The sequence below is a fragment of the Trachypithecus francoisi genome, unplaced genomic scaffold (genome assembly GCF_009764315.1).
Source record: "Trachypithecus francoisi isolate TF-2019V2 unplaced genomic scaffold, Tfra_2.0 Lachesis_group0, whole genome shotgun sequence".
Classification (NCBI taxonomy): Eukaryota; Metazoa; Chordata; class Mammalia; order Primates; family Cercopithecidae; genus Trachypithecus; species Trachypithecus francoisi.
The window spans coordinates 50,120,072-50,264,250 of record NW_022681453.1 but is presented as its reverse complement, the minus strand read 5'-3'; positions in this window follow the sequence as shown (position 1 = coordinate 50,264,250).

The following is a 144,179-nucleotide window of genomic DNA, read 5'->3' as shown; positions in this document are numbered from 1 at the left end:
CATGGTGGACATCTTCCTCAGAATAGAGAAATAATTATTTTACTGATTTAAATATTATCTGGGGAAAAAGGCATACATTTTTGGATAATTTCCCTAGATTATTAGGTAAAAACTCAGGCAACTTCTAAGCAGAACCAACTTAGATAAGAATCAACAGCAGAGTGGAATCTAAATCATTTGTTAAAGAGTAAGTGAGGGCCTGGCACGGGGGCTCACACCTGTGATCCCAGCACTTTGGGAGGCTGAGGCAGGCAGGTTACCGGAGATGAGGAGTTCAAGACCAGCCTCACCAACATGGTGAAACCCCATCGCTACTAAAAATACAAAAATTAGTTGGGGGTTTTGGTGGGTACCTGTAATCCCAGCCACTCAGGAGGCTCACACAGGAGAATCGCTTGAACCCGGGAGGCAGAGATTGCAGTGAGCCTAGATTACACCATTGCACTCCAGCCTGGGTGACAGAGCAAGACTCCGTCTGAAAAGAAAAAAAAGAGTGAATGAGCACATAGAAAGGATAGGACCATGCTATAGATGCCTTCTTTAGATGTTGAACGGTCTTGCTTTCATGTTAGTTTATTAAATACACTTTTATTATCATCTTTAAAGCTGTAATATTACCTTATTTATTTTAAAAAAGCATTTCCAGAAAGTCCCTATTTGAGAAAGTGCTCAGTGGGAGACACTACTGTCACTGCATCCTCACCTCTCTGACTCTGTAACTTTGCTTTTGCAGACGTGATAGAATGAAGCCCAAAATGTTCTTTATTCACAGTGCTTAATTGTAAAAAATTAAATCTCATATTAGATGACCTTCTTATAAATAATCAGAGATAGACAATATAAGGTATTCTGTATCAAAATGCTTACTCCTTCAAAAGGGCATGCACAGAGTAGATATCACCAAATTTCCTGATGTGTTATAATTTCATATTGTAAAGAGCATAAGAGAAATGTTATTCATTGGAATGCATCTGATAATCCAATAAAAGGAGAAGAAACAGGAGAAAAACAGTGAAAGTTAAGAAAATGTTACTTTTAATTAGGAAGCCATTAACCCCATTCGCTGATTTAAAAACTAAGTAGACAAATAGAATAAAATTGCTGTTCTATGCCCATTCCCTAGAGAGTGAAGCAATTACCAGTGGATTAATTTGATTTCTAAGGAAAACATAAAATACACATTCCAGTTATATTTAATTGATTTGGGGTAAAAACAAACACTATCCTATTAACAAAATGATAAAATTGTTTCACTGTTCAACAAGGAGCAACTCAGCATTATTGATTTTGTCACTGCATTCCTCATCCTTCCACTGCATGCATTTGACCTGCTATAAGCACACAACAATTATTGTGGCATTTGAAATGGAGGTCTCAGCAGGGTAATCCTTCTCTTCTCCTACTGTGAAAAAAGGAATAACTGTGGAAAAGAATAAAAAATAAAGCTGACGGTATCAGGTAGCCACCATTCTGTCTGTTCAAGTTTGGCATCCTATCGCTTTGATTCATAGCATAGAAGGTCACTCTTTTTTTAAAAAAAAGAAAATACTCAGAGCTTATGTATCTTATTACTGGGAAAAAGGGTGAAAGACAAAAATAAGAAATGGTAATTTAGTTTTCAGAGTATTGACATGAAGATGTAATCCTAAACATATTCATATTGCCAAACTGATGACATCTGCAGAACAACAAAAAAGAACAATTTTGCAATGGCGTCTGAGGACAATGATGATGAGCGAATATACAAGGGAGGAAGCAAAAAATAGAGACATCCACAGACTGACACCTGCAGCATTAATCGTGAGTTATACTCCTCTCACCCTGGAACTCACTGCATAGAGCTGCCCACATATGAAGTAGCTTAATAAAAAACACCTGCAATTCAAGTGTTTACCCCCGTAATTTTTATTGGAGGTGCAAATTTGAAAAGACAGCTTGATTTGTTATGCTTGTCATGTATTAACATGATGCCATTGTTCCTTATTAACAGTCACATAGACCTTAAGTTGTATTTGAGCTTCAGTTTCCATGGAAATGACTATGTATCTCTTTCAATACTCCTCTCCCCTGGACTCCACAAAGTGAATTTTATAACTTACATTAGTGCTTCTCAAACCATCTGTGGTCCAGGATTTTTTAAAATCTTATTTCCAGGCTATCACACCTTCTGCATGTCACCATTACCCAGCTCATACCACATATGACTCATCATGCAAACTGGTCTGTATACTCTGTTTAATGACTCAAATCAATTCATTATAATATGTTTGGATGTTGCAGCAGTGTCACATGACTCTGAAAGTTTCTAAAAGCTAGTCTTTATTTTTGTGTTTACTTTATTATGGTTCAGAAACAAAGAGTTTCCTTACTACCTCCAGTCTACAAATTTTATTTGGATTAGCACTGTATTGCATGACTTACATGTTAACCCAGATCACACACAATAAATAGAAAACTAATGTAAAAACATTAAAACCACACACATTCATAATATTCAAAATTTGCTGAAAACTTATCTGGCATTTTGAAAATGATAAGATACTAGACAAAAGTTACATTTGTATAAACAGTTAAGGTCTGGAAACTTACAGAGAATTCAGAACAAATAAGTGATGGTTGCTTAAAATATTCTTCACAAGATCAAATACTGGATTTTTTTTTATTCTTACAGATATTTTTTTTTACCATTGTCCTGGGAAGTCTTTAAGTTGCTCAGAGAGAAGTTGATCCAGAATGACATTTTGTCTCGGGTTAATATTTTTCACTACTGAGACAAAACCTTTTGGAATAATCTGCCAATATTCCATGATTTTTGACATTCTTCACTCTTGGTGGTGGAAAAAGGAACTATTTTCAGCCTGTTTTCACTTTGAGGATTATTCCCTCCAACCTTTTCAAATAGTTCTTTTCCTGGCTTGAGGTAGTTTTCTCATGTGCATGTGCAATCAGTACTAAGTTGGAGACTAGGGTAGGACCTTCTGTCTATATCCAGAGCTCTCACTCTCTCTCATCTCTAGTACTTTATCTTGCAAGTTCTAGACACTGTGGCCCCTGAAGAATTCCATCTCTGTGTCCTCACCTCATGGAGACTGCTAGACACTTCCTGGATTCCCGTTCCCCACACTGCATCCCGTAAACTGTAGCCAGGCAGTAAGTTAGGGCAATCGTGGAGCTCAACTCTTTCATTTTTCATCACTTTGGGGTCACTGACCTTCATTGTATGATATCCAAAGTATCAAAATTGGTTAATGTATCTTGTGGATTTTTCAGTGGTTTTAGGCAGGATATATCTTTTCGCTATTATTCTATCTTGGTCAGAAAAAGACCCACCTTTCTTTATTTCTCCTGGAGCATATTTTATATTCTGTCTAAAATATTATCAATTTTATCTAACTTTTCATTTTTACACCCATCAAGTTGTTAATATTTAGTAAGAATTTTTGTTAAGCTTATTCCATAACTATAGATCATTGCCTTTTTTCTCAATGATACTAAATATAAATAATGTTTTATGAATATTTCACATATATTTAAGGAAAATATATGTTATTATATACAGTGATAGATGGATCTATGATAACCATGTGAGAAATTTCTTTGTTAATCAATCTAGCCTTTGACAATAATATTCCAAATTTTATAACCAATCCTATTTAAAAACATATGTAGCTTAACAAAGAAATTTTTAAGCTGGATAGTTAGTAAAACTAGATATTTCTTGAGATATCCATTGCATAATACCTATAGCATAATATAAAATACTGAACAGTGCACACACATATACATACTTTGTGTATTTTGTAGCTATGCAAACATTTAAAAATTCTTTAAGGATTTTTTACATATATGATTATAGAGAATATACTTTTAGTTCAATTGATTCTTTAAGTTTAATCCTAAATTTTCTGAGGGGAGCTATTTTATCTCTATCCACACCAATCTGACTTCAGCCTCCACCACTGCTCCACCACTGAAACACTGTTGGAACCTCACTTCTGCCAACACTATTGAAACTACTCTTGCTATAATAAAATCACAAATAAATGTCATATTGTCCAACTCAATGCATTTTGTTTCCTTATCTCATTTAATCTTTCAGCAACATTTGATATATTTGATTGCTAATTCCTTCATGGAATACCCCCTTGTTTTTCTTCCATGACATTTCTTATGTTTACCACAAAAGAAGAAAGCTTCTTTACTTCTTCTTCTTCCCCTTCCTCTTCTTTTCCTCCTCCTCCTTTTCTTCTTTTTAACTTCATAGACTTTATTTTTTTAGAGCAGTTTTAGATTTCCAGAAAAAAATTGGATAGCAATGAAAGTTTCCTAGGCCGGGCGCGGTGGCTCAAGCCTGTAATCCCAGCACTTTGGGAGGCCGAGACGGGCGGATCACGAGGTCAGGAGTTCGAGACCATCCTGGCTAACACGATGAAACCCCGTCTCTACTAAAAAACTACAAAAAACTAGCCGGGCGAGGTGGCGGGCGCCTGTAGTCCCAGCTACTCGGGAGGCTGAGGCAGGAGAATGGTGTAAACCCGGGAGGCAGAGCTTGCAGTGAGCTGAGATCCGGCCACTGCACTCCAGCCTGGGCGACAGAGCGAGACTCCGTCTCAAAAAAAAAAAAAAAAAAAGAAAGTTTCCTATACCTACTCTCCTGCACACAATATTTTCTGTTACTAATATCTTGCATTGGTATGGAACATTTGCTACAATAGATGAACCAATATTGACATACTATTATTAACTAAAGTACATAGCTTACATTAGGGCTCACTCTGTCATATAGGCTTATGTACAAAGTTTTGACAAATGTATAATGTCATTTATTTACTATTATGGTATTATAAAGAATAATTTCATTGTGCTGAAAATCTCCTGTGATCCACCTATTCGTCTCTCCCTGCGTTTCTCTGAACCCATGACAATTAGTGATCTTTTTCCTTTCTCTAGACTGTTGCCATTTTCAAAATGTCATATAGTTGGGATCATAGAGTATGTAGACTTTTCAGACTAATCTCCATCTAAGTAAATTCACTGTATTCCAAAGTGCTCTGTGGAGACACTTGGAACTCATAATTATCTCTCTCTCACCACCTACAGAAAATGCCTTACCAGTCTTACCTAGGACATCTCCACAATATTTGTTGAATCTCTTTACTTATGCCACTGTTTAGCATAGTCCAAATGACTGGAACATCTCATTTGTACTAATAAGACATTGTTCCAATAGTCTTAAAAGTCTCCCTAACATACTTCATTAAACTCTCTCCCTAATACACTCCCTACCAAATATCCAGGACAATTTTTTTAAAGTGAAAAATAAATCTCATCATTTTCTTCTCAAAATACTTACATCCCCCACCCTGCACTTAAAATAAAATGTGGAACCCACGACATGATCTACAAGCTTCTGCATAACATAGCTTCTTTCATCCACTCATGTCTCACCCCTCACCAACTTTTACTTCTTCTTCAGCAATCTAATTCTGCTATTCTTCTTTCTCCTTTTTTTTGTTTGTTTTTTGAAGGTCAATCTTTTTCCTGACATGGGACTTTCCCTAGGCTGATTGTTCTATCTATATTCCACCCTATTCCAATAAGGATCATTTCTTCAGAGAAAAGTAAAATTAGCTCCCCAAATTAAATTAGGTTATTCTGGTATCTTCTCTAATGTTACCATGTACTATTACTTCATAGCACTTAGCACATTTGTCACATTTCTTAATTGATTCTTGAAATATATCCATCTGATACAGATTTAAATAATTTCAAAGAAAATGTTTTCTTCTGAGGAATTCTTCCCAGCTTTGTGACCCTAGTACCATTTCCTTTCTTCAGAGACTACCTTTTTCTACCTCTTCCTTGATGTCGTTCCAGAGACACTCTACATATATGTGAGCATGTGTATGTGTGTTTGGATTAACATCGGTCTTTTCATCCGTACTTGAAGTTCCATAAAGTCACAGTCAAGTTTGCTTTGCTCAACTTTTAATTCTTTATGTGCCTAGTATAATATAAAGTAAGCCCTCCATAAATAGCCATGTGTGTTCATGAAACCTTTCCGAATAAATATCTAAGCAGAGAAAAGAAGAACAAGAATTACAGTAGTTCTCCCCTTATCCATGGGGTATATGTTCCAAGATCCCCAGTGAATTCATGAAACTGAGGATAGGGATGAACTCTATGTACACTATGTAGGTTGATCTGACAGCTGTGACAGCTGCTAAGTGACTAATTGGGGAATAGCATACACAGCATGGACACACTAGATAAAAGGATGATTCAGGCTCCGGTAAGATGGATCAGGATGGCACAAGATTTCATCTCATCATGCTACTCAGAAAGGTGCATGCTTTAAAAGTTATGAATTTTTTATTTCTGAAATTTTTCATTGAATATTTTCAGACCATGGTTTACCATAATTAACTGCAGGTAACTGAAACCTTCGAAAGCAAAACTCCAGATATGGGGGCACTACTGTAAGGAAATGAGGGTAGGGCGGAAGTAGTACATTTTAGGACAAGGAAACATTAGGGACTCCATAAAAACTGCAAGTGAGCGAGTGTTTGGAGAATGGGAAACACCTATTGGTCTACAGTTAAGGGTGTTGAGAGGAGTGTTAAGAAAGAGGATGAGAGGCAAGCTGAAGGGAGATCTTGAATGACTTAGGATCAAATGGAAGTGAAATTATGCTATAATTGAGTTTAAATGGTCCCAATTAATCAGTTATCTATTCATTATAATGCCTGTTGTATGGCATGTTAGGTGTAATAAAATTCCAAATGGAAATGGGAAATAAAGAAAACTAGGTCAGTGAGAATTCCTCACAATTTAAAAAATGATAGTAAAAGAAAATTGTACCTTCCTGAGAAGCAGCATGCTAACATTTACAGACCCAGTATTCCCAGTGATGGTGTAAAGCAGAGATGACACCGTACAATTACCTATGAACCATGCCAGTATAGTTGATGTAAAGAAACAGGATATAATTAATTTGCTTATCCATGGAAATTAACTGAAAGTAAGTGGTGAAAATTATATAGAGAACCAATTCAAAATTCATTTTTATGTGAGAACTCAAAAATGTAGAAAAAGGCTGAAAAGATTAATTTCCTTTCCTTTCTACTTGTTCTGGTTGACATATTGAGGATCAAAGGCCAAATAAGCAATGTCAGCCATCCAGTGGCTGGGGTGGATTTAGCAGCGTTATCAGATTATGATCTCTGTACAATGCTTTTCTCATTCATTTACTAAATTTTAGCAAGGCAACACTTTTCATCATTCTTGAGATCTAGCCACTTTTTTGTACCCACCATCAATTCTCCAGCTGAGACTACTTTTATGCCATAATTGGGACAAATGGAGTCCCTAACTGCTTTCCCTCTCTCATTTCCAGTGACCTTTCTAAAGTGAAAATCCAATCCTCCCACTCTCTGCCTTAAAACCCTTCATGTTTCCTTATATCGGCCTTGGGATATGGTTCTAATTATCTGGCTGACTTTAGAATCCTTTTTGAGATCTGGCCTCTACTTATCTCTCTAGCTTCCTCACTTGTTTCTCCCTCGTTTCCCGTTTCTGCTCCAGCCAGCCTGCTGAACACCCAGCAGGTCTGCTCACATAATGTTTCCTCTGCTAGACACCATGTGTTCCCCATTTCTGCTGCTTGAGGATTCAGCTTAGACAGGCCTTCCGTGAGTCTCAGTGTCTAGCCTGGCATTCCTCCTATGTGCTTCCAAGACGCTCATCAATGTCTATTCATCTGTCTCTTCTGACTTTTGACTATTTCATTGAGAGCTCCCAAGGATAGCTATTCTCCCTTATATATCTTTTGAGTTAGAGGATTTCACCTAATTCCTGACGGCCAGTTTCTTATCAATTAAACAATAACACAGTAATTCTAGCAGCTACTATAAATTGAGTACTTATGTCAATAATTTGCCAAATATTTTATATTCTTTTCCTAATTTAATCTTCAAAGTAACTTTATAAAGTAAATATGATCTCTTTTTTTTTTTAGAAGAGAAAACTTGAGTTCAGATAATTTTTAACTTTTCCAGCACCAGGTGACTAATATTGGTTAAAACTGGACCCAACTTATATCTGTTGGATTCAGAATTCCATTCTTTTAGATGGTGCTATACCACCTTTCAACATAGCTATATAGATAAAATAAAAAGGTGTGCAGGCCAGGCATGGTGGCTCACTCCCGCAATCCTAGCATTTTGGGAGCCTGAAGCAGGCTGATTGCTTGAGCCCAGGAGTCTGAGACTACCCTGGGCAACATGGAGACACCCTGTGTCTACAGAAAATGCAAAAATTAGGCAGGCTTGGTGGTATGTGCCTGTAGTTCCAGCTACTTGTGGGGCTGAGGCAGGAGGATTGTTTGAGCCTGAGAGGTCGAGGCTGCCGTGAGCTGTAACAGTGCCACTGCACTCCCCTGAGCCCTACTGATACAACCAAGAGTCAAGCAAAGTTGAAGACCTGAGAAAATATGACCTGTCAGCCTAAATGTGCAATTTTGACTAAGTGTGAGGTACCAAAATCATCCCATAAAAAGTCCTATAAGGTACTTACATTATCATCTCTTTCTTGGCAATGTTCAAACAATGTGTGAGTCAACCAATTAGCAATTTTCCGAAATTTTGTTTTTTATGTTGAAGCACTTTAACACCATAGTTCTGCAAATTTTTAAAAAATACAAAAGGAAAATGTTCTTTGTGCTCTGTTTTGCTATCCCTTTTATGTTGAGAAATTAGCACCAAAATTAGTGAATTGATAATGCAGGTCCTTGACAATTGATTTGCCAAAATATGCTACACATCAGTAAACAAATTAATATATGCATGAAGACAATTTTATTTCAGAAGATGATTACATTTATCTCTATCTTGGAATTCATGTAAATTATACGTATTTAATACATTTATTTTTCATGTAGACTCATTATTTTCTATTACTCTCTACTTTGATATTGATTATCACTGTGGTTTTGTGCTATTTTAATAATTTTCTATGTTAATCATTAGGCCCTCTAACCATGTATTTCATAATATTAACTTGAGGCTTAGAGGTCATTTCTATTCTATGAATCTAGGCCGATTTATTTTTTAAATCTACCAATTAAAAGGAAAGCATCTATCATTCTGAAAATATCAACTTAGGGAAGAGAATATGTAAAGTAAATGTTTGGGGGATAACCACATCCTAAAAAACTTTTCAAAGTTTAGAGAAAACTTTCCCTAATGACAGAAGGATTTTTGAGTCCTAAAACAATGGGATTTTAAGAGGTAGAAAATAGCTTGCCAGAGTCTATTAATTATCAATAGTAAATAATAATAACAAATAATTATTAATCACACTAAACCTTCTCTTCAAGAAGCTAAAAAAAATCGAAATTGTTTTAAATTTCAGTTAGGTTTCATAGTTCTTCTGATTCTTCTGTTGTCCCTCTCTTCTCTCATATCCCCAGAACTTCCATTTGATTTCTCTTCATAAGAATCATTATAGGAGATATAGAAGAAGGAAGACAACCTTCAAATCTATTTCAGGACGGATATTTTGTTTTTGTTTTTGTTTCGTTTTGGTTTTTGGTTTTAAAGAGCAGAAAGTTTAATAGGCAAGAAAGAAGAAAGAAAGAAGAAAATGGCTCCCCTATACAGAGAGAGGAGAGCTCTGAATGGAGAAAACCCTGTGTGTAGTGGAAAAGCAGTTGGCTATATTGGGAGGCTGGAGCAGGTGGTGTCTGATTTGCAAAGGGCCCAGGGGATTGGTTTGACCAGGTGTGTCATTCACATAGCCAGTGAAAAACATGGCCCTCCCACCCTGGTCTTTCAGTATGCAAATGCAGGTCGCCATGATGTCCTGAATACATGGAGTCATCTGGAGGTGGCCATGATACCTGGCACATGTGTTGACAAGGAGAAGAGGGCAGGAATCACCATGTTGGATGGACCCAGTTTCTAATCATTGGTATTTGCATATAAAAGCTTGCCGGCCTGGCTTTTCAAGCCACTTTCCTGTTAGAAAAGAAAAGTTTCAGGGGTTGATTTTTATTAAAGGAAAATTCTGCCAAGAACCTTCACTCTTTCTAGCTGCCTAAAAATTATTTCTGAATAATTCCTGTATTAGTCCCCCCTCAAGAGAAATAAACCTAACTACTGTTACGGGGTGTTAGACAAGGATTCTTTCTGGCTGCTTCTGCTGAAAAGATGCATCAGGACAGATATTTTGAATCCTGTGAATGAATTTTTAGTGCCAAAGGCAAATTATTTGGCAAAGGCTTTACTCCAGGAATAATAACAAAAATAATATCAATAATAATATCTATCATTTGGTAAGTTCTTTCCGTAAGCCAGTTACTGTTAAAAGTTTTATGTACATTATTACATTTAGTTCTCTCACCTGCATGTAAAACAAAAGTGTTATAAAAATTATCCCCATTTGCCAAATGAGGAAACTAAATATTTGTGCAAGCTCACAGAGCCAACAAACGGTGGAGATGGGTTTCAAAACCCTGTTAACAGACTCCAAATCTGCTCTCAACCAAGGCCAAAAGGCTAGGATTTCTCACCTGGTGAGAGACAGGACTAGCTGGATTTCCTAGGCCGACTAAGAATCCCTAAGCCTAGCTGGGAAAGTGACGACTTCCACCTTTAAACACAGGGTTTGCAACTTAGCTCACACCCGATCAATCAGGTAGTAAAAGAGAGCTACTAAAATGCTAATTAGGCACAAACAGGAGGTAACGAAATAGCCAATCATCTATTGCCTGAGAGCACAGCTGGAGGGACAATGATCGGAATATAAATCCAGGCATTGGAGCCAGCAGTGGCTACCCTCCTTGGGTCCCCTGCCTTTGTATGGGAGCTCTGTTTTCACTCTATTGCACTCTATTAAATCTTGCAACTATACTCTTCTGGTCCGTGTTTGTTATGGCTCGAGCTGAGCTTTCGCTCGCCTTCCACCACTGCTGTACTGCTGACTTCCATCCCTCTGGATCCGGCAGGGTGTCCGCTGTGCTCCTGATACAGCGAGGGCCTGTTGCCACTCCCCATCGGGCTAAAAGCTTGCCATTGTTCCTGAATGGCTAAGTGCCTGGGTTCATCCTAATCAAGCTGAACACTAGTCACTGGGTTCCACGGTTCTCCTCTGTGACCCATGGCTTCTAATAGAGCTATAACACTCACCGCATGGCCCAAGATTCCATTCCTTGGAATCCGTGAGGCCAAGAACCCCCAGGTCAGAGAAAAGGAGGCTCGCCACCATCTTGGAAGCAGCCTGTCGCCATCTTGGAAACACCCGCCACCATCTGGGGAGCTCTGGGAGCAAGAACCCCTGGTAACACTGGTATGCTAAGAATTATTGTGCTAACATTATCTTTTATTTTTCAAATATTTTAGATGGCTCTATACATTTTAAAAATGCAGCATCAAGAATCCTAATGAAGCCTACATTTAAAAGTTTTTAATGCAAATGCATTAAAAATTATTTAAATTATCTGCTCATTGATTTGAAGTCCTCTTCTACTACTCTTCTACTAGGGGAATAATGTCTAATGTTTTTACCATGCCCTGTCTAGGGCGTTACTAGGGCAAGACAAACGAAGCTCCTTGGGCACAAAATTCAAGGAGACACTCACTCACTCTTAGTGTAGGGCAAAGACAGGGTCCTCATCAAAGAATGAGAGCCTCCTTAAATTTTGGTCCCCAGGCACCTCACTTCTTACTTTGTTCCTAATCATTTTTTTTCTTTCTTGAGACAGACTCTGGCTCTGTTGCCCAGGGTGGAGTGCAGTGGCATGATTTTGGCCCACTGTAACCTCCACCTCCTAGGTTCAAGCAATTCTCCTGCCTCAGCTCCCCGAGTAGCTGGGATTACAGGTGCCCACCACCATGCCCAGCTAATGTTTATATTTTTAGTGGAGACAGAATTTCAATACATTGGCCAGGCTGGTCTTAAACTCCTGACATCAAGTGATCTACCCCCATTGGCCTCCCAAAATCAGGGGAATACAGGTGTGAGCCACCGCACCCAGCCTGTTCCTAATAATTTTGATGCAAAATCTGAATTTGACTCCCTTGGCTTAAAGGCACCGAAGGAACTTTGTGACCACTGACCAATGGAAAATAGTTTGTTTACTAAGACTTGCTCTTTTTTGTTTCCCTTCAGAATTATTTGCATATGCTGCAAAATCTCTGAGTCTTCACCAAAACATTTCATTTTCTAGAATGTTTTCATATAAAGAAAAATCATGATTATCTTGGTATTGAGTAACTGGTAGATCATATACACATTAATTAGACAAATGGGGTATTAACTGTCCTACGACTTGCTGTATTTCACATACAGTGCTAAGTAATGAAACATATTCACTAAATTTCCTTCATAAAATAAAATTCTATGACACTAATAAACTTGGGATGAGTTTGGAGGGCATAGTGTTTGATAACATTTTTAAGTATACAAAGCATCTTCAGAGGAATGATCCTCTAGAGATATCTTTAAGATAAAAAGGTTATTGTTGCAGTTTTGCAAATTAGATTAAATGAGACCATGGGGCTTACACAGTGCAACTGTGTAGCTAAATCAGATTCCAACTGAGGTTTTCTTTCTTCAAGTCCTTTTAGTTGGTCTTAAAATCATTAATTAAGTAATTTAAACATTTTCTCTTCTCAGAATTTCAAACTAAATAAATGTGCCTACCTGGAAAATTCTGCTTCTTCAAAACTTTTTGTGTTCTATAGGTTTCCTGGATTTTAATCAATACAATAAAATGATTTGGATAGGTGGATATCTGTCCCTGGAAACTGTGCCAGCATCACTAGCCTGGCCAGATCATTCACAAAGTACAAAGCATGTCTTTGTATTGTTATGCAAATCTCCCATATGCTCATCATCTGTTAGGGTGAGGGTTTTGAACCAGTTGGGAAAGAGATACCAGAGTCAGAGCCAAATACCTGCTTTGATGCAAGTGATACTGGTTGGGAAAACATGATTTGAAACTGTGGCCAAAGCATAATTCCTATTGATCAGTGCACCCAATTTCTATTAATTTAATGCACCCTGCTTTTCACGCTTCCTTATATCTCTGCCCATTGGTAGTACCCTCCCACACTTACTCTGGACTTGGACATGTAACTTGCTTTGGCAAATGGGACAGAATCAAACTTCCTGCAAACAAAGGCTTAAAAATAATGTTTCTACAGTTCTGTTTATTTATTTATTTTTTATTTTTGCAATCCTTGCCATCACTGTGAGGAAATGCTGTTACTAGCTTGCTGGAACAATGTGAGAAACACAAGGAGAACGAGTGACCTCCGCCAAAGAATCCTAGACTTGTCAGCCCCATCTAGTCCTCTAATTGACCTCAGATATATAAAGGAGCCCAACTGAGATCAGCCAAAGCTTGCCCAGATCAGCAGAAGAAGCCAGCTAGTTGGCTGTTGCTATTTTAAGTAACAGTAATAAAAGGAATGCTTAACGTTGGGGGTAGTTTGTTATGCAGCAATAGCTAACTGATACACTATTCTTTTTTCTGAATTAAGCACACCCCTCAATCATAGTCAGAGAAGCTAGAAAACTCCATAGTCAAGTTCTTCTTTTCCATCCTGTTCCTGAAAGGTCAAAGAATATCCAGAAAAGTTTATCACATAGAAGGAAGAAAGAAGAAAGAATAGAGTATTTTATAGCCCATTGTTGGCAATTCTAAAGAGATAGCCATAGGTAAGTCAGGGCTCATATAAGTATCAGCCATTACTGCATTAACCCCACTTTGTAGAGGAATGTAACTTAATGGATGCCACACTCTGAACTACACTCTGAGGCAGAAAATTTGTCTTACTTTGGGAAATGTCAAAGAGGGTGGAGAGAAATGAATGGCAGATACAGAAGGTGGATGTACCATTTTTACCAGGGTTGATTTTCCTGGGACACAAACACAGAAGAGCAAATGAAATTTCTATTTCATGAACTATCATCAGTTTGGAAGACAGCGAGCATATGCCATCTCTCCTTTTGACCTTGACCAAAATATCAATTTATTGAGCACTTTCTATACACAAAGCACTGTGCTAGAAGTCCAACAGATAGTCTGGCATTTGCTCATTGTATCACATACAAATTAGGCTTTACAATGACACAAAATGGAAATTAAAATCCTTATTTACACATGAGAAGAAAATAAGTCTCAACAGATTTTTAATAACTGATCCACGGCCACTGAGGTAGTATATGCAAGAACCAGATCTGCAACACGTACTCTTTATGGTAGGGTCCAACCTTCTGTCTTATATTGTACTACATAAGTATAATTTATAGGCCCATGTACTGAAAGATTTTGTAATGTGATGTGTGTGTCTGTGTGTGTGTGTGCACATGCACATATGTGTATATTTCTGTGCTAGGTGCCGTAGGAACACATCCTTGTTGGTTTGAAAGAGGGTTTTTTTGGCAGGTGAAAGCAAGAAATAGACTGAGAGCTCTAAGATCAAGCTAGAAACTATTAGCACATACATACATGTACTTCCCATTGCCTATCTCAAGTCCCCATTGTGTAACGACCACAAAATTATCTGATACTCATTGCCCTTTTATTACATAGTTTCTAGCCTGGTCATTAATTTACTACCCAAAGGCCTTCACCCTAAGGTAACTCCCTCTTTCTTCAGGTTATTTTCTCATCAAAATTTCCACTGCTTTCTTTCTTACAATTGTCTGAATAAATAACCTGCCAGTTTATAAACCAAACGTATACATTTTCTCTTGCCTTTCCTTTTTCTTCAAAACAAAGCATTCAGACTGCTGATGAAGAGAGTTTGCCAAAAGGCCAGTGACCTGCATTTTTTGAGCAGAATAGCAATCACAATTTGCCAAAGGCACAAAAAAGTTAGTGTTTTATGTTTTATATCATGACAGAGGTGCTGCTTCCTATGCCTTATTTTAAGTTGTTCTGTCTAAACTGCTGGACGCGCCACATAAAGTCAGTGAAGCAATGAATATAAAGGTAAGAAAATGAGCAATATTTTTATAGATGTTATTAGGGCCACATAGAACCCTGGAACAGACTAAATAATTCTGAGAAGGAATGTAGCCCTAGATGGTCATGCAGATTGGGCAAAACCCTGCCAATGCATTTTTCTTAGTTTAATATCCTTCAAAGATCTAAAAGACTTCAACATTGCATCCTTGGTATTTCTTGACAATATCATCAGCTGGTAATGAAAGAAAAACAATTAGAAGGAAAATATAAGCTTAAAGTTCTTATTTGGTATCTTCATATCTTAAGAGTTAATAGTATTTTAATAATTCTGAATGTTACATTGTTATAGTTGTATTTAATACATGAATCGGTGTTACATGACACTCAAGTTTTTATCAAGTCCTCCAATTTAAATTAATTTCCTATAATTTAAATCTCAATTTTTAAAGCTTATACAGTAGAATTCAGAAAACTAATGCCATTCATTCAAATCACTTTCTATTCAGGATTAAGAGCTGATTCTGCCCCTGATTCCAAATCTTCTTCTACAATCAATGTAAATATAAATAGCATATCTGAGACAAAACAAAGAGAAATTCTTTCCATATAAGATTTGTCTTGTGTTTCAATGACAACATATCATTCCATAATATTCTTTCATTTATGCATTTATGTAGATATTTTAAATTAATTTAAACAATATTTTGCATACTGGAACTGGGATTACAAAGAATTCAGAGAGCAGCCCAGCACTGTGGGCTCAGTTGTACACATATGAAACAACTGAATCAATATAATTTTTTATTATGTAAACAAAATAAATGTTACCAAGACATATATATTAGACATAGTTGTTAACTCATGGATTTCTTTGTCTGTTCCGTATCACACAGAGGCATGAATCTGTACTTCACTCACTTTATTGGACACTGTAAAAATGTCAGTAATCAAATATATGCTTGACCAGCTTAAAGCCAAGTTATTTGAAAAACAATTTGTTAAGGAAAAGGAAGCCAATTAGTGATTATCCAAGGTAATGTGAAACAGGGAGAATATGAATTATCTGATTAACCTACTGCCTAATGGATTTGGTAAGTGTCTTCACTTTCAAGCTGATGTTTGATAAATTTATTTTAAACACAGCCATTTAAAATTATATATATGTATATGTAATTAAATTTAATTATAATTATATATACGTGTAAATATAATTTAAAATAACATTTTAATTGTTATCTATAACATTTAACTTCTATTATCAGAACAAATTCAACTTCTCTTATAAGAGACCAGGCAGACATTCTAATATCTCCACATTTACTTAAGAAAATACAGTTAGGAAAAGCATATTTGGCAAATTGTTTTTCTTATAAACATTTGTAAAATGTTTATCTGAAAAAAAACATAAAAACCATTGATCAATTTATACTATGCCAAGATGAATAACATGGAAATCCTTACTTTCAAAGTCGAATTGAGTTAGTGTGATATAAATTTTATAGCAAAATAAATTTGTCTTTAATAAATACTATATTTTCTAGTTTGAATTCCTGTGAGTCAATTTGAAAATCCACGTATTGACAATATTATACGACTTTCAGCAACTCATATGAAATATAATGAAATGTTTAAGAAAGGAAGAATATACTATCATGTGCTGCATAATGTTTTGATCAAAGGCAGACCACATATACAATGGTCTTTTTTTTTTTTTTTTTTTTGAGACGGAGTCTGGCTCTGTCGCCCAGGCTGGAGTGCAGTGGCCGGATCTCAGCTCACTACAAGCTCCACCTCCTGGGTTTACGCCATTCTCCTGCCTCAGCCTCCCGAGTAGCTGGGACTACAGGCGCCTGCCACCTCGCCCGGCTAGTTTTTTGTATTTTTTAGTAGAGATGGGGTTTCACTGTGTTAGCCAGGATGGTCTCGATCTCCTGACCTCGTGATCCGCCCGTCTTGGCCTCCCAAAGTGCTGGGATTACAGGCTTGAGCCACCGCGCCCGGCCTACAATGGTCTTACAAGATTATAATGGACCTGACAAGTTCCTCTCACCTAGTGACATCATAGCTGTTATAATGTCATAGTGGAAGGCATTACTCCTGTGTTGGTGGTGATGCTGGTATAAACAAATGTACTGCACTGCCAGTCATATAAAAGTCTAGCACATACAATTAGGTACAGTACATATCGCTTGATAATGAAAATAAATGACTGTTCCTTGCTTATGTATTTGCTATGCCATGAGTTTTATCATTATTTTAGAGTATACTCTGCTTATAGAAAAGAAAGTAAGCTGTAAGTACAGCCTCAGGCAGGTCCTTCAGAAAGTTTTCCAGAAGAAGGCATTGTTATCCTAGGAGATGACAGCTCTATGCATGTTATTGCCCCTGAAGACCTTCCAGTGTGACAAGATGTAGAGGTGGAAGATGGTGATATTGGGGATTCTGACTCTGTATTGGCCTAGGTTATTGTGTATGTTTGTGTCTTAGTTTTTATCAAAGTTTTAAAAGCCAAAAAATAAAAAAATAAAAATTAGGAATAGAAAAAAACTTATAGATTGAGGATATAATAAAGAAAAGATGTTTGTACAGCTGTATAATGTGTTTGCAGCTTAAGCTAAATATTATTACAAAGGCGTCAAAAAGTTCAAAACGTTTAACAGTTTATAAAATAAAAAAGATACAACAAACTAAGGTTAATTTATTATTGAAGAATAAAAGTTTTAAATAAATTTAATGTCATGTACAGTATTTATAAAGTCTACAGTAGTGCACAGTAATGTCCTAGGCCTTCACATTCACTCACCACTCACTCACTACCTCACCCAAGACAGTTTCCAGTCCTGCAAGCTCCATTCATGGTAAGTGGCTTAGACAGCTGTGACATTTTTTATCTTTTATGCCAGCAGATCCTCAGCTTTTTTGGCATCAGGAACTGCTTTAGTGGAAGACAATTTTTCCACAGGCCAGAGTGGAGGGATGGTTTTGGGATGACTCAAGCAGATAACATTTATTGTGCACTTTATTTCTATTATTATTATATTGTAATATATAATGAAATTATTATATAACTCATCATATTGTAGAGTCAGTGGGAGCCCTGAACTTGTTTTCTTGCAATTAGACTGTCCCATCTGGGGGTGATGAGAGACAGTGACAGATCATCAGGCTTTAGATTCTCTTAAGGAGTATGCAAACTAGATCCTTAAAAAGCACAGTTCACAATAGGGTTCACGCTCCTATGAGAATCTGATGCCACCACTGATCTGACAGGATGCAGAGCTCAGGCAGTAATGCAGGTGGTGAGTAGTGGCTGTAAATACAGATGAAGCTTCACTTGCTCACCCACGGCTCACCTCCTAGTGTGAAGCCTGGTTCCGAACAGGCCACAGACTGGTATTAGTCCATGACCCAGAGTTTGGAGAATACTATTTTATACCATATTTTTACTGTATGTTTCCTATGTTTAGATCTGGTTAGAAATACAATTACTTATTTGTTACAAGTACCTACAGTATTCAATCCAGTAATATGCTTCTTACAAGGAACAGGCTGTCTCATAGAGCTCGTGTGTGTATTAGGCTATACTATCTAGGTTTGTGTAAGCACACTCTACAAAGTTCACACAATAAACTCACAGAATGTCTCCTTTCTCAGATGTATCCCGTCATTAAGCAACACATGCCTGTATAGTGTAAGCTTTAAATTGACTTTACATTTTAATTCTCAGAAGTACTTCAATCTAACTGTATCTACAAAAGCAAATTAAAGTGGAGACTTGGGTGAGCAATTAACCAGATAATTCTTTTACCAGGGAGCAATTTTATTCTTTATTTCTTAACAAAATAATACATTTTGGGGGCTTTTCATGTCAGCTAATTTGATGTGCTAATCTTTGCTCAGTTTTCATTTCTCCCTAACTCTGCTGAACTCTTTTCATAGAAATGTGTAAAATCTCTAGCTATATGAAACAAATTAGCTATTCATATGCATTTTTCTTGGGGGGGTGTGTGTGTGTTATTTGTAATTTCAGTCCATGCATGCAAAAAATGCAACAAAAATGGGTCAAATTTTCACATCGAGTCTTTTTCTTGAATTTTATTCATATTCTTGCTAAGAAAAAAATCATGTTTCAACAAAGCCTCATGTTTTTCTAATCGTATTTGTGACCAGTAAGAATCCAAATTTCTTTGTGTTACTTTCATTAAATTAGTAAGCATTTTATTTATTTTCAAAATAAAAGTGCTCCAGGGATTTTGGTTGCACTGAAAAAATGCAAAAGTGTTAAATGCTTAGCAGCTCCAGAATAACTAATGAATGAATTTAGGATACTTGCAAATTTTGATTTATAATTAGCTCATGTTTTTTAAAACATCACCTTAATGTGATCTTAGAAGGAACTCCATGGGGAATATTTCACAAATGTACACAACAAACAGGGCCATTCCTTACTCAAAAATCAGAACTGATAACAGTCATCTAAAATGACATGAGCTATTTCAATATTGTCTTTTCTTGAAGTGAGAGTGTGAGAGCATGTTGTTGATTTTCTCCTCCATTGATCATAGTCAGATATGTGAGTTGGTTCATTTCATATAATGCTTTTAAGTGCTCAGATCATGTCATTGGCTTTTGTGTAGAATGCAAATAAACAATGAACCTGGATCTTTTATACTAAAAGTGGGAGGAGGCTTATTTCCTATGTGAAGCTCATCCATGTGTACATTCATTCATCTGTCTATCCCTCTTCAATAACTACCTGCTGAGTTTCTACTCAGTGCCAGGTAATATGTAGGCCATGGGCATAAAATGGTTGATAAGACAGACAGGGCTTCTGTCTTCTGTTCTGAAGGACAGTATAGTGTTGTGGGTTGAACTTTGTTAAACAAATGACACCAAACCAGTTACCACAGACAAACTTCCTATGTTTCTGTATGCAGCCAAATCCTCGACTTGTGCTTAAGCTTCCATTTGCTTTTGCTTAGTTAAGGACATCACCCTAGCAACTCTCTCCATCTGAGGATGTCACTGAAGCAATTATTTATTTATTTTGAGACACAGTCTTGCTCTGTCACGTAGGCTGGAATGCATTGGCACAATCTTGGCTCACTGCAACCTCTGTCTCCCAGGTTCAAGTCATTCCCCTGCCTCAGCCTCCCGAGTAACTGGGATTACAGGAGAGTGCCACCATGCTCAGTTAATTTTTGTATGTATAGTGGAGACAGAGTTTCACCATGTTAGCCAGGCTGTTCTCAAACTCCTGACCTCAAGTGATCTACCCACCTTGGCCTCTCAAAGTGTGGTGATTGCAGGCGTGAGCCACCAGGCCCGGCCAGCAATTCTTATCTTTTTCTCTTACATCATTTTTTGTTTTCCTCCTTTGAGGATCATTCTCATCAGCAAATAGCTGACTGTTACTTCATTGATCACATTTTTTTCCCATGATCCTACTTTCTCATTAGCTGCTGCTCCATTTCTTGGCTAGCTGGTACAGCAGAAATCCTGTAACAGTTGTCTAAACTCACTCTTTCTAATTCCTTTCTATTCATCATGCATTCATCCCACCACAACTTTTCCTAGCAATGATCTTAATGACCTCCATGAGTCTAACTGTGATAGTCAATGTTCAGTTTTCTCACTGGACGTATAGATTATCAATTCCTTCTCCTTCAAACACTTTCTTGATTGGGCTTTAGGACATTAAAGCTTGGTTTTTCTCTTACCTCACTGGTCACTTATTCCCAGTACAGTCTGACATTCCTCTTTATGTCTCATACATCTTAATATTGGAGGACTTCAGGCTTATGCCTTGGATATCTTTTCTTTTCTTTCTATACTCACTCTTTTATGTTTCTCGTGACTTAGTTTGTAACAGTATGCAAATGACTCCAAAATATATATCTGTATCTTCATCTCCCAACAACTCCAGGTATATAAATTTATCTCCATTCTTGAATCTCTTCTTACAATGTAAAACAAACATATCCAAAACTGAGCTTCTAATATTCCCCCTCAAAACCTGATCCACCTACCACCTTCTCCATCATAGTTTAAGGTGACAGTCCTTCCAATTGCCCAGGCTTAAGACATTGCAATTATTTTCAACTGTGTTTTTCTTATTCCAACTTCTAATTTATTTGGAAATCATGCTCTCTTCAAAACAGATGAGAAATCCAACTATCTTTTCTCATTTATTTTTCTAAATCCCTTGTCTGAACCTTAAAACTTGTCTCCCTATTCCTACTCTGGCACTCTCCCCTCAGTTTATTCTTGTCCAAAACCTTGTAACCATTCACCGCTTTACCCAGGATAAAGCCAGAGTCCTTACAATAACCCAGAGGGCCTTGTGTGATCTGTCTGTTTCTTATCTTTCTGATAATATTTCCTATTATCCTACAACCACGCACTCTTTCCAGACATACTGCCTGTAACATTTCTGGAACATATTAGATACACTCTTGCCTTAACACCTTTGCACTGAATATTCCTTATGTCTGGAACACCCTTTTCAAAAGGGACACAAGTTTCCTCAAAACCTGTATCTCTTTCTAAAACCTATCAATTTGTAAAATTACTGCCTTAATCTATATATGCTGCTGTAACAAATGCCATAGACTACGTGGTTTAAAAAATTTATTTCTCACGTTTTCACAGGCTAGAAGATCTAAAATCAAGGTATGAACAGATTCAGCATCTCATGGGGGCCCACATTCTGGTTCATAATTGGTACCTTCTTTTTGTATGCTTACATAGTAGAAAGAGCCGATGAGCTTCCTTGTGTCTATTTTATAAGGACACTAATTCCATTCATTCAGGCTCCATTTTCAAAATCAAATCATTTCCCAGAGGCCTACATGATAATACCATCACTTTGATAATTAGGTTTCAATATATGAATTTTAGGACACAGACATTCAGGCCATAGCAATTACTGACTGTCTCTACCTATTAAAATGTAAGTGACATAATCAGATTTGCATTTTTAAACAATCCCTTTGACTACCATTCCTGATCTACAATCAGGGAATATGATAACTGTATAATTTGGGGGGGGGGGCGGGATAGACATCCCAATTCTTCCAAAATATTTTTTCTTATGCAACTCTTGCTTTTATTTTAATTTTTTTGTGCACATTATTTGGATTCACTAAAACTTTTGACATAGTTAAGATAACCTCATTTTGTTTTTTGCTATGAGCATTCTACAAACATATGAACGTATTTTTTCACCCCACCTATGCCTGTCTAATCTCTATTACCAAAATTAGGATACCGTGAGTCCTTACAACTTAGCATTAAATAGAATAAAGTTACAGCACTCAATAGGAATTACATGGGCTGGGGAATGGGAGTGGAAACGTGGGAATGGAATGATGAAAAGATAAGCTGAAGAACAGTAAAGGCAAATTTTGTCACGTTGGCACTAGCTAACAGGTAGGAATTTTAAAGTCTTTGGCTTGTACGCTTGGAATAGATACTTGTTAAATTTGTGACCTCTGAAAATCTATAGGCCATTTCTGAATCTTAATTTCTGGGAATGAAATAGGGATAATATCGCCAGCTTCACAGAGTTGTTGCCTTCCTAGGATAAAATGAGATTACAATGTACAAAGCATCTAGTTATTGCTGGCATTTGATAGGCACTAATAAGAGGGAGTTCTTGTTATTATTATCTTTATTGGCAATTTTCTGGGGAGCAGGTCGAGCTAGTAATGTTGTGATTCAGTACTCTTCAATCATTTCTCTATTAGTCATTGTTATTACATAACAAGCAACTACGAAATCTCCTTGGCATATAACTGTCTACATTTATTTCTTGCTCACACAAATGCAGTTTTGGATGAGATGTTTCTGCTGCAGACTGGAGGCTGGGATGGCTGGAATTCACAAAGCAATCAGCTATAAAGGCTAAGCTCCAGAGGTCTCTTGTCCCTTCTCCAGGTTGGTGAGTCATCTGGGCATAACTTTCTCATGGCAATGAAGGAAATAAAGAATGCATGTCCAAATATACAAGCATATTTTAAACATCTATTTGCAGAATGATGACTAACATCCCATTGGCTAAAGCAAGCCATACGGCCACATGAAAAACATGGGACAGGAAAGTATGCTCTGCCTTTTGTAGGGACTAGAAAGTTAGATGGCCAAGTACATCAGTGAGGGGGAAGGAGAGAAAGTGGAAGCAATAATCAAATTTTCCACAGTATCCTAGACTCAAAAGACAAAAGATTGCAATAAAAGTTTAAATGCTGCTCCCTTGTATCCACACATGAGAAGCAAAATGGAACTTGATATATGATGCTAAGATCAAATGAACAATATACTTTAATATTCTTTTTAAAAATATTTTCAACTTTTATTTTAGATTCAGAGAGTACATGTACAGGTTTAGTAGATGAGTATATTGCATGATACTGAGGTTTACGATACAAATAATCCCATCACCCAGGTAGTGAGCATAGTATCCAATAGTTTTTTAGGATTAAAACCCTCCAAAAACCAATTAGTATTTCTAGTTTTAATCCTAAAAAAACTAACTATTGCTCCCCTCCATACCACCTCATACTATTCATCCCTAGTGGCTATTGTTCCCATCTTTAAGTCCATGAGTACCCAATGTTTAGCTCCCACTTATAAGTGAGAATATGGTATTTGGTTTTATATTCCTGTGTTAATTTATTTAGGATAATGGCCTCCAGCTGTGTCAATGTTGCTGCAAAAGACAAGATTTTGTTCCTTTTCATGGCTGTGTAGTATTCCAATGTATGTATATACCACATTTACTTATTCCAATCCACCATGGATGGGCACCTAAGTTGATTCCATATCTTTGCTACTGTGGATAATGCAATGATGAACAAGCAAGTGCATGTGTCTTTTTGTTAGAATGATGTATTTTCTTTCAGGTATATATACCCAGTAATGGGATTGCTGGGTCAAATGGTAGTTTTATTTTCCATTCTTTATTTCCTTTTTTTTTTTTTAATTTTACTTTAAGTTCCGGGATACAAGTATGGAATGCGTAGGTTTGTTACATAGCTATATGTGTGGCATGGTGGTTTGCTGCACCTATCAACCTGTCATTTGGTTTTAAGCTCCACATGCATTAGTTATTCGTAGTAATGCTATTCCTCTCCTCACCCCTCACCCTCTGGCTGGCCCCTGGTATATGTTGTTCCCCTCCCTGTGTTTATGTGATCTCATTGTTCAGTTCCCACTTATGAGTGAGAACATGCAGTGTTTGGTTTTCTGTTCCTGTGTTAATTTGCTGAGGATGATGCCTTCCAGCTTTATCCATGTCCCTGCAAAGGACATAATCTCATTCGTTTTTATGTATGCAAAGTATTCCATGGTGTATATGTACCACATTTTCTTTATCCAGTCTATCATCAATGGGCATTTAGGTTGGTTCCATGTCTTAGCTACTGTAAATAGTACTGCAATAAATACAAGTGTGTGTGTGTGTCTTTATAGTAGAATGATTTATTCGCCTTTGGGTATATACCCAGTAATGGGATTGCTGAGTCAAATTGTATTTCTGGTTCTAGATTCTTGAGGAACTGTTACACTGTCTTGCACAATGACCAAACTAATTTACATTCCCACCAACAGTGGGAAAATGTTCCTATTCCCTCACAGCATCACCAGCATCTATTGTTTCTTGACTTTTTAATAATCGCCATTCTGACTGGCATGAGATGGTATCTCATTGTGGTTTTGATTTGCATTTCTCTAATGATCAGTGATTTTGAGCTTTTTTTCATATTTGTTGGCTACATAAATGTCTGCTTTTGAGAAGTGTCTGTACACATCATTTTCCCACTTTTTGATGTCGCTGTTTGTTTTTTTCTTGTAAATTTGTTTAAGTTCCTTGTAAATTCTGAATATTAGACCTTTGTCAGATGGGTAGATTACAAAAATTTTCTCCCATTCTGTAGGTTGCCTGTTCAGTCTAATGATAGTTTTTGTTTTTTCTGCTGTGCAGAAACTCTTTAGTTTAATTACATCCCATTTGTCAATTTGGGCTTTTGTTGCAATTGCTTTTGGTGTTTTTGTCATGAAGTCTTTGCCCATGCCTATGTCCTGAATGGTATTGCCTAGGTTTTCCTCTAGGGTTTTTATGGTTTTGGGTTTTACATTTAAGTCTTTAATCCATCTTGAGTTAACTTTCATATAAGGTGTAAGGAATACGCCCAGTTTCAGTTTTCTGCATATAGCTAACCAATTTTCCCAGCACCATTTATTAAATAGACAATCCTTTTCCTATTGCTTATTTTGTCCATTCTGTCAAAGATCAGATGATCATAGATGTGTGGTGGTATTTCTGAGGTCTCTGTTCTGTTCCATTGATCTATATGCCTGTTTAGGTACCAGTACCATGCTGTTTTGGTTATTGTAGCCTTGTAGTATAGTTTGAAGGCAGGTAGCATGATGACTCGAGCTTTGTTCTTTTTGCTTGGGATTGTCTTGGCCATATGGACTCTTTTCTGGTTCCACATGAAATTTAAATTAGTTTTTTCTAGTTCCGTGAAGAATGTCAATGGTAGTTTGGTGGGAATAGCATTGAATCTATAAATTACTTTGAGCAGTATGGCCCCTGTCATGATATTTATTCTTCCTACCCATGATAATAAGCAACTTCAGTGAAGTCTCAGGATATAAAATCAATGTGCAGAAATCACAAACATTCCTATATACCAACAATAGACAAGCAGAGAGCCAAACCATGAATGAACTCCCATTCACAACTGCTACAAAGAGAATAAAATACCTAGGAATACATTAACAAGGGAAATGAAGGACTTCTTCAAGGAAAATGACAAACCACTACTCAAGGAAATAAGAGGGGACAGAAACACATATTTTAAGTTCTTTGATAAATCTCCAAACTGCTTTCCACAGTTGCTGAACTAATTTATATCCCTACCAACAGTGTATAAGTGTTCTCTTTTCTCCATAGTCTTGCCAGCATCTGTTGTTTTTTTCACTTTTTAATGATAACCATTCTGACTAGTGTAAGAGGGTATCTCATTGTGGTTTTGATTTGCATTTCTCTGATGATTAGTGCTAACGAGCATTTTTCATATGTTTATAGGCCACTTATAGGTTTTCTTTGCCAAAGTGTCTGTTCATATCCTTTGCCTATTTTTTAATGGAGTTATTTGTTTTTTGCTTCTTAAGTTCTTTATAGATTCTAGATATTACATCTTTATTGGAGTCATAGTTTATGGACGTTTTCTCCCATTCTGTAGCTTGTCTGTTTACTCTGTTGATCTTTTCTTTCGCTGTGCAGAAGCTCTTTAATTAGGTCCCACTTGTCAATTTTGGTTTTTGTTGCAATTGCTCTTGAGGACTTATTCAGAAATTCTTTTTCAAGGCCGATGCTCAGGGTGCTGTTTCCTAGGTTTTCTTCCAGAATTTTTATAGTTTGAGGTCTTACACTTAAATCTTTAATCTATCTTGAGTTAGTTTTTGTGCATGCTGAAAGGCATAAGCATCCAGGTTCATTCTTCTATATATGACTAGCCAGCTATCCCATTTGCATTTATTGAATAGGGATTCCTTTCCCCATTGCTTATTTGTGTTAACTTGTCAAAGATCAGATGGCTATAGGTGTGCCACTTTATTTCTAGGTTCTCTATTCTATTCCATTAGTCTATGTGTCTATTTTTGTGCCATGCTGTTTGATTACTGTAGCCTTATAGTATTGTTTGAAGTCAGGCAATGTGATGCCTCTGACTTCATTCTTTTTGCTTAGGATTGCTTTGGCTATTTTTGAGCTCCTTTTTGGTAAAATATCAATTTTAAAATAGTTTTTTTCTAACTGTGAAAAATTATGTTGGTAGATTGATAAGAATAGCATTGAATATGTAGATTTCTTTGGGCACTATGGCCATTTTTATATCGGTTCTTTCAATACACGAGCATGGAATGTTATTACATTTGTTTATGTAATCTGTGATTTCTTTCAGCAATGTTTCATAAGCATCCTTGTAGAGAACTTTAAACTCCTTGGTTAAATGTGTTCCTTGGATGCTGGGCACGATGGCTCACACTTGTAATCCCAGCACTTTGAGATACTGAGACAGGCAGGTCACCTGAGGTCAGGAGTTTGAGACCAGCCTGGCCAACATGGTGAAACCCTGTCTCTACTAAAAATATAAACATTAGCCGAGTGTGGTGGCAGGTGCCTGTAATCTCACTACACAGGAGGCTGAGGCAGGAGAATCGCTTGAACCCAGGAGGCAGAGGTTGGAGTGAACCGAGATCGTGCCACTGCACTCCAGCCTGGGTGAGAGAGCAAGATTCTATCTCAAAAAAAAAAAAAAAAAAAAAAAAGTGTTCCTTGGTATTGTTTTGTTGTTGTTGTTTTGCAAATGGCATTGTGTTCGCGATTTCATGATTTTGCTCTCAACATGAACATTATTGGTGTATACAAATGCTACTGTTTTTTGTATATTGACTTTGTATCCTCAAACTTTACTGAAGTTGTTTATCATTTCCAGGAGGCTTTTGGCAGAATCTTTAAGGTTTTCTAGCTATAGAATTATGTCATCTGTGAATAGAGATATTTTGACATTTTCTTTTCCTATTTTGTTGCCTTTTATTTCTTTCTCTTGCCTGATTGCTCTGGCTAGAACTTCATCTTAATATTCATAATTAGAAGTCCTTAAACAGTTTACCATATAAAAGCAAGATTGAATGTGGGAAGAAAAGTAGCTCAAGAGAGTATTTCTATTGCTAGAAGTATTTCTTCGGAATGCAAAATAAAACATAAAGAAGTAGGGTATGTTATTTTATTACTTATTTAGTTATTCACCTAACAAATATTTATTGAACATATTTATATGTGCCAGGAAGCAGGTGGCATTAGTAGCTAATGATTTGTTATCAGGAGTTTGAAATTATAAATGAAAAATGGAGATGTAGGGGAACTTTGGAATATAGAGAGAAGAATAATAAAAAGTAAAAACTAAATAATGACACAAGAAATGTACTGGAAGGGGAAGCAATTACTTCTGCTGAGATGTGTACATACATGTTAGAGAAATCAGTGTTTAAAAATCTATAAATGTTGGCCATATGTGGTTGCTCATGCTTGTAATCCCAGCACTTTGGGAGGCCGAGGCGGGCAGATCTCGAGGTCAGGAGATCGAGACCATCCTGGCTAACATGGTGAAACCCCATCTCTACTAAAAAATACAAAAAATTAGCCGGGCATGGTGGCAGGCGCCTGTAGTCCCAGCTACTCCGGAGGCTGAGGCAGGAGAATGGCGTGAACCTGGCAGGCGGAGCTTGCAGTGAGCCAAGATTGTGCCACTGCACTCCAGCCTGGGCAACGGAGGGAGACTCTGTCTCAAAAAAACATATACAAATGTTTATAGAAAATGAATAAGACACGAAAGAGACTCTGAAATTTATTTAATGTCAAAATCTGATATTGCAACATAATTTCTTGATATATATTTCCAAGTAATCAATTAAATTAGGACTTCAGCCTTTGTAAATAAAAACAGAATCTGACCTATGAGAAATGAGCTCTTTTTAATGTAAACTGGAAAGGCAAAAGAATCAGAACAAGACTCAAATGGTAAAAGATTTTGATACAATGATAAAAGATTTGCATAAGTCATCTGATTCAGTACAGCTATTATCTCAAAGTCATTATTTCCTGCCTGCCAGTAATAATTTTATTTGGTTGGATAGTCACACACAAGTCCATGTTTTATACGAACATTTTTCATTTTTGCCTAATGAGGAACTGTAGAAGAAATTCATTTTTGTCTAATGAAAAGTGCTTAGAAAAATATAATTTTGTTTTTATAAGGTCAATCTTAGTAAAAAGAAACAGACTACTGTATAGTTGATTTAGTGCTATTTCACCATTAGAAATTAACCAAGACATGATCGATTAGGCTCTATGCTAAGAATGATTTCCCATTTTCTTCAAACTTGTTAGATTTTTAAAAAAATTCTGATGTATAGTCTCATGTATGGTGAATTTTTAGCTAGAAGATAAAATACTGAGGCTGTGAACACATTTTTCTTTTCTTTTTTAGTTCTCTCCAATTTTTTTTTTTTTTGGTCTTAAAAATAAATAAAAATTCTTGAGTTTAATTTAAGCATGTGTGATGGTAGCTAATAATGCTTTCTATAAAGAGAAGAACAGTTCTTAACTTGCAAAGTGCGATAGCATGGTTAAATTATATGAATCTCTTGGGGAAAAAAAATCTGAAAATAATTGCACTGGAGACTTAAATATAATTCTGAAATTCCTAAGTATGTTCTTCAAATTTAAACACTTCAATATTTGATTTATAAAATTTATTCATTTCTTTTTTTTTTTTTTTTTTTTTTTTGTGAGGCAGAGTCTTTCTCAGACACCTAGCCTGGAGTGCAGTGGCACGATTTTGGCTCACTGCAACCTCTGCCTTCCAGGTTCAAGCGATTCTCCTGCCTCAGCCTCCCAAGTAGCTGGGATAACAGACGCCTGCTACCATGCCTGGCTAATTTTTGTATTTTTAGTAGAGACAGAGTTTCACCGTGTTAGCCAGAATGGTCTCCATCTCCTGACCTCATGATTCGCTCCCTGTGTCCTCTAAACAGATTTTTATCAATCAAATCTTATTTTCCCAGTGACGTATACAATCATTTTAGAGTTTTCTTTGGCTTAGTTTGAATTCATCTATCATTAGCAGTGGTTCTCAACATTTTGATTGAAAATATTTCTCCCCTGTCATTCTGCTATTCAATGGTGATGTTTAGTTATTAAGCTATTCATGATAAAATATAAACTTACTGAAATTATGAACTCCTTTGGAACAAAACTCTTCATACATATAAATGTTTCCTTGACAATTCAGAATGACTCTGAATTCCCCGTTAGCCTAATTATTTGGAATGAATCATTACCTTCTATGGTCACTAATCTCCATGTGGTCACATTTATTAATATATTTTATTCCTATTTAAAGTGCTTTTTTTTGTTTACTGGTCCTATTCTCTGCTTTAATACCTTATAACAGTCCTGCTTCTTAGTTGCAATCAACAGAAGCTGGCTCACCCTGAAATAATGATAACAGAAACTTATTAAAAAGACATTGGCTAGCTCACAGAAATATTAGGAGGGCTAGACAACTATGCATACAATAAACAGCTGGAAAAATCACCCTAGATTTTATACCAGATCATATTTGCTGAGAAAATTGCTGTTACTACAAAAATAGCTGATGGGAGGGTCAGGAAAAGAAGGAGAAAGGACAGGAGGTGGAGGAGGAAGAGTGGCGGGTATTAGGTGAAGGAGGAAGAATAGTGGGTAGGAGGTGGAGGAGAAAGGAGGGAAGGAGAGATATCTTCTTATTTTCTTTTTGGCTTTCCACATCTCATGTCAAAACTCTCTGCAATCTAGCTGCAAGCCAGGCTGAGAAAGCAGGTATGCAGCATTCTCAACTCTTATTACCGTAACTGAAACTTAATTGTCACAAAACTTTATAAATTGGATAATTTTTCATAGACAAAAAAGGATGTTGGGAGACCAAAATGAATACCACCTGCACGCTACAGCTCTTTAGTGCTATTTCGTAAGTTGTGGAATGCTCACATTATATGAGTTTATAATATAGTAAATTTACATATGAGTTTATAACATAAGGATAAAACAGTAGAAACAACAAAAATGTAGAACAGGCGAGACTCCGTCTCAAAAAAAAAAAAAAAAAAAAAAAATTGGCCGGGCGCAGTGGCTCATGCCTGTAATCCCAGCACTTTGGGAGGCCGAGGCGGGCGGATCACGAGGTCAGGAGATCGAGACCATCCTGGTGAACACGGTGAAACCTCGTCTCTACTAAAAATACAAAAAAAAAAAAAAAAAAAAAATTAGCCGGGCGCGATGGCGGGCGCCTGTAGTCCCAGCTACTTGGGAGGCTGAGGCAGGAGAATGGCGTAAACCTGGGCGGCGGAGGTTGCAGTGAGCTGAGATCCGGCCACTGCACTCCAGCCTGGGCGACAGAGCGAGACTCCGTCTCAAAAAAAAACAAAAAAACAAAAAAACAAAAAAAAACAAAAATGTAGAACAGAAAGGGAAATGCAGCCTGTTATACCCCAACTTGTAGATTTATAATGCTCATTAGCATCAAAAAAGTACCCTAAAGTTTCCATAGCAAAGAAATTTTGAAACAAAATTAAACCCAAAATGTTCTAAATGTACTTGACTTTGGAATTCTTATTTTTTTTCTTTCTTTCTTTCTTTCTTTTTTTTTTTTTTGAGACGGAGTCTTGCTCCATTGCTCAGGCTGGAGTACAGTGCACAATCTTGGCTCAATGTGGTCTCCAGCTTCCAAGTCCAAGTGATTCTCCTGCCTCAGCCTCCCGAGTAGCTGGGATTACAGGCACACGCCACCACACCCAGCTAATTTTTGTATTTTTAGTAGAGATGGGGTTTCACCATGTTGGCCAGGATGGTCTTGATCTCCTGACCTCGTAATCCACCAGCCTCAGCCTCCCAAAGTATGGAATTCTTTTTTTTTTTTTTTAAGACTGCTTTCATAGTAGACACTGCTAGATGTATATCCAACAACTAGTTCTACCCCCAACATTCCTTTTTTAACCTTGACTTGCAAAAGATGGTAACCTTAATTTGTGGAAGGTGGTATCCACCATCTTCCGCATGCCCTTGTTCCCTTGAGGATAACTATCCCCAGATTCGAGCATACGTCCTACCTGACTAAGATGATCATGGTGGTCCTTGGCCACTGATTTGTTTTGCTTGGGCATGTGATACATTTCCATCCAATGAGATGTGAATGAAAGCTTGCTGGGAGTTTCTGGGAAGGTTTTTTCAATAATAGATAATTACAAGTAAGAATTGGACTCTATTCCTATGAGCTTTGTCATATTTAGATGTGATGTCTTTAATTATTATAGCCATCTTACAACCCCAACATGGGGCCAGCCTGAGGACCAAATCTATGTAAAAAAGAATGCATCCCCATGAACAGCAAAGAAGTAGTGTCAACATCTGCATTATTTCTCATTATGTAAAAGAATATATTTGGTTTTCCCCAAGCTTTTCAGAAACATCCTAAATGAAATATATTACATATCATGTAGAACGTGTTATACAGGATTTCCTTCAGAAACGATGAATATAAAATCGTCTGAAGTTCTAAGCCTTGGTTTTGGATACCACCTTCCCAGTAATCTTTACCCTGTGTATTACCAAACAAAATATTCTCCTTCTTGCATCATACTTGATAGCCTATATTTATTTGAATGTATAGTTGTAGCTGACTAATCAGGCAAATAAAATCATTTTTGAAATCTATGTTTAAGTCTCCCTTCTTGGCACAAATGTACACAAAACATCACATATGGCACCCTTTACTCAAGCCCTCTGCCACCAGACTCAGCATGACAGAGACAATATTGTTTAAATCTTGAATCAATATCTTACCATGCTGTTTGAGCATTCCCTGGTAGAGATGAGAGGAAAGCTTCTTTGCATGAAGGCAAAGAACTGTACACATTATCTGGCACTTTATTTGAACGTTGTAAATGCTATCTCAACATGTACTACCTTTACTTTGTTCTAGTATTGAATGGTAAACTCTTCATTGTCTGGAAGCCCAATAAATTGCTTGAAAACTAATTGTGGTTTGCAAAAAAAAAAGAGTGCTGCATTTGTAAAACCACTACTTAAAGGATGAAGAATTAAAGGAATTGATTGTTTGCAACAACATAGTAATCAGCAGATATGGAGTCTATAGTGACATAAGAACATTTCCCCTGGCTCTCTATTCCCAAACACAGCCTGCCACACTGTCCTTCTTGTTCTTCTCTCTACCCACAGCTTCTCCTGGGAGTGGCATAACCCTCAGCTTAGTAAGGGTGTGACAGATTTCTGCATAGCTGAACACTAGTTAGGCTGTGAGGGTGGAGAAATTAGCCAAGGAAGCAACAACAGGGAAAGGGAACAAGAATGCAGCAGGGACTAATGCTCCCGCCCCTCCCTTACTCTCTCGCATTCTCACTCTAGCTCTTTCTCTCAACTATTTCTGCAACTCAAATTTTCTTCTAACGTTCATGAAGATGAATAGGTAGATAGAGGGGAAGGGCGAGGAATTCAGCTACAAAAACAGAAGTTACAAGAAATTTATTTCTAGTAAGCTTTGGCTATTTTCTTTCAGTAGGTTTTTGCTATGTGTTCAGTGTTCACAAAATTCTGAATTCAATTTTTTTCTCTTTTTTACTAAGTGCTATAATTTGAATATTTGTCCCCTGCAACACTCATGTTGAAATTTAATCTCCAGTATTGCCATATTGAGAGGTGGGGGTGAGTGGGTCATGAAAGCTCTCCCTTTTTGGATGGATTAATTTATTTACGAATTCATGAATTAATGAATTAATGGGCTGTCATGGAAGGGGAACTGGTGGCTTTGTTAGAAAAGGAAGAGAGACCTGAGCTAGCACTCTTAGTCCCCTTGCATGCGATGCCCTGTGCTGCCTTGGGACTATGCAGAGATCCCCACCAGCAAGAAGGCTCTGTCTCACATGATGCAGCCTCTCAACCCTGGACTTCTCAGCCTCCATCACTGCAAAAAATAAATTCCTTTTAAAAATAAATTACCAAGTTTCAGGCATTCTGTTATAAGTAACAGAAAATGGACCAAGACACTGTTGCTAAATTATAAATACAAATAACTTAACCCTAAATCCATTCAGTATCACATTTTTTTCTTATAGTATATGAGTTTATCTGTACATTTCTTTACTCCTTCATACTATTCTGACTTCCACTAATTCATATTTCCTTGTTATACCCCCAAAGTTTTCATTGCAGCACTTAATTCTACTTCAGCAATCACTGTAGAGATATATGATGTTATGTGAGCATATATTTTATATTTTGTTTATGATTCGTCATTCAACAAACTTACACTGAGGTTTCAATCTTTGAGATATTGAAGTGTGAAGACAGTTTGTGAATTTGATATTTTGTTCTTTGTCCTTTCATCTTAGTCTTTCTTTCTTCCATAAAATTCACCCATTCGTTTTACAAATATTTACATTGTACAAATAAAGCATTAAAGATGCTTTCTTTCTTTCCAGCTTTGGAAGTTTTTTTGAGCAACTAGAGTGATGACAAAGTACAGATCTGTCCATACTACGCTGCTGCTCAGAACTCTTGTCACACTCCTCAGAATTCCAGATACAATGCTTGAGAGTCATTTGAAAAGATAATGGGATAGGATGTTGCCAACCTGAATAGGCACTCAGGATTTAATTTATTTTGGGGACAGATTCTTTACTGAATCTTTACTAGATGTTCTAGGCTGAGAATGTGCTAGCAATTCTCAACACTCACCTTCAACTAAAGTCCTCTTCTACCTCTTTCCCAACAACTCCAACAACCACAAAAGATGAGTTGCTCTTTGTGTGGGCTGTTTTATAAGATGGTCCCTAGTGATCCCCAAAGTCAGGTATTCACGCGGATGCTTGGGTGTGGGCTGGCCCCAGTGACTCACTTCTCATAAACAGAATGCAGCAAAAGTGACAGGAGGCTACATCTGAAAGTAAATTACAACCTCTCTTCCTCTCTCATTTGCTCACTTTTATAGAATCCAGCTGCCTTACTGTGTACTACCCCATGAAAAGCCCACATAGTAAGGAACTTAGAGCCAACAGCCTGCAATAAACTGAATCCTGCCAACAGCCATGTGTGTGAGCCTAGCAGCAGATCCATTTCGGAGGAGGTTAAAGAGGACCCCAGCCACACTTGATATCTTGATTGTGGCCTTGTGAGAGACTTTGAGCCACAGAATCCAGTTAAACTGTGCCTGGACTCCTGATGCAAAGAGATTGTGAGATAATAAAAATGTTGATTTAAGCCACAAAATTTTGGGGTAATTTGCTATACAGAAACACAGAATGTGTATGTGTATGTGTGTGTATATGTATATAATGTGTATATATGTGTGTGCATATATAGAATATATATATGTATATATACACAGAATGTATATACAGGATGTATATACACGGGATGTATATATGTGTATATACACATATAGATACACCAATAACTAAAGCTAATGATCGAATATAGACTACAGATAATATAATATATATAAGCATATTAATACTTTTGTATGAGTATATACTTGTATACAAGTATATATTTGTATATAATTACTTAGCTGACTACATTTTTTTTTAAAATCTGAAGGCCTCTTTGTTGTCAGATTGAGGGGATGTTGGGGCATTTTTAGAACCATAAGACAGAGTGCCTGACACATACCAGGTGCATAAAATGTTTAAGGAGATAGTTTCTTAAAACTTTTTTCCCAAATCTTGAAACCTCACTAAATATGTAAGACGCATTCTCAAAGAATTAGCTGTATATACAACTAACCTTGCTGGAGCATTGTCAGCTTTAAGATAGAATAGTACATAAGAATTTGAGATCAAGTCAGTCAGATATGAGTCTCAGTTACCCTTTTTTGAATCTGCTTCCACATCTGCTAAATGATAGTATTTTAATAATTACCTCATTGGGTTTGGGGGAGGATGAAGTGAGAAGAAGAAGAATAACATTGTGTCTTGGACAAAATAAATACCTAAATGCTAACAATTATTACTGAGATTTTAAAGAAGTTTAATATACATGATCTCAATTATTAAAATAACCATTTGACATTGTTTTATCTGATTTTATTTTATAAACAAAGTCAGAGCAATTAGGCTGCTCATCCATTGGCACAAGGCTAGCCATAGTCATTTTGCCTGAGAATCACTTTAGAGTTGAACTACTTTAGTTAAATGAGATTATGAATAAATAGGGCTTACCTGGCCCCTGGTGTGTACTCAATAAGCATTAACTGGTATCATTGGGGTGTCAAGACAAGAATCTAGACTTTCTGACTCCAAGTATAATGGTCTTTCTACAACATAAGACCCATTTTCACTCATTCTTTAGTTATTCTGATTTTCCAGATGCTAACTCAACTAATGCCAATAACAAAACTAAGACATAAAAATAAAGGCAAGAACCACTGATGCAAAGAAAAGCTTTTCTTTGCAGAGATGTCTGCAGACACTTCAGTAAAATGCAGTGTGAAAACATCGAAGTTTCAATTCCTTATTAACTGAGAGTCTCCCAGAAGGGATAGATATCTTAGCTATGTTAGAAATCTCTTTAGTTTTTTTCTATCTAATTATATTTGTCTGTATTACTAGAAAAATGTTGTATTTATTGGGATAAATAAGTCTTTGGAGACTTTACAAATGAAGAGGACTTAATAAATAAAGACTTGATGGCAAAAAAAAAAAAAACAGGGATTCTATTTAGTATATGCATTGGTGGGTGTATTATAGTCTCTGTACTGGAGAAAATGCTCTATAATAATTTTAAAGCCCTGCATTAATTTTTTTTTTTAATAAAAAATACAGGCTGGGTGCAGTGGCTCACACCTATAATCCCAGCACTTTGGGAGGCCAAGGTGGGAGGATCACTTGAGGTCAGGAGTTCGAGACTAGCCTGGCCGACATGATGAAACCCCATCTCTACTAGAAATACAAAAATTAGCTAGGTGTGGTGGCACATTCCTGTAGTCCCAGCTACTCAGGAGGCTGAGGCAGGAGAATTGCTTGAACCTGGGAGGTGGAGGTTTAAGTGAGCCGAGATCAAGTCATTGTGCTCCAACCTTTGCAGCAGAGTGAGCCTCCATCTCAAAAATAAAATAAAATAAAATGAAATAAAATAAAATAAAATAATACAGACATACTTGGGAATGAAAACAACTGTTGCATTCCAGCCTTTATAAATATTTTGTGGTTGAAAACAAAACATGAATCAATTAATAAATACTGTTTGTACATCTAATGTTATTTGGAAGTCATCATGGCAAAAATTTCATTAAAATGCTATTCAAATCTAAAACTCATTATACTTTTCACTTACTTGTAATAGCCAAATCCCTTACTCCTTTCTCATTTCTTCTACCCCATAGAAAAACTTTCCACATCGCACATCAAAGGCTATATATATCATCATTAAAATTAAAGGTAGGATGGGGATTTAGTTCTCAAGAACACTAAAGCACCTCTTTATATCATGTATGTGGTATTCTGCATAAATTTTATCTGATATTAATAAAAAGAAAACTACCCAACAATTATTTACTAAAAACTAAAGACAATATGTTAGGCATTATTCTGAACTTTTTAGAGGTAGTATCTGATTTATTTCTTATAGAAGTTCTGTGAATCAGATATTATTGTTCACAGTATGCACATGAAGAAATCAAGGCAGGTGGAGATTAAGTCACTATCTTAGGAGCACATGACAAATACATGGTGGAGTCAGGATTTGAACCAGAGGCCATCTGAACCTCAGAGTCCATGTTCCTTACCTGTCACAGGAGTGGCAGAAAATGATGGTTACTGGCAAAGTATCAATTTATGGGAAGAAAATCACATTTAACAAATAAGCAGCAATTTCTATTATAATTTTTCCCCCAGATGTTTAAACATCTGAATGTAAAAGAATTCAGGTATTGGTAGACTGCTGGGGGAGGCACTTGTCATAAGCAACAACACCACGACTAACAAGGTGACATTATCTTTCCCACTGAAAACCAGAGCACAGGAGCAGTGGCAGAGACTGTGTGCACAGGAGACAAGCATGGGTGACAACATAGTTTTCTGGGTAATCAGAGCTCTCCAGCTTCACCCTTTTCTGCTCAGCCCCCACGAAGCTTTGGCAAGGCACAGAATAAAAAGGCATTTTATTTGAAAGAAGATGACGAATTGTGTCAGACTTTGTGAATTAAGGCATTCTGTAATGAAGCCAGAGCCTACACTGCATAGACTTTCGTGTAGATTAGGAAAGAATAAAGTCTTGGTTATAGTTTCTGTTTTCTTTCAACCACCAGTCACACATTTCTTAGTGTATTTTTTTTTCTTATGTTATTCTTGGTAGCTGATAATAAACCTGACAGCCAGATACACTAACTTATTGCTTCAATGTGTTCTTTATATTCAGACTTTTGTTTATTTTCTTTGAGGGGCAATGAGCATTAAACTGAGAAAGACCCTTTTAGGCAATGATCTGTATATCTTAGAAAATATAATAAATATTTTTGCAGTTTGCAAAGTAAATATTTAAAATATTTACTATTCTAAAGAATTAAACATGCAGAGATAAATTTCCATTGAAACCAAACACATTTACTATATATTTATATTTCTTATTTTTGGCAAGAACACTTAACATGAAATCTACTCTTTTAACAAATTCTTAAGATGTAATAGAGTATTTATGCTTTTAATCAACAAATGTATATTGTACACATATTGTGTTCTATGCTTACTTTGGGGGCTCTGGGGACAGTTAAGAATAACTTAGATGCTTTTTAACCTTATATGCTAATAAGTAGAAACAAATTATTAAATCAGTATGCACTAATCAATTATAATGTAAACTAATCAATAATGAGGCTTCATCAAGATTGAGGTAACTACCCCACGGAATTTGCTAAACAATAGTTTATTATCCCAAGTTGCTTTAATAAAAATATCCCATATCACCATTTATTTGGACTTTATATGAAAATAGAATGGCCTTTATGAGACTTCATTGTTGATTATTTTACATTATTATTGATTCACTAATCGATTTATCAATAATAGTGAAAGTGCTATTAAAAATCATTGCAATAAAAGAAAATCCCAACTTAACTTTTTATTTCTTCCTAAGAAACATGTCTTCTAATTGTAACTTGCGTATTTCTAAAGTCCATTCTATTTCCACACAAAGTCCAAATAAATGGTGATATAGGATATCTGCATTGGAGCAACTTGGGATAATAAACTATTGTCTAGCACTTTCCCTAGGGTAATTACCTCACGCTTGATGTCAGTGATTCCACTGGCATAAAGAGTGCTCTGAATATCATTCAACTCCCAGACTAACATGTGTGAAATGTTTGGCAGTAGAGAATGGGAATTGTGGCTAAGACAAGCAAGGAGGTCTATATCCATAAATCAGATTCTTAGACGTTTGAAAACCAGTAATACTAAGTAAAACCAGTAATGCCATATCCTTACTGAAACTTTCCCTAATGTCATTAACCCATTTGAATGTGATCAAATTTTTACATTTTTTGAATGCCTCTGTTATCTCAATGGCATAATTAAGAAGAAGTTTAAAATAAACAGACTGGCATTGCAGACCGGCAATGCATTATTATTTTTGTTTCCTCTTCTTGAATGTTTCTCACAAGCATGAAAGCACCTCACAACTGATATAGCGTTGCACAAAATACATTGGGTGATTGATTAGTGGCTGCTACAATTAAGATGGCTTGTGAATGCATGCAATGTCAAGACACGTTATTGAATGAAAGGGTTCAGAAAACAGAGTTTACACAATCTGTATGTTGCTTCGTAAGGTCTAATTTGGTTGATTTGATGCAATAATAGGTGGGAAAAAGGTATCCCTCCAAAGCAAGCTGCAGTCCATGGTGGGATAGAGCCTGGCTGAGATCACAAAGGCCCATTGTAAAAATAAACAAACAAAAACTCCAACTTTGTACTACTAATACAGTAGGAACTCAGAAAAGAACCAGAAGTAGAGGGCAGAAGGGAGCAGAAAAATCGTGCAGTGGGTTCTGAAGACTGAGAATTAGGTTGCTACTAGAGGTTGTCTGGATCAAAGACACCAAAGAAAGTAGTTTCATTAGAGTCCTCAGTAACCAAATAAAAGACTGAGACAGCATGGTGGCAGAGAGCCTGGCCTCTTAAGTAGGATTGCTTGGATTTGAATTCTGGTTCTGCCACTTACCATTATAGCAAGCTAAGTTGCTTGGCAAATTACTTAATGACTGCATGCCTCAATACCTACGGTTGTTAAGAAAAAATGAGGATATTGATAAGAGTGCCTATTTCATATGGCTTTTTTATAGATTAAATGAGATAGTCTATGCCATACTCTTAGAACAGTAACTCATACATAAGAAGATATTGTTATATACGAGATTATATATATATACATATATATATACACACACACACACACATATATAATCACTAATTTGATGGCAGATTAAGAATGTTTGATGAGGTACATTGAATTTAAATCTCAAGTCCTGAATTTTAAGGTCCGGATGGAGCTTGATTCTTTTTTAAATCGACATTATCTCTGCTCAAAGAAACAAAAGAACTATCTAGTACTGTCACAATGTTACTAGGAATAATCTTGATGAGAAGGACTTTTTTTAAAGTCCAGTTACTATAACACAAGCTTAAGAATCAGGAAACCCGGACAGGAATACTGAGTGGGTATGATCTATACTGAACCACCAGGTTACTGGCAGGGAGTTGTTGACTGGAGTAGGACTGGTCCGAGGTTGACCAAGATGCAAAAGTTAAGTGGCTTCAGCTGTAGTAATTTGCAAGTAGAAGGGTCTAGAGCTGGACATAGCACTGTAATATTCAGAGGAAAATGGTTCTTTATTTATGGTTCTCAGCTGCTAGTAGAACGATGGCATATTTGCAGGCAGAGGGATGGCTTCCTCAGGTGCTTTGCAACTTATGAAGCCAGAAGGTAGGTCTCGTCTTATCTTGGTGGCATCTACCCACATCTCCTTTTCCTTCATGCCAATTCAAGTCCTGTACGAAAGCTTCCCTGTGAGTTCCTTTACAAAACAATGACCACTTATGTCTTGTAGCATACATTTGGCAGTTCAACTTTTTGTCTTGTCATCTTATTAGCAATAATGTATTATTTCTGCTGAAGTTTAGAGTTTGACCTTGTATTTCAAACACTTGTAAAGAAAGCTATTTCTTAACCTTATTATTTACTGTATGTAATGGTTAATTTTATGTGTCAACATAACTGGGCTAAGACAGCTGGTAAAACATTATTTTTAAGTTGGTCTAAAAGGGTGTTTCTAGAGATTAGCATTTGAATCTGTAGACCGAGTAAGGAAGATCCACCCTTACAAGCGTAAATAGGCATTATCCAATCAGTTGAGAGCCTGAATAAAACAATAATGTGGAGAAAGGGTAAATTCTTTCTCTTCTGGAGCTGGGACATCCATCTTCTCTTGTTCTCTGACATCAGAGTTCCTGCCTCGCAGGCTTTCAGATTCTGGGACTTACACTGGCAATTTCTAATCCCAGTTTTCAGACCTTCAGCCTAGGACTGGGAGCTACATCATTGGCTCCCCTGGTTCTCAAGATTTCAGACCTGGACTGAATAACACCATTGGCTTTCCTGGGTCTCCAGCTTGCAGGCCACAGATCATGGGACTTCTCGGTTTCCATAACCAAGAGACCCAATTCCCATAATAAATCCTCTAGTCTGCCTATCTATCTATCACCTATTCATCCATCCATGATATTTGTTCTGCTTCTCTGGAGAACCTTGATTAATACACTTTCTCAGTTGTGGAGGATTCTTCATTTAAACTACAGTGCAATTCACTGAGGACAGGTCTCTGCAATAGATATTTTTGTATCTATGTACGTAGCCCCCACCACTGACCACCATAGGGTCTAGCACAGTGATAATGAGAGACTAGTCCTGAATTAATCACAACTGAATATATATTATACACACACACACACACACACACATATATTAATCATAACTAAATTGAATTGTAAATTAATCCCAAATGAAAACATATATATGTGTGTGTGTGTGTATACATACATACATATATACATATGCATATGCATACATATGTACATTTTTCCAGTTAGGGACAAACTAAATTGTGTTACCAGTGCATGTCTTGATCTCCTGTGACTCATAGACTAGTGGGATTTGCTAGACAGAATGATATTTTTTTGTGACAAGTCCTAATCTCAGATTTCCCCCACTCTAACACCTCTATTTTAAGTCTTTGTTACTGTTTTGAAGTTTCCGAGTTAAAACTGATTGCACTATTATAGAATAGGAAAGCCAGAGGAGCTTTTTTTTGGTTTTTATTTTTAAATTTGTGTCTTGTTTAAAGGCCTAGGAAATGGCCCTGCAACGCTAACCCGGGCTTTCTCAATTGATTGATCAGAGCTTTAGCTGATTTCCTTTTCTGACGTGAAACTATTTCTATATCCCAAGATACCAGTATATTCGTCCCTTTCTAATTTTCCAGGTCATTAGACAGCAGCCTTCAGAGAATTACCAGGTATCCACAAGACACCTCAGGAGATCTACACACTCCCAATGGAAGATCATCACTCAGGTCTTAACTCAGGTTCTGAAGTCACAACAAAGGCAAGGGATAAACAAAATCCTATTTCAGTTAAATAATTGGCTTTTATTAACAAATGATTTATTGAAGGCTGTAGTTTGGAATTATTCAAGTGTTTATGTAAAATCAATCTTTAAAAACATACGTGAAAATATAACTACCCAGGATTTGACTTTATTCCAGGCAATTCAGTTCCAAAAACATTTACTAAATAGCTACTTTGCACTTGAATTTTTTTTTCTTTCCTTATTTTGAATGTTGAAACCCTAAATATTCTAGTTATGCACTGTTGTTTGAAGGAAAAGAGTAAAATATAAGTCCACGAGATTGGACCAACTCAAAAATTGAGTAGACCATGGATGATGTTTTAATGTTTAGAGTAAAGGCTTTAATTATTCTTTTAGTAGCAAAAACCACAAGACAAAAAATAAATATGAATTAAGGGATTTTGATAATTGGTGACGTTTTATCTAAATAAAGCAGCCTTTTGAACATTACTACTACTGCCCCATTGCCTGGCATGAGGCCCTAGAATGAGGAGCACTAGAGGTCTGATTTAACAACTTTAACTGTAATTCCTTGCTTTTGAGCATAGTATGAGAATATGAACAAAAGTTCGGGACAGTTCAGGATTAGAATCCCACTGTTTCTACTTATTCAGTGTTATCTTAAAGGCAGATTATTCAGATACCAGCTTCTGCTTCTCATTTGTAAAATGGCAAGCACCTATATTTCTCTTTTGGGATTATTGTGATGTTTAGCATAATATTCGTAAAGGAGCTAGCATGATGCCTAGTACATGAAAGTTTAGAAATGTTGTCACTTCTTTTCGTTAATGCCAAACACTTATGGCTACTTATAAATCTTCTCATGCATGATTTCATCGTAGTACATTTTTCTTGATCTTCTTTCATTCACATGTACTCTCCAACTTTCAAAGTACAAGAGATGTAGTCTGGTCTACATAGACAGATATAAGTTTTAAATTCCTAGCATTGCCTATATTCTTGTCTCTTTGAACATGTGACTTAAAAGAACATGGGAAAATAAAGAGATCCAGGTGCATACAAGTTAGACATTCTTGTCTTTGGAGTCAGATGGATTTGTATTTAAATCCTAGCTTCCCTTTTTACTAGCTGATTAGTCTTGGGTAAACCTCTATACTAAGACTTAACTCTCTCCAGTGGAAAACAGGAAATAAATGAAAAAAAAAGAATAAATATATATAGTTAATCCATCACATGAAATAATATTCAGCAATTAAAAGAATAAACTGAATAACATACATATGGATATATATCAGTAAATATATACACACATATATAAGTATATACATATGACATATAACACATATATTTATACATAGTACAGAATATATAGCATATTTACATAATGTCTATATATTTTTATATTCTCATTTTAAATATATCTCAAAATAACATTGAAAAATTCAAGATATAAACTAGCAAATATGGTTTGTTAAAATTTATACAAAACATCTATAAAAACACTAGTTATTTATAACTACATATATGTATTACAAGCATTAAAAAGTGAGTATTTTTAAAGTATCAGAGATTTTAAAGTATTAAAATTTTATGAGCTCTCAGAAGATTGAGGCAGGAGGATTACTTGAGCCAGGAGTTCAAGATCTGCCCGAGCAACATAGCGAGACTCTGTCTCTATAAAACATTTAGAAAAAATTAGCTGGGGGCTGTGGCATCTGTTTGTAGTCCCAGCTACTGAGGCAATTGGATCCTTTGAGTCCAGGCATTCAAGACCAGCCTGGGCAATGCAGTGAGACCTTGTCTCAAAACAAAACAAAACGAAAACTGAAAATTTTTGCTCCTGAGCAGAGTGGTGAAAAGGGAACAAGCGGATTATTAAAAGGAATTTCGAAAAATGCCAACAATTTTATCTTTAAAAATGCAAGCAAGTAATAAACCATGCTGTAGGATGTCAATTCTGGGTATTGGGTTATACATATTTTCTTTAATATTCTTCATATTGTCTCAATTTTTTAAAATTGTAGGAACTAATTTTTAATATGGTCTGAGGGGATTAATATAAAATGGTTAGTAAAGTACAGTTTACTAACTTTACTTTAACTTACTTCTTTAGTAAGTTGTTGTCAAAAACCGAATGGAGCCATGGACCCCTCTCAGGAATTGTGTGAGGGCCTACTGAAGTGAGCATGCTGGGGAATCCTCCTGGGGCAAACGAAGCAAGGATGCAAGGAATCACAGGGGCACCAGGACCAGACATCTATCTTTCTTGATGCAGGCATTGCCGCCCGCCTGGCAAGAGACTCCCAAGAATGGCCTCAGATAATGAAGGGCTAAGCAGGATATCAAGAACAGAGTCCTAGAATTTGGGGCCTGAACAGCTTAGTAGCTGGAGGTTTTCCCAGACAGGTTCAGTAAATATCTGCCATCTAACTTTGAGTCTGAGGTATATACAGGCAATATCTCAGTGAAAACCTGCAGGCTGCAACACCGGAAGACAGATGTTGTAGCCCCATTCCAGTGGTAGATACTGTGGTTGAGAACAAATCTCCTAAGTTCATTTAAGTCTCAACTTTCTCTTGGGGGACTGTTTTTGATCCTGCTTATTTCAGAGGGCTGCAGTACAGAACACATGAAATAACAAAATGTTAGAAAATTCTCCATAAAGTATGATGTACTTGGAGGCCTGATACTACTTAGGTTAAAAGCATAGGCAAGAACCTTATCAGGTTTGGGTCCACACTTCAATTTTCACTCTCAGCTGTGTTACCTTGAACAAGTTCCTAACATCTATAAGCTGCAATCTCTTCATAGGTAAAATGGAGATCATAATAACCCTCACCTCCATACCATTAGGATATGAAAAATATAATACATCCACACCTTCATGATGACACATATAGAAAAGTCCAGGTCGGGTGCAGTGGCTCACGCCTGTAATCCCAGCACTTTGGGACGCTGAGGTGGGTGGATCACCTGAGGTCAGGAGTTTGAGACAAGCCTGGCCAATATGGTGAAACCTCATTTCTACTAAAAATACAAAAATTAGCCGGGTGTGATGGCGGGCAACTATAATCCTAGCTACACAGGAGGCTGAGGCATGAGAATCACTTGAACCTGGGAGGCAGAGGTTGCAGTGAGCCAAGATCGTGCAACTGCACTCCAGCCTAGGCAACAGAGTGAGACTTTATCTCCAAAAAAAAAAAAAAAAGTCCATAAAAAGTTAATTTTAGATATTGCTGTATTTATTGTTAGTTTTATTATTGAAATGAAATCATTAATTAGGAATCAGAGACTTGGCTTATCATCGACTCCTATAAAATTTTGTTATTTATTTATTTAATTTAATTTAATTTATTATTATTAAATTGTATAATTATTTTTAATTAATTGAATTAAAAATAATTATATAATTTTGAAGAAATTATATATGTCTTCCCTTTATTTTTCTTCTTGCTGTTGTTCTCCTCTTCCCCCTCCTCCTTCTTTTCTATCTTCTTCCTCCTACTTTCCTTCTTGAAATGAAAAACATTTAGGAAAAACCCTGAACTAGGCGCTAAAAGACCACAACATTTGGACATACCAGTACTTCACCTGAGCCAGAACATACAGATAACACCACTTAACAAGAAAAACAAAAGCAAAGATTAAAAAAAAATGCTTAGAGTTATTCACTGCATACTTATAAAAGTAAATCTAAGGCTGAAATTTAAGTTACTTCCTAAGCACCCACATGATTTGGCCATTTCTAACCATCACCTACACTATTATATTTTTTGGCTTGTCATAAACATGATACAATTTTTACTAGAATAAGTGGGTTTTTCAAGACACTATATCCCTCTTCCAAAAATACAAAATATTATTATAAGCAGAAAGCAACAGTAAAATACACACAATGAAATAATGTGATTAAATTATCATTAGATACCATTTCCTGCATCTGATTCTGAGGCCTCTTTCTTCTTTCAAAAAACACAAGATTATCACACACCACCAAATTGACTCCTTTTTGATATAATTAGAATGATGATTCACTGAAAGATTCAGAGTAATTTAGTATTATATCCACATATTATCTAACACTACTATTTATATACTTCAAGGCCAATCTCCCATTTGAAATTACTGCTCTCATCCAACACACAGAGTATTTGCTGTTCTATATCCTTTTTGTCATTTTCTGCACAGGTCCTGACACTTAGAATAGTCCTGGCCATATTTTTCACTTAAAGAAGAATAAGGGTCCGATATCTCTAATATACATAAAATTTTAAAAATTGGGAAAGTGGACCAAAGACATGCAATTAATGAAGAAAGATATGAAAATGGTTTTTAAACATATGAAAATATTCTATTACCTTATGATAGGATAGATGCAAATTAAAATGATACTGAAATACAATTTCATATCTATCATATATGCAAAAATTGACAAACTCCTGTAATTGCATAGGACTTCTGGAATGTCTGTATCCATTTATATATTTCTAGCAGCCTCCTATGTGACTTGGAAGTATCACTAGCCATGGTTAAATAAATAGTTTTCTGCTGCTATTCTTCCAGCAGCAAAACTGTTCTCAAACTTTGGTGTGTGTAAGAATCACTGGAGAAATTGGTACAGCTGCAGAGGCCAGGCTGTATCAGCCTTCCACAAACCCAAGACTCTATATTCTCAGTTAGCTCTTCACGTGATTCTTATACACCATTATTTGAGAACCACTGCCATAGATCTTAGAATTTTTCTATGGAACAACTTAAACAGAAACACCTAAAATTTCAGACACCTGCTTTTGAGGTTATTGATATGATATTCTAATTTGAAAGTGCTCCATGTTTCTCTCTTGCTCTCTTTTTCTTTCTCTCTTTTATAAGTTAAAATATGTATGCCAATCTTAGAGGCTACTTTTCATTCTACAATTTCTGCTACCGTGCAGGAATTTGGCTTTCCTGGAACTCTTCAAATGGAAATTTATATATTGTACATATAATACTATAAGACAGCCCATTTTAAGCATAACTCTATATTTGGTGAAAATCTACCCCAATTTTTAAAACAGTGATAATAGACAAAACAATCTTTTTTAACCTAGTGGTATGTATAGATATGCATACACATGCAAGCACACTTACATGTCTTTTTGAGCTAAAATATAACACTTCTAGAAACAGATGTACTATTATACAACTTTCCATCAGCCAAAGGACCTAGCAATTGTCTAGCTTAAGGTCAACATTATAGATAGCTTTAGATATAGAAATGTGTATATATATATATATATATATGTATAAATATGTTACATGTATTTATAAAATATGTCTAGCTATATATTTATACATGTATATATGTATATATATAAATATATATATTTAAACACATATTTTAGATAAACACATATTTTAATAATATAGATAAACACATATTTTAATAAATGATCCCAGGGATCATTTATTAAAATATGTCTAAAATACTTCAGAGGCTTCCATTTAGACTCAAACTCAATGTTCCTCAAAATGTAGTAATAAAAACATTTAAAGCCCAAATGCTTGATAAAAATTCCAGTTCCTGTGTTCCACCCTAGTCCTGCTAAACAAGAATCTTTCTAACTGAGGCCTGAAAACTTACAATTCTATCAAGCTTTTCCCCATTACAGACAAGCTCCTGGAGAGCAGGCATTTTTGTCTCTTATTTACCACTGTCTTCTCCATGTCTAAAACATTCTTGGCACAGAGAAGAGCAAGCACTTGATAAATATGTGTTAAATGTATGAATGAAATAAACTGCCAAGATCATTAGGAGATTCCGATTCGTACCATTATTTGAAATTATGATTCAGTCCCTCAACCTAAATGTAAGGGACTTTCCCTTATTTGACCCCACCCTGCCACACAAACACACACATATACAGGAAGGTTTCAAAATTAAGAAAGTATAGAATTCATTCCATAACGGAAGATGTGGAGGCAGAATATCCAGTTAGCTTCTCAGCCTGTGGTTTCACTGGAACTCTCCATGTTTCTGAAATTGTTTTCCCTGCGTTACTGGAGTGAAGTTGAATGTTTATTTTCATTCCCAGCATATTGTTCCTCAGTAAGCCAGACACTAGACCTATCACTATGGAGAAGCAGTTCTTAAGTAGGGGAGATTTTGCCTCCAAAATAACATTTGGCAATGTCTAGAGTCATTTTTGATTGCCAAAACAGGGGCCTGGGCTGGGAAGGAGGTGTGCTGCCGGCATCTAGTATGTAAAGGCCAAGAATGCTACAATGGAGAGGACAACCCCAAACACAAATTGTTTGTCTGTAATAAAATGTCAGTAGTGCTGCTGTTGAGAAATTTGGCTACAGAATAATAGGTAAGTACTCCGCATCATGTCCTCAAAGAGGACGAAGTTTTAGCTAAAATTGTTTCTTTAATAATAGCTCCAGTGTATCCAGTTCTCTCCATTTTCATAACCACTCTCCCTATCCAAGATACTATCACATTTCATCTGAACTGTTACTAGTTCATCTTCAGTGGCCAAACATAACTCAACACATAATCCTCCACAGTTGAAAATAAAACTTCATGCTTTTAATTGCCTTTAGAACACAATTCAAGCTTTTAACCATGAACTATAATGCTCTTTGTAATTTGACTAATACTTATATCTGCAAATTTATACAGGGCCACTTTCTCCATGTTCACTATTCTCTAACCACAATGACCTTTGGGAATTAATAGAATATGTCAAAGCCTTTCCTGATTCAAAGTATGTACTTTTTCTCTAGAAAAACCTTCCACTCCCATTTTTGCATGACTAATTTATAGTCAGCTATCCAGTATTAGCTTAATGCCCCCAAAGAGCTTTCTCTACTGAATCCAAAGTGACTGCCTCTATCTATTAGTTAACACAAAGTGGTTTTGCATATAATTATGCTTTTACTTATGTCATTTTAATGACGTAAGTAAATTTTTTAAATTCAATGTAAGTTTCATAAGAAAAGACACCCCTATATCCTTTTTACCATTGTATCTCCTACATGCAGCACAGTGCCTGGCCTGTAGTCATAAATAATTATTTAATGAAGGAATGACTTATGCAAATAGTACATGTATTCAAAATGAAACAGAAGAATTAAATAATGCTTCTGAGACTAAAGAACAAAACAAAACAAACAAACAAAAACAAAGAACAAAAGCAAGGAAATACAGATTATTCATTGGGAAAATGACTAAAGCAACTCACTTTCAAAGAAGCAAAATTAACACTTTCTAGTGTGATTCCACTTTGGAAATCTAGATCACTGCTCAACAGTTCAAAGGCTCAAAATTGCAATTCAAAACAAATAAAGTTATTGGAAGTAGTCCCATTTTTAATTAAACATCATCTCTACACCTGGATATGCTTCATACGATTTAGTTTGCTAATTATGTTGTGTGAAGAGTAGAGCAGGGCATTCATACTGAATGAGTTATTGATTCAAACAATGTAAGCTCCATGTTTTTGAAGACACTTTGAATAAGCTTGAGACAAAAGAGATAATTGGCCTGCCCAAAGCATTTTTCATTTGTTCTTTACTCTCACATATATATATGCACAGAAAAGAAATCGTTTTGTTTCATTTCTATTAATAAGTCCAACGTATAAGCTGAATTATGTTGTTTGTGCCTTGGAAAGAAACAACATTCAGACCACTGAAGAAATATTGTCTTACACAACTAATGAAAAAATATATATAAAAAACTAACATATAAAAATGTTATGCCCCTCTTCCTAATAGTGATAAATACTGCTATACTACATTCCAGATTGTCAACTGGTACTCAATAATAGAGATAAAATAAATTATGTATTTAAAATTGTTGATATATAATGAGTTTAAAATGAATTCACTTTTGCCCTTTATTAAGAAAAAAGGATTTATTTTTGAATGTGTAAATGTACTAGTCAATTTTCACACTGCTGATAGACACACCTGAGACTGGGCAATTTACAAAATAAAGAGATTTATGGGACTTACAGTTCCACGTGGCTGGGGAGGCCTCACAAACATGGTGGAAGGTGAAAGGCACGTCTCACATGGTGCCAGACAGGAGAAGAGAGATTGTGCGGGGAAGCTCCCCTTTTTTTTTTTTTTTTTTTTTTTTGAGACAGAGTCTCGCTCTATCGCCCAGGCTGGAGTGCAGTGGCCGGATCTCAGCTCACTGCAAGCTCCGCCTCCCGGGTTTACGCCATTCTCCTGCCTCAGCCTCCCGAGTAGCTGGGACTACAGGCGCCCGCCACCTCGCCCAGCTAGTTTTTTGTATTTTTTAGTAGAGACAGGGTTTCACAGTGTTAGCCAGGATGGTCTCGATCTCCTGACCTCGTGATCCACCCGTCTCGGCCTCCCAAAGTGCTGGGATTACAGGCTTGAGCCACCGCGCCCGGCCAAAGCTCCCCTTTTTAAAACCATTAGATCTCGTGAGATTTATTCACTATCATGAGAACAGTATGGGAAAGACTTGCCCCATGATTCAATTACCTCCCACTGGGTTCCTCCCACAACACATGGGAATTGTGGGAGTTACAATTCAAGATGAGATTTGGGTGGAGACACAGCCAAACCATATCATTCCACCTCTGACTCCTCCCAAATCCCATGTCCTCACATTTCAAAACCAGTCATGCCTTCCTAACAGTCCTCTAAAGTCTTAAATCATTTCAGCATTAACTCAAAAGTCCACAGCACAAAGTATCATTTGAAACATGGCAAGTCCCTTCCGCCTATGAGTCTGTAAAATCAAAAAGCAAGTTAGTTACTTCCTAGATACAGTGGGGGTAAAGACAATGGGTAAATGCAGTCACTGCAAATGGGAGAAATTGGGCAAAACAAAGGGGCTATAGGCCCCATGCAAGTCTAAAATCCAGCAGGGCAGTCAAATCTTATATCTCCAAAATGATCTGCTTTGACTCTATCTCACATCCAGGTCACGCTGATGCAAGAGGTAGGTTCCCATAGTCTTGGGCATCTTGACCCCTGTGGCTTTGCAGAATACAGCCTCACTCCCAGCTGCCTTCACGGGGTGGTGTTGAGTGTCTGTGGCTTTTCCAGGTACATGGTGAAAGCTGTCAGTGGATCTGTCATTCTGGGGTCTGGAGGACAGTGGCCCTCTTCTTATACCTCCACTAGGTGGTGCCCCAGTAAAGACTCTGTGCGGGGGCTCCTAGCCCACATTGTCCTTCCGTACTGTCCCAGCAGAGATTCTCTATGAGAGTCCCACCTGTGCAGCAAACTTCTGCTTGGGTACCCAGGCATTTCCATTCATCTTCTGACATCTAGGCAGAGGTTCTCAAACCTCAATTCTTGACTTCTGTGCACCTGCAGGCTCAACACCATGTGAAAGCTGCCACGGGTTGGGGATTGCACCCACTGAAGCCATGGCCTGAACATTATGATGGCCCCTTTCAGTCACGGCTATAGCAGCTGAGATGCAGGGCACCAAGTCCCTAGGCTGCACACAACACGAATACCCTGGGCTCAGCCCATAAAACCACTTTTACCTCCTAGGCCTCTGGGCCTTTGATGGGAGGGGCTGCTGGCAAAACCTCTGACATGCCCTGGAGACATTTTCCCCATTTTCTTAGGGATTAACATTCAGCTCCTCATGACTTATGCAAATTTTTGTAGTTGTCTAGGATTTCTCCTCAAAAAATGGGATTTTCTTTTCTTCTTTCTCTTTTTTTTTCTTCTTTTTTTGAGACGGAGCGTCACTCTGTTGTCCAGGCTGGAGTGCAGTGGTGCAATCTCAGCTCACTGCAACCTCCGCCTCCCCAGTTTAAGCTATTCTCCCAACCTCAGCTTTCTGAGTAGCTGGGATTACATGCACCTGCCACTATGCCTGGCTAATTTTTTGCATATTTTTTTAGTAGAGATGGGGTTTTGCTATGTTGGCCAGGCTGGTCTTGAACTCCTGACCTCAGGTGATCTACTCACCTCAGCCTCCCAAAGTGCTGGGATTACAGGCGTGAGCCATCATGCCCTGCCAGGATTTTCTTTTCTATCACATTGTCAGGCTGGAAATTTTCCAAAGCTTTATGCTCTGCTTCCCTTATTAAATTGAATGCCTTTAACAGCACCCAGATAACCTCTTGAATGCTTTGCTGCTTAAAAATTTATTTCACCAGATACCCTAAACCATCTCTCCAAGTTCAAAGTTCCACAAATCTCTAGGGCAGGGGAAAAATGCCTTCAGTCTGTTTGCTAAAACATAACAAGAGTCACCTTTTGCTCCAATTCCCAACAAGTTCCTCATTTCCATCTGAGACCATCTCAGCCTGGACTTGATGGTCCATATCGCTATCAGCATTTTGGGTAAAGCCACTCAACAAGTCTATGGGGAGTTCCAAACTTTCCCACATTTTCCTATCTTTTTCTGAGCCCTCCAAACTGTTGGAACCCCTGCCTATTACCCAGTTCCAAAGGTGCTTCCACATTTTCGGGTATCTTTTCAGTAGCACTCCGCTGCTGGTACCAATTTACTGTATTAGTCTGTTTTCACTCTGCTGATAAAGACATATCTGAGACTGGGCAATTTGCAAAAGAAATAAGTTTATTGGAGTTACAGTTCCACATGGCTACGGAGGCCTCACAATCAGGGAGGAAGGTGAAAGACAGATCTCACATGGTGACAGACAAGAAAAGAGAGCTTACAGGGAAACTCCCCTTTTTAAAACCATCAGATCTCGTGAGACTTATTCATTATCACAAGAGCAGCATGAGAAAGACCCCCCCATGATTCAGTTACCTTCCACTGGGTTCCTCCCATGATACATGGGAATTGTGGGAGTTACAATTCAAGATGAGATTTGGGTGGGAACACAGCCAAACCACATCAGTAAGTAAGCACATATTTTTAAGGAAGGTCATGGAAAGAAAACCACTTCGATTGTGCTTGTTGCTTCCTGTTTAATGCAAATGATTATATTTGAACTTATGGAAATAAAGTTGTAGCCATTCTAATAGGTGTAAATTCAAAAACTAATGAGACACGTGCACTTGTAGTGGAAGCTGCAGAAGGGCTGGGAGATGGTGTGAGAGGAAGTTACTAATTCGTACCCTTTCAAGCTTTCCTTCCTGGTAATCTTTAACTGAGACCTTTCATTTCTGTTTCTTTTCCTCCTGATAGAAAAATTTTGATTGGGATGCACTGATTTAAATAATCCCTAAGGATTCCTGGAATGTGGATTGAAAACATGTGATTCTTATATGCCTTATCAATTTCTTCAATGGTGAGCAAGTCATAAATCTTTTCCTTATACACTGTCTGACTGGTTCTCTTCTTCTTATAGATTTGCAAAACACTTGTTCACATACATACACACAACTGAAAAGAACATCATTATATTCACCATTATATATAAAGTATAATGTAACTTTTATAATATATAAAATGTCCATAGTACACAAATTCTCTTCAATTCAGATGGTTTGTAAAAAGGTGACAATTATATATTCCTTTCATCATAACATATCCATCATTATATATAATATAATTTCACAGTATATATTATGTAAATATATAAAAGTATATATTACATAGTATTTAATATATAATGCAAATATAATATGTAATCATAATATATAATAGAATTATATATTATATAGTATATACGTATATATTATGTATTATACAATTTTTATTGCATATTATATATTATATTGTATACATAATATATAAAAGTTACATTGTATTATATATAATGATAAATATGTTATAATAATGAAATATTACATTATATATATTATGTAATTTTAACCTTTTCACAATCCATCCGAATTGAAGATAACTTATATACTATGGGCATTTTAGTAAGTAGAAAATTCTTCCCTCTAATAAGTCAATAATATTCTTTATTTCCATTGACTATTCCATTGTAAAGTATGTCACTAAAATAATAACGTGACTATGTTAAATTCAGGGGTACTTATTTTTCTAATAATTAATGGTTAAATATTTTTGTATCTCCTATTTTATAAAAATTTACTTTTTTTAACTTTTATTTGCTAGAGGATGAAGTTAATAATTGTCTACATTATTTTTACAACCAATGTGGAGCAAAATATTTTTTCTATCAGTAAAATAAATAAATAAGAATAGTTCTTTAAGCAATGCCCATAATTCTACAAATGATCTTACCAAGCATCAGTCAACCTAAGTGAAATTATGTTATTTTCACTAATAGAGATATATTTTTTGCTACTGTTCTTGACAAAGTTAAAAATGTTGTGGAATACTTTCCCTTTACACTCTTGTATTAAAAACAAACAAGCAATACCCTTCCATGGAGAAAAATACTTGGAAGTAAAAATAATATTTATAATTCACAATGTGTGAATGAGTACATAGAGATTTCTAGGCAATTAAGTAATGTACTATAATTTTGCTTACTATACCATAAAAGTACAGCTAATGCATAAAATATGTGCCAATTGGCATCATTTCCCATTTGGCTCCTTTACAATTTAAACATGATTTTCTATGTAATCCTCCTTAATATACTTACCTAAGTCTTTTTTTTTTGTGGGGGGGGGGTCTAATATAACACAATAGTTATATTCCTATGTGGCTAATATTCACTAGAATTTACACTTTTATTCCTTCATTAACAAAATGGGTTCCCTGGGAATTTAATAACATTCCAGTCAAAGTATAGTGAATATTTTTTATATCATCAAATGTACTTGCACAATATAAGATCATTTTCTAAAAGCCATTCAATGGCCAACATATAGAATTCCACAATTTTTTGTGCATTTATAAACTTTGTGTTATTGTAAATAATGTGATTAAAATCCTTAAAATTTCCAAGTGTTATAAGTAAAATATGATGCCTCATTGTAATGTTTATTTTAATTTCCTCCATTTCTAGAGAAGCAGATTTTTTCTTTCATTTTGCATATATATATAAATTTATTTATTTATTTATTTTCAGCAGATTAAGTAAAGCCGTCATTATTTGAATTAATTAAGGCAGTCAAGAATCAGGCAGTGTGTTTTAGAGGTTTCACCGTCACTATCGCTCCTTGCATTAACTCCATAAGGTAGACAATTTGCTTCACAGGTGATATGGAGTCTCGGGCTCACAGGGACTGAGTACTCTACCATGTCATTCAAAGTTAATAAATAGTGGAGCCAGTTCCATTACTCAGACATGTCTGCTCTGTATTTTTAATAAGGTGCTGATAGTTTTATCATTAACTTGTTAGAGCTGTTTACATAGTAAGCATTTTAATTCATTGTCTGAATATATATAGTGTTTTAAAATTATTTATTTTGAGATAATCACCACTTTTGTCTTCTTACATTTTCAAATCTTTTCTGTGTGCCTTAACAAAATTTTGTCGGAGGGTGCAGTGAGCCGAGATGGCGCCATTGCACTCCAGCGTGGTCAATAGAGTGAGACTCCATCTTCAGATAAAAAAAAAAAAAAAAGAGTGTAGCTTTCTTTGTATAGGCCCTTTACATTTTTGTTATGCTTATCTTTAAATATATCAAATTTTGTTTTTACTCTGGGTGAGATCTGTTACTGTCATTTTATTTTCAAACTAGTTATTGTTGTCTAAAATGTTATAAATTATTTTATTTTATAAGCAGCTAATGATTGGAGTTTTAATTAGGTCTAATAGTTTCACAACACTTTTATGAACTGAATACATGAGATTAATTTCTAGAAAAAGCCTGATGCCAACTGTGAATAATATTACCAGAAAATAGTGTATTCTAGAAACAATAATCTCTATTTTATGCCTCATTATCTTTACCAATGAAGTTGTACCAATGCTTTCCCTAAACCTTTGAAGGTTGAGATAATAAAACACTAGTTTTTCATATTTGTAATAACATTTCTCTTTAGCTATCCAGTTAAAAAAGTGATCTAAAATTACTTTTTTTGTATGCAGATATGACTGGAAAATTTGAATACAAATATTTAAGAAATAAGTGAATTTCAGGTAGGACTAGAGAGAGTTAAAGGACAGAAATGGATTAGAAGCTATGTGGCCAAGATGAATTAAGTCATTGCTCTGAGAACTTAGAAATGAGAGCTCTGACTTGGATTCAGTAACTGCTTCAAATTGGGTTCCCTGGGAAGCAGACAGAGATGGAGAGTAACATGAAAAAAGTTTATTAGGGAGCAGGACTGGTAAAGAAAAGTTGAGCTACAAAGCAGTTATGAAGAGGTTAGGTGATCTCCTGGAGAGCGCTGAGGCTGGGATGGGCCCTCGAGGTTATTCTGCTGTCAGAAGTGGGTATGTCTTTACACTCCTATATGGAAGAGTCACTGGATCCAGGCTGTCCACAGAAAAGAGCGTGGCTGTGTGTGAGGCAGCTGTCATCAGCTGAAGGACATTTTTAGACAGGCTGACAGCTGAGGCCTTTACCAGCAGCAGGTGCAATAGCTGTAGGGATTTAAGTGCTTCAAACCTGAAGAGGTGATCTGGACATGGCATCCACTAGTGTAATCTCATGGACCCCTGAAAAGTCAAATCGGTACTGGAAGAATGTGTCAGACAAATGCCTAGTTGGTAGAGGTAGATTCCATAAACCGAAGATCAGGAATCAAACATAATTTCCTAGAAAATTCTGGAATAAATTATTTCATAAGTACTTTAAGCTAATCAGATAGCTTAAATTATGACAAGAAACTTGGGCTTAAAAACTATAGTAAAAACGCAACATAAAATAAATGTTATCTTTATTTGAAAAGTAAAATGTAATAATTGCGGAAAAAAATAACAATATCCAAGACTGCAGACAGCTACTGCGCTAAGTGTTGCTTGTCTAGATTGCATATATATGCACATATATGCATACAAATGTATGTATAGTATACATGCATATCAGCCAGACGTTTGATTTAAGTTTTTTGCTTTGTTTCTGGTTGACTAAAACAAAACCTGGATCAGGCTCAAGGTTGATACACAACCTAAATGTGATGATTAAAGTCAGTTTGTCATTATAGAAGAGTAAAGTCTTATGGCAGAATTTTATCTTATGCTTTGCCCCATTCAACCATCTGAGTAATGGTTTGAATGATGCTACAGTTTACTTCAAATAGACCCTGAGTCTACATGCAGCAAATATAGTGTTAGGTTATCTATATGCATTATGTAATCTAAGAACATACTTGACATAATCATAAAATTTATAGGTGATTCAAACCAGAGATATCAACTGGTGATTATCATAGTTCATATCAGAAAACGTGAAGCATAATGATTATAAATCTTAAAATTTGTTTCCAAAAGGAGATTCATAAACAAAAGGTAAAGCTGATATGAGCAAGAGAAACACACGAAGAAAAATAACAAATTAGTTTAACAGAGTTGTATAAAACTGCTAAAACTTATGTTAAGTACAACAAATTGTCCCACAGATAAGACAATTATTCTACCCTGAGAGGGTCTTACACATAGAAAGCCAAAGTCCTAATTAAGCCACACACTTTAGGACCAAACTCTACCTGGTCAATTCTACATTGAGTTAATATATTATCTTCTTTGCTTAATCTAGTTTGGACTGGTTTATTGTAGCTTGTAGTAAATCCTTTCCATCTGGAATTTGAAAGAGTGAGACTTTTTCCATATAACTCTAAAAGTCAGGACAAAAATTGATTACTAGCATTTCGAAAGAGAAGCACTGGGATTTTGTGCAATAAAGAAGCTTGTCTAAAATTAAAGATACCTGATTCAGAATGTTTTGCTCAATAAGATAATATGTTCTGGGTCCTGTAGAGTGTTCAGATGTTAGAAAATTTGGAGACAACTTAGGCATCAGATGGAAAAATATACCAGATAACCTCTGACATCGCATCGAACTCTAAGGACCTCAAATTGCAATTAATAATTTTGTAATCAAACAATCATTCTGCCATTTAAAAAGATTATTTCATATACGGCCAAAGAGCTATTCTGTAATAAGCCTCTAAAGTGTCTCTTCAAAATAAAGTGAATGTCAGAGTTCAGTGTTATAAAAATGCATAATCATCACTTAAACAATTTTGTTTACTTTAAGGAGATTCATTGTAGATATGTGATTACATTGTCAAACATTTTCATAGGTTTAAATAAAATGAAACCTATAAAGAAATATAAAATCTCAGAGGATTGGAGACATGATGGGGACCAGAATTTTCTGCCACCAATGTCCTTAAATAGCTGCCAATTTGGAGCAAAAAAGCTTTTCAAAATCTAATTTGGATCATACACACCAGATTGTCTATAAAAATCATACAATAAACATTCCCCTTTGGCAAAGAACTTTGAGAACATAAAGACCACTTTTCGCAATTGGAAAGTATTGGAGAACTGAATGTAAATCATAAGTTAATGATGAATATTCACATTCCCGACAGCACCAGCAGGACTCTCTTCAAAACAAATGAATCAGGACATTCAAAAAATTTGAATCAAATTTTCCAGATAAATGAAAAGTCCATTTTTTCTCAGAACAGTCTGTTGGTGATAAGGAGAATCATGTTGGAGATATTTTATTTTATATTATTTATTCAAATATCTTTAAATTAAGATATTGATTTTTCTAGTATAATGTTAAAATATGGTCATTCTAAAAAGCTTTTAAAATAACATCTTAAAAACATTAAAACCTTAACAAATAAATGGAAAAAGAGACTAAGTTATCTATGAGCAGATAACTACTGTTTGTTTACATTATGTTAGTTTAAAACCTTTAATAAATTCTTTTATAGAAGTGAGATGTTAATGTGGCACATATACACCATGGAATATTATGCAGCCATCAAAAAGGATGAGTTTGTGTCCTTTGTAGGGACATGGATGCAGCTGGAAACCATCATTCTTAGCAAACTATCACAAGAACAGAAAACCAAACACTGCATGTTCTCACTCATAGGTGGGAACTGAACAATGACATCACCTGGACTCGGGAAGGGGAACAGCACACATCGGGGCCTATCATGGGGAGGGGGCAGGGGGGAGAGATTGCACTGGGAGTTATACCTGATATAAATGATGAATTGATGGGTGCTGACGAGTTGATGGGTGCAGCACACCAACATGGCACAAGTATACATATGTAACAAACCTGCACGTTATGCACATGTACCCTAGAACTTAAAGTATAATAATAAAAAAAAAAAATTAAAAAAAAAAAAAAGAAAAAGAACCAGACATGAAAAAAAAAAAAAAAAGAAGTGAGATGTTGACCGGGCACAGTGGCTCACGCCTGTAATCCTAGGACTTTGGGAGGCCGAGGCAGGTGGATCCTGAGGTCAGGAGATCCAGACCATTCTGACTAACACAGTGAAACCCCATACTAAAAATACAAAAAAATTAGCCAGGCATGGTGGTGGGCACCTGTAGTCCCAGCTACTGGGGAGGCTGAGGCAGGAGAATGGCGTGAACCCAGGAGGTGGAGTTTGCAGTGAGCCCAGACCATGCCACTGCACTCCAGCCTAGGCAACAGAGTGAGACTCCGTCTCAAAAAAAAAAAAAAAAAAAAAAAAAAAGGAAGTGAGATGTTATAAGACGTCTCCACATAATTTTTAAAAAAAATTTTAATAACATTATTTCAAAAGTACTCTCCAATGTCATTAAATATTGACCACAGTTTTGGTGCCAGTACATAGTTTTACTTTTTTTTTTTTTTTTTTTTTTTTTGAGGCGGAGTCTCGCTCTGTCGCCTGGACTGGAGTGCAGTGGCCAGATCTCAGCTCACTGCAAGCTCCGCCTCCCGGGTTTAAGCCATTCTCCTGCCTCAGCCTCCACAGTAGCTGGGACTACAGGCGCCCGCCACCTCGCCCGGCTAGTTTTTTTTTGTATTTTTAGTAGAGACGGGGTTTCACCGTGTTAGCCAGGATGGTCTCGATCTCCTGACCTCGTGATCCGCCCGTCTCGGCCTCCCAAAGTGCTGGGATTACAGGCTTGAGCCACCGCGTCCGGCCCATAGTTTTACTTTTTCATCTCTAGTTCAGTTTGGAGAAAATCACAGATATCTCTAGCCATCTGGTGAAAAAAAATGGACTCTCTCCTCCCAAAAAAATAAAGGCACATGAAAATTGAATAATATTTCTAGAATGCATGAATCCCCTACAGGTAATGCACCCCAGGTTGAGAAGCCCTGGTTCAAAAGAGACTAGTTCTCCTTAATGTTCTGATTTGTAGTTCAAACAGCATGGAATCTCACATGCTTCTAAGCTCTAATAAGGTAAATTAATAATGAGTTCAAGAAATTCACTTAATTTTCCTTGTATGTACTATACATTTAGTGTATCATAACTTTTCATTTTTGTTTTCATCATTCTTTTAAATATTTCTTTTTACTCAAAATTTGTGAACATGTGAATATTTCTGGAGAGTCGGTCATAGCTGCTCATCAAATCGAAGGAGTTTATGTTCTAAAATAGGAACTTTTCTATGCTAGAAAATACTTGAAGGACATTTACAGAATTCAGGCTTTGCTCTCACAGTGATGTTTGTTCAATTCCAAATGTTTTCTACATGAAATTGTATTGTTTATCAAGTACAATTGGTGTACCTGATAAACCTAGACATTTTAATAGTGCTTACGAAAATGCATTAAGTGAGTTAAGAAAATAACTTTATATTCTTAGAGTAAACAGGAGTAGGGAAAACTTTATTTGGCCTGAGTGAAATGTAAACTGTGAATTTATCTGCTTACTCTTTTCACTTTATTTCAAGTATCTCCACTGAAAAATATTTTGAAGTCTGCGTAGAATAGAAGCTAACTGTATATACATTAGTTTTGAGGAAGACCTGGGATCAAACCCCAGTTCCTCTATTGGCTACTAGTAGACCCTATCTGAGCCTTTGTTTTTTCATCTGTAAAATGAGCATGGTGATGTCCTTTGCAGCATAGTTCTACAGTTAAGTACTGATAATATATGCATTACACTGAACACTGTGTCTAGCATATTAAAAACATGCAATAAGTAAAATTAATAGTGGAAAAACAAAGACAATGAAGCTCAAAAATTTATCTCAGTGACTCCAGTAACAAGTGTGGCATAACAAGCATGTGAATAGCTATAGCGTATTTTAACCTTAAATTAAAATCCAATGACTATTCCTTACTTGTCCATAGTCTCCAGGCATAGTAAGCATTCATCATGTAACTGTAATCATCACTTCCTTTCCTTTTATTTCTTTCATTTTACTTCAAAAGAAGGGACTGGGGTACCCTGTTCATATTTTACCTGATTATGCTCTATTTTTCTCTTTAGCTATTTCATTAGATTGTTTTTAGCCTGGGGAAGGAATGGGCTGATTATAGAGTGTTAGAAGCAGAAATATGTTAGGGAAGTAGGCACGTTTCTCTGGGAATCTCTCTTAACGATGTGTTCCTTAATACAGATGCTCTAAATTTAGTCTAGAGGAAAATGTGCAGTTAATGCCAGATTGCATAGGTGACCAGTTTACTTGTAAATCCTGTATCCTGCTGACATGACAGAGTACTGTTCAACAATTCAAACTTAAAAGCAGATTTCTAACAGGAGCAGACAACAAATAAACATGCCTTCTATGACTGAACTGCATTTGCTAATGCAATCGATCATTCCTTCTGTGCTACCGTATCCTTTTAAACCATGGTTTTATCTAGGATTGCCTCTTTACTCCTAGGGCTGCCATCTACGACTTCTGTTTGTCAGTTTACTCGGTCATTCATCAGCTAGCTTTTGAGACACTAGCTCAGTGTCTGGCATATACGGTAATGCCCCTCTTATCCTCTGATTTGCTTTCCTAGGTTTCAGTTACCCCCAGTCAACCACAGCCCAGAAATCTTAAGTGGAAAATCCAGAAATAAAAATTCACAAGTTTTTACATTGCATGCCCTTCTGAGTAATGTGATGAAATCTCATGCCATCCCACCTAGCCCAGGGAAAATATGAATCATCTCTTTGTCCAGAGTCTCCATGCTAACACTACCCACTCACTAGTTATTTAGTAGTCTTCTTGGTTGTGAGATCGACTGTGGTGGCATTGCAGTGATTGTTTTCAAGTCGCCCTTATTCTACTTAATAATGACCCTAAAGTGCCAGAGTAGTAGTGCTGGCATATTGTTATAATTGTTCTATTTTATAATTAGTTACTAACCTCTTACTGTGCCTAATAGGTTAAACTTCATCTTAGATATGTATGTATAAAAACCATGGTATATATAGATTTCAGGCATCCAGTGTGGGTCTTGCAACCTATCTCCTGTGAATCAGAAGTGATATTTTGCCAACATTTTTGGCAAGAATATATCGAAGACCAGGCAAAAGGTTTGGTATTAAGGAGAATGGGGTAGACAAGCAAAGTACTGACTCTCATGAAATTTAGAAGCTAGTGGAGAACATGTACATTAAAACTATTATATTCTTGCAAAAAAGAGACTCTTCTGTAGTTATGCTAAATATGTTGAAGGATGATTATAGGGTGCTGTGGCCAGTATGTTGTGGAAGTACCTATTTCAAGGATACAGGGGAAGGCATTTTTGAGGAAGTAAAATTTTAGCTAGAAGTTGTAACCTCATAACCCTGCATGTAGAAAAAAGCGATACACCCAAGTGAAGCTGGTTCCAAGTGCATATAAATATATTTATATGGGGCCCAAACTTTTAGAACCCAATTCAAAGGGATATTCATCTGCTAAGGTTTCCAGTTGTAACAAACATGAACTCAAATGTTGCCCAATCCTTATTTTAAAAGAGATGCCTGAAACTAGATTATTATTTTTTTTTTTTTTTTTTGAGGCGGAGTCTCGCTCTGTCGCCCGGACTGGAGTGCAGTGGCCGGATCTCAGCTCACTGCAAGCTCCGCCTCCCGGGTTCACGCCATTCTCCTGCCTCAGCCTCCCGAGTAGCTGGGACTACAGGCGCCCGCCACTTCGCCCGGCTAGTTTTTTTTTTTTTTGTATTTTTAGTAGAGATGGGGTTTCACCGTGTTAGCCAGTATGGTCTCGATCTCCTGACCTCGTGATCCGCCCGTCTCGGCCTCCCAAAGTGCTGGGATTACAGGCTCAAGATTATTTTTTACATGATTGTGTCTCTAATGCATATAACATTGTATGTTCAACACAGAAGTGTGTGACTTATATTCAAGCTGATGCTTAAAGAATACAGGGAGGAGTGGGTCAAAAGACGAGAGGAGAATTCCAGGAAAAGTGAGAAGAATCAGAAAGAAACCAGAGTGGAGAAGGGTTAAATGTGGCCAGTTGATAGAAGTAAGACTGGAGATCTAATTGGGTCAGGTTATGCCATGCCACATATTTGTCTTAAGAAGTTTGGATTTTATTCCTAAGAAGAGTGGAAAAACATTGCAGTGTTTTAAGTGAATTGTGAGGGATGGTAATTGCTAGATGCTAATGTACAAAATCACATAGACAGGCATCTTTCCCAGAAGTGGACCTCTCTAGACCTTCCTCCATTCAGGGTAAGATTTTTTTTTCTTTTCTTTTTTTCTTTTCTTTTTTTTTTGAGACAGAGTCTTGCTCTGTCACCCAGGCTGGAGTACAGTGGCACGATCTCAGCTAACTGCAACCCCCATCTCCCAGGTTCAAGTGATTCTCCTGCCTCAGCCTCTGAGTAACTGGGACTACAGGTGAATGCCACCATGCCCTGCTAAATTTTTTTAGTATTTTTAGTAGAGACAGGGTTTCACCATCTTGACCAGGGTGGTTTTGAACTCCTGACCTTGTGATCCACCCACCTCAGACTCCCAAAGTGCTGGGATTACAGGCGTGAGCCACTGCGCCCAGCCCATTCAGGGTAACAATTTTAAGACAACACTTTTATGATCCTCAGCATTTTAATGATCCACATTACACTTATCAACAATTGTAAATATAAAGTTCTAAGTTGTTCAAAGAGAAGCAAAAATGCCAAAGCTGGCAGTAATTTTAGAGATGACCTACTCCAGACCTGCCATGTTAAGAGGCGAAGAATAGATTTAACTATATTAACCTATGTATCAAAATAGATCACACATTTAGGAGCAGACAGAACTAGAACTCCAGCATCCACTAGCCTCCTTCCCTCTTCATAAACCTACTGCATTCTCTAAACATTTTCATTATTTGAAAAGTAGAAAGCACAGTTATAATATCACTTGTCCATCAGAGTTTGCTTTATCAGACATTTTAAAGGGTGCAGTAATCACACAATAAGTGTGTTGGTGTATAAATAATATATAGGATATCTATAAGCTGTGTATTTACAATATCAATACATCTATTATTCTTTCTGTTCAAATATCTCCATAAAACATCAATTCATAGGCAGTTATAGGAATATTAGAAGACTATGGGTAAAAATTTTGTTATTCACTCTGTACAGAGCTCTCATTAGTCACTGTAAAATCGCCAGTACAAAACTGACCAGTGGAAAACACACTGTTTTGTACAGAAAATGATTTTTATCATCAGCTTTAATGCTATCTGGGAAAGCTATCTGATTACTCTGTGCCTTATTTTTATCATAATAATAATCTTAGTTAACATTTCTCAGCACTCATTATAGGACAAACAGTATTAATGTTGTAAAATTAATGTTTGAAACTGTTAAATGTCTGAAAATCTTGAGCCCTTTAATCATTTCCAGAGTCTTAGGGTGTAGGTATTATTACCATTTTTATTGTAGAGAAACCGAGGACCAGACAAAAGTTACACAGCTAAGAAGTCTCAGAATTGGGATTTGAACTTGGGCAGTGGATCTTCAAATCTTATAATTTTTAACCACTACACAGTTTTAATGCCTATGTCTAGATTCCTATATTATATCTGAAAAATGGGAATAATGAGAATGAGTTTTATTTAGAGAAAACATAGCTACTCTTGGATTCTGAAAAATGAAGTAATGTATCGGCTTTTAGATTATGTCATACTAATGGGAGAAATTGATTTGAGGAATACATAGGAGTATAGGAAAGACCTTGAAAATTTAATGAACACAATTTTCAATATAAAGTGATTCAAGTGATAAATCTCCTACTGCCTGCCAGTCTCATGGCCAATCTCATGGCAGGCAGTAGGAGAAGGTGGAAAGACATGAAACCAACTGTTTAGGGTGGTTATACACTTCTCCCAGGAAAATGTCAGGGATTTGAGATTTCGAGGCCTGCAGTCTTGTGGTCTAAAGTTCCTCTACCACTTAACCCTTGTGATTTGGGATACCTTCATTTATAAAATAGAAATGTTGTAATCCATTTCACAACATGGCAGTGGATACTAAACAAAATAATGTGTGAAAAACACATTGCAAACTCTTGAGTGAAATGTACATGCTTTGTATGATTAATTTTTCTATTAGTAATTAATTCTTTAAAACGTACAGGAAAGTAATGTCAATATGGAGCAAAAGAGAAGGAAAAATTGCCTAAGGAACTGGCATTAATTATGCACATAAAGTACGAATATTAAAACACATTTTTAAGCAAAAAAAGTGTACATAATAAATACCTATAAGTATAGCAAAATGAATTGCCATACGCACATCATCAAATTGTAAAAAATTGTTTTCTTTTAGTGGTGATAACAGAGGGACATTAGAGTGGTGGGGAGACACCCTTTTACATAAATATAAATATAATCGTAGATATAAGTATGCATACATACATGCACACACATATACACATGCACATACACATCTAAACTCACTATAGATACATGATAAAATTATGAGTGACTTTAATTGTTTTGTTCTGTATTTTTCAAAATTTTTATTTGAAAGGAAAAATGGTAAAATATTATATAAAGATCTACTTATAAAGAATTGAATTACACAGTCTTAGGTAAGAAGAAATTATCAAGCCTTTAAAAGCCTAAATATAGGACTGGCATGGTGACTCTCGCCTGTAATCCTAGCATTTTGGGAGGCCAAGGCGGGCGAATAACCTGAGGTCCGGAGTTTGAGACCAGCCTGACCAACAAGGAGAAACCCCATCTCTACTAAAAAAACTACAAAATTAGCCGGGTATGGTGGTGCATACTGTAATCCTAGCTACTCGAGAGACTGAGACAAGAGAATTGCTTGAACCCGGGAGGTGGAGGTTGCGGTAAGCTGAGATCCCGCCATTGCACTCCAGTCTGGGGCAACAAGAGCTAAATTCCGTCAAAAAAGAAAAAAAAAACAACAAAAAAAACAAGACTTCATGGATAGAGTAAGAGAAATCACTGAAATTACTGACATACTATACTATGAGGGCATGTTTCACAAATAGAAACTGTGCGATGTTGGAGAAAGCTCTGTATACACTTGTAAAAAATAATAGCCAACGTTTATTGAACATTCCCCAGTGCGCAGTCACAAACACAGACATAATCCTCCCAATAACCTGTTCTTATTTGTATTTCCAGGTGAAGAATCTAAGGACAAGAGCAGTTAATTAACTCATGAAGGTGACCCAACCAGTCAGCGGCAAAACTTAGATTTGTACTCAGGTCTCTGCCAGACTCCAAAGACCCTGGTTTACAATGTCTTTAACATTATAATGCGATTGACTGGTGGAAACACTAAATACATAAAAGCACAACTTTTGAAGAAAAGGGGAAAATAATAATAAGGCTCTGAAGGCAAGGCAGGGCCCCTGAAATAAACGTGCTCACCACTGTATGTCATAAAGAGTTTGCAGCATTTATGCAAGTTCATGGCAGGCCATTTCAAAGACAAGGGACAGAGCAAAGTCCTTGAAACAAAGCCGATCAACTGTGTGAGGACTCCTGAAACACTAGGTAATGGAAATCATTCCTGGTGCTGAACTCCAACGATAAAGCCTTTGCAAAGATTTGCTTTACTTTATGACAGCCACTAAAAGAATGGCTACATGTAGCAAATAGAGCAATGGTTAAAAAAAAAAAAAAAAAGCGCACTTTTTTTTTGTTACACTCTGAGGAAATATGCCAAGTATAAAAGAGGTAGACAGAAAAACTATGAGGATTATAAAGGAAAGTGAAAAATGCAGCAGAGGACTGTGAACAGTAAGTAAGCTGGGGAATAAGCACTAGTAAGAGTTGCAAGAATATTTCAGCAACCAAATTACTCCTGAAAAGAAGGCAAGGTAAACTAAGGAATAGAGTCTTTTAAAGAAAAGGAGTAACCGTTTCCTGGAACACATGGGCAGAAAATGAAGGAGAGGCCAGCAAAATAAGTTGACATTTTTATGTCTCTGGTGCAAAAGTTTAAAATAGAAAGAAACATATTTTTAAAACCTTCATGCAGTGTAACTCACACACACTAATCTTTAAAAAAAAAATGTCTCTCATGAAAGAGCTTGCAGAAAAAAAATGTGTTAAGGAGCAAAGGTATTGTGAAAAGCTCAGCTATCATTACAATATAGGAGGTAGAAACTCACAGCTTGAAAGACAATTGGTCTGAATAACAGACATGTCCCTTAGCACTCAAAAATAAAATTGCATCCTATTTTTCTATTGAAAGAACTCTATGTTCTCCTGTGGGAAAAAATTGTCTGGCTTTCATAAAGTCAAATGTCTGTCACCTATTAGTTCTATTAAATTATCTTTTTGGGCTGGTTAGCTCAGTTTTTAAGAGTGTCATTAATAATGAGGTAGTGTCAAAGATAAGGAGGATAAAGAAGGTGGTTCCCCTGGGTCTACTCTGGGAAGAGACTCTGCAAGTGAATTTGGCATTACTGAAAAGCTGCAGTCTAATATATCAGTTGAATCAAAGCATAAAACATGAAATAATTGGGCAGCAATTGAGGAAAAAAAGTTACAGAGATTAAACTATGACAGTACTAGGCTGGTATATATATCTTATATAATGAAAAGAGATGAATTAGAGATGAGACAGAGGAGAGACGAAGGACAACTACTGTTTGACAGAAAGGGAGGAAGATCAATTATGGAAAAGGGAAATTCTATATATCTGTATATTGCTAGAATGAGTAGCAAGAGTCTAATCATGAAAGAGAAGAAAAATATGAGAGAGTTAAAGAATATAGCACAAGAACTACAGAAGTTGAAATATAAAACTCATTAATTTAAACATAATAATCAAGGTACACCTTTCTGTGCACTGTCTACATCTATCCTGGACTCGTGATTGCACAGTAAATATTGGCTAACAAAAGCACATGGAAATGTTATTGAACTGAACAAAACAATGTCTTCAGACTACTGGGAAAATGTGAATGCTTCTATTAAATAGGTTTGGATGGATAATATGAACTTCGAGATACTCAATTCAAAGGAGGTTTGTGATTGAGGCTGATGTATTCATCTCAATTCTCCTCTGCCTGGATCCAGAGAAAGTGACCAGTTCCCTTTGGGATTGAAGTGGCTTCTGAAATCTGGACAGTGTTGGGTAAAATGGCATAATCCATAGTGCTCTTGGGGGCAACCACAATAGAATAAGAGGAAAAAAATATACTCAATTGCTGTCACTTAGTTCTAGAGCACAGAGAACTGCAAAGGATAAGAAAGCAAATGGTAACCACTGAATCACACTGCATGATCCTTCATGCCCTACCCCAACACAACCACTCCCACAAGTTGAAGTCTCATGTCCCACATAGCCTATGGCCTTTTGATGTTGTACAAGGGCTCTAACATGGAGAACATCCAGGAAACTCAAAGGCCCCTGTAGTACTAGGTAATAAGAAGGCAATGATTGAAGAGAGCAGGGAAGCAGAAAAGAATTTGGAGAGCCAGAGTATAGTGGGTTGAATTGTGACCCCCCAAAAGATGTTCAAGTCCTAATCACTATTACCTGTGAATGTGACCTTATTTGGAAATAGGGTCTTTGCATATGTAATCAAGTTAAGGTGAGGTCATACTGGATTTGGGTGGGCCCTAAAGCTAATGACTGGTGTCCAAAGAAGAGAAAAAAAAGGATATTTGGATACAGAGACATAGAGGGAAGAAAGCCTTAGATGATAGAGGTGGTGAGTGGAGTGATGTAGCTACAAGTCAAGGAATGCCAATGGTTAGCCAAGAGCTAGGAGCTAGGAAGAGGCAAGGAAGAACACTTCCCTAGAGCCTTCAGAGGGAATATGGCCTTACGTCATATTTATTTCAGACCTCTGGCCTCCCAAACTGTCAGAGAATACATTTCTATTGTTTTAAGCAACACTGTCTCTGGTACATTGTTATGGCAGGCCTAAAAATTAACACAGAGGGAGCAAGAGGGAGGGAGGACAGTCTCACTCTATAAACACAAAAACACAAATTCCTTTCTTTCAACCAACCCTCAATCTATCTCTTCTGCAAAGGAATTCATACATTGTCTCAGTGTCACCTTTACAACAAAATCAGTAGTGCCACATCAAGAAGATGTTTCTAAAAAGCTTGGTCCCTTCAAAATGTTGAAAAACAATTTTTGACATTAAGATCTGCCATCTATGTATACAGTAGACAAATGTACTAATATACTAACATTTATCAGATATTATAATTAAACAAAAGTAGCAATTAATAATAGATGAAAGAAAAATAAAGTAATATTTTAGCTACTACTATGATGTATTAATAATATATTGTCATTTTTCTCTCTAAGCTGATATTATATGATATATTATTAGTAATAACTTTACAGTGAGATAAATCAGAGAGCCTATACTTTATAATTTTTAGCAAATGTTTTCTTTAAGACTTTGTCTTAAAGCTTTGAAAAGCCCCAGTTCAGATTCAGTGTATTTCAGGTCATGGTGCTAATGATTGTCAGAATTGAAAAACTACGTCACAGAGATACATGGGTCCATTTTTGGAAGGAGTTTTATTGACCGTTCTCACTAAATCATGACTCATTTTTCAGCCTCAACTACCAACTAATATAAAGTTCTGATTGAAAAAATAGGCTAGTAAATTTCACCTCCTTTTCTGTCTATATGAATTGCATTTTGAAACCAGTCAGAAACTGTATATATTTGTGTTTAATCAAAGTGATCAAAATCCATTGGAACTTCTCCTTTAAAGGATACTGAAACACTTTAGAAAATCCATTTCTGAGCATGTGTCCAGATATGAGAGGTTTTACAGGTGATACACTTAGTATTTTTCAAAACAAACTCACATAATAATGGGAATATTTCCACACATCTGTTTTAAAATGCTTTCTCCATTTCATGTTTTGTCTTGTAAAGGCAGTAATTTTTCTCGCTCACCATTAGAACATCATTTACCTTGAAGATGCATATTAAGTGTGACAACAACGCAGCAGAGATGACTTCCTTTATGGGAGAAATGAATACACCTTTACAAGTTGTGCTCTTAGAGATATGTACAGGAAACAGGACAGATCACTTCCAATAACAAGATCAAAAAAGCGAAATGCCAAACACTTTTATTCTAGTATAAACAAATATGTGAATATATACATGTGTATATATTTACATGTTTTATATGTATATGCATATGTGTGTGTGTGCATATGTGTGTGTGTGTGTGTGTGTGTATATATTTTAGAGAAAGAGAAAGAAGAAAGATCCTGGCTTAGAATTAATGCTCCTACCAAACCTCAGCAGTATCTAGCAATTTCATGCAATCCTCACAACAGTTTGTGAGAACTAAGAACTGTTATTACCCTCATTTATAAGGGAGGAAAATCAATTATAAGGGATGTTAAATTGATTAAATAACTTGCTATGGGTTATATTGATACCAGTTGTCAGGGTTGGTGTTGAAATCAGAAGTGTCTGACTCCAAAACTAATGCTGTGATTCCATCTCTATTCGGGATTTTAGGTTTTAATGGGTTTGGGGATAAGGAGGCAAAGAACTCAAACTTACTGAGGTTCCTGACTCCAAAACTAATGCTGTGATTCCACCTCTATTCCAGATTTCAGGTTTTAATGGGTTTCGGGATAAGGAGGTAAAGAACTCAAACTTACTGAGGTCCCTATGAATGTGCAGTGTCTCAAATGGGGTAAAATAAGGGGATGCAGAGTGCCTAAGAGTGGTCAGATGCTGATAATAAAATTTGTAATAGTCTATTATAAAATTTTGCTGGAATTTCAATTCATGATCTCTTTATATAAACTGAAAATGGACACCATTACATACGAAAAGTGAGGGCAAAAAAGACGGAACATCCTCATGCTATTGTGTGAGGCACTGCTTTGAGACTTATGCAATACTCAGTGGATCTACAAATGTATGTCAAAGCTTTATGAACTACAGCAAAATAATAATTCAGGGAAAAAATTAAGTGCTCTCAAGTTACTTTTCTTCCTTTAAGAACTCACATGTCCCAATTCAGTGACTTCTAACCAGCTCTTTGGACATCTATTAGCATGTACAAGGAAAATGTTTATGGCATCTACTCATAAAATAGCCTTCTTCTATTGATTTGGTTCCTTGTAACATGTGGTGTATTATGAGCATGAACAGTATATTTAAGCCACAATAAGAACATTTTTGTTTAAGGAAAGAAAAGGGACAATGTTTTTTACATATGATTCTCTGTACTGGTTTCTAGAAAAACAGATGATAAAATGAGAAATGGCGAGACAGCTTTTGTTGGAAAACTGGACTGAATTCTAAGAAGATAAGAAAAAAATACCATGGGTTGTGAAAAGGTATTATCATCCAGAGCACAATTTAAGTGCAGAAAAATTATGAAAGCCAACAACAAAGAGAGGTCTTGAGGAAGAGGAGTAAGAACTAGGGATCAAGTGGTTCACAAAGCCAGGGTGTGAAGGGAAGAGACAAAAGGCAGGTGTGCAGAGCCAGGAGTCTTGGAGGAGAAACTGAATGCAAATATGAGGAAAGCAGGTTAAGAGGAGATATGGGAAACACATATGAAAAATCCTGTAGTTCTGATGGATTGCCTTTGATTAGTTTGAGCCAGGTTTATGTGGTGCACCTGAACTTGCTTTAGACTCTGGCCTCTGACTAAAAGGGAGGAAAAATTTAGGAGACACTCCACAGACATGTACTTTCTACTTCCTTGATCTTCTATTTTTAAACGAAAATATTTTGACTAGGAACAGAAAATGCATTTGAAAAAGGGGCCATGCGATATACTCAATGCTCCTTCTGGTACAGTAAAGTTAATTTCTCTGTGGAGTACCTACCATGTGCCAGAGATTGTCTTAAGTAACTTTAATGAAATTATTTTTGAAGTAATTTCTACTTTTATTTTATATTCAGGAGGTACATGCACAGGCTTTCTACATAGCTTTATTGTGTGATGCTGAGGTTTGGAGTACGTACCAATTGATGCCATCACCAAGGTAGTGAGCACAGTATCCAATATTTAGTTTTTCAACCCTGTCCCCTTCCCTCCCTTTCTCCTCTAATACTCCCCAGTGTCTACTGCTGCCATTTTATTGTTTTTTTGTTTGTTTGTTTTTTGTTTTGTTTTGTTTTGTTTTTTTGAGACGGAGTCTCGCTCTGTCGCCCAGCCTGGAGTGCAGTGGTCAGATCTCAGCTCACTGCAAGCTCTGCCTCCCGGGTTCCCGCCATTCTCCTGCCTCAGCCTCCCGAGTAGCTGGGACTACAGGCGCCCGCCACCTTGCCTGGCTACTTTTTTGTATTTTTTAGTAGAGACGAGGTTTCACCGTGTTAGCCAGGATGATATCGATCTCCTGACCTTGTGATCCGCCCGTCTCTGCCTCCCAAAGTGCTGGGATTACAGGCTTGAGCCACCGCGCCCGGCACTGCTGCCATTTTTATATCCATAAATGCACAGTATTTAGCTCTCACTTAGATGTAAGAACATGCACTATTTGGTGTTCTGTTCCTGTGTGAATTTGCTTAGCATAAAGTCCTCAAACTGCATTCAAGTTGCTGCAAAAGACATTACTTTGTTCTTCTTTATGGATGCATAGTATTCCATGGTATATATGTACTACATTTTCTTAATCCAGTCCACCATGGATGGGCACTTAGATTGATTCCATGTCTTTGCTATTGTTAATAGTGTTGTGCCGAACATGTAAGTTCATGTATCTTTTTGGTAGAATAATTTGTTTTCTTTTGGATATATATCCAGTAATGGGATTGCTGGGTCAAATGGTAGTTCTGTTTTAAGTGCTTTGAGAAATCTCCAAACTGCTGTCAACAGTGACTGAACTAATTTACTTTCCCACCAACAGGGTGTAAGTGTTCCCTTTTTTCCACAGCCTTACCAGCATCTGTTATTTTTTGACTTTTTAGTAATAGTCATTCTGACTAGTGTGAGATGTCAACTCATTGTGGTTTTGATTCACGTTTCTCTGATGATTAGCGATGTTAAGGATTTCTTTTCATGTTTGTTGGCCACTTGTATGTCTTCTTTTGAGAAATGTCTGTTCATGTCTTTTGCCTACATTTTAATGGGATTGTTTATTGTTTGCATGTTAAATCCTTTACGTTCCTCATAGATTCTGGATACTAGACCTTTGTTGGATGCATAGTTTGTGAATATTTTCTCCTATTCTGTAGATTGTCTGTTTACTCTGTTGATCATTTCTTTTGCTGTGCAGAAGCTCTTTAGTTTAATTAGGTTCTGGTTGTCAATTTTTGTTTTGTTGCAATTATTTTTGAGGATTTAGTCATAAAATTTTTCCCGAGGCTGATATGCAGAATGGTGCTTCCTGGGTTTTCTTCTAGGGTTCTTATAGTATAAAGTCTTAAATTTAAATCTTTAATCAATCTTGAGTTAATTTTTTATATGGTAAAAGGCAATTTTACCAGTTTTAGTTTTCTGCATGTATCTAACCTGCTATCCCAGCAACCATTCATAGAAAAGGGAGTCTTTTTTCCATTGCTTATTTTTATCAACTTTGTTGAAGATCAGATAGCTACATGTATGTGGTTTTATTTGTAGGTTCTCTATTCTATTCTCTTGCTTTATGTGTCTGCTTGTGTACCAGTACCATGCTATTTTGGTTACTGTAGCCTTATACTTTGAAGTCAGATAATGTGATGCCTCCAGCTTTATTCATTTTGCTTAGGATTTCTTTGACTGCTCAGGCTCTTTTATTGGTTCCATATAAAATTTAGAACAGTTTTTTTCCTAACTCTGTGAAAAATGACATTGGTAGATTGATAGGAATAGCACTGAAGCTGTAGATTTCTTTGGGCAATATGGGCATTCTAATGGTATTGATTCTTCCAATTCATGAGCATGGAATTGTTTTCCATATGTTTGTATCATTCTGATTTATTTCAGGAATGTTTCATAGTTCTCCTTGTAGAGATATTTCACCTCCTTGGTTACATGTATTTCTAAGTATTTGTGTGTGTGTGTGTGTGTGTGGCTGTTGTAATGAGACTCTGTTTTTGATATGGCTCTCAGCTTAAACGTTGTTAGTATATAGAAATGCTACTGAATTGTGTATGTTGATTCTGTACCTTGAAACCATCCTGAAGTCACTTAGCAGTTGCAGGAGACTTTTGACAGAAATTTTAGAGTTTTCTAGGTATATTATGACATTGTCAATGAAGAGAGATAGTTTGACTTCTTCTTTTCTCATTTTGATACCTTTTATTTCTTTCTCTTGCCTGATTGCGCAGGTTAGGGCTTCCAATACTATGTTGAATAGGAGTGATAAGAGAAGACTTCCTAGCTTCTGCCAATTTTCAAGGGAAATGTTTCCAACATTTGCCCATTGAGTATGATGTTAACTGTGGGTTTGACATAAATGGTAATTTTTATTGAGTTATATTCCTCCAGTGCCTAGTTTCTTGAGGGTTATTATCATGAAGTGATGTTGGATTTTACTGAAAGATTTCTCTGTATCTATTAAGATGATTTTTTTTTTGGTTTTGTTTTCAATTCTTTCTATGTGGTGAATCATATTTATTTATTTGCATATGGTTGAACCAACCTTGCATCCCAGGAATTAAGCTAACTTAATCATGATGCATTTTTGATGTGATGCTGAATTCAGTTTGCTAATATTCTGTTCAGGATGTTTGCATCTATATTCATGTATTCAACTGGAATACCGACCTGTAGATTTCTTTTTTCATTGTGTCTTTGCTGGGTTTTGGTATCAGAGTGATGCTGGCTTCAGGGAATGAGTTAGGGAGGAGTCCATCCTCCTTGATTTTTTAAAATAGTTTCAATAGGATTGGTACCAGCTCTTCTTGTACATCTGATAGAATTCTGCTGTGACTCCCTCTAGTCTGGGGCTTTTTATGGCTGGTAGGTTTTTTTTAAATTACTGATTCAATTTCAGAACTCTATATTTGACCTGTTAAGGGTTTCAATTTCTTCCTGATGCTATCTTAGGAGATTGTGTGTTTTCAGAAATTTATCCATTTCCTCTCGATTTTCTAGTTTGAGTGCACAGAGATGTTAATAGTCTCAGAGAGTCTTTTGTACTTCTGGAGGATCATTACAATCTCACCTTTGTTTTTGATTGTGCGTATTTGAATCTTCTCTTATTTTTTATTAAAGATTGTGTCATGTTGTGTCTCTATTCATGTTTATGTCAAAGTTTTAAAAAGTTTATTCCTCCATTGTTTACCCCAAATCATTCAGGAGTAAGTTGTATAATTCCCATGTGATTTCATTGATTTGAGAGATCTTCTTTATATTAATTTCTATTTTTATTCTACTGTGGTCTGATAATATGGCTGATGTGATTTTGATACTTTTGAACTTACTGAGACTTGCTTTATGGCAGAGCATGTGGTTAGTCTTAGAGTATGGTCCACGTGCAGATGAGAAGGATGCATATTCTATGGTTGAGGGGTAGAGTATTCTGTAGATGTGTATTAGATACAATGGATCAAGTGTCAAATTTACATCCAGAATATTTTTATTAGTATTCTGCCTCAATGATCTGTCTAATGTTGTCAGTGGGGTGCTGAACTTTCTCACTATTATTGTGTGGCTATCTATGTCTTTTTGTAAGTTGAGAATTACTTGTTTTATGAATCTGGGTGCTCCATTGTTAGATGTGTATACATTTAGCATAATTAAGTCTTCTTTTTGAACTGAACCCTTTATCATTATATAATGCCCTTCTTTGTTCTTTTCTACTGTTGTTGATTTAAAGTCTATTTTATCTGCTACAAGAATAACAACTCCTACTCTTTTTTGTTTTCCATTTGTGTGGCAGACCTTTCCCCACCCCTTACTTTGAACCTATGGGTGTTGTTATGTGTGAGTTGAGTCTCTGGAATATGGCAGATAGATTTGTCTTAACTTTTCATAGCACTTGCCACTCTGTGCCTTTTAAGTGGAGTGTTTAGACCATTGACATTCAGGATTAATATTGATATGTTAGGTTTTGATCCTATTACGAAATTCTTAGCTGATTACTTTGTTGTTTCTATTGTGTGGGTGTTTTATAGGGTCTGTGGGCTATGTACTCAAATGTGCTTTTGTGATTCCAGATATTGTTCTTTCATGTCCACATTCAGAGCACCTTTAGAGATCTCTTGTAAGAGAGATCTAGTGGTAACAAATGCCCTTAGTGCTTGCTTGTCTGAAAAAATTGTATTTCTCCTTCACTTATGAGCCTTAGTTTGGGGAATATAAAATTCTTGGTTTGAATTTCTTTTCTTAAAAATACTGAAAATAGCCCTCTAATGTCTCCTGTCTTATAACATTTATGTTGAGAAGTCTGCTGTTGGGTTGATGGAGTTCCTTTTGTACATGATCTGACCTTTATCTTCAGCTTCCTTTTCATTTTTTAATTTTTAAAAAAATTTATTCTCCAGCTTCCTTTAAGATTTTTTTCTTTAGCATTCATCTTGGAGAATCTGGAGACTATATGCCTTGGTGATGTTCATTTTCTATTGTATCTAGCAAGTGTTCTCTGGATTTCTTTTCTCTAGATTTGTACCTCTCTGGCAGGATTAGGAGAATTTTTCTTGAATTATTACCATATATGTTTTTCATGTTGTTTACTTTTCCTCTTTCTCTCTCAGAAACACCAATGATGCATAAGTTTGGTCACATTGCATAATCCCATATCTTTCAAAGGCTTTGTTCATTTTTAAAAAGTTTTTTTTTTCTGACTGAGTTAGTTCAAAAGATTATCTTCAGACTGTGATATTCTTCTGTTTGGTTCAGTTTATTGATAAAGCTTTCAATTGTATGTTGAAACTTTTAAGTGACTTTTTCAATTCCAGAATCTCTGACTTGTTTCTTTTAAAGATATTTATCTCGTCCTTTATTTTCTTTATTACTTTAGTATATTTGTGCTGATTTTCCATCTTGGGTTGGATCTCATTGAGCTTCCTTGTAATCCATGTTTTGAATTCTTTATCTCTCATTTCTTAGTTTCCATTTTGGTTAGGGAATGCTCCTGGAAAACTAGTGTGATTCTTTAGTGGCATCACTATATTCAGAATTTTTATGATGGCAGAATTTTTATACTGGTTTCTTCTCATCTGGAGATGATGGTACTTTTACTTTTTGTAACTATTTTTATACAGGTAGGATTTTTTTTTTCTTTCCCTATGATATTACTTATTTTCTTTCCCTTTCTTTTCCCCACTCCTTAGGGTATGTACAGAATGTTGGGTAGAGTCTCTTGCCTTCCCTTCTATAGCCCTATGCATTTCTGTTGGCAGGTTTTATATTGGGCTGCATGGTTCAACCTATATGCCACTAGTGGACACTTATGAGTAACAGCTGGCTTCAGTCAATGTGGCTGGGTATATACTTCATCCTAGTTTACTGGGAGAAACTCTTTGGTGACTTGGACAATAGGCTGATCCATAGATTTCACAGTGATCTTAGTTTCCCGCTCAGCCCTGCTGAAGGGGTTGGGGGAGTTCAGGGAGCAAGATGGCAGGGCCAGATTGAGCAGGCCCGCATAGAGGTCCCCTAATGCCAGATGCAAGCATCAGCACCAAGGCAGAATCTGGCAGGTGGCCATCAAGCACCTGGTAGTCTGCCTAGCCATAGAGCGGGGGAATCTCTTGACCTCAAGTTCTCTGCATGGGGAGTGGAGGCAACCCAGACTCCTAAGTCAGTGGGGGGAGTGCTCCATATGTCTGGAGATCTGTCTGGGTGTGGAGTATAGAGGGCCCTGATGCACCACAATCTCCACACAGGGAGGGTGAGGTTGTTCCGTCTGCAAATCCATGCAAATGTGTGCTTTGAATGCATGTAAATACACCTGAACTTGGGGCAGGTAAGGTGCCACTCTACCACAGTATGCAAAGGAAGGATGGGCCAGCTCAGGCTGCTGATTCAAGCAAGTGGTCACATTAAATGCCTAGAGATTTGCCTGGATGTGGAGCAGAGGATGCTGCTTCATTATAATCTCTGTGTGGGAAGGATGGGTTACTACTGCTGTCAATCCAGGGAAGGAGGTGCTCTGAATGCCTGGATATCTGCCTTGGCGTGGAATGGAGGTGGCCCTGCTTCACCAAAATCTCTGCACAAGAAGGGTGGGATGGCTCAGACTGCCAATCAGGGCAAGCATTTGCTCTGAATGCTTGAAGACATGCCTGGGCATGGAGTGGAGAGGGCCCTGCTCCAAAATGATCTATGTACAAGAAGGGTGGGCAACTCAGGCTGCTAGTCCATGCAAGCAGGTGCTCCAAATGCCGGAAAATCTGCCTGTGTGGTGGAGCAAAAAAGGCCCCATTGGACCATGATCTATGCACAGGAAGGGTGGGACAGCTCAGACAGCTGATCCAAGCAGGGAGGTGCTTGCAATGCCTAGAGACTTGCCTGTGCATGGACTCTAGAGAGCCCTGCTGCACCAAGATCTCAGAGGAGCAGACTGAGGCAGCCAGAAATGACACATGCAGACCAGTTCGAGGTCACCCAGCTGGTTCTGGATGCAAGTCTCATCACCCAGAAGAAACTGCAGTTGTAGCAGCTTTCCGCCTGCCCCAGGCCTGTGCAGTAGAGAGTACAATTTCAGTGCCTATGGCTGAGGTATTTCTCACAGTTTTGGCTGGGTGTAGAAGCACCTATCCTGCTGCAGAGCAGGTCCTCTAATCTCTGTCCTAAGACTACAATGCCTATGTGGCCCTTTTGCTGGGTTGCCAAAGAATGGCTGACTTTGTATGCACCTGGATTAAAAATGTTGTCCTTTTCTTGGTCCCAGGTCTGGGAAAATGTCACTGCTTTTCCTGGTGTCTTTCCCTCTCAGCATCTCCAAGCCTCTCCTCAAGTTAGCTCAAGGGCTTGGGAGAAACAATGTACTCTCACTCACCCCAGGTTGCTTGAATCCCCAGTGGAAAGGTGAGTCACAGAAGGAGGCTCTCTGCTTCTCTCAGGTACTGGGGCTTAACTCACTTTTATCAGCCAGACACCATCACAGGAGCTGTTTGCCCATATTCTCCTCTCTGAAATCTGGAGAGTCCTTCATGATTTCAAGGGATTTCCTTTTTACTTCTTGAATTAAAGCTAATAGAGGTGATATTTATGTATTATCTTGTTATTCCCAAGTGCCTGAGGCATGTTAAATGTCTCTAATTCACCATCTTGGAAAAAAAATCAATAGAATTATTTAATCTAATTCTCACAACTGTTTGAACAGGGTGATAAACAGATGTAGGTATATTAGGCCTTTCTCTTTAATTCTGTATATGTTTAAACTTTTCCAAAGATAAAAATTAAGATAAAAAACCAATATTTGTTATATATAATGCTATTGTACTGATGAATAAATTGAAGTTTGTAGACTTTAAATGTCTTGATCAAAGTCAAAAACAAACAATTAATGATAGTAATAGAATTTAGATACCAGAATTACTAGTTTCAAATGAACAATCTTAACATTATAGCAGCAATAATACCTCTAAATGCTGGACATTCAAACCAGATCCAGTTTTCACCTCCAGAATTCTCATATCAGGCCACTGATATGAGTATCACAGTAGATATGTAACAAAGAAATTCAGTTTATCTCTAGATAATGTATAAACAGTATATTGATATCAGAATAGTATTTGTCTGATAACATAAATTTTGCTAGCTATTAAGTGAGTCATGGCTGATAATGACATTAACATGAGGCTTATTCTTCCAGATTTGAAGTCCTCTCTTACAATATCTCAAAATGGGAATCTGAGAGCACAGACTCTAGGGTCTAGTAAATCTAGGTTTGAACCTTTTGTCCACCATTACAGCCCTATGAACTTGGCCAACAAACTAACTACTCTAAGCCTTGGTATCTACCTCCTTTATAAAATGGGGACATCAAAAATACCTAGGCATAGAGGGTGATGGTATACAGCTTAATGAGGAAATTTAAATAAAGTACTTGCAAGATACCATAGTCCATGAAAACAACTTAAAAAGTTATTAACTTTCATTATTAATACAAACTTTGTATTTTAGGTCTTCCAGAGGGGCTGATATTTTAGTTGAGTCTAAAGGATTGCAAGGAATTCAACTAGTGAATAAAGGGAAAGGAAAGGGCATTCTAAGAAGAGGAAATACCAAGTGTAAAGCCTAGAAGCATGAATACCATAGGGGTCTTGTGCTTTGTGGCTAGAACATAGATGAGGGTAGTCATAGGAGATAAACTTGTAAAGTTGGGTGGTAGCCATCTTGTAAATCCCTTGAATGACACGCCAAGCTGTGTTGACTAGAGTACAGTGACTGTCATAATTCCTGATAAAAATCATCTGGTGTAATTATTAAGTATGTGGATAACTAGAATTTATTCCTATAAATTGTGATTTTTTTAGGTCTGGATTCGAGCCCAGGAATGTGTTTTGCAAAAGTGTTTTGAAGATTTTTATCTTCAGAAAAATGTTAAAAACATTAGATTTCAAATACATATGTATTTTATACATATATAAAATATATTTTATTTATAAAATATTTTTATAGAATGTAAGAATTATATAAGAATGTATGTGTGCATAGTCTATAAACAAATTAGAATATTTATGTATTCTATAAATAAAAATTATATTCATGATTCTATATATAAATATGCAACATTAAAATATATTACTATATATATAGACTACATACAAATAAAATGCTTATATATTTGGTATGCAAATAATGCTTTGGGCAATAAACTAGATGTATGTTATTAATATAAATTAGAAAAAGGTATATTTTATATATTGTATATATAAATAAAACATATACTATTTTTAGGTTAGGTTCATATACTATTTGTTTTTGTTTTTGTTTTTTTACCAAGGATGAGCGAGGGAAGGATTCCAACTTTGTATTGCATTTTCGGGGGAACCAGCCCCCAATATTTCAACATAGGTTCTTTTCTATTTTCCCTAAGTGTCAGCCAGTCTGAGAAATAAAGAGAAAGAGTACAAAAGAGAGAAATTTCACAGCTGGGTCTCTGGGGGTGACATCACCTATTGGCAGCTTCCGTGATGCCCACCTGAGTCACAAAACCAGCAAGTTTTTATTAGAGATTTCAAAAGGGGAGGTGTGTATAAACAGGGACTGGGTCACAGAGATCACATGCTTCACAGGGCAATAAAAGATCACAAGGCAGAAGGGCAGAATGAGATCACAAGGCCAGGGTGAAATTAGAATTACTAATGAGGTTGCATGTCCCACTGTGTATGCATTGTCATTGATAAACATCTTAACAGGAAACAGGGTTTGAGAGCAGACAACCGGTGTGACTAGAATTCGCCAGCCTGGAATTTCCAAATCCTAGCAAGCCTGAGGGTGCTGCAGGAGACCAGGGTGTATTTCATCCCTTATCTTCAACTGTATAAGACAGACACTCCCAGAGCAGCCATTTTAGAGACCTCACCCTGGGAATGTATTCTTTTCCCAGGGCTATTCCTTGCTGAGAAAAAGAATTCAGCTATATTTCTCCTATTCACGTTTGCAGGAAGAGAAATATGACTCTGTTCTGCCCGGCCCCGCAGGCAGTCAGGCCTTATGGTTATCTCCCTTGTTCCCTGAAAATCGCTGTTATCCTGTTCTTTTAGGATGCCCAGATTTCATATTGTTCAAACACACATGTTTTACAAACAATTTGTACAGATAATGCAATCATCATAGGGTCCAGAGGCGACATATATCCTCAGCTTACAAAGATGATTGGATAAAGGGATTAAAGTAATGACAGGTATAGGAAATTATAAGAGTATTGATTGGGGAAGTGATAAATGTCCATGAAATCTTCACAATTTGTGTTCAGAGACTGCAGTAAAGACACGCATAAGAAATGATAAAAGTATTAATTTGGGGAACTAATAAACGTCCATGAAATCTTCACAATTTATGTTCTTCTGCCGTGGCTTCAGCCTGTCCCTCCATTTGGGGTCCCTTACCTCCCACAATGTTGTATATGTAAACATCTGAAGAATAGAAACAGTGCAACCTCACCAAAACAAGGATAATGTCTGATCATTGAGTGATTTGCCTAACATCTGCTAAAAAGCCTTTCTGAATGTTTGAGTATTCTTAACTACCACCCAACGCGTCATCTAAAGGATATATTATTGGTCAGACAAAGAAAAAAGAATCTTCCTTGATGTTTTGTCAAAAAATTATTTAAATCAGATGGTACCTTATCTTTTGAACTTAATTATGCATTTCTTCAAGGAAATGGGCAATCTGCATCTCTTTCATGATACACAGTAGATAATTTTCACTAATGAATAATTATTAATTAACACATAAGGCAGGGAGGAAAGAAAGCATGTTGCTAGAATTGTCATAGGTTAAGTCAACATCTCTAGGGCTGCTGAGAGTTTTTCTAGCCACTATGCCAAAGAGTATGCAACATCTGCAGCCTTACAAATTAAATGGGAAACATCAGTTCTATGCATAAGAGTTAGAAACATCATGGGGAAAAACAAAAACACAAAACAAAACAAAATATTTTAAAAAGTGACAACCCCCAAAACCATAGAAGCTATCAGATAATAAAATACTAGAAGTCATCAGCATTAGTTCTCCTTCAAAGAACTGAATAAAAACATCAAAGATGTGTGCAGAGATGTTTTTGTGCTCAGTTAAGAAAATGTTATTTTTTAGACACAGTAATTTTGTGCAATTTCATTGTGTAAGAAAACAGCTTTAAAAACAAAACTTCTTATACCACAGTACTAAAACATAGCCAAGATAAGGTATGAGCTGCCCAGAGGTATCTTGTATGTAGGTGGTCAGCACTGCCACACGAGGGTACCTATAAAGGAGCAGGGTCAAGAAAATTTCTTGAATTTGATCAGAAAAATGAACTTTAACATCATCCACAGAGAAACATACAACAGTTGGAAAGCTTTGGTGGAAAATAAGAAAGAAATATTGCTTAATAGTTTTTGCAAAAAAAAAAAAAAAATGCTTCTACAAAATAAAGCACCCTCTTTTACCTGACAAAGTCTCTTACTTGTCTAACATTACCAAGTACAGTAAATTAGCTTTCTAACTCCTCTATTATTACTCATTCTAGAGACCAAGCTGTGGTTTGAAAAGGTAATCAGAGAAAAAAATTATAACTGTCTACCTGCAAAAAATTTCAATATGACTTTCAATAAAAGGGAATGTCAAAGACACTTACAACTTTCCCTTGTTCAAAATCTTAACATAGGAGAAGGAATGTATGTATCAGCTTTTTCATAAAAACAAGGAGGGGTTTCATGTCACTTTATAAAAGATAGTTTTCTCTTTCCCTAGAAAAAATTCATCATTACAAAACCTGGGAAAATGAATAAATGATTAAATGAAAAGATAAAGAGGAATTAACAACCATATTTAAGTATCATTTCACCTAAAAATATGTGAAAAAGATTTAAAAAAATTAAAAACAAAACTGAGTTATAGAATTCTCTAATTTAATTCAAATTGAAAGTATAAAATATAACAATAGATTTTGGGTTGGGGACAAAAGTTCAAGCAATAAAGCATGTTGTATAATGTTATATAAAAAGCCAGGGAGAAATCCATTCTGGTTTTGATATGCAACTATGACATTGCAAAAACTAAATAAATGAAAGACCTTGTCAATTAAGTTCGACACCATTTAGTGTTGGGCAAATGAAAAGAAAACAATATTAAATACCCTTTGTAAAGTATCTTGAAATGCAACCGTGAACTGAGGCTGTGAATTGCTGAACATGTTTATTTAAATTGGTAAAATGTTCATTACCAGACATATATAAAAATACTGCAGAACATTAGAAACTATACAATTAACTAATAGATATTTATGACCACTTTAATATTTATTACATAAAACCTAAGTACACAGTAGTCAGATAACATACGTTATGTGAAATGTCGAAGCAAGAAACAATTTTGACAACAGAAGATATATTGGGGAAAAATGTAGTAAAGAATGATAAGGAAGCCAAAAATGTTGCGGGAAGTCAGGGACCCCGAATGGAGGGACTGGCTGAAGCCGTGGCAGAAGAACATAAATTGTGAAGATTTCATGGACATTTATTAGTTCCCCAAATTAATACTTTTATAATTTCTTATGCCTGTCTTTACTGTAATCTCTGAACATAAATTGTGAAGATTTCATGGACACTTATCACTTCGCCAGTGAATATCCTTGTGATTTCCTATGCCTGTGTTCTTTAATCTCTTAATCCCGTCATCTTCTTTGTAAGCTAAGGAGGATGAATGTCACCTCAGGATCCTGTGATTGTATCAACTGCACCAATTGTAGAGCATGTGTGTTTGAACAGTATGAAATCTGGGCATCTTAAAAAAAGAACAGGATAACGGCAATGTTCAGGAAACAAGAGAGGTAACTTTGAACTGGCCGCTGGTGAGCCAGACGAAACAGAGCTATATTCCTCCTCTTTCATAAGCAAATAGGAGAAATATCGCTGAATTCTTTTTCTCAGCAAGGAACATCCATGAGAAAGAGAATGCGCCCTGTAGGTAGGCTTATAGATGGCCCCTTTTTAAGGCGTCCCGTCTTTTATGGTCAAAGCCGAAGGGATGAAATAAGCTGTGGTCTCCTATAGTGCTCCCAGGCTTATCAGGTGGACAAAAATTCCCACCTAATAAACTTTGGTCAGATAGGTTATCTGCTGTCAAACCGTGTTTCCTGATAAGATGTTATCAATGACAATACATGCCCAAACTTCATTAGTAATTTTAATTTCACCTCATCTGCTGGTCCTGTGATCTCACCTTGCCTCTATTTGCTTTGTGATATTGTATTACCTTGTGAAGTATGTGATCTCCGTGACCCACACCCTATTCGTGCACTCCCTTCCCTTTTGAAAATCGCTGATAAAAACTTGCTGGTTTTACGGCTCGGGGAACATCACGGATCCTGCCGACATGTAATGTCTCCCCCAGACACCTGGCTTTAAATTTCTCTCTCTCGTGCTCTTTCCCTTTATTTCTCAACCCAGCCGAGACACTTAGGAAATAGAAAAGAACCCACGTTAAACATCGGGAGCAGGTTCTCCCGATACAAAAATGTTTATTTTGTAATAGGCATATTTAATCTTATGCCAATGAGTATCTTAATCCCATACTTATGCCATCAAGTTCTAAAAAATTTATGCCAGGTGCATTTGGGCATTTTTTGTATTTTAAATACTAAATAAAACAAAACCTGCTTCTTGTGGTCTACGTCTTTTGTAAAGCATCACTTAATTTCCCAACCTCTTTCCTGCTATGGTCTGTCTCTGAGTGCTTAGTGCCCAAGTCGGTAAGTGTATGGTAGGTAGATAGACACTCTATAAACCCATGTATAGCAACTGCATAGTAGCTCAATTGGTTAATGATTTCAAACAGTATAGACCATTGATATAGGCCATATTATATTAATATTTCAGGCAACAATGTAATTATTACTTGTAATCATTTAGTGTTTTAACTTTTCTAAACCGGCAATATTTACTGTTTGGTGGTGTATAAAAATAATTTTATATATACAAAAAATGCTAACAATTTAATAAACAGAACATTTTGAAGAGCTGATTCCCATTGGTTATAAATAGACATAGAGAAAGAATTCAACATACAAGTATAAAATAGGCTATAAAGTTTTACTTCTTTTCAAAAATGTTTGACAAATTATCTTATTTTTCTATTGGTTATTATTCAAAGGAAATGTGTACAGTATGTTTAATGTAGCTGACCACACACTCATCAGATATTATAGTATATTATGTACTAATAATATACTATAGTGTACTCTATACTAATCATAAACTATAGTGTAATTTGTTTTAAAGTTTGTGGAAAATTTTACATCTCTAGTGTAATAGACATCTGTCTTTTGTTGACCTCATATTTGACATTGTAAAGGAGAAATGAGATTGAGAAAGAAAGATTTTTTTTTGAATATATATTCTAGTTTTACTCTGCTGAATGAATAAGACATAGATATAAGCAAACAATAATTAGCTGGTTGAAACTTGCAACAATTGCTGACTTTTTAAAAATGAAAATGTGCTCTTTTAAATTTTTTGCTTGAAAAAAAGCATATTTTAAAGAGACATATTAAAACAGAGCTTTTAAAATTGTTTATGTTCAATAAAATATCTTTTGCACATCATGACAAGGTTTTTGATGGTTAAGGATACAGAATGACAAAAAAGCAATACTCACATTATAGTGCTAATACTTTCTCTACATTTTTAGGTTGGGTGTGTGTGTATGTGTGTGTTTCTCTCCGTCTTTCTTTCCATCTCTGTCAGTCTGTCAGGAGAGGTGGAGGAGGGCAGATACCAATGACCTACTTGAAAACTTTGCCTATTTCTGGTCATGTCTGAGAGAATATTTCCATTTAAACAAAATGATCCCAAGGACAGGTATAGTTTATAATATCAGTAAACCTTATGGAAAGAAATTAACCAGAATATGTAACTTAAAAATTAAATTGTGTTTCTATACATTAACAATGAATGATCTAAAAAATAAGAAACAATTTTATTTTAAAAAGTATCTAAAAGAATTAGTTAAAAATAAATGTAACCAAGGAGGTGAAAGTCTTGTACACTGAAAACTACAAATTATTGATGAAAAAAATGAAAGGAGACACATATAAATGGAAGATATCTCTTGTTTATACATTGAAAGACTTAATAATGTTTAAATGTCCATACTACCCAAAGCTATCTACAGATTTAATGTTATCCTCATTCAATCCCAATGGCATTTGTAAGAGAGATAGAAAAAAATCCTGAAAATTGTGTGAAACTACAAAAGATACAAAATATACAAAGCAATCTTGAGAAAGAAGACCAAAGCTGGAGGCATCATAGTTCCTGATTTCAAAGTATATTACAAAGCTACAGTAATTAAACAGTATAGCACAGACATAAACTATTGCAACAGAGTAGAGAGCCCAGAAGAGTCAACTGATCTTGGAAGAGGTTGCCAAGAATACACAATGGGGATACAGTAGTCTCCTCAGCAAATGGTGTTGGTAAAAACTGGATATTCACACACAAAGGAATGATATTGGATCCTTAACCTACACCATACAGAAAAATAAACTTAAGATGGATGAAAGTCTAAACATAAGACCTGAAACTGTAAATCTCCTAGAAGAAGATGTAGGACAAAAGCTCCTTGAGATTGGTCTTGGCAAAGATTTCCTGGATTTGGTACCAGGCACAGGAAAAAAGCAAAATAGACAAGAAAAACTACATCAAATTATAAAACTTCTGCACACTAAGGGAAACAATAAACAGAATTGGAAAAAACAACCTATGAAATAAGAGATAAAATTTACAAGCCATATATCTGATAAGGGATTGATTTTTAAAATATATAAGGAACTTGTACAACTCAGTTGCAAAACACAAACAAACTGATTAATAAAAAAATGGGCAAGGGACTGAAACATTTATTCAAAGAAGACACACAGATGGCCAACAGGTACATGAAGAGATGCTCAACATCATTAATTATGAGGTAAATGCAAATGAAAAACTGTGAGAATTTACTTCATACCTGTTAGGAGGTCTATTGTCAGAAAAACAAAAGACAAGTGTTAGTGAGAATATGGAGAATTTAGAAATCTTAAGCACCATTGGTGGGAATGTAAAAGAGTGCAGCAGCCATGGAAAACAGTATAGAGTTTCCTCAAAAAATTAAAAATAGAACTACCATATGATACAGCTATTCCACTTCTTGGTATACATCCGAAAGAACTGAAATCAGGATCTCAAAGAGATATATCTGCACCCTCATGTTCATTGCAGTGTTATTCATAAGAGCCAAGATATGGAAACAACATATGTTCATTAACAGATATATGGATTAAAAAGTGATATATATATATATACACACAATGGGGTATAATTCAGCCTCAGAAAAGAAGAAAATTCTAACGTTTGAGACAACACAGATTAATTTGCAGGACATTCTAAGCGAAATAAGCCAGTTGCAGAAGAACAAACACTACATAATTCCATTTACATAAGGTATCTAAAATAGTTAAACTTATAAAGTCAGAGAATATCATTGTTACCAGGGGCTGGGAGTAGGAGAAATGAGAAACTTTTGTTCAATAAGTATAAACTTCCGTTAAGTGTTCTTATCATAAAGTATAAAACAAACAAAAAACAACAAAGGTACACAAAAAACTTAGGAAAGTGTTGAATACGTCGATTGTCTTGATTGTGGTGATGGTATCATAGGTATCTGCATATGTCTAAATTCATCAAATTGTACACACTAAATATGTGCAATTCTTTGTATATCAATTATACCTTAATTTAGCTATTAAAAATTTATTTACAACTCATTTTTTTCTAGTTGTTTTGTAGTTATGTTTCAAGACCAAATCCTACATGTTCACTAAAAATTGTCCATGCCAAATGTCCCTAACTCATTTTCGATGAACAAATGCAATATCTCAACCAATTAAATGTCCTGAGTTTCATAATATAATATAGATTCCTGATTTTAATTATTTATTGGCATGTCAGTTTTATCATGGCCAAAGTATTTGTGTATTATCATCTTTACCGATAAATAGGAATATGTGTGTCTCCTTTATATTAGCTCTTAAAACTATGTATTTCGTGAACTGCAATATTAAGAAATATAATTCCTAGAGAATTATATTTCAAAGGCTGCAAATAATAAAATGTATTGCAACCTCATAAACAGAAAGAATCCCATTTTCTAGCTGTTATTCACAATAACATTTTTTATCTACCTGTGTCAACACTTTTCATCTACCCATGTTATATGCCACATTGAGGGACAAAGTGGGGAGAGGGGCCTAAGAGATTTAAAACATAGTCAAATATTGTTTGCATGGCTTTAGTAACTACTTAAGTATTTGCACAATTACAAAGTTTGGGGGGAAATGATAAAAAATTACTTAATGGGTACAATATACATTATTTGAGTGGTGGATGTCCTAAACTCTAACTTCACAATTTATGCATGTAATAAAATTACACTGGCATCCTATGCACTTATACAAATAATTTAAAAACTAAAATTAAAAAACTGAAATTGTGAATAGACAGAGAGAAAAAAAGACAAAAGTAAGCATACTTTCTTACAAAAACACAGTGAACAACATAACATTACTATTCGATAAAAGCAGATACATTCAGTTCTTGTATTTGAGTGAATTAATAAAATATTCAATTCACCTAAGGTATTGGATCAAAATACTTTGTGATGACTTAATAATGTTTTTTTGGAAGGTAGGATAGTGGCTCTGGTCTTAGAAAAGCAAAGGCATACTCATGTATTTAAAATCATGAGTAAAACCAATGAAATTTTTTAATTCAAAGAAATAATGGGTAGTAGTTGCTTCTCTCTGTAAAAAGTTGAATTCCATGAATGGAAATGCTTGAAATGAAAAGTCTTACATCTGCCGCATTTAGTTTGTGTAATCATTTTCAATGTATAAATGCCAACTGAACTTTCTATAAATTTTAGTCATATAATAGTCATTTAAAAATTATCCCAAAGTATGACATTTCTATAAAATGTCCTCTAAAGATGATTTTTAGCTTAAAAAATCAGTATCTTTGAAAAAACAACGACAATATATATTTTTACTATTAAGGTGTTTATCAACAACACTTTCAATTGTGCACAGTATTATCTTTCCAGCAAAGTCATAAGCTTCCTCTGGTCTTCTGAATATTACCATTCTACTCCAATATTTCTTAATGTCTACCACATATCTTGAGCATTGTTGAACTATAGACTGTACATTCATTGATATCTGTGAGCTAAATGAAGACAGTTTATATAGTTACCCCTTGTACCACATTTTCCAGGACAAATGCCATGATTTCATATAATTATCTGCATTGTGCTAAATATAATACTAAATTATTTTAATTTTTTTAACATATGAAGCTCTTTCAAAGAAATACCTGACAAATTAAGGGAAAAATGTGTGTGCATATACATGTATTTTAACCTACACATCATAATTTTTGGTTTACAATGTATAATCATTGCAAGAACCTCTCATGTTAGTAAGATTTCCAATTACAATTAAAATTCTTATATTACTGTAGCATATTATTTGTATAATAAATTTTATTTTACTTTTCATATTATGGAGACCTTCATTTGTTTTGTAGAAATGGGGGAGGATGATAAAAAATTACTTAATGGGTACAATATACATTATTTGAGTGGTGGAAAATACAGATAATCTCCTGAAACAAAGGAGAATAATAATTAGTTGTAATGTCATCACCCACAGAGTATTTTAATCTTGGTTCAGTTTCCTTAAACTCTTAAGCACTTAATTTTGACCTTACTTTAATTTCCCACTGTCTCTATGGTTGATGTTGGCTCCATTCTACTTGTCTTTTATCGGCCAATGTGATTTTTGTCACTCAACTCTATTTATTTAATCCTCCTACTCTTATATCCTTGAGCTGGTCTTCAACAGGCAATGTACATTTTTCACTCTTCCTGAAAGGCTGAAGACCTTTCACTTTTCTGAGCCTGTTTCCCACAATAAGCAGAGGAACCTTGTCTTAAAACCAACTCCAGTCCATTTTCTATGAAGCCATTCTGCATACACTTCACTTGGATAGAAATGATTTTCATGGAACTTGAAATAGAGACTCTCATTTCACTCTCAATGTTCAACTTGGCTTTGATTATAGAAATCTGGCCTCCACTGGAGGACAAAGACTTCTCACTGCCACATACATTAAGTGATTTTCACTACTCCCTGAGATTAAGCTCAGCATTATCCTGGCAAGTTGTAGTGCTGTTCTTCAGTCCTTGAATAGCACTTTTCCTTAAAAGACCCATGCTGATTCTCTGCATGCACTCTCTGGCTCAAAGCACTGTTATTGATTAGTTTGTACCATTCAAAGTTTTAAATGGTGAGTATTTTATAACCCATGCTGCAAAGAACACAAAATCAGACATAAAGCTTATATACTGTTCAAAAACATAAACACAAAGTCATTTATTCTAGAATCTCATAAAAGCAATTAGTATGTGTGTGTGTTTACTTTAAAACATGTAAATTACATATTAAGTGATTTTTCTTTCATTGGAAATCTTATGGTAGAAACTCAAGTTAAGAAGAGGCAGTGAATCTGCACCAAGATGGCCAAATAGGCCTCCAGCTCTCAGTGTGCACCAAGATGGCCAATAGGCCTCCAGCTCTCAGTGTGAGCAACACAGAAGACGGGTGATTTCTGCATTTCCAACTGAGGTACCGGGTTCATCTCACTGGGGTGTGTCGGACAGCAGGGGCAGGACAGTGGGTGCAGCCCAATGAGAGAGAGCCAAAGCAGGGCGAGGCATCGCCTCACCCAGGAAGTGCAAGGGGGAAGGGAATTCCCTTTCCTAGTCGAGGGAAACCGTGACACACAACACCTGGAAAATCGGGTCACTCCCACCCTAATACTGTGCTTTACCAAGGGTCTCAGCAAATGGCACACCAGGAGATTATATCCCACACCTGGCTTGGAAGGTCCCATACCCATGGAGCCTCCCTCATTGCTAGCACAGCAGTCTGAGATCTAACTGCAAGGCGGCCGTGAAGCTGGGGGAGGGGCGCCTGCCAATTGCTGAGGCTTAAATAGGGAAACAAAGCGGCTGGGAAGCTCGAACTGGGTGGAGCCCACTGAAGCTCAAGGAGGTCTGCCTGCCTCTGTAGACTCCACCTCTGGGGACAGGGCATAACCAAACAAAAGGCAGCAGAAACCTCTGTAGATGTAAATGTCCCTGACAGCTTTGAGGAGAGTAGTGGTTTTCCCAGCACGGATTTTCAGATCTGAGAATGGACAGATTGTCTGCTCAAGTGGGTCCCAGATCCCCAAGTAGCCTAACTGGGAGACATCCCCACTAGGGGCACACTGACACCTCATACCTCACACAGCCTGGTACACCTCTGAGACAAAGCTTTCAGAGGAATGATCAGACAGCGACATTTGCTGTTCAGCAATATTCACTCTTCTGCAGCCTCCTCAACCAAACTCCAACAGACCTGCAGCTGAGGGTCCTGACTGTTAGGAGGAAAACTAACAAACAGAAAGGACATCCAGACCAAAACCCCATCTGGACATCACCATCATTAAAGACCAAAGGTAGATAAAACCACAAAGATGGGGAAAAAGCAATACAGAAAAGCTGGAAATTCTAAAAATCAGAGTGCCTCTGCCCTCCAAAGGAACGCAGCTCCTTGCCAGCAATGGAACAAAGCTGGAGGGAGAATGACTTTGACGAGTTGAGAGAAGAAGACTTCAGACAATAAAACTTCTCCGAGCTAAAAGAGGAATTACGAACCCAGTGCAAAGAAACTAAAAATGTTGAAAAAAGATTTGATGAACGGCTGACTAGAATAACCAATGCAGAGAAGTCCACAAATGAACTGATAGAGATGAAAACCATGACATGAGAACTATGTGACAAATGCACAAGGTTCAGACACCAACTCGATCAACTGGAAGAAAGGGTATCAGTGATTGAAGATCAAATGAATGAAATGAAGTGAGAAGAGAAGTTTAGAGAAAAAGAAATGAACAAAGCCTCCAAGAAATCTAGGACTATGTTAAAAGACCGAATCTATGTCTGATTGGTGTACCTGAAAGTCATGGGGAGAATGGAACGAAGTTGGAAAACACTCTGCAGGATATAATCCAGGAGAACTCCTCCAACCTAGCAAGGCAGGCCAACATTCAAATTCAGGAAATACAGAGAACGCCACAAAGATACTCCTCGAGAAGAGCAACTCCAAGACACATAATGGTCAGATTCACCAAGGTTGAAATGAAGGAAAAAATGTGAAGGGCAGCCAGAGAAAAAAGCCGGGTTACCCACAAAGGGAAGACCATCAGACTAACAGCGGATTTCTCAGCAGAAACTCTTCAAGCCAGAAGAGAGTGGGGTCCAATATTCAACATTATTAAAGAAAAGAATTTTCAACCCAGAATTTCATATCCAGCCAAACTAAGCTTCATAAGTGAAGGAGAAATAAAATCCTTTACAGACAAGCAAAGGCTGAGAGATTTTGTCACCACCAGACCTGCCCTACAAGAGCTCCTGAAGGAAATGCCAAACATGGAAAGGAACAACCGGTAACAGCTACTGCAAAAACATGCCACAATGTAAACACCATCAATGCTAGGAAGAAACTACATTAACTAATGAGCAAAATAACCAGCTAACATCATAATGACAGGATCAAATTCACACATAACAATATTAACCTTAAATGTAAATAGACTAAATGGTCCAATCAAAAGACACAGGATGGTAAATTGGATAAAGAGTCAAGACCCATCAGTTTGCTGTATCCAGGAGACCCATCTCACATGCAGAGACACACATAGACTCAAAATAAAGGGATGGAGGAAGATCTACCAAGCAAATGGAAAACAAAAAAAGGCAGGGGTTGCAATCCTAGTCTCTGATAAAACAGACTTTAAACCAACAAAGATCAAAAGAGACAAGGCCATCATATAATGGTAAAGGGATCAATTCAACAAGAAGAGCTAACTATGTTAAATATATATGCACCCAACACAGGAGCACCTAGATTCATAAAGCAATCCTTAGAGATGTACAAAGAGACTTAGACTCCCACACAATAAAAATGGGAGACTTTAACACACCATTGTCAACATTAGACAGATCACTGAGACAGAACGTTAACAAGGATATACAGGAATTGAACTCAGCTCTGCACCAAGCGGACCTAATAGACATCTACAGAACTCTCTACCTCATATCAACAGAATATATATTATTCTCAGCACCACATCACACTTATTCCAAAATTGACCACATAGGTGGTAGTAAAGCACTCCTCAGCAAATGTAAAAGAACAGAAATTATAACAAACTGTCTCTCAGACCACAGTGCAATCAAACTAGTACTCAGGATTAAGAAACTCAATCAAAACCACTCAACTACATAGAAACTGAACAACTTGCTCCTGAATGGACTACTGGGTACATAATGAAATGAAGGCAGAAATAAAGATGCTCTGTGAAACCAATTAGAACCAAGACACAACATACCAGAATCTCTGGGACACATTTAAAACAGTGTGCAGAGGGAAATTTATAGCACTCAATGCCCACAAGAGAAAGCAGGAAAGATCTAAAATTGACACCCTAACATCACAATTAAAAGAACTAGAGAAGCAAGAGCAAACACATTCAAAAGCTAGTGGATGGCAAGAAATAACTAAGATCAGAGGAGAACTGAAGGAGATAGAGACACACAAAACCCTTCAAAACCTCAATGAATCCAGGAGCTGGATTTTTTAATAGATCAACAAAATTGATAGACCGTTAACAAGACTAATGAAGAAGAAAAGAGAGAAGAATCAAATAGATGCAATAAAAAACTATAAAGGGGATATTACCATCGACACCACAGAAATACAAACTACCATCAAAGAATACTATAAACACCTATACGCAAATAAACTAGAAAACCAAGAAGAAATGGATAAATTCCTAGCCACATAACACTCTCCCAAGACTAAACCAGGAAGAAGTTGAATCCCTGAATAGACCAATAACAGGCTCTGAAATTGAGGCAATAATTAATAGTCTACCAACCAAAAGAAGTCCGGGACCAGACGGATTCACAGTCAAATTCTACCAGAGGTACAAGGAGGAGCTGGTGCCATTCCTTCTGAAACTCTTCCAATCAATAGAAAAAGAGGGAATCCTCCCTAACTCATTTTATGAGGCCAAAATCATCCTAATACCAAAGCCTGGCAGAGACACAACAAAAAAGGAGAATTTTAGAACAACATCCCTGATGAACATCGATGCAAAAATCCTCTATAAAATACTGGCAAACTGAATCCAGCAGCACATGAAAAACCTTATCCACCATGATCAAGTGGGCTTCAGCGCTGGGATGCAAGGCTGGTTCAACATATGCAAATCAATAAACATAATCCAGCACATAAACAGAACCAAAGACAAAAACCACATGATTATCTCAATAGATGCAGAAAAGGCCTTTGACAAAATTCAACAGTCCTTCATGCTAAAAACTCTCAATAAATTCGGTATTGATGGAACATATCTCAAAATAATAAGAGCTATTTATGACAAACCCACAGCCAATATCATACTGAATGGGCAAAAACTGGAAGCATTCCCTTTGAAAACTGGCACAAGACAGGGATACCCTCTCTCACCACTCCTATTCAACATAGTGTTGGAAGTTCTGGCTAGGGCACTCAGGCAAGAGAAAGAAATAAAGGATATTCAGTTAGGAAAAGAAGAAGTCAAATTGTCCCTGTTTGCAGATGACATGATTGTATATTGAGAAAACCCCATCATCTCAGCCCAAAATCTCCTTAAGCTGATAAGCAACTTCAGCAAAATCTCAGGATACAAAATTAATGTGCAAAAATCACAAGCTTTCTTATACATCAGTAACGGACAAACAGAGAGCCAAATCATGAGTGAACTCCCATTCACAATTGCTTCAAAGAGAATAAAATACCTAGGAATCCAACTTACAAGGAATGTGAAGGACCTCTTCAAGGAGAACTACAAACCACTGCTCAAGGAAATAAAAGAGGACACAAACAAATGGAAGAACATTCCATGCTCATGGATAGGAAGAATCAATATTGTGAAAATGGCCATACTGCCCAAGGTAATTTATAGATTCAATGGCATCCCCATTAAACTACTAATGACTTTCTTCACAGAATTGGAAAAAATTACTTTAAAGTTCATGTGGAACCAAAAAAGAGCCTGCATTGCAAAGACAGTCCTCAGCCAAAAGAACAAAGCTGGAGGCATCATGCTACCTGACTTCAAACTATACTACAAGGCTACAGTAACCAAAACAGCATGGTACTGGTACCAAAACAGTGATATAGACCAGTGGAACAGAACAGAGCCCTCAGAAATAATGCCACACATCTACAACCATCTGATCTTGACAAACCTGAGAAAAACAAGAAATTGGGAAAGGATTCCCTATCTAATAAATGGTGCTGGGAAAACCTGGCTAGCCATAAGTAGAAAGCTGAAACTGGATCCCTTCCTTACACCTTATACAAAAATTAATTCAAGATGGATTAGAGACTTAAATGTTAGACCTGAAACCATAAAAACCCTAGAAGATAATCTAGGCAATACATTTCAGGACATAGGCGTGGGCAAGGACTTCATGTCTAAAACACCAAAAGCAATGGCAGCAAAAGCCAAAATTGGCAAATGGTATCTAATTAAACTAAAGAGCTTCTGCACAGCAAAAGAAACTACCATCAGAGTGAACAGGAAACCTACAGAATGGCAGAAAATTTTTGGAATCTACTCATCTGACAAAGGGCTAATATCCAGAACTTACAAAGAACTCAAACAAATTTACAAGAAGAAAACAACCCCATCAAAACGTGGGCAAAGGATATGAACAGACACTTCTCAAAAGAAGACATTTATGCAGCCAACAGACATATGAAAAAATGCTCATCATCACTAGCCATCAGAGAAATGCAAATCAAAACCACAATGAGATACCATCTCACACCTGTTAGAATGACGATTATTAAAAAGTCGGGAAACCAGTAAATTGTGGTATGGGAAACCAAACTCATGTCTATTCCATGGCAAAGCCCATGTTCTTAAACACCATGGTAGATTGCCCAGAGTAAATGTTTGTTGAATTGAACTGTTAAGCTGAACATCAAAATATTAAAGACACTTTCATGAAATGGGTTTTATTTTCAATTTTACAACAGAAGCTAAGTATTTGTTACTTTCACTTTTTTGGTAACTTCAGCTCAGAAATTTGAATATGAATGATTCTACATTTACTTTAAGTGAGTCGTGCATTCAACTTATAAAAGAAAAAAATAGAATCTCAAAATTTTAAGTCTTACATTTCCTGACTATTAGGTTTAGCTATTTTCTTGCCTATTCATTTCCCTTTTGGTAATGGGGCTTTATCACATGTCATATCAATTTATTTTCACAAATAGAGATTTTCTGAATCTTAGATCTGGAACTGTAGCAAATGTTATATAATTCTTTATTGTAATTTTAAATTTAATTAAAAATATTAAATCAGCATCCATCTTAAAAAAAAAAAAGAAAACACACATACTGTACTGAGGTTTACATCTGCCTTTTATGGTTTTTTGTGAGTACTATAATTTTGAAAAATAATGATTCATATATTCTAATGTTGTGTAAAAACCATAAGTCATACTAAATAAAATAATTCATTTCTAAATTAAAAAAAATAAAAATAAAAATAAAAAGTCAGGAAACAACAGGTGCTGGAGAGGATGTGGAGAAATAGGAACACTTTTACACTGTTGGTGGGACTGTAAACTAGTTCAACCATTGTGGAAGACAGTGTGGCGATTCCTCAAGGATCTAGAACTAAAAATACCATTTGCCCCAGCCATCCGATTACTGGGTATATACCCAAAGGATTATAAATCATGCTGCTATAAAGACACATGCACACGTATGTTTATTGCGGCACTATTCACAATAACAAAGACTTGACACCAACCCAAATGTCCATCAATGACAGACTGGATTAAGAAAATGTGGCACATGTACACTATGGAATGTACTATGCAGCCATAAAAATGGATGAGTTCATGTCCTTTGTAGGGACATGGATGCAGCTAGAAACCATCATTCTCAGCAAACTATCACAAGAACAGGAAAACAGTCACTGCATGTTCTCACTCATGGTTGGGAATTGAACATTGAGAACACTTGAACACAGAAAGGGCACCATCACACACCGGGGCCTGTTGTGGGGTGGGGGAGAGTGGGGAGGGATAGCATTAGAAGATATACCTAATGTAAACGATGAGTTAATGGGTGCAGCACACCAAAATGGCACATGTATACATATGTAACAAACCTGCAGGTTGTGTACATATACCCTAGAACTTAAAGTATAATAAAAAAGAAGAAGAAGAAAAAAAAAGAGGCAGTATACGTTAATTCAATTTTTAAAGTGTTGAAAAAAATTGTGCTATTTAGGTGTGCAAAGCATTGTAAAAGACATTTTTATTCATTTGTAATGCTGCAAGTGTCTTTTGGTCTCTTTGACGAAGCCAGTTTGGGAAGCCATGGGTAAAAGCAGAACAACAGTTAAAGCCAGCCACTTGGAAGTCACTGTGGGATTTTCATTCAGTTTTATCACCTCAGAATGAATTAAATAGGCAAAGGATTAGGGAACTTTGAACAATTTCTGTACTGGTTCTAATATTAATCTGGTGAAAAATTTGGTTGAGTTTCAGCATTGCTGTCAGCTTCTCCTATTATATAATGAGTGAGATTGACCAAGTGATCTCCAAATACCCTTCCAGCCTTAGAACTCTATGAATCTGTGTTTTTGTTTCTATTATCCAGGAAACAAAGCAAACAATTGATTACTATATACTTTAATTTCTGCTAGAACAAAAGGTTTTATGGGGTATGAGGCTCTTTTGCTTCATGGAAACTATGTGGCCTGGGGTAAACTAAGACAGTTTCTTCAAGTGTCTGTGCCTTCAGAGGTGAAATAGTAATAATTTAATGGGTCCTACCAATCTCAGAGTGTTTTCACATTTTCCACTGAGAGAAAATAAGTGTAAAGACACTGCTAATTTTAAATACAACACAAACACATATGTTTGTCTTCCTTTGACATACTACTTAATATAGTTTGGCTCTGGGTCCCCACCCAAATCCCATCTTGAATTGTGCTCCCATAATTCCCACATGTTGTGGGAGGGACCTGGTGGGAGATAATTGAATCGTGGGGGTGGTTTCCCCCATACTGTTCTTGTGGTAATGAATAAGTCTCATGAGATCTGATGGTCTTATAAGAGGCTTCCACTTTTGCCTCTTTCTCATTCTCTCTTGCCACGGTCATGTAAGAAGTGCCTTTCATCTTCCACCATGATTGTGAGACTTCCCCAGCCACATGGAACTGTGAGATCATTAAACCTATTTTTCTTCCCAGTCTTGGGTATGTCGTTATCAGCAGTGTGAAAATGGACTAATACACTAAATTTGTACCAGAAGAGTGGGGTGCTGCTGAAGAAGTACCTGAAAATGTGGAAACAACTTTGGAACTGGGTAACAGGCAGAAGTGGGAACAGTTTGGAGGGCTCAGAAGAAGACAAGAAAATGTGGGAAGGTTTATAACTCCCTTGAGACTTGTTGAATGGCTTTTACCAAAATGCTGATAACTATATGAACAATGAACTCCAAGCTGTGGTGGTCTCAGATGGAGATAAGAAACTTGTTGGAAACTGGAGTGAGGGTGACTTTCGTTATGTTTTAGTAAAGAGACTGGTGGCATTTTGCCCATGCCCTAGAGATTTGTGGAACTTTGAACTTGAGAATAATGATTTAGAGTATCTGGTAGATGAAATTTCTAAGCAGCAAAGCATTCAAGGTGTGACCTGGGTGCCACTGAAGGCATTCCGTTTTAAAAAAGAAACAGACCATAAAAGTGTGGAGTATTTGCAGCCTGACCATGTGATAGAACAGAAAATTCCATTTTCTGAGGTGAAATTCAAGCCTGCTGCAGAAATTTGCATAAGTAACAAGGAGCCAAATGTCAATCACCAATACAATGGGGAAAATGTCTCCAGGGCATACCAGAGATTTTTGCAGCATTCCCTCCTTTCACAAGCCTGGAGGATTAGGAGGAAAAAAATGGTCTTTCTGCTGTATGCAGTCTAGAAACTTGGTGCCCTGTGTCCTAGTTGCTACAGTCATGACTAAAAGGGCAAGGGTACAGCTTGGGCTGTTGCTTCAGACGGTGGAAACCCCAGCCTTGGCAGCTTCCATATGGTGTTGAGCCTGTGGGTACACAGAAGTCAAGAATTGAGGTTTGGGAACTGCTGCCTAGATTTCAGAGGATGTATGGAAATGCCTGGATGCTCAGGCAGAAGTTTGCTGCAGGGGTGGGGCCTTCATGGATAACCTCTGCTAGGGCAGTGTGGAAGAGAAATGTGGGGTCAGAGCCCCCCCATAGGCTCCCTACTGGGACAGCACCTAGTGGAGGTATGAGAAGAGGGCTACCATCCTCCAGACCCCAGAAAGATAGATCCACTTATTGCTTGTACCAGGTGCCTGGAAAAGCCACAGACACTTGGTGCCAGCCCATGAAAGCAGCCAGGAAGGGGGCTATACCCCCAATGCCACAGGGACAGAGCTGCTCAAGGCCATGGGAACCCACTTCTTGCATCAGCATAACCTGGATGTGAGACATGGAGTCAAAAGGGATCATTTTAGAGCTTTAAGATTTGACTGCCCTGCTGGATTTCAGACTTGCATGGAGCCTGTATCCTTGTTTTGGCCAATTTCTCCCATTTGGATACATTTATTGGCTATATTTATCCAATACCTGTACCTTCTTTGTAACTAGGAAGTAAATAACTTGCTTTTGATATTACAGACTCATAGGCAGACAGGATTTGCCTTGTCTCAGATAAAACTTTGGACTGTGAACTTTTACATTAATGCTGAAATGAGTTAAGACTTTGGGGGACAGTTGGGAAGGCATGATTGGTTTTAAAATGTGAGAGCATGAGATTTGGCAGGGGCCAGGGGCAGAATGATATGGTTTAGCTCTGTGTCCCCACCCAAATCTCATCTTGAATTGTACTTTCGTAATTCCCACATGTTGTTGGAGGGACCTGGTGGGAGATAATTGAATCGTGGGGAGGATTTCCCCCATACTGTTCTTGTGGTAGTGAATAAGTCTCACAAGATCTGATGGTTTTATGAGAGGTTTCTACTTACACTTCTTTCTTGTTCTCTAGTGCCCCCACCATGTAAGAAATGCCTTTCACCTTCCACCATGATTGTGAGGACACTCCAGCCACATGAAACTGTGAGTCCATTAAACTTATTTTTCTTTGCATCTCAGGTATGTCTTTATTAGCAGTGTGAAAATGGATTAATACATTCCTTATATAATGTAATGGGATAAAGTATTAAAGTACTAAGGAAGTATATGTGTTTAGTGTGTGTGTGTGTGTGTATTATTCTGACTACTGACATGTACCTTACTCCATTACATAAAACTCTTTACCTAGTGTTATATTTAATTTGCATAGGCCTTATATCTGCACTACATTGTTATTCCAAGGCATTGAGCAGTTTCTTGAATTGAACAGTTTCTTGAGTTAGAGGTAATATGTTCAGTTTATTCATCTTTAAAATTCCCACTGTCTCAACTCTTGTAGGTACTTCAGACCCAGTTTCAATGCCAAGCTTGGATTGCAGCCAGCCTACATGCTTACTGTCATCAAAGATCATGGTATTAGCCTGGGCATTGCTGTGGAGCAAATGTAAGGCTGAATTTGGTAAAAAATACAATTGCCTTCTCCTTCTCCAGTCTCAAGCATGTCTCTTTATTAATCCTTTTTTTTAAAAACAGTTCTAGTAACCTATTGTTGAAATGCAATAAACTGCATATTTAAAGTACACAACTTAATAAGCTTTGACATATGTATAAACCCATTAAACCATCACCATAATCAAGATAATATTACTAATTGATCCTGATGAATCTTAAGGGAATTCTTCTGTGTTCCCAGCTGGATAATTGTCTCCCTAGAGAGAGATGAAGTTGCGCTGTGGCATTACAAACCCCCAAATCTCAGTGGTTTATTTTTTGCTCACGCTATGTTTATTTTGGGAGGCTGGGTACTGTTCTGCATCCTTCCTATCCTCATTTTGGGATCTAGGATATCAACACAGTAACTCCCTGGAACACTGTAACAAACAATGGATGGAAAAACAAAAGAAAATGTGGAAAATAAGCACTGACTTTTTAAATTTCCACCTTCTGCCTGCAAATGAAAACTATCTCCGGTGCTCAAATTTCATTGCCGAAGAAATCATAAAAGTACGACTGAATTCAATGCAATAGAGAAAAACAATCTCACCAATGTTTCCAGAAAGAGAGAACAAAACATTTATGTAAAGCCCCATTGCCTACCTACAACTATATTTTAATAGTTAACACTTCAGGAAATATATTTAGAAAAGGAGATAGCTTCTTGCTGTGAATGTCTCCATTTGACCTGTAATTTATTTATTTATTCTTTCAACTTTTATTTTAGATTCAGGAAGGACATATGCAAGTTTGTTACAAAGGTCTATTAAGTGATGCCGAAATTTGATGTACAAATAAATCTGTCACTCAGGTAGTAAGCATAACACCCGAGAGATAGTTTTTGAACTCTTATTGCCCTCCCTCCCTCCTGCTTTTGTATTCCCATTTCTATTGTTCCCATATTTGTCCATGTGTACCCAATGTTCAGTGAGAATATGCAGTATTTGGTTGTCTGTTTTTGTTTTAGTTTGTTTGGTATAGTGGTTTCCAGCAGCATTCGTGTTGCTGCAAAGGGACATGATTTGCTTCCTTTTTAATAGCTGCATAGTATTCAATGATATATATGTACCACGTTTTCTTGATCCAATCCTCTCCTGATGGACACCTATGTTGATTACACGTCTTTGTTCTTGTAAATAAACACTGTGATGAACATAAGCATGCATGTGTCCTTTTGGTAGAATGATTTATTTTCATTTCCGTATCTAACCACTAATAGAATGGCTGGGTCGAATGGCAGGTCAACTCTTAGTTCTTAGTTCAAAAGAAATATCTGAACTACTATCCACAGTGGCTGAACTAATTTACATTTCAACCAACAGGATATAAGTGTTCCTTTTCTCCACGGCCTTGTCAAAATCTGTTACTTTTTAAACTTTTTAACAGAAGCCATTTTGACTGGTGTGAGATGGTATTATGGTTTTGATTTGCATTTCTTTGATGATTAGTGATGATGAACGTTTTTCATTTTTTTGGCCACTTGTATGTCTTCTTTTGAGAAGTATCTCTTCATGTCCTTAACCTATTTTTAATGGGGTTGTTATTTTGCTTGTTGATTTGTTGAAGTTCCTTAGAGATTCTGGATATTAGAGCTTTGTTGGATGTAGTTTGTGAATATTTTCTCCCTTCTGTAGGTTGTTTAAGTCCTTGAACGTTTCTGCTGCTGTGAAGAACTCTTTTAGTTTAATTAGTTCCCACTTGTCAATTTTTGTTTTTGTTGCCATTGTTTTTGAGAATTTAGCCATGAATTCTTTGCCACAGTTGATATTGAGAAGGGTATTTTCTAGATTTTCCGCTAGAATTGTCATAGTTTAACATCTTACATTTAAGTCTTTAACCCATCTTGAGTTAATTTTTGTATACGGTATAAAGAAGGAGTCCAGTTTCAATTTTCTGCATATGGCTACCCAGTTACCCAGCATCATTTATTGAATAGGCAGTCTTTTCCACATTGCCTATTTTCATCAACTTTGTCAAAGTTCAGAAAATTGGAAGTGCGTGGCTTTATTTCTGGGTTTCCTATTCTGTTGTATTGGCCTATGTATCTGTTTGTGTACCAGTACTATGCTATTTAGGTTTTTGTAGTCTTATAGTATAGGTTGAAGTCAGCTAATGTGATGCCTCTAGCTTTGTTCTTTTTGCTTATGTTTGCTTTGGCTATTTGGGCTCTTTTTTGGTTCTCTATTAATTTCTTGATAGTTTTTTCTAGTTTTGTGAAAAGTGACGTTGGTAGTTTGATAGAAATAGGATTGAATCTGTAGATTGCTTTGGCAGTATGGTCATTTTAATAACATGGATTCTTCCAATCCATTAGCATAAACTGTTTAATCATGAAAGAAATGTATTTTTTTTTCCTTTCTTTGTGTCATCTACAATTGTTTTCAGCAGTTTTGTAGTACTCCTTTTAAAAATCTTTCACCTCCATGGTTACATGTATTTCTTGGTATTTTATTCTGTTTCTGGTTATAGTTAATGGGATTGCATTCTTCATTTGGCTCTCAGCTTGAACATATTTGTGTATAAAAATGCTACTGATTTTTGTGCATTAATTTTTGTATCCTCAAACTTTATTGAAGCTGATTATCAGTTCTATTAATAGAAAGCTTCTGGCAGTTTTTAGAGTTTTCTTTATGTAGAATCATATTGTCAGAAAAGAGAGATGCTTTGATTTATTTTTCTATTTGGATGCCTTTTATTTATTTCTCTTGCCCGATTACTTGTCTGGGACTTCCAGTACTACGTTAAATAGGAGTGGTGAGAGTGGGCATTCTTGCATTCTTGTCTTTTTCTACTTCTCAAGGGGAATAGTTCCAGCTTTTACCCATTCAATATATTGTTGTCTGTGGGCTTGACATAGATGGCACTTGTTATTTTGGGATTTGTGCCTTCAATGCCTTGAGAGTTTCTTGAGGGGTTTTAACATGAAGAAATGTTGAATTTTATAGAATCTTTTTCTGCATCTATTGAGATGATGATGTGGGTTTGTTTTTAATTCTGTTCATGTCATGAATCATGTTTATTGATTTGCACATGTTGAGCCAACATTGTATCCCAGGAATAAAGCAGAATTGATCATGGTAAATTAGCTTTTCATGTGCTCCCGAATTTGGTTTGCTAGTATTTTGTTAAGAATTTTTGCATCTGGGCTCATCAAGGATATTGGCTTGAACTTTTCTTTTCCGCTGTGTCTCTGCCAGACTTTGGAATGAGGATAATGCTTGCTTCATAGAATGAGTCAGGGAGGAGTCCCTCTTCCTCATTTTTTGGAATAGTTTCAGTAGGATTAGAAGCAGCTCTTTTTTATATAGTCTGGTAGAACTTGGCTGTGAATTCATGTAGTCTGGGGCATGTATGGTTGGTAGGTTTTTGTTATTGGTTCAGTTTCTGAACTTGTTATTGGTCTGTTTTGGTTTTCAATTTTCTCCTAGTTAAATCTTGCAAGGTTGTGTGGTTCCAGGAATTTATCTATTTCCTCTAGATTTCCTAATCTGTGTGTATACAGATGTTCATAATAGTCTCTAAGGATCTTTTGTATCCATGTGGGATTAGTCGTAGTGTCATTTTTTTCATTTCAGAGTGTGCTTGTTCAGATCTGCTCTCTTTTTTGGTTAATCTAGCTAGAAGCCTAACAATCTTGCTTAGAGTTACAAGGAAACAACTTTCGGTTTAGTTGATCTTTTGTGTAGATTTTTGAGTCTCAATTTTGTTCACTTCTACTCTGATTTTGGTTATTTCTTTTCTTCTGCTAGCTTTGGGTTAGTTTGTTCTTGTTTGTCTAGTTCCTCCAGGTGCAATGTTAGATTGTTAATTTGAGATCTTTCTAACTTCCTGATGTAAATGTTGGGTGCTATAAATTTTCCTCTTACCATTGCTTTAGCTACATTCCAAAGATTTTGGTATGTTGTGTTACAATTTTCATTAATTTCAAATAATTTTTAAATTTTTGCCTTAATTTTATTATTTACCCAAGTCATTCAGAAGTGTGTCATTCAATTTCCATGTAACTATGTGAACCCTGGAGGTATTCCTGGTATTGATTTCTATTTTATTGAACTATGGTCCAAGAAGGTGCTTGGTATGATTTTGATTTTTTAAAATTTATTGTGACTTGTTTATAGCCAAGCATGTGGTCAATTTAGATTATGTTCTATGTGCAGATGAGAAGAATGTATATTCTGTGGTTGTTAGTCGAAGTATTCTGTAGATGTTTATTAGGTCCAATCAGATCAAGTATCAAGTTTAAGTTCAGAATTTTTTTTTGTTAGTTTAATGCCTTAATGATCTGTCTAACACTGTTAGTGGGGTACTGAGGTCTCCCATTATTATTGTGTGAATCTTTTTGCAGGTCTAGAATCAGTTTTTGAATCTAGGTGCTCCAGGGTTGGGTGTGTACATATTTAGGAGAATTAAATTGTCTTGTTGAATTGAACCTATTAACATTATGTAATGTCCTTATTTGTCCTTTTTTACTTTTATTGCTTTAATGTCTATTTTATCTGATATAAGAATAGCCACCCCTTCTCTTTTTTGTTTTCCATTTGCAAAATGGATCTTTCTTCATCCTTTAACTTTGTGCCTGTGTGTTTGGTTACATGTGAGCTGGATCTTTTTAAGACAGCTGACAGTTGGGTCTGAATTTTTCTTTCAACTTGCCACTCTATGCCTTTTTAGTGGGGCATTTAGACCATTTATGTTGAAGGTTAATGTTGATATGTGAAATTTTGATCTTTTTGTCATGCTGTTATCTGGTTATCTTGTAGACTTGATTGTGTAGTTACTTTATAGTGTCTGTGGGCTATGTACTTCAGTGTGTTTTTGTGGTGGCAGGTATTGTTCTTTCATTTCCATGTTTAAGCACTCCCTTAAGGGCCTCTTGCAATGGTGTTCTAGTGGTAATGAGTTCCCTTAGTCATTCCTTCTCCAAAAAGGATTTTATTTCTTCTTTGCTTATGAAACCTATGAGAAATATTGGTCAGATATGAAATTCCTGGTTGGAATTTTTAAAGTATGCTAAAAATAGGTCCTATCTCTCTGGCTTGTAAAGTTTCTGCTGAGAGGTCTACTGCTAGCCTGATGGGATTCCCTTTGTAAGTGACCTGACCCTTCTCTTTACTTGCCTTTCCCTTTTTTTTTTCATGTTGACCTTGGGAAAATCTGATGATTATAAATCTTGGGAATGGTTATATTGTATAGTATCCAGCAGAGCTTCTCTAAATTTATTAAATTTACATGTCTACCTCTCTAGTGAGATTGAGAAAATTTTTGTGGACCATATCCTCAAATATATTTTGCAAAGTGCTTACTCTCTGCTTCTCTCTCAGGCCTGCCAAAGAGTCATAGGTTTGGTTTCTACATAATTCTGTATCTCTCAGAGGCTTTGTTCAATAAAAAAAAATTTTATTTATTTTTGCGTAACTGAGTTGATTAGAAGGACTTGTCTTTGAGCTCCAAGATTCTTTGCTCAGCTTGATCTATTCTGTTGTTAATGTTTCCAACTATGACTTGAAATTTCCATAGTGAATTTTTCAATGTAAGAAGTTCAAGTTGGGTGCAGTGGCTCACGCCTGTAATCCCAGCACTTTGGGAGGCCGAGGCAGGCGGATCACGAGGTCAGGAGATCCAGACCCTCCTGGCTAACATGGTGAAACCCCGTCTCTACTAAAAATACAAAAAATTAGCCGGGCATGGTGGTGGGCGCCTGTAGTCCCAGCTACTCGGGAGACTGAGGCAGGAGAATGGCGTGAACCCAGGAGGTGGAGCTTGCAGTGAGCCAAGATCCCGCCACTGCACCACTCCAACCTGGGCAACAGAGCGAGACTCCGTCTCAAAAAAAAAAAGTTCACTTCAGTTCTTTCTTAACATGGCTGTGTCATCTTTCAACTCTTGGGTTGTTTTACAGACTTCCTTGAATTGGGTTTCAACTGTCTCCGGAATCTTATTGAGCTTCGTTGCCATCCAGGTTCTGTATGCTATGTCTGTCATTTTAGCTGTTCCAATTTATTTAAGAATCATTGCTGGGGAGCTAGTGTGATCATTTGAAAGTAAGGAGACACCCCAGTTTTTGAATTGCCAGAGTTCTCTTGCACTGATTCTTTCTCATCTGAAAGGGCTGGGGTGTTTATCTTTTTCAATTTGCTGTTATTTGGATGCAAATTTTTGTTTTTATATTAAATTGAGTATAGTTGATTGGCTTCATTTCTGAGTGTTTTCAGTGAGCTAAGGCTATGTTTGGAATCTTCATTTGTGGCTATATTCCTGCATTAGGTTTCACAGGCAATGTATACAGGAAAGATCTTGTTGGTGATGTGATTCAGGCTGTGATCCAGTGGATGGTGCTTGAAAGTAATGGCTGGCAGATAGATTCTCACTCAGCTCCAAAGTTCTGCATTTCAGTGCATACTCATCATTGCTCTGTATTTGGGGAGATAATAGGGTACAGTGACCCCTTTGCCAGGTCCATTCCCAGGCCTTATGGGATCCCCCTCCAATTGCTGGCACTACCTCTGTGTTTCCTTAGCCCCAATGGTGCACTAGCCATCTGTGTTCCCCTTCCTGAGACCAGCCCAAGCTGAAATGTAGGCTGCCAGGAGACCTGTAGCACTACAGAGGTCTGCTGGTCATCTGTGCTTAGCAGAGTCAGAGCGGATTGTGGTATGTCTGCAGGCCATCTGTTGATGCAGTAATTCAAGGGGAGAGAATCTCCAGGAGGGGTGGTGTTGCCATGGGCATGTACCTGGTGTGGCACCCACATCCCATGTTTTGTGTGTGTGTGTGTGTGTGTGTGCTGAGCAAACAGCTGTGGGGACTACTTAGCTCACTCTCCCTTGACCAGGTCTCCTTCCGATGGCTGCCCCAGAATCTCGTCTGACCCGCTAGTTTTTTCCAAGCCTTCTATACCCAGATTGCTGAGTTATTAGGTGTTCCAGGCTCTTGTGCTCCCTTAGGCAGAGGTTGCAGCTAGCAGACAGGTCACATTCTTCCTAGATTGGCCTTGTAGAGGGAGGCATACCCAGCCCCCCCACCAGCCCATAAACTTGCATCTCACTCTTCTCAGTGTTCTGAGAGTAGGGACTCTTCCTCCTCTCAAGTGCCAGACACAGATTTCAGCTCAGCACTCCTGAACTCTAACCCTTGTTATTAGGACTGGGCTGTCAGCTTTTGTCTCCTGTATCCTCAGAGTCAATCTGTGCTATGGGTGCTGATGTGCTCCCAGGATACCAGCAAAATACTCAGGCTAAGCAGGAGATGCTGTGCTGTAGATATGTTCTTGCTGGAGTGTTCAGGCAGGAGCCTTGGAAGGGGCTGATAGATAGGTGGGTACACAGAGCCAATGTGTCCCAGTCCTGCAGGAAAGAGAACCCTGCTCTCTCCTGGCCCAGAGTTTGTAGTGGTTAGAGTCACTCTGAAGAAGATGGAGAGCCTTAGGAGATGGGCACTCCTGGCCACATTTTGCTACAGCAGCCCCAGGTGCAAAACCCCCTGGGCTACATACAGGCTCCAGCTCCATCTCTGCCTATTGTCCGGGTAGATCCTGCTGCCAATTCAAATTTCTATGGAGGTCATGGGATCTCCTGCAGTGAAGATCCCAGAGGTCTAAGAAGAGAGTAAGTTGCCCTGCAGTTGCTTCACTCATCCTTCCTTAAGAGCTATTCAGGATCAGGGGCCAGTTCTGGTGCTCAGCAACCCTGTGCAGGGCTCCCAGCTTCCTCCATCTTCAGCCTCAGAGTCTGTCACTTCTCTGTTGGCTCTCAGTGTTTTCTCTTAAAACATCTGTTCACAATGTATTAGTTTACTCAATATTTTTGTCTCTCTCAGTGGAAGAGGTGCTTCCTGGCTGCATCTAGTCAGCCATCTTGTCCTGAATCTGGCCTGTAATGCAAATCTCTGTGGTTTCAAGAGTCAAGAAGGCATGAATGCCTTTGTGGAAAAAAGAAGAAAAGATATAGGGCAAAATAAATAATTGATGTATTAATGCATTCTTCACTCACATATGTGTATTCCAAGGGGAGAATATGATTGGACTTTTAATGTCATATAAACAACTAATGATCATAATAATATCACTGCAAAAGGACTTATTTTTATCTGTTTTACATTGGTATTTGTTACCATAGGTAAAAAACCTAACATATGAGTCTCTGTAAACACACAGACCACTGAAAATATGCTTTTGGTTATTATTGCATTGACAACAAAAAAATATTTTGAGCATCAACTCAATACAAGATCTTTTCTAGAAACCAAAGTTCTGTCACTAAACCAAGCAGATGAGATTCACTACCTTCATGGAGGCTTCAGCTGCAAGAAAGAGAAACTACAACAAATATATAAAACACCTGATACATTGAATGATGAAAGAGCAATAAAAATATAAAGCCATAAAAGAACAAATGTAAGAAAATTAGGAAGTGAGCTGTTCAGGAAATTCAAAGTATTTCTAATTCTGGCATTTATTAATCTTGCACATTTATTATACCATTAACATTCCTTTGGCAGATATTGCTAATTATTCCTGGATATCTACTTCCTAAATTTTGCCAGTGTCTGTGGCGAACAGTTAGAGACCAGTTTCCTTTGCAACTAGGTGTGCCAGGTGGCAATGCTTTGTCCAGTGGCACATGAATGACATGTGAACAATTTTTGCACTGAGTTCTTAAAATCGTGCTGCTTGCCTCCAACCCACTCTCTTTTCTTTTCCTGCTTTTTCAAAATTGTTATAGATGGAGCAGTTCTTAGACCTAAAGAGATAACAAGATTCAGGGCCACTTGGCATCCACCAACCTCTCACCTCTGCATCATGTGAGACAAATAAACTTCTATCTTATTTAAGTGTCTGTATTTGGAAATGTCTTTGTTAGAGCAGATTTGCAGCATGCTAACACAATACCTGCTGCCCCAGATTAATTATTATCAGTCCCCCATTTCATGCTTGAAAGTGTCCTGGATTAGACAACAAATGACAAAATCACTATAGCTGTAAATACACAAGTGGTTATTACTATATCATACACTCATTCTCCAACTTTGAGAAATATTTTGCTCCATAAGCATTATTATTCAACTATGCTATTTGTTATAAGAAGCATTCCCACATGTGAACACCCTGAAGGGCAGAGAGTGATGTCTTTTTATGTTTTGAAAGTGAATTCAGACAAACTCTACAAAGCCTTTGAAAATAAAGACAGGACAATAAAGCAGCTCAGTACAATCTTTATTCTTGAAAAACATGGCTTTCAGAGTTATATTGTCATCTTAGAGTTGCAGTGGCTTTCAACTTGAAGATTGCCTGCCTACTAAAAATTAAGAAAATCCAGTGACTCCATGGGGACAGCAAGATCCTAGCCCAGAGTTAAACAGCAAGAGCAAGAAATGAGACCAGCCATGGTCTTGGAGAAGGGTAGGACTTTTAAGTATTAGATTGCATTTGAGAATTAAAGTAACTTAGCACTTTAAACATTTCTTGAAGATCTTGGATGGAAGGCAAAGATCATATGACACAAGACTGCAAATCAGAACTGGAGATAAATGCTGAAAAAGATTAAGGATCGTGGTCCTGTTCTTGCTTAGGAACATGTGGGCAGGACTACCATTCCTCCTTTCTCTCCAACAAGCAACACCTCACCACTACTTGCCTTGTGCCATCATGACTAACCTTGTGCCTTTTATTCTTGTTTTCATCAAGCACTGGGAATCCCATATAATCCTTCAGTTTCATTTTCAATTTCTTTCCATGCATTCTCTTTTCTATGTACTTCTACTGCCAATGTCCAACTCCCAAACATTTTATCAGTGTGCTGGAACTGAGGGTCATGTAGGAGCAAAACCTCCTACATTCTCAGTCTCTGTGCTGAGTGTTAATTTTACCTTCTTGCTGGCACCTGATTTCCCTTTGAGAATGCTGCTTCCTTACAGTTCTCTCAGTTGGTGACTTTTTCCCCATATTCTTATGTATACCTAGAAGTGTGTGAGGTTTCTCCCTTATATTTATGATTGTTTTCAGATATCTCCTTCCTTTTTTCCTAAAAATTCCTCAGATTGGAAGTTTTAACCGTTAGACTACATTAAACATTACCCAACCTTTTCTGGGTTATTTCATATTTTAACTCCCTGGAGATTTTATCACCTGATTTAAAATTACTTCTAAATTCTCTAAAATTACTTCTCAATTCTCTAAAATTACTTCTCTAAATTCTTAGTAAATTAAATATACCTGTGAATGATTCTTCTAATTCCTTGGCCTTTCAATTCTTTTACTTCCTTTGCTCCAGAAATCTTGTTCCAAGATCTTCTTCCAATATATAGTAATTCACTCTCACTGATGTTTCCTGGGTCTTAACACTAATAATTGTATCCCTCCATAATATAATTTAGCCACCCCATTCAACAAGTAACATCTATCTTTGTAATATGCCTAACACAGGATTTCTATAACTACAACTGCAGTCCTTTGAGCCTACCAACTTTTTACTCTTTTTCATTCTCTTCATGTCCTTCTCCCTCATTTAATAAGCTTCATTACATTCTATGGTTAATTATTACAATATTTCCTTTGTATACATGCTCAATTTCCTTCTACCTCACTCTACTTGTTACTCTTAGCTTGTACAGCCTCAATCCTGATTAAATCAGATTTTGTACTTATTTGGCATAGAGAAATTGTTTGAAGAAGAACACACAATGTATTACATGGTCTTACATTTTCATGACCACTATCTTAGTCTGGTTAAGCTGTTCTAACAAAATACTATAAACTGAGTGGCTTAAAATCAACAAAAATATATGTCTTACAGTTCTGAAGACTGGAAAGTCCAAGATCAAGGCCAACTCAGAGTCTGATGAGGAACTCCTTTCTGGCTCATAGACAATGCTTCCTTGCTGTGTCCTCACATGGTGGATGGGTCTAGCTAGCTCTCTGGGGTATTTTTTACCTCAGACACTCATTCTATTTGTGAAAGCTCTACCTTCATAACCGAATTACTGCCCTATCTCTTAATACCATCACCTTGGGGTTTAGGATTGCAACATATAAGTTTGGGGGGACATAAGCATTTAGACCATAGCAACAAATAGTCTCAGATAGTCCCTTAGTGCTTTCCCAAAGTAAGCACACTTTGGCCCCAAGAGCCAAATCTAATCCATTGTCTGATTTTCTTTTAAAGTTTTGTTAAAATATAGTCACACTCATTTATATATGTATCTAAGGCTGCTTTTGCTGTTATGCAGGGCTAAGTAGTTGTGAAAAAAACCAGATGGGCCACAAAACATAAAATATCTATATTTATTATCTGATCCTTCATTGAAAGTTTGCTGACCTCTTTTCTTATTTTTTCACTCTCTCATTCTCCTGGAGGACAATTTTTAGCCTTGTTTATCTTCTTCTTAACTTTCCAACAATACTTTCTGAATTCTCACTTTCAACTGATGTTTTTGATTCAATTTTATTCAGTAAAAAAGAAGCAGTAAACATGGAAGATCTACCTTACCACCATTTCTCTTTCTGCCTACTGCTATGTATGTTAGTTTAATGGACACTTTTTGTTTCAATTGACAATTTTCTGTTTATTATTACAGAGAAACACGCATGCTGGCATTTGCTCTAAATCCACTTTCCTGTAGTGTTCTCAGGATTGTCACTCTAGCAAATTATTTACTCTACTGAGTGATCCATTTTCCCATCTTTACTGGAGTATTCTCTTTAGCATACACACACGCTGCAAATGATTTCATGTTCAAAATTTCTTCATCTGACTTTCAGCTAGTAACCTGCTTTCCAGTCCTCGTTACAGAAAACCTTCTCAAAAGGGCTGTCACCATCTCTATATTCTCTCCTTGAGCTTATTTGTCTTAGGCTTTTGCCATTCTCATTCAATGGGAACTCAACTGAGTGAGAATGAAAACTGAAAGTTTTCTTATCAGGATTACTCAGGACCTCTATCTGCTAAATCCAGTGTTAAGTTTTTCTTATACATGATCTACTAGCAGAATACAAAAGAGTGAGTCCCTCCATTTTTCTGCAAACTCTTTCTTGAGCAGGCTTCTAGAACACCATACTCTCTGATGATTTTCTTCCCACTTGACCAGCCACTTCTCTTCCTCTCCCTGACTGTACCACTTTAATGTGAGTCAGACATACTTCACAGAGCTCCGTACTCTCTCTTTTGGTCACCTTATCCACTCTCATAGATTTTGGTACCATCTCTACCTGATGACTCCCAGACCTCTCATCTGAGGTCCAGATAGAGACAATCAACTATTTAAAGGTTTAAAGGAACTTTAAATGTTGCATGTCCAAAATCAAACCCATTACACCCATCTCCCACCAAAATGTGATTTTTGCCAAGAATCTTACCCATCCTAGACAGTGGCATCTCCTCCCACCTGGTTTCTATGGCCAGAAAGACTTCATTCATCTGGGTCCTTTGATTTCTTATTCTTTCTTATGGCAGAAGCTAAGTCCTTACAGTGTCCTGCAAGGTTCTAGAATTTGACTCTCATCCCCTCTGTAACTTACCTCTAACTATTTTTCACTTGCTCTATTTGTCCCAATTCTATAGCTCTTGATTTGAACTTCTAGGAATGTTTTGACCTCAGGGCCATGGTACTTATTTCTCTTTCCTATATCCTACTGACACTTCATAACTGGTATTTCTGCTTTGTTTTTCTTCTTATATTTAATACATTCTGGTGTAGTTGTTTTAACAATATATTTTTCTCCCTCCACCCACTAGAATGTAAACTTTATAAAATAAGAATTTTAACATTTTGTTTTTGTCATTTTTTTCAGTGCATTATCTCCTGCACTTGGAATAGTCTCTGGCTTGTAGAAAGCTTTCATGCCATATTTCTTAAATAAAAAAATGCATTAACATTATTTAAAGACTGCAAAAGTCAGCAGGCATAAAAAAATGATGGAGGAGAGAGAATAAGATGGTTTTCTCAAAAAGACATCCTTTCTTGTCTGACCCTGAAATGCTAGTAAATACAATTAGTCACAAGGTTGTGTGTGCATATTTATTAATTTATATTCTGTTTAATAAAGTATAAGCTGTCAGTTCTGAAAGCTTTTGTTATGGGACCTGAAGTGGAAAATTGGCTGCCTTGCATATTTTCCTTCTTGTGAGTCGAGTTTGGGAGAAATCCCTTATGGTTACACTGAATATGTTCTATTAGGTTGACTTGGCTTACAGAGTAGTTTACAGCCTTTTAATTCTCATTCACTATGTCTAATCCAACATAAGTCTAAGCTATAAAATGTTCCATTCTTCCCCAGGAAAAAATGGATTATTGATCATGCATCTGCTTGGGATGGTCCAGGTCGCCTTTGAAAAAATCAGGTAAGTAAAGTTCTCACTATCACAGGAAGAGTCAAATGATACAAAACAGCATCTTCTATAGATCTGTGGTATGACGGTGTTCATTAAAATAATTAATCTCTGAACACCATTTTAGTGGATGGACAAGACACACAGCCCAAGAGTTTACAAGATTGCTATTTTAGTACAATTGACTCATTCACTTACTGAATTCATTTCAACTCAATTCCCCAACTAAAATTTTTTGTGCATCTACTATGTGCCAATCCACTATATAAGGAATTGTAGGATTAATAGGTATATATATATCCTATTGCTTCTGTCCCTCTGGAGAACCCTTACTAATACACTATAGAAACCAAAAATTCCTGTCTTCCTATTCCCGCCATCTGATGCCCATTCACACAATGCCAGAAAACAATTCTCTGGTTTTGAGGCATTCAGACTTGGTTGTGTGCTATGGCTTCTCTCTTTCCCCAGCTTGCAGGCAGCTTATTGTGGGACTTTGCCTTGTAATCATGTGATGGGATGTGGTAATAAATAAGACTTTATAATGAGTCACCATTATTATGGAGTTTAAATTCTATTAGATGAAAATCTAATATGCTAACCAAAAGAAAATGTCAAATAGCAAAGATGATTTTGATGTACATAAAATGGTGATGTGATTGATTGGAGAGCTACTATAGAGTGTTTCAGTGAGTCCTCATAAGGATGAGTTCTAATGACAAGATGAGGCCTAAATGGTCAGGAGGGAAATAAGAAGGTATTGGAAAGGATTATTCCTGGCAAAGGGAACCATGCATCCTGTACTAAGACTTCCAGGTGGGAATAAATAAATACTAAATGTACAAGTGTGTACATTTATGACCAAATAATAGATTAGCCATTACAAGTCCCCTCCTAAAAAAACTTCATTAAATATATATTAATAGAGCAGACAATTTTTATAGAAACATGGGCAATGGAGGCCAACAGAAAGTAGCTAAACAAAAACCATATATATATTACCACCACCAAAAGATAAGTTACAATTTTCTATGAACATCTAATGTGTGCATATTTATTTATATAATGTGATGAGCATACCTTATTAAATGTATTGTCTCTCTCTCTCTCTTTTTTTTTTTTTTGAGACAGGGTCTTGCTCTGTTGCCCAGGCTGGAGTGCAGTGGTCTGATCATGCATGGGTCAAGCCCCAAGGCCTCTTCCTGCCTTGTCCTCCTGAGTAGCTGGGACTGCAGGTATGCACCACCAAGCCTGGCTAATATTTTATTTTTATTTTTGTAGATATGGGTTCTCACTATGTAGCCCAGCCTGGTCTCAAATGTTATCCAGCCTGGTCTTGAACTCCTGGACTCAAGCGATCCATCTCCCTTGGCCTCCTGAAGTGCTGGGATTACAGGCATGAGTCACTGTGCCTGGCCATAATATATGGATTCTCTAAGAGGAAAACTCGCATTAACCAGATTCCAAGTTTGGTGTTTATGATTATGACAGACTTAGCCAGTAATTGTGAAATTCTGGCAGTGGTCTACCAACTTGTATCCTACAATCATGGCAACATTTTTCAATTTTGTTTTAATTTTATTTTTGTTCATGTTAAACACTTACCTTATGCAAAAGTCATAACTATATGTGATGATTATTATTAGGTATCCAATTTGACTGGATTAAGGGATGCCTGGATGACTGGTGAAGTAGTTTCTGGGGGTGTCTCTGAGGACGTTCCCAGTGGACACTGACTTTTGAAACAATGGACTAGAAGAGAAAGACCCACCCTCAGTGTGGGTGGACACCATCCAACCAGCTTCCAGTGTGACTGGAACAAAGCAGGCAGAAGAAGGAGAGTAAGTAAATTGCCAGTGTGACTGGAACAAAGCAGGCTGAAGAAGGAGAGAAAGTAAATTGCCTGCTGAGTCCACTTGCTTTCTCTCTTCCCGTGCCATGCCAGATGCTTGGCTCCCTTTCCTCCTGCCCTTGGACATTAGACTCCAAGTTCTTTGGCCTTTGAACTCTGGGACTAGCATCCCAGGGGCTTCAGGTCTTCAGTTTCAGAGTAAGAACTGCACTGTCAGCTTCCCTAGTTCTGAAACTTTTGGACTCGGACTGAGCTATGCTATCTGCTTCTTTCTTTCCCAAGCTTGCAGATGGCTTATTGTGGGACTTTGCCTTGTAATCAGGTGAGCCAATTCTTCTTAATAAACTCCCTATATAAATGAGAATTTGTACAAAAACAAAAACATTATATGCATATTTAAGATGTAGTGCCTCTAATTTTCATATCTATAGCGTACAATGTAAAAAATGCAATGCCGGCCGGGCGCGGTGGCTCAAGCCTGTAATCCCAGCACTTTGGGAGGCCGAGACGGGCGGATCACAAGGTCAGGAGATCAAGACCATCCTGGCTAACACAGTGAAACCCCGTCTCTACTAAAAAATACAAAAACTAGCCGGACGAGGTGGCGGGCGTCTGTAGTCCCAGCTACTCGGGAGGCTGAGGCAGGAGAATGGCGTAAACCCGGGAGGCGGAGCTTGCAGTGAGCTGAGATCCGGCCACTGCACTCCAGTCCGGGCGACAGAGCGAGACTCCGCCTAAAAAAAAAAAAAAAAAAAAAATGCAATGCCATCATTACCAAAGCTATTAGAATATGTGTTCATCCATTTGAAATTTTTTTTGAAACAAAAATTTCAAAGTTATTATAGGATAATGTTTAGGTCAGCTGGAAACTACATAAAAACTCAGGGTAGAGGTTCATCTAACATGGTTTCTCCCTTTGCAAGTTCTCTCATTTCAGCAAGTAGAAAGCAAAAGGAACTTGTTTGAACTGTTTTGTTGTTGTTGTTGTTGCCATTGTTGTTATTTGTTTAATGGAAATTCTTTAGCAAAAGATCTAATCAGTTGTTCGTACTGATTGGTTAATTAGAATGCTTTTAACCAAGTGCAAAACATCTGGTCAATTTGACTCTATTATTTAAGCTGCCAATTTTATTTTAAAGAAAGAAAACTGATAGCCACACTTGCATCATTATAGCCCCAAATTCCTAAACGGTTTGAATTACTCCCTTTCCTCTTTTGGTGAGAATGGTAGACTTAGTAACCAGCATAAGTATTCAAGTTCAATTATCTAAATAGAAATGGTACCCCAAATTTGTGTACTTCAAACTAAAACAAAGCCAACAAGGACAAGAAAACATGTTGCTAAAAATTGTTGACTCTGTTCTGATCTCTCAAAGCAGATGGACTGGATCATGGTAAGGGCGAGGAGAGCAACCTAGGCAACAGGCTTGCTTCATGATTGCTTTAATCCCAGGCCAGCTCACACAGTACATCAGAAGAATGAACCTCTTTCTCTGCCCATTGTATGCCTTATTTCACATAGTGATTCTGACTAGTGAACACTGAACAATGCAATTTGCAATTACATGAAGTATTAACCACATTGATCTGACCAGTATCAGTGGGAGAAGTGCCCAGACATTCTCAAATGCATGCTTGAACTGATCATCAAAAATCTCTGCTTCCTTTGTTACAGCATTTTTAAAAGCTTAAATTTGAATGTAGAAATATGTTTTTGTCAGTTTCACACTTCCTTATTTTACTCTCGACAACAGTAATACCAGGAGCTGCAAGTAATATGTATTGAATGTTTACACGGTTTATCCCCCCAGTTACCTTCATTTTTTAGAAAAGGGTACCTAGGCTTGGAGGGGCTAAGTAACTTCTGCAAGGTTAGAGAGCTACTAACTGATGCAACTGAATTCAAGTTCATGTCATCCAGCTCCACAGCAAGTGTGCTTAACTGCTGTATTAGCAGGTTCATGAGAATAGAGACCTGAAAACACCAATAATCATATCAAAACGGAGTGTGACTATGCTCAAGAATAAATTTTATTAATTTATATTAAATAATTACAGGTTAAGCATTCATTATCCAAAAACCTTGGGACTAGAAGTGTTTTAGATTTTGGACATTTTCTGGTTTTGGAATATTTTCATGTACATAATGAGATATCTTGGGGATGAAACTCAAACGTGAATTCGTTTATGTTTCATATCTACCTTATACATACAACATGAAGGTAATTTTACACAATATTTTAAATAATTTTGCGCATGAAACAAAGATTGTATACACTAAATCATCAGAAAGCAAAGGTGTTGCTAAGCCGCCAACGTGGACAATTGGTTGTTTAGCATCACCATCATTCCTGACTTTCAATTTGTATGCTACTGATGAGCAATCACTTTCTTACATTTATTCACATATAAGTACTTAACAGTAAAAATATAACATACTGTTATTATGGTTAAAAAATGTGTTCAAGGTAACTAAGCAGCACATTAGCATCACCAGAATATTTGTATCAGCTGTTAAACAATAGCAACAGTAAATGATGGCAGGCTTTTGTCTCCACTTACAGACTTACAGTGTTTTTTTTTTTTTTTAAATTCAAAAGCTTACTGTACACTTTATTATTTTACTTTTTAGCTAGGAAGGAATATCAGAAACAGCTGAGGGACCATAACGTATATCCCAGAGGGATGAGGAGGCGTTCTGCTGAATGGTTTTTTAAAATGCTTCTTCCAGAGTCATCTGCCTTAGTAACAACAGTTTTATCTTAGAAGACTCTCTGATTTTATAAACTGACATGACTTCTTGTTCTGTTACAACTCTGTGCTCCTCTAATCCTTCAACAGGTCCATCACACATTTTTCCTATGTTGTCTATAGGCACTTTTTCTGCAGTGTTAATAAAGTCATTTTTATCATTGCTATTATTATGATCACCTAGATTCAAAAGCATTTTGGCTATTCCCACCATCAGTCAATGAATGAACAACTGGAGCCTCATTATCAATGTTAAACAAGTTCTTCAATATTCACTTCTTTCAGCTTACTGATGGATGCTGAAGGTGTATTTTGTGCTTTTGTAAGGAGGTTAGACATTATGTCTTTTCCACACGTGATATATGGAATTCTTCAAAGTTACTACCTTATTCATCATCATCACTGAACACAGTCACCAGGCAAAGGTTGTGCCAGGCATACACAACTGTGTCCTCAGTCACTGTGTTCCAAGCATTGGCAATGATATATGTGGCATCCATCATGCTAAAGTCCTTTTGAAAATCTTCCAGACCCATGCCTCTCTATTCACTGCTGCTAGCATGGTATTCAAGAAAATACTTTTATATTTACTTTTCATTGATCTAAGGAGATCCTGGTCACATGACTTAATAGTCATATTTGAGGAAATGTATATGATATAAATATTTCTTTTAATGAGAATTTCAGCTGGAAGAGGAGCAGAATAGTTGTCAAGGGAGAACAAAATATTGCAGTCATCATTCAGTCCACCTTCCCTGCAGTGAACATGAGCCACTGCTACAAAATGTTTGTGAAACCAATCAGAAAATATATCCCTGATAATATTTGTCTATTTGTTTGCATAAAAAGTGGACTGGCAAGATGCTCACTACTTGAAAACAGTGAGGATACAAGCTTTTGTCTATCACAGCAAGTTTATGTTTATGTCTGTCTGCTGCATTAGCACATCCCAGCATAGTTATTCTCTCCTTGACATCCATAATTCTTATTGGGACTCTCTCATCAGCTAAACTTCGTATCTTTCTGAAGCAATATGACAAAACAGTGATGTTTCATCAGCATTATAGAGTTGTTCTGGCATCAAATTTCATCAACAATGACTTTGATAAACTTGTCAATGAAATTCTTTACTGATTCATGATTAGCAGATGCTTTATCAGCAAAAATCTTTAAAAAATAATGCTATGTATTTTCCTAAATTTCTTCAATCAGCCTGTTGAATATTTAGTTTCTTTCAATTTTCAGTTTATTGTAATATATCTTTGCCTGTTTCATGATCAGCATACTGTTAAGTGACATGTGTTCACCGTGACTCTGACAGATCCACATTTCAATACACAATTGAGATCTTCATTTTTAGCTATATACAGTATTTTAAAAAATGTTTCTTAACTTACATTCATCACTTTCAGCATAAAATTTCAACAGTTTGTCCTTCTCTTTCTTCAGGTCATGTACAATAGCCACTCCAACACCATACTCTACTGTAAGGCATTTCACATTGACACTGCTGTCCAGTTGTTCTCCAACAGCTTCACTTTCTGTTCTATAGACAGACATAAATACTTCCGCTTTTCAAAATCACTGTTACTCATAGGGGTGTCTTCAGGCTTGTTGATATTTTCAATAATATCTTTTACCACAAAGAACAAGCAAAACAAAATGAGTAATACATACAGATCATGGCTCCATGTAGGGCATTGTGGGAAACCTACCACTAGTGTGTCTGGCCTATACACATGCCTTTTTAATATCCTTTGTGGATGTATTTCCATGGGGAAATCTGGGCTGATGTGGCATAGAGATATTACAGATGAAGGAGTATTTCTTTCTCCTGGGGATACCAAATAAACTGTGTGTTGCCTGCATTTTGACTGTGAGGTCAGGGGTAGAACTTTCCATTTGTGGCATCATGCCAGGATTCAAAAAGTTTCAGATTTTGGAGCATTTCAGGTTTCAGATTTTTGGATTAGGGATTCTCAACCTGTACAGTCATCATATGCTTTTACCAGTTATCAAATGAAATTGTGAAGTCTATTATATTTTGAACTACTTTATGATATACCTGTCTTCCCCAATCTTGATAGGCTCCTTGCACCGGTTTCTATTAGCAAGGCCAGGTGACCTGTTCCTTCTCGATCTTGAGCTATGAAAGGTCAAATAAATTTTTCTTCTTGTGTCTCCAGTAATTGTCACAGTCTTGGAAGCATAGTCCTAAAGTCATAAATGCAGTGAAATAATTGTTGCTGAATAAATTTTGCTACTTACACTCAGAAGAATAAACAAGATGACCTTTGAGTATCTCCCAACTTTGTTATTTCTTAACACAGGTCTTCATAGAAAACTTACTGTTCCTAACAGCTATTTAAAACACTGAAATGTCTTGCTAGAGTAATACATTCAGATGTTTAGGAAAGTTCATTAGTCAGCTTTAATATAGCTGAAAATGACCATTTCTCAGCATGACTCAGCAGTTTTTGTATGTTGGTACAGCAACGGGTTGGCAAAATTAAATACATATATTAATTTCCTAATAATAGGATAACTATTCTTAAGTAAATAACAGGGTTTTTAAATGTTCACTTGCCACAGGGTCTGAAAGCACAGAAACCCTTCACATGGTTCTGTTTTCTTGTGTCCAAAAAAAGAAGAACATGGCTGCTGGAATCAAACTTTGCTTTTGAAAGCTAACTCCACCAACTTCCAGATATAGAACCTTGGGCAAATTTTGCAAGCCATTTGCCTTAATTTTCCATAAGATGCTTGTGAGGACCAAATGAATTAAGCAATGTAAAGCACTTAGAACAATGTCTGACACACAGCCCTTAATATAATTTGTCTAACTTCATGTCATTTTAAAATTCAGAATATCAATAATTAGGAGAATTACCCCTTTTTACATTTGCTTTGGAACTACAACATGAAAAGACAACTACACAATAATGGCATTTTTGTCTCAAAATGTGTTTTCCAACTATAGCTTTATGTCTTAGTTTAATGAAAGGGAAGGCTAGGGGATCTATCACCTATCAGGCAGTGCCCCTGTTTGTGTGAACTTGTCTAATCCTCAAATCATATTCATAAATAAGGCTTAGAGAAATTAACTTATTTAGAGTCACACAGCTTGTCAGTGACCGAGGTCAGATTCAAACCCAGTTCTCTCTCATTTAGAAAATGATTCTCTAGAGCAATGTTTTTCATTAGGTGGGTTGAAGAGCTTTTAGGGACACTGGAGTTATTACAACTGGCTGTTTAATCTACATGTGCAGAAAGTGCTGTCTGCAAACTGAAGTGCTGCTATGTTTCATACAGACATGAAACAGAATTTTAGCATGCTGTTAAGAATACATACAAATGTAGTATTTTAATAAATTCATAAAATCTTGTTCTTTTATAGTACTCAACTAACAGATCATAAAAATAAAACTCATCATTAGAGAGATCCATGAAATTTGTCATTTAAAGAAAGTTATAAGGCCCTGCTGTAGCTCTTTCTCTAAGACATGGAGGAGAACTACATAACTAGAGGGAACAGTCACAGTATATATCATATACAGGACTTATAATGGACCTAGAAGAAAGGTGAGGCCCAATATAGTAAGTGTCTACCATCATGAATTTTTATTGAATGAATAAATGAATACATATGTAGATACATACATAGAAATGGAAATGGTCAGTTTGTTTAAAGTCAGTGGAACCAGCCTAAGAACAATTAGGATGGCTTCATTAGCAAGGGAACTATAATTATCTCCCCTTTTCCTGCCCATGAGAAGATCTGAAATAGCTTTTCCCAGAAATGTCCATTCCAGGAAAGTGAGAATTTGTATTTCTTTATGGAAAGTTTTGTGTGGTCAAGTAAGTTGGCAAATGCTGTACTCTATAGCCATCTTTTGGAGATTTGGCAGGCACATAAGTAAATTACAGGCTCCGAGAAATCTTACGGTTAAAAAAAAAATGAAAACTCAGAAATTCTCTAGCCTATTGGATCACAGAAGCCCATTCTCCTATAACACCTATTAGCCTTCTGCAGAACTAGTTATCCAAAGTACATCATTTGGGCAACAATCTTCTACATAATTCTTATCCATCAAGGTGCCAGTCCGTTCTCTTTTGATATTTCATGTGATTAGGCTATTAGTCTTTCTAGTATTTAAATATGAGGGAGGCTATTAGATAGTCTTTCTAGTATTTAAATATGAGGGGGTAAACTCTTTCATAAAAAGAAAACATGCAATTTCTAAAATGGGTCTATAAATTTCAGAAGCTAGAAAAGCAAGACCCCTGCTCTTTGTGATGAGAGCTTATGAGTATCCAGTTAGTGGAACTCCATCTCACTAACTGCCCTTTCTCTGGGTGTTCAGTTGTGTGCTAAGGTTCAGCTTCCCCAGGGGAAGATAGCTCTGGGGATTGTTAGCAGGTCACACAGCTGAGTCAACTGCAAAGCTGCTAGGAGGAATGTAATGCTTTTGTAGGTTGGGGAAGAAAATAAACAAAACAACTACTCCTGGGAAACCCTATGACCCAATATAATCAGTAGCAGGTGCCACAAGCTTCCCACCATGGAACATTCCCTTTACACAGCTGCTAGGCTCTGAAAGGCTTGCAGCTGGTGCCACTTAACAGAGACAGGGAGGCTTTGAGATCTTTCCAGGACCTACTGAGGTGTTGAGAGCAAAGATGTCTGTTTCCAGAAGGTGATCAGAGAGATACCTTCCAAATCCCTTTTAAGAAGGTATGATATCCAGGTGTATGGCCTGATCCCAGGATTCCCTAAGAACATAAAAAGCTGAAGGAAAGCCACAAGCTGATATGCTCGGATCTTATCCACAAATCCTCAAACTTTTGCTCATTGGAAACTACATGCTCTGGACTACATTATCTCCATTGGGAGGTAGAAAGTGAGGAGCATAATGTTCTCTCCTTTGCCCCTCAGTGAACTTACAGCTTATTTTGGTAAGATAATGTGGATGCACTTTAAATAGATAAATCATTATGCAAAGCAATTCATCATCAGCATCTGGCAAATGGAATGGGTGCAACTGCCAGAGGAGGATAGTCCAGGTGGGCAGAACAGTTTTGAGCAAAAACTGGAAGGAAGAAATATATCAGCTCAGTGGAGAAAGGAGAAGAGTTTGGATATAAAAAAGTTCAAACGGGAGACTTGATCTGAAAATGAATCTTGGATGTCAGGCTAAAGAGTGCAGTGTAGGCATTAATATTTAATAAACAAAAAATGAGCTAGCTCCATCTATCTCTAATGTTATGCCCTCTTCCCCTAAAAGCATACTCTCATTGCTCTGTTCATACCCACCTATACGCTATTACCCACATACACCGTGTTTTCTCATGCTTTTGTCTGTCAACACTATTCTCACTCTTTAGAATGACGATTCTATCTTTGCATCTTGTTGGCTACACCCTATGGTTTAGGTAACTCAAATATTCCAGGTGACCTGTTATTCAGTACAAATGAGGTCATATAACACCAATGCTCAGACTACCGGAGTATTTAGCTCTGCCTATGTGACCCTTAGATATCAGCCCCCTCTCAGCATCTTTCCTGCTATTTCTGAAGAGTTCTCATGAGAACTGTTCATATCACAATTTATTTTTTATTTTAATCTGTTGCCCACAGGCCAAGTACTCTTTGGAGAACTGTCTCTCCTGCTGCTGACTGAGCCATCATTCAGCAATGGCCATGCTAAGGTCTCAAAGGGCCAGAGCTTATGAACTAGGAATAACAGGGTTGGGGACAGATGGTATGGAAGAACAGGCATTGTGCTAGTTTTTTCTCACCAAGTTTTCTTTGAGAAACTGAACTTAAAATTATGAAGCCATACAACGAATTTCTTGGCTTTCATAACTGAAAAGTTCATTCAGTAGTGGCTGGATTCAAGACCTTGTATGATGTCATCGGGATCTGAACTTGGTCACCCCTTCTATGTCCTGGCTTTGATTTTCATTTTTCTGCTTCAGGCTCAGGTACATGTACAGCTGCATCGCCAGTCACAGAAGAGCTTCTGTTTCACAGGCATGTCAAAAATGTACAGAGATGACCCCCGCTTTGTCTGATTTGTGTCACATCCCCAACCCTGAACCAAAAACAATAGAAATAGAACATATTGACCAAACAGGATTGTATCATGGTTTACCAATGCATCTAAGGGTGAATAGGTCCTGCCCCTCTCTGTAAAATGAGAAAAACCTCTTCCTAATAGCAAAAGAGAAAGTTGGAGAATAGTACCACAAAATTAATAAGTAGATGTGAAGGAAATAAACATATTTCACTCCAAAATAGAATTCTTTGACATATTTTGAGATGGCTATCAAGGGGCCAACAAACAGAAGTTGCCTTGCAAAGCTGTCTTTTGTGGAGGAGATTTGCATCTGAAGAGAATTTGCCTTAATGCAGTCCTCTTGTCCAGATCTAGGAAACATTAAATAAGAGTCTGACACCTTTAAAAGTCTGAAAGAAAATTTGCCATCTATTCTCTCTAAGGGCTGCTACTTGTGAGATTTCATCTACATAAGACCATCTTTGCTAGCTAAAATTAACTCATGATGAATTAAAGATTTAAACGTAAAACCTCAAACTGTAAGAATCCTGAAAGAAAACACAGGAAATACCATTCTGGATGTCAGCCTTGGGAAAGAATTTATGATAAGTCTTCAAAAAAATGGTAATAAACTCCAAAATTGACAAATGGGAACTAATTAAACTAAAGAGTTTCTGCAGAACAAAAGAAAAGATCAACAGAGTAAATAGACAAGCTACAGAAAGAGAGAAAATATTCACAAACTAAGCATCTGATAAATGCATAATATCCAGAATCTATAAGAATCTTAATCAATTGGAAAAGCAAAAAACAACCTCATTAAAAAGTGGGCAAAGGACAAGAACAGACACTTCTCAAAAGAAGACATACAAGTGACCAACAAACATGAGAAAACGCTCAACATCTCTAATCACCAGAGAAATGCAAGTCAAAACCAAAAAGAAATAACATCTCATACCTGTCAGAATGGCTATCATTAAAAAGTAGAAAAAACGACAGATGCTGATGAGGATGCAGATAAAAAGGAATGCTTATACACTGTTGATGGGAATATAAATTAGTTCAGCCACTGTGGAGAGCAGTTTGGAAATTTCTCAAAGAAATTAAAACAGAACTACCATTTGACTTACCAGTCCCATTGCTGAGTGCATATCCAAAAGAAAATAAATCACTCTACCCAAAAGACACTTGCACTTGTATGTTCATCATAGCACTATTCACAATAGCAAAGGCATGGAATCAATCTAGGTGCCCATCAATGGTAGATAAGAAAAATAAAATGTTGTACATATACATGGTGGAATACTAAACAGCCATAAGCAGGAAGAAATAATGTCCTTAGCAGCAATATGGATGCAGCTGAAGGCCATTATCCTGTTCATTAACACAGGAACAGAAAACAAAATACTGCATGTTCTCCCTTATAAGTGGGAGCTAAACACTAGGTACTCATGTACATAAAGATGGCAACAACAGACACTGAAGACCACTAGAAGAGGAAGTGGGGAAGGGTTGAAAAGCTAACTGTTAGGTACTATGCTCACTTCCTGGGTGACAGGTACAATTGTATCCCAAACTTCAGCATCATACAATATACCTATGTAACAAACCTGCACATGTACCCCCTGAATGTAAAATAAAAGTTGACATTATTTTAAACAAGCAAAAGAAACAAAGATGATAACAGCCCCTTTCTGAAACAAACCCCTTCCTTGCTTGTGGACCTGACCACCTTTGTAAAACTACCAAATTAGCCACAAGATTATAAATGGCGCAGGGAGTCATGCAGCCAGAGGTCACAAGATTCCTAAACCCCCCAATTGCTCCTATAGATGATATCACAATTGTATAACCCAAGATTGGTGTTTGAAGTATTTTTCAGACCCTACTTTCTGATGGACCAGCTGGCAGCACCCAGACAGTTGAACTGGCTCATCTGGTCTTGTAGCCCCCACTCAGGAAGTGACTCAGAACAAGAAAACAGGTTCTGACTTCCCATGATTTCTTCTCCAGCACAAACAATCAGCATTCTCCATTCCCTAGCCCCCTGCTTGCCAAACTATCCTTCAAAAACTCTAGCCTCTGAATTTTCAGGGAGGCTGATTTGAGTAATAATAAAACCCCTGTTCTTCCACTTAGCTGGCTCTGCATTTTTAAAATTTCTTATTGCAAAAACCTGCTGCTATCAGTGCATCAACTTTTCTGGGTAGCGACCAAGATGAACCTATTGGGTGAGTACATAGGTTTTATTATATATCATATATATATGATGGTGAGGCAGCTGTACATATGCCTGAGTCTGAAGCAGACAAATGAAAATCAAAGCTAAGACATAGAAGGAGTGACCAAGTTCGGGATGTGATGACATCATACAAGCGCTTGAATCCAGCCATGACTGAATGAACTCTTCAGTTATGAAAGCCACGTAATTATTTGTATGGCTTAATAATTTTAAGTTTGGTTTCTCAAAGAAAACTTGGGTGAGAAAAGAGTTAACTCAATGTTTGTTCTCCCATAAGACCCATCCCCATATGTATAAAAAAGATAGAACCTATGCACTCACCTATGTATATGTGTGTGTATATGTATTACATTTAAGTGTATACATATATGTTACATTTAAGTGAACTGTTAAATGTTATAGATTTATATTGTAATCACAGCAGAAACCTCTAACAATATACAAACTTCTAGAGCTAAAATGCTAATAAATGGATTAAGTAGAATACTTAAAAATAGTTAACCCAAAAAGAAAGAAGGAAAATAGAAAGATGAACTAAGAACAGATGGGACAAATAGAAAACAAAGAGAAAAAATTAGGCAAATGCCAATCATAATATTAATTATATTAAACACAAATAAGATACACACACCTTCAAAGAGGTGAAGATCATAAGATTATATTAAAAAGTGAGAGCTATGTGCCGTCTAAAATAATTGCACTTTAAAGAACTAGATGGCTGAAAGCCAAAGGATAAAAAAAGTTAAGCCATTTGAACAGTAAGCATAAGAAAGCTGGGTGATTCTATTAACATCAAAGTGAAACTAAGAAAAGCTGATTTTTAAAAATGTGAATTATCTTATATTTGAGTGAAATATTCTATAAATATTAATTGGGTACAGCTAGTTGATAGTATTGTTCAAGTCTTCAATATTCTTACTGCGTAGCAAGAATTCAAGTGAAATTGAAAACTAATATTTTTAGATTATTATTAGCATTTTTTAGCAATAAAGTGTTTTCATTTAGGGTATGTACATTGCTGTTTTAGACATAATGCTATTGCACTCTTAACATACTACAATATAGTGTAAATATAACTTTGTGCACTGGGAAACCAAACAATTCATGTGACTCACTTGACTGCAGTAATTGGTTTCATTGCAGTAGTCTGGAGCCAGACCCACAATATCGCCAAGTGTATTAGTCAGGGTTCTCTAGAGGCACAGAACTAATAGGATAGTTATATATATGAAGGGGAGTTTATTAAGGAGTATTGATTCACACAATCACAAGGCGACCTCCCACAATATGCTGTCTGCAAGCCAATCCGAGTCCCAGAGCTGAAGAACTTGGAGTCCAATGTTTGAGGGCAGGAAGCATCTAGTGTAGGAGAAAGATGTAGGCTGGAAAACTAAAGCAGTCTAGTCTTTTCACGTTCTTCTGCCTGCTTTTATTCTGGCCACGCTGGCAGTTGATTAGATTGTTTCCACCCAAATTGAGAGTGGGTCTACCTTTCCCAGTCCACTGACTCAAATGTTAATCACCTTTGGTAACACGGTCACAGACACACCCAGGAACAATACTTTGCATTCTTCAATCCAGTCAAGTTGACACTCAATACTGTGTTAACCATCACACTGAGGTATACTTTGAAGCCTTTAGTGACTTGGGGTCTTTCTATGAAGAATCGATTTTGGAAGTCACATCCTATGACTATCCTTGGAAGTTACTTAGCATGACTTCCAAAATACTTTGTTGACTAGTCACCAAGTCCAGCCCACATTCACAGAAGTAGATTCAACTTTGAAGAGAGAAGTATCAGATAATTTGGGGACAAATTTTGAAATACTGCACTTGACAAGGAATTTGAACAAGGGAAGTTTTGTAAATATTTAATGGTTTTAGGTTAATATACCTTGATTCTCCATCTCACAATGAAGGATTTAATCATGTTTAATGGTCCTGGTATACTTGAAATCCTTTGTCTATAGATTTGCCCATTTGTTACTGTTTGGATGGGCACTGTCTTTATTTGCTTCTGAAGAGAATGAAGACTAATGAGAGAGTGCATTCCAATCAGTGCTTGTGCAAAGAGGCCATTCAGAGAATTCAGTATGAATGAAACATGGGACATAAATGAGGGGGTAATGGCAAATGCAGTTGGATAGCTAGTGCCCCACAGTTTCTCCTCTTCTCCTTTCACCTTCAGTTTTTGTCATTTTTACTTTCACATTTTCAAGAGTAATCTCATTTATTTTCTATAACCATAATTGTTTTGTAATTTGTAAGTTAATTCTTTTTTCCTTTTCAATTTTTATTTTAAATTCTGGGGATGTTAGAGTAGGCGGATTGGATACCTAGACATGAGCCCCTGAGAAAAACGGGGTCTGGAAAATCTCACGCCTCAGAGATCACCAGAAACATGCATGCTAGCTTTGAGTAGAGAGCAGAGGAAATACCTATGCAGAAAGGAACACCCCTTAAGATGCCCAGTAATTGCTCTTCAATAAATTCGTTTTGGCTAAATTGTCTCTTGGCTGAAATCTTTCACCCAAGATGACTAAAGACCAACGATTCCCCCACTTCCTGGTAGCAGGGGTCCATGTGCAGGTTTGTTACAAAGGTATATTGCCTGATGTTCGGAGTATGATTGATCCCTCATCCAGGAAGTGAGCACAGTACCCAACAGGCAGTTTTTCAACACTTGTTCCACTCCTTCCCTCCCCCATCTTTTATTCCCCAGTATCTGTTGTTCGCATCTTTATGTCATGTGTACCCAATGTTTAGTTCTCATTTATAAATAAGGATATATGATATTTGTTTTCTGTTTCTGTTACTTCACTTAGGATAATGGCCTGCAGTTGCATCTATGTTGCTGCAAAGGACATAATTTCATTCGTCTTTATGACTGCATAGCATTACATGGTGTATCTGTACCACATTTTCATTATCTAATCCACCACTGATAGGCACCTGGGTTGATTCTATGTCTTTGCTACTGTGAATAGTACTGCGATGAACATAAGCTTGCATATGTCCTTTTTGTGAAATGATTTCTTTTCCTTTGGGTATATAGCCAGTAGTGAGATTGCTGGGTTGAACGGTAGTTCGACTCTTAGCTCTTTGAGATATCTTCAAACTGCTTTCCACAGTGGATGAACTAATGTACATTTCTAGCAACAGTGATATTCATTTCTTTTTCTCCACAACCCTGCCAATGTCCGTTATTTTTTGACTTTTAAACAAAAGCCATTATAATCGTTGTAAGATGGTATCTCATTGTGATTTTTATTTGCATTTATCTGATGATTAGTGATGTTGAGCATTTTTTAATGTGCTTGTTGGCCACTTGTATGTATTCTTTTGAGAAGTGTCTGCTCATGTTCTTTGCCTATTTCTTAATGGGATTATTTGGGTTTTTTGCTTGATGAATTAAGTTCCTAATAGATTCTGGATACTAGGCTTTTATTGGATGCATAGTTGACAAATATTTTCTCTCACTCAGTATGTTGTGTGTTTATGCCACTGATTGTTTCTTTTGCTATACAGAGTATCTTAAATTTAATTAGGTACCACTTGTCAATTTTTGGAAAGCACAACAATATTAATTATCCAAAATGAAGTATAAAATGTTTTAAATTCAATTTGTTCTACTAACTTCTGAAAAAAACAGTCTTGAACTATTCAACTATAATTACAGATTTGTCTGTCTTTTCCTTTTAGGCTTTATTAATTTCTGCTTCACGTATGTTCAAGCTCTGCTTTTAAGTGCATGTTCATTTGAGTTTGCTATATCTTCTTTAGAAAATGGCACTTTATTATTATTCTTCTTTATTCCTGGAAATATTTTAAATTCTAAAGTCTGCTTAGTCTGACATTAACATAGCCACTTCAGTTTTCCTTTGATGGGTATTCTAATGCTATATATTTTCTCATCATTTTATTTTAATTGATCAGTGTCTTTTTTTGTAGACAGAATATAAATGGCTTTTCTTTTGCACCCACTCTGACAATTTCTGCCTTTTAATTAGAATGTTCAGACCTTGTGATGGTTAATACTGAGTGTCAACTTGATTGGATTGAAGGATGCAAAACATTGTTCCTGGGTGTGTCTGTGAGAGTGTTGCCAAAGGAGATTAACATTTGACCCAATGGGCTGAGGAAGGCAGACTCACCCTTAATCTGGTGGGTGCAATCCAATCAGCTGCCAGCAAATATAAAGCAGGCAGAAAAACATGAAAAATGAAGACTGGCCTAGCTTTCCAGCCTACATCTTTCTCCTGTGCTAGATGCTTCCTGCCCTCAAACATCAGACTCCAAGTTGTTCAGTTTTGGGACTCGGACTGGCTCGCCTTGTTCAAGCTTGCAGACAGCCTGTTGTGGGACCTCGTGATCATGTAAGTTAATATTAATAAGATCCCCTTTATAATATAACACACACACACATATATATTACATATGTATATATACACATATTATATTACATATGTATATATATTAACTGCCCCTAGAGGGACAGAACTAATATTTATCTATCTATCTATCTATCTATCTATCTAATATAACAGAACTAATAGGATATATATAGGATATATATAGATAATATGTAAATAGGATATATAATAGGATATATATGTCCTATATTAGTCAGGGACCCCTGACTAATACAGACCTTTCATTAGAATGTATAGTTAATGTGATTGTTTATATGGCTGGATTTAACTCTACCATCTTGCTCTATGTTTTGTTTCCCCTAACTGTATTGTTTTCTTCTTTTCCCATTTTCTTTTGAATTATTATTTTAATGATTCTGTTTTATTTTCATGATTGGCATATTAATGATATTTCTTTTTTTCAGTGGGGAGTGTTCCTTTAGAATCTATAGTACACATCAACGTATTATAGTCCATATTTGTCTGCCATATATATCTTCATGAATATTATAAAGGCTTTACAATAGTGTACTTTTATTATTTCTCTCCCATCTTTTGTGCTATTGTCGTATATTTTAATTTATATCATTTGTTTTCATGTTACAAATACTACAATAAATTATGGTTTAAAATTTTCTTTAAGTGTAAGATTATTTAAACAGGCTAGAAATGAGAGAAAATATCTTTTGCATTTACTCACATATTTCCCATTTGGAAGGTTTTTACTTCTTTACGTAGATACAAATTTTCATTCTGTTTATTTCCCTGCTACTTAAACTTTTTTTTTCTTTAGTATTTCTTATAGTGCAGGTCGTATGATGGTGAAACCACTCAGCTTCATTTGCTTACAAAGTCTTTACTTTTCCTTTGCGTATGATAGAGAATTCTAAGTTAATTTTTTTCATTTAGCACATTTAAAATGTCATTTCACTTTACTCTAGGCTCCATAGATTCAGATTAGAAGCTCATCATAAGTCTTCTATTTATTCTTGTGCACATAATGTGTCTTTTTACTTGGACTTTTTTTTTTTTTTTTATTATACTTTAAGTTCTAGGGTATATGTGCATGACGTTTATATCATGTATAACTCCCCAATGCAATCCCTCCCTCCTCCCCCCTCCCCATGATAGGCCCCAGTGTGTGATGTTCCCCTTCCCGAGTCCAAGTGATCTCATTGTTCAGTTCCCACCTATGAGTGAGAACATGCGGTGTTTGGTTTTCTCTTCTTGTGATAGTTTGCTAAGAATGATGGTTTCCAGCTGCATCCATGTCCCTACAAAGGACGCAAACTCATCCTTTTTGATGGCTGCATAGTATTCCATGGTGTATATGTGCCACATTTTCTTAATCCAGTCTGTCACAGATGGACATTTGGGTTGATTCCAAGTCTTTGCTATTGTGAATAGTGCCGCAATAAACATACGTGTGCATGTGTCTTTGTAGTAGAGTAATTTATAATCCTTTGGGTATATACCCAGTAGTGGGATGGCTGGGTCATATGGTACATCTAGTTCTAGATCCTTGAGGAATCGCCATACTGTTTTCCATAATGGTTGAACTAGTTTACAATCCCACCAACAGTGTAAAAGTGTTCCTATTTCTCCACATCCTCTCCAACACCTGTTGTTTCCTGACTTCTTAATGATTGCCATTCTAACTGGTGTGAGATGGTATCTCATTGTGGTTTTGATTTGCATTTCTCTGATGGCGAGTGATGATGAGCATTTTTTTTTTCATGTGTCTGTTGGCTGTATGGATGTCTTCTTTTGAGAAATGTCTGTTCATATCCTTTCCCCACTTTTTGATGGGATTGTTTGTTTTTTTCTTGTATATTTGTTTGAGTTCTTTGTAGATTCTGGATATTAGCCCTTTGTCAGATGAGTAGGTTGCAAAAATTTTTTCCCATTCTGTAGGTTGCCTGTTCACTCTGATGGTAGTTTCTTTAGCTGTGCAAAAGCTCTTTAGTTTAATGAGATCCCATGTGTCAATTTTTGCTTTTGCTGCCGTTGCTTTTGGTGTTTTAGACATGAAGTCCTTGCCCATGCCTATGTCCTGAATGGTACTACCTAGATTTTCTTCTAGGGTTTTTATGGTATTAGGTCTAACATTTAAGTCTCTAATCCATCTTGAATTAATTTTCGTATAAGGGGTAAGGAAAGGATCCAGTTTCAGCTTTCTACTTATGGCTAGCCAATTTTCCCAGCACCATTTATTAAATAGGGAATCCTTTCCCCATTTCTTGTTTCTCTCAGGTTTGTCAAAGATCAGATGGCTGTAGATGTGTGGTATGATTTCTGAGGACTCTGTTCTGTTCCATTGGTCTATATCTCTGTTGTGGTACCAGTACCATGCTGTTTTGGTTACTGTAGCCTTGTAGTATAGTTTGAAGTCAGGTAGCGTGACGCCTCCAGCTTTGTCCTTTTGACTTAGGATTGTCTTGGCAATGCGGGCTCTTTTTTGTTTCCATATGAACTTTAAAGCCGTTTTTTCCAATTCTGTGAAGAAAGTCATTGGTAGCTTGATGGGGATGGCATTGAATCTATAAATCACCTTGGGCAGTATGGCCATTTTCACGATATTGATTCTTCCTATCCATGAGCATGGTATGTTCTTCCATTTGTTTGTGTCCTCTTTGATTTCACTGAGCAGTGGTTTGTAGTTCTCCTTGAAGAGGTCCTTTACATCCCTTGTAAGCTGGATTCCTAGGTATTTTATTCTCTTTGAAGCAATTGTGAATGGAAGTTCATTCCTGATTTGGCTCTCTGCTTGTCTGTTACTGGTGTATAAGAATGCTTGTGATTTTTGCACTTTAATTTTGTATCCTGAGACTTTGCTGAAGTTGCTTATCAGCTTAAGGAGATTTTGGGCTGAGACGATGGGGTTTTCTAAATATACAATCATGTCATCTGCAAACAGGGACAATTTGACTTCTTCTTTTCCTAACTGGATACCCTTGATTTCTTTCTCTTGCCTGATTGCCCTAGCCAGAACTTCCAACACTATGTTGAATAGGAGTGGTGAGAGAGGGCATCCCTGTCTTGTGCCAGTTTTCAAAGGGAATTTTTCCAGTTTTTGCCCATTCAGTATGATATTAGCTGTGGGTTTGTCATAAATAGCTCTTATTATTTTGAGGTACGTTCCATCAATACCAATTTATTGAGCGTTTTTAGCATAAAGGGCTGTTGAATTTTGTCAAAAGCCTTTTCTGCATCTATTGAGATAATCATGTGGTTCTTGTCTTTGGTTCTGTTTATATGCTGGATTACGTTTATTGATTTGCGAATGTTGAACCAGCCTTGCATCCCAGGGATGAAGCCCACTTGATCATGGTGGATAAGCTTTTTGATGTGCTGCTGAATCCGGTTTGCCAGTATTTTATTGAGGATTTTTGCATCGATGTTCATCAGGGATATTGGTCTAAAATTCTCTTTTTTTGTTGTGTCTCTGCCAGGCTTTGGTATCAGGATGATGTTGGCCTCATAAAAAGAGTTAGGGAGGATTCCCTCTTTTTCTATTGATTGAAATAGTTTCAGAAGGAATGGTACCAGCTCCTCCTTGTACCTCTGGTAGAATTCAGCTGTGAATCCATCTGGTCCTGGACTTTTTTGGTGGGTAGGCTATTAATTGTTGCCTCAATTTCAGAGCCTGCTATTGGTCTATTCAGGGATTCAACTTCTTCCTGGTTTAGTCTTGGGAGAGTGTAAGTGTCCAGGAAATTATCCATTTCTTCTAGATTTTCTAGTTGATTTGCGTAGAGGCATTTATAGTATTCTCTGATGGTTGTTTGTATTTCTGTGGGGTCGGTGGTGATATCCCCTTTATCATTTTTTATTGCGTCTATTTGATTCCTCTCTCTTTTCTTCTTTATTAGTCTAGCTAGCGGTCTGTCAATTTTGTTGATCTTTTCAAAAAACCAACTCCTGGATTCATTGATTTTTTGGAAGGTTTTTTGTGTCTCTATCTCCTTCAGTTCTGCTCTGATCTTAGTTATTTCTTGCCTTCTGCTAGCTTTTGAATGTGTTTGCTCTTGCCTCTCTAGTTCTTGTAATTGTGATGTTAGAGTGTCAATTTTAGATCTCTCCTGCTTTCTCTTGTGGGCATTTAGTGCTATAAATTTCCCTCTACACACTGCTTTAAATGTGTCCCAGAGATTCTGGTATGTTGTATCTTTGTTCTCGTTGGTTTCAAAGAACATCTTTATTTCTGCTTTCATTTCGTTATGTACCCAGTAGTCATTCAGGAGCAGGTTGTTCAGTTTCCATGTAGTTGAGCGGTTTTGATTGAGTTTCTTAGTCCTGAGTTCTAGTTTGATTGCACTGTGGTCTGAGAGACAGTTTGTTATAATTTCTGTTCTTGTACATTTGCTGAGGAGTGCTTTACTTCCAATTATGTGGTCAATTTTGGAATAAGTGCGATGTGGTGCTGAGAAGAATGTATATTCTGTTGATTTGGGGTGGAGAGTTCTATAGATGTCTATTAGGTCCGCTTGGTGCAGAGATGAGTTCAATTCCTGGATATCCTTGTTAACTTTCTGTCTCGTTGATCTGTCTAATGTTGACAGTGGAGTGTTGAAGTCTCCCATTATTATTGTATGGGAGTCTAAGTCTCTTTGTAGGTCTCTAAGGACTTGCTTTATGAATCTGGGTGCTCCTGTATTGGGTGCATATATATTTAGGAGAGTTAGCTCTTCCTGTTGAATTGATCCCTTTACCATTATGTAATGGCCTTCTTTGTCTCTTTTGATCTTTGATGGTTTAAAGTCTGTTTTATCAGAGACTAGGATTGCAACCCCTGCTTTTTTTTGTTCTCCATTTGCTTGGTAGATCTTCCTCCATCCCTTTATTTTGAGCCTATGTATGTCTCTGCATGTGAGATGGGTCTCCTGAATACAGCAGACTGATGGGTCTTGATTCTTTATCCAGTTTGCCAGTCTGTGTCTTTTAATTGGAGCATTTAGTCCATTGACATTTAAGGTTAATATTGTTATGTGTGAACTTGATCCTGTCATTATGATATTAACTGGTTATTTTGCTCGTTAGTTGATGCAGTTTCTTCCTAGCCTCGATGGTCTTTACATTTTGGCATGTTTTTGCAATGGCTGGTACCGGTTGTTCCTTTCCATGTTTAGGGCTTCCTTCAGGGTCTCTTGTAAGGCAGGCCTGGTGGTGACAAAATCTCTAAGCATTTGCTTATCTGTAAAGGATTTTATTTCTCCTTCACTGATGAAGCTTAGTTTGGCTGGATATGAAATTCTCGGTTGAAAATTCTTTTCTTTAAGAACGTTGAATATTGGCCCCCACTCTCTTCTGGCTTGTAGAGTTTCTGCCGAGAGGTCTGCTGTTATTCTGATGGGCTTCCCTTTGTGGGTAACCCGACCTTTCTCTCTGGCTGCCCTTAAGATTTTTTCCTTCATTTCAACTTTGGTGAATCTGGCAATTATGTGTCTTGGAGTTGCTCTTCTGGAGGAGTATCTTTGTGGCGTTCTCTGTATTTCCTGAATTTCCATGTTGGCCTGCCCTACTAGGTTGGGGAAGTTCTCCTGGATGATATCCTGAAGAGTGTTTTCCAACTTGGTTCCATTTTCCCCTCACTTTCAGGCACCCCAATCAGACGTAGATTTGGTCTTTTTACAGAATCCCATACTTCTTGCAGGCTTTGTTCATTTCTTTTTCTTCTTTTTTCTTTTGTTTCTCTTCTTGCTTCATTTCATTCATTTGATCCTCAATCGCTGATACTCTTTCTTCCAGTTGATCGAGTCGGTTACCGAAGCTTGTGCATTTGTCACGTATTTCTCGTGTCATGGTTTTCATCTCTGTCATTTCGTTTATGATCTTCTCTGCATTAATTAGTCTAGCTGTCAATTCTTCCACTTTTTTTTCAAGATTTTTAGTTTCTTTGCGCTGGGTACGTAATTCCTCCTTTAGCTCTGAGAGGTTTGATGGACTGAAGCCTTCTTCTCTCATCTCGTCAAAGTCATTCTCTGACCAGCTTTGATCCGTTGCTGGCGATGGGCTGCGCTCCTTTGCAGGGGAGATGCGCTCTTATTTTTTGAATTTCCAGCTTTTCTGCCCTGCTTCTTCCTCATCTTTGTGGTTTTATCTGTCTCTGGTCTTTGATGATGGTGACGTACTGATGGGGTTTTGGTATAGGTGTCCTTCCTGTTTGATAGTTTTCCGTCTGACAGTCAGAAGGACTGTCTGTTGGTCTGTTAGAGATTGCTTGAGGTCCACTCCAGACCCTGTTTGCCTGGGTATCAGCAGCAGAGGTTGCCGAAAATAGAATATTGCTGAACAGCGAGTGTACCTGTCTGATTCTTTCTTTGGAAGTTTCCTCTCAGGGGTGACGCCACCCTGTGAGGTGTGGGGTATCAGACTGCCCCTAGTGGGTGATGTCTCCCAGCTAGGCTACTCAGGGGTCAGGGACCCACCTGAGCAGGCAGTCTGTCCGTTCTCAGATCTCAACCTCCGCGTTAGGAGATCCACGGCTCTCCCCAAAGCTGTCAGACAGAGTCGTTCACGTCTGCAGCGGCCCCCGCTCTTTCCCCTAATGGACTGCCGCTGTGCGCTGTCTGCAGAGGTAGAGTCTACAGAGACAGGCAGGCTTCCTTGAGCTGCTGTGAGCTCCACCCAGTTCGAGCTTCCCAGCGGCTTTATTTACCTACTTAAGCCTCAGCAATGGCGGGCGCCCCTCCCCCAGCCTCGCTGCTGCCTTGCGGATAGATCGCGGCAGACGGCTGTGTTAGCAGTGAGGGAGGCTCCGTGGGCGTGGGACCCTCCCGGCCAGGTGTGGGATATATTCTCCTGGTGTGCCTGTTTCCTTAAAGCGCAGTATTGGGGTGGGAGTTACCCGATTTTCCAGCTGTTGTGTGTCTCAGTTCCCCTGGCTAGGAAAAGGGATTTCCTTCCCCCTTGCGCTTCCAGGTGAGGCGATGCCTCGCCCTGCTTCAGCTCACGCTGGTCAGGCTGCAGCAGCTGACCAGCACCGATTGTCCGGCACTCCCTAGAGAGATGACCCCACTACCTCAGTTGAAAATGCAGAAATCACCGGTCTTCTGTGTCGCTCGCGCTGGGAGTTGGAGACTGGAGCTGTTCCTATTCGGCCATCTTGCTCCGCCCCCTCTACTTGGACTTTTTAAAAATAATTTTTAGTTATTAGTTTTTTTGCATTTTAATTGTTTTGTGCTTTGCTTTTTACTTGAGGTTCATTGAGTTTTTTGGACATGTGTGTTTATTTTAGTTTTTATCAAATTTGGAAAAATGTTACCCATTATTTCTTTAACTATATTTTTCTACCATTCCTTAACTCCACTTTGAAGACTCCAATTTCATATATGTTAGATCACTTGATATAGCTCATTTCCGCTGTTATTTTTCAGACATTTGAAATATTTTACACTTCATTTTGGAAAGTTAATAGTTCTATGTCTTCAATCTCATTGATTGTTTCGTCTATAGTGTCTAATCTACTGTTAATTTCATTTAGTGTACTTTCTATTACAGGTTTTTTCTTTCCAGAATTTTCATTTTTGTTCCTTTGTCTTTTTTATCATTATTATGTTAATGTTTTAGTTTATATCAGTGGGGATATCAACAATATTTATAATACATTCTCTAAGGACCTTGTTTGCTAATTAAATGATATCTATTAGCTGTCTGTTTCTATTGATTGCTTTTTTTCCTTAGAGATGGGTAGTATTTTGTATTTTCTTGCCTCCTAGCATAGCAGGTAAGTTTTTAATTAGGTGCCGGATGTTGTACCTTTTTGTGTTTGGCTTCTGAGTTTTATTCTATTTCTGTAAAGAGTATTGGATTTTGTTTTTTGTTCTCAGCTAAGTAACTTGAAGTCACTTTATCTTTTTGATATTTGCTTTTATGTTTTGTTGTGATGGATCCAGAGAAGCCTTTATTCTTGGACTAATATAACTTGGACCACTAAGGAATGACCCTTCTAAGGAAACTTGTTATGAATTGAACTGTGTTCCATGAAAAAGATCAGTTGAAGTCCTAATCCTTGGTATCTTTAGAATGTGACCTTATTTGGTGTGTGTGTGTGTGTGTGTGTGTGTATATATATATATATATATATATAGTTGCATATAGTTAGTTAAGCTAAGGTGAGGTCATACTAGAATAGAATAGGCCCTTAATCAAGTATGGCTGTTGTATTTAAAAGAAGAAGAGAAGAAACATACAGGGAGATGGCCATATGACAACAATTTCAGAGATTAGAGTGGTTTATCCACACGATAAGGAATACCACAGACTGTCAGCAAACACGAGAATCTAGATGAGATTGGGGAGATTTCTCTGTTAGGGATTACAGAAGGAGCATGGCCATTCTAACATGTTGATTTTTGACTTTGAGCCTTCAGAACTGTAGGGCAATACATTTCTGTTGTTTTAGTGATACTTTGTTTCAGGAGCGCAAGAAAACTGATATACTACCAATGCTCCATGTATTACAAGATGTCTCTCTTTTGGTCACCAGGAATAGAAAACTCTTCCCAGCCCCATGTGGGTATCAGAAATTCTTTGACCTATTGCTTCCTTGAAAGAGTTTTATGATTTTGTTTTTATTTTTCTTTTATTCATTTGAGTCTCATGTCCTTCTTCTTAGTCTAGTTAAAGGTTAATTTTGTTTACCTTTTCAAAAAGTCAACTGTTAGTTTTGTTGACTTTTAAAATGTATTTCTCATTTTCATTTCGTTTATTTCTGCTCTCATCTTCATCTTAGTTTAGGTCTCCTAAGCGTTAAAGATCATGCTGAATGCAAGAAAAAAAGTGTGTGTGCAAATAAATAAATTACCATGATTTGTGTCACGTAAGTTAAGCCTTCACTTACTAGATGATCTTGGTTATTATAAGAAAACGAACTATTGAGAGCTTGGGTGACAAAATAATATAGTATTTTCCCATAATAATTGAATATCTATTCTGTTTAAGGCTTTGTGCATACTATTCACATGCATCTTCTAAATAAATTCATCGAGAAAACCATGAGAGAAGGTTAATATTGCCATGCGTGGTAACTCACGCCTGTAATCCCAGCACTTTGGAAGGCTGAGACGGGCAGATCACCTGATGTCAAGAGTTCGAGACCAGCCAGGCCAACATGGCAAAACCCCATCTCTACTGAAAATACAAAAATTAGCTGGGCATGGTGGCACATGCCTGTAAGCCCAGCTACTCGGGAGGCTGAGGCAGGAGAATTGCTTAAACCCAGGAGGCAGAGGTTGCAGTGAGCCGAGATTGTGTCACTGCACTCCAGCCTGGGCAACAGACAGGGACTCTGTCTCAAATAATAATAATAACAACAACTCTGAGAACTGGAGGTTAAATTATATACCCAAGGTCATATAACCATTCATGGGTATGAGCAAGACAGAACACAAATTCTGACTACAAAATCCATTCTCCAATATTTGCTTCTGTAATCTACCAATGAAGTATTACTTTCTCATAGAGAAATTGCTTTCTCATAGACAAAGTACAAAAGCATCTAAATACTCTAATCATGTTTACTGGGCACTTATAATAAAAGCCAGGATAGAATGTCATGCACAGATAGAGAAAAAATTTGATGAATAGCTGAAAACATATGGGCAAATTCATACAATAAGACATTCCATTTATGTATAATCGAGGAGACAGAGAAACTCTCATTGGGAGAGGTGATAAGTAAGAAGAGATTTGCAGGTATTGGCTATTTACACAAAGGGATACATTTTGATTTCACCTTCTTAGGGGAATCGCTAATTACTATCTATGTCAGATCATTTCATGTCACATACTAGTGCAATAGTGTAAATAATTACACAATTCTTGTTCTAAAATAATGATTCTGCAAATAATGATGCTGAAAATAATTAGACAGCATTATAAATAACATTACATAGCCAGAACAATTGTTACATTCTAATTAAACTCAACAATTAGATTCTGCTTAGGCAGTAGAAATGGTATCATGCATTAATTAATCAAAAGTCACATACAGGTTTTACTTATTGCTAATAATACAATCGTGTTACTTTGATTGCTTTGTAATTAATTTGTTCTTCAGGATAGCTTCTTCAACACTGAATATTAACACTGCTGTTGCAAACACTTTATTTATTTATTTATTTTTGAGTTTTCTAAGTTCAGTTTTATTTTTTATGGGTAGCTATTTTCTTTATCTGACTATGTTGTAAGTTTTTCAAATTGATGGACTTTTTTACCCACTTTGATTAATGGACATTTGGGCTGGTTCCATATTTTTGCAATTGTGAATTGTGCTTTAACTTATAAACATGTATATGCACGTATCTTGTTCTTATAATGACTTCTTTCTCTCTGGGTAAATATTCAGTTGTGGGATTGCTGGATCGAATGGTAGTTCTACTTTTACTTCTTTAAGGAATCTCCACACTGGTTTCCAATAGTGGTTGTAATAGTTTATATTCCCACCAGCAGTGTAAAAGTGATCCCTGTTCACTGCATCCCCACCAACATCTACTTTTTTTTTTATTTTTTGATTATGGCCATTCTTGCAGGAGTAAAGTGGTATCACATTGTGGTTTTGATTTGCATTTCTCTGATCATTAGTGATAGTGAGCTTTTTTTATTTGTTTCTCATTTGTATATCAAAATGTATGACAATACCTTTTGAGAATTGTTTATTCATGTCCTTAGCCTACTTTTTGATGGAATCTTTTGCTTTTTTCTTGCAATTTGTTTGAGTCCTTGTAGATTCTGGATATTAGTCTTTTATCAGATTTATAGATGGCAAAGACTTTCTCCCACTCTGTCGGTTGTCTGTTTACTTGCAGACACATAATTTAAAGAGACGCATCAAGAAATTCAAAGCTCACTGCACTTTTTTTTTTTTGGTATAAATTTGACATTTGACTTTGGAAACATCTTACTTCCTGTCTTTCCAGGAACCTATCGTTTGACTCATCTGTGAGTATCTATTTTGCAGGATTGTTCCTGTTACCAATTTTTTACTAGTCAGGGCCCAATCAAGACACAGAAAGCACTGCAGTTATTTTAACGGAAATAACTTAAGGATGCATTTGTTTGCTAGGTAACTAAAAAGGCAAAAAGAGAGCATTAAAATATTGTGAAGGCTGCAACCATAGGAAATGGCTATGACCCATAGAGCTGACGAAACAGTAACAAAAAAAGAGGTTGGAAATTTTAAAAGTTAGTAGCTTGCAGCAGAGGTCTGAAACTGGAGCTGCAACTTAGACTTCTCAGGGGACAACATCATTCACCTTGTGCTGGTTTTCTGAGCTCAGAGAATGAGCCCATGGGGTTGTGACCAAGATCCCTGAGGATGGAACACTGACTAATGCTGATATCTCTGAGAGACCCACAATAAGGCTGAGTCTGTAAGTATTAAAAACAGTGTGAGCTTGATTCTTGAGCTGCCATAATGAACTTATTTACCACTGCTGGGTGGAGAAGCAAGGCTGGGGCGATGCTGATAAGAGCATGTTAGGAGCAGGGAGCAGGTATGAATCCTGCTGGAAGGCAACAAGAAGCAGAAAAGAAGGAGAATGTCCTTTCCTCTCTTCCAGCCTTGAGTCTTCCTCTAGAACCCCCAATAGTCATGGCCTAATAGGGAGCCAGACGGAAAGGCAGAAAAGTAGTTTTCAGACTTCAAGCCCAGGCATCATCAAGTAGAGGATAGAAGCATGAATTTGGAGCTGAGAGACCATAGCTTAATACGTGC